General features: G+C 31.6%; 11 protein-coding genes across 11 annotated transcripts; 9 read left to right on the top strand and 2 right to left on the bottom strand.

Moving 5' to 3' along the window:
* Positions 1-6,488: 6,488 nt before the first annotated feature.
* Positions 6,489-9,357, top strand: LOC124823194 (cinnamoyl-CoA reductase CAD2-like). The gene is made up of 6 exons (XM_047295364.2): positions 6,489-6,655; positions 6,989-7,158; positions 7,243-7,434; positions 8,258-8,420; positions 8,688-8,874; positions 9,013-9,357. Exons 1-6 carry the CDS (start codon positions 6,535-6,537, stop codon positions 9,155-9,157), a joined length of 978 nt encoding a protein of 325 aa, XP_047151320.1. The 5' UTR covers positions 6,489-6,534; the 3' UTR covers positions 9,158-9,357.
* An 8,696-nt stretch (positions 9,358-18,053) lies between these two features.
* Positions 18,054-21,071, top strand: LOC124843556 (cinnamoyl-CoA reductase CAD2-like). The gene is made up of 6 exons (XM_088104277.1): positions 18,054-18,247; positions 18,351-18,520; positions 18,603-18,794; positions 18,912-19,074; positions 19,185-19,371; positions 20,739-21,071. Exons 1-6 carry the CDS (start codon positions 18,127-18,129, stop codon positions 20,881-20,883), a joined length of 978 nt encoding a protein of 325 aa, XP_087960403.1. The 5' UTR covers positions 18,054-18,126; the 3' UTR covers positions 20,884-21,071.
* A 6,165-nt stretch (positions 21,072-27,236) lies between these two features.
* LOC124843558 (cinnamoyl-CoA reductase CAD2-like) lies at positions 27,237-28,987 on the top strand. The gene is made up of 6 exons (XM_047320331.2): positions 27,237-27,422; positions 27,504-27,673; positions 27,750-27,941; positions 28,060-28,222; positions 28,313-28,499; positions 28,587-28,987. The coding sequence occupies exons 1-6, from the start codon at positions 27,302-27,304 to the stop codon at positions 28,729-28,731; spliced, it is 978 nt and encodes a 325-aa protein (XP_047176287.2). The 5' UTR covers positions 27,237-27,301; the 3' UTR covers positions 28,732-28,987.
* Positions 28,988-37,899: 8,912 nt separating this feature from the next.
* On the top strand, positions 37,900-41,739 carry LOC148206411 (cinnamoyl-CoA reductase CAD2-like). Its single transcript, XM_088104276.1, has 6 exons — positions 37,900-38,072; positions 38,191-38,360; positions 38,433-38,624; positions 40,810-40,972; positions 41,082-41,268; positions 41,354-41,739. Exons 1-6 carry the CDS (start codon positions 37,952-37,954, stop codon positions 41,496-41,498), a joined length of 978 nt encoding a protein of 325 aa, XP_087960402.1. The 5' UTR covers positions 37,900-37,951; the 3' UTR covers positions 41,499-41,739.
* Positions 41,740-43,324: 1,585 nt separating this feature from the next.
* Positions 43,325-51,786, bottom strand: LOC148206410 (C-terminal binding protein AN-like). The gene is given in 8 exon segments (XM_088107830.1): positions 43,325-43,363; positions 43,962-44,030; positions 46,305-46,462; positions 46,567-46,713; positions 47,424-48,004; positions 51,359-51,444; positions 51,562-51,642; positions 51,727-51,786. Coding segments are annotated over 8 exon segments (1,221 nt in total).
* A 6,647-nt stretch (positions 51,787-58,433) lies between these two features.
* Positions 58,434-61,699, top strand: LOC124845370 (cinnamoyl-CoA reductase CAD2-like). Its single transcript, XM_047322451.2, has 6 exons — positions 58,434-58,609; positions 58,731-58,900; positions 58,973-59,164; positions 60,623-60,785; positions 60,879-61,065; positions 61,355-61,699. The coding sequence occupies exons 1-6, from the start codon at positions 58,489-58,491 to the stop codon at positions 61,497-61,499; spliced, it is 978 nt and encodes a 325-aa protein (XP_047178407.1). The 5' UTR covers positions 58,434-58,488; the 3' UTR covers positions 61,500-61,699.
* Positions 61,700-66,084: 4,385 nt separating this feature from the next.
* On the top strand, positions 66,085-67,898 carry LOC124845371 (cinnamoyl-CoA reductase CAD2-like). Its single transcript, XM_047322454.2, has 5 exons — positions 66,085-66,319; positions 66,427-66,596; positions 66,679-66,870; positions 66,988-67,150; positions 67,308-67,898. Exons 1-5 carry the CDS (start codon positions 66,199-66,201, stop codon positions 67,637-67,639), a joined length of 978 nt encoding a protein of 325 aa, XP_047178410.1. The 5' UTR covers positions 66,085-66,198; the 3' UTR covers positions 67,640-67,898.
* A 2,574-nt stretch (positions 67,899-70,472) lies between these two features.
* LOC124845369 (cinnamoyl-CoA reductase CAD2) lies at positions 70,473-75,676 on the top strand. Its single transcript, XM_088104275.1, has 6 exons — positions 70,473-70,809; positions 70,936-71,105; positions 71,189-71,380; positions 72,708-72,870; positions 74,161-74,347; positions 75,081-75,676. The coding sequence occupies exons 1-6, from the start codon at positions 70,689-70,691 to the stop codon at positions 75,235-75,237; spliced, it is 990 nt and encodes a 329-aa protein (XP_087960401.1). The 5' UTR covers positions 70,473-70,688; the 3' UTR covers positions 75,238-75,676.
* A 6,253-nt stretch (positions 75,677-81,929) lies between these two features.
* Positions 81,930-83,789, top strand: LOC124842507 (basic leucine zipper 24-like). The gene is made up of 2 exons (XM_047319007.2): positions 81,930-82,176; positions 82,766-83,789. Exon 2 carries the CDS (start codon positions 82,775-82,777, stop codon positions 83,552-83,554), a length of 780 nt encoding a protein of 259 aa, XP_047174963.1. The 5' UTR covers positions 81,930-82,176; positions 82,766-82,774; the 3' UTR covers positions 83,555-83,789.
* A 5,534-nt stretch (positions 83,790-89,323) lies between these two features.
* Positions 89,324-93,165, top strand: LOC124843557 (cinnamoyl-CoA reductase CAD2-like). The gene is made up of 6 exons (XM_047320330.2): positions 89,324-89,498; positions 89,617-89,786; positions 89,859-90,050; positions 92,236-92,398; positions 92,508-92,694; positions 92,780-93,165. Exons 1-6 carry the CDS (start codon positions 89,378-89,380, stop codon positions 92,922-92,924), a joined length of 978 nt encoding a protein of 325 aa, XP_047176286.2. The 5' UTR covers positions 89,324-89,377; the 3' UTR covers positions 92,925-93,165.
* Positions 93,166-97,676: 4,511 nt separating this feature from the next.
* LOC148206409 (C-terminal binding protein AN-like) lies at positions 97,677-99,221 on the bottom strand. The gene is made up of 5 exons (XM_088107822.1): positions 98,872-99,221; positions 98,480-98,576; positions 98,305-98,373; positions 97,921-98,074; positions 97,677-97,816 (listed from the first exon to the last, which is right to left on the bottom strand). Exons 1-5 carry the CDS (start codon positions 99,219-99,221, stop codon positions 97,677-97,679), a joined length of 810 nt encoding a protein of 269 aa, XP_087963948.1.
* Positions 99,222-103,226: the final 4,005 nt, after the last annotated feature.

The following is a 103,226-nucleotide window of genomic DNA, read 5'->3' as shown; positions in this document are numbered from 1 at the left end:
ATATATTGATTTTTTTAAAGAATTGGATGATTTTATATAGGTGGACTGTCATAAATTTTGTTTTATTAGATTTATTTTTTCTTTTAGGGGGTTTTCACATAGAAGGATGGAGATTGAATAAAATAAATTTGAGAGGATTTGAAACTAAATTAGCATTGTTTTTAAGAAATTTGGAGGTGAATGAGTGAGTTTTTAAGAAATTTGGAGGTGAATGAATGAATTTAAAAGTAAAGTTTATGAAAATTTTTAAGAAATTTGGAGGTGAATGAGTGAATTTAAAAGTAAAGTTTATGAAAATTAATATAAGATTTGTCAAATTTGATTGATAAAAAAATGTTAAAATTGATAGAAAATAAAGATTATTAAAATGTTTTTAGTGATAAAAATAATATAAAATTATATTTATTAATAATGTGTTTATTGGTAAAAAATATTATAAAAAAATCAAAATTATTTTTGAAAATAAAATAAATTTGTATCTAAGTAAAATTAAATAAATATGTTTAAAATTTAATTTTTTTAAGAATATAATTTATTATTAAGTGGTATAATTTTTTTGTTTGTGAAGTTAAATTAAATATTTATGATCAACCAAGTGAAATTATAATATTATATGACATAAAAAATGCATGCACATAAGATACAACTATATTTTTTTTGTGGGTAATATAATAAAATAATGTTTAGAGATAAGTTGGTCAAGTTATCCTCAATTGGTTGAACATGTCTTTACATTTTATTTGATACCTTGCATTCTATTTTGTAAGTCTTCAACTCCTTCCACATTTGAGTCATCATGTCGGGATTTGAAGGATAGGGAGGATGTTCAAAATGACCACCAAAGTGTTGGCTTCCTTTAATAGGGTCATCATGTTTAGGACCTTGATGTTCTATTTGTCCTTCGTCTTCATCAATACAGAGATCATGCTGCCAAACACCATTGATGTTAACAATATTCACCCTCTTTAAATAATTGGTAGAAAATTGTTGTCTAGTCTCAATCTGAGTGTTGCATCGATGTCAAGATGTACTCTACTATATTGCATGATTTTGGTGATCAATACACCATATAGTGGAGTTGTGTCACTGACCTTGCATTTAAGCATATGTTGCACAATGTGATGAGGTCAATTGATAGATATATTATTTTTTGGCACCCATAACATAAAAATATCTTCTTGCAACAATTTTGCGAAATTTCCAACTCGTGGAGTTAACATATGCACGATAGCATAATGTCGAAGTCTGTCATTAATATTCAAACAACCAACCGTTTTCAAATGTTGACCCTGCATTTCTGGTCTAACCATAATAGCCAAAATGTCATCTCATAATCATAAGGAAAGTCATCTGGTATATTTTCAAAGAATAATTTTCGACCCTCATATTTTAGATGAGCAACATTTAACCAATCAGCTGGTCTCAACTTAATTCTCTTTTTTGTTGACCTCACTCTGAAGATATCAATTTATTGAGATCCTTAGATTTGAATAGAAGATTTCAGATAGAAGGATTATTCCAATTTAACAAAATATGATACGCCCTGAAACACAAGGTGATGATGAAAATATAGACTAGAGGTGACAAATGAATCAAAATTCACAGTCTGAACTAGAACATTTTTTGTAGAGATATCAGTTGCTTAATGCTCCATCTAATGACTATCGTTGAAGAAATGACATTGATCTAATACTTCTTTCACGAATGACCTCCTTTGTGAAGAAGTGTTTGTCTCAATCACTGTTCCTTTTCCCTTATGACTTCTTCGAGTCATTTTTCATGATGATGATGCCATTGAAAGAATAACTTCAACAAAAAAGAGAGAAGAAAAACAAAAAATTTCATAACAACAATATAATATTAATAACAATTACGAACTTCATACATATAATAAGTGCTGATAATTAACATTGTTCAATATAATGCAACAATTGTAGGAAGGGTCAAAATGTTACAATTAAAATCAACTTAAGACTATTAAACATATACATGGACTTAACTACCATCCATCATCATTGTTAAACAACTTATTCCATCTATGATGTGAGGGCATTTTCATTAACCTTTTCGTGCATACAGGGTTTGCACACAGGAAATCATATTATTGTTCCATAAGTGTATCTTCTTGTATGTTCATCGTAGATAACATTTCCCATATGTCGTCCTCAGTGTATTGGAAAGATGGGGTGCGACGCATGATCTCCACTCGGTTATTGAGAATTTCATTCCTCTTCTCAATGACAATCACTTGACGCTTGATTATGGATGATATTTTCTCAAAATGAGCATTACTGGATCCCATGACGTCCATGAAGCCATCGAGCCTTGTCGTCAACTTACCAAATTGTGAGTCCATTATGTCGACCATAGGTGCCTTCTGCTTTCAACCAAGTGAAGATGAAGTGCCTCCTAATGGAACGGAAGGCACAAACTGAGTAGCCCTTTTAGGAAAATCATCCCACAACTCAATCATTTTGAGAACAATGACCCCACAATCATATCTGGAACACTCACAACACCATATGAACAAATTATTACAACATTCTTAATCAAATCTATATATTGAATGGGACCACACTTTGGTCAAACCATTAAGGCAAACTACTTACATGTTTGGTTGAGTGGGAATAACGATATGTTGTACTTTAAATGTTGGCTTCTTGTCTTTAGTACAGTTTAACAACATCGAAAATAAGAGTTCCATGTTACAAGTCTGTACACAAATAAAAGAAAGTTCAAATATGAAGTGCATGGTAAAATAATCGAAATAACTACATGTTAAAATAAATATCTTTACAATAAAATTGTCTATATGTTTACGTTCCTGTCTATTGTGCTTAAGTGAATCAAGAGTTTATAATAAAATGGACAATTAGAAATAAAATTAATATTTTTAAATGGTAAAGCATGGGTATCATAGGCTACAATAAGTGCATGGTTACAATAGAATGATTAATTTGTGTTGGTTTAATTTTGTTGGACTGGGTTACATTTCTAACATATTGTTTGAGTAGGACCTACGTTGGGTCCACATTAGAATATGGATGACTCTTTAAATGTTGATATGTGAATGATGATAAAAGGAGTGTAGATAGTATTTAGTTGATTAAGGTATGTGTTTGATTGACTTCATATGATTAGGAGGTTTTAAGATCAATAAGTGAAGAAGTATAGATTGAGTTATGAATTTTAATACCTTGAGGGTGAAGTTGAGGTCTTGTTAGTGGTATATACTTGAAGAAAGGGACATGTCTATCTTATACCTAGTGAATCCCGAGTTTTTTACTATCTACCGTGTGATACGGGATATGGGCTCTGTTTGGCCTTGTGTGCGAAAAGAGAGTGACGTTCAAGTACTGCACCTTCTTTATATTTGGGAATGATGTTTTGCCTAGTCTTTGGCTCGTTGCTGAGTTTAGTACCCGGTACGCGATATGTCAATGTTTTTACTCATAAGTCCTTGCGGAGTAGGGAAACATGTCCTTTAGCCGTGAGGACGGGATGACTTGAACGATCCTATATGAGGAAGCTACAGGTAGTATGGTTACGAGCCTATATGGGGAAGCTACAAGTGGTATGGTTGTGAACCTATATGGGAAAACTATAGGTGTTATGGTTGAGTACAGGAGATGGACTAGGGTCCTTGATGATGATGTTGGGGTTCATGATGACGATGTATTTGGAGACTGTGTTGATAAGGATGACATTGATGGTATGGTAATGACATGGCTGATGAGGATGTTGATGAAGACACTAGTACAAAAATCGCGTACAACGTCGAATATTTTGGGCTTTTAACGGCTAATTCGCGAACGACATTATACCAGGAGATGTTAAATTTAAAAAATTCGAGGTTAATTTAACGTCGAATTTTGTTAATATACGACGTTAAGTTAACGTCAAATTTGGTCAATATTCGACGTTAATTGTTTTAGTTTTTTTTAATTAATTGTGATCATTTTTTACAACTCTACGAGACCTGAAAAACAAAAAAAACAACAAATTTCAGTTTTTGGTATTTTATAAAACATGAACTATGAACATGTAGTGTAGTATCAACAACAAAAAATAATAATCAACAATAAACAAGTTCAATCAAACAACAACAATAAACAACTTCGACTAAACAACAACAACAAACAAGTTCAACAAAAAAAACAACAAACAAGTTCAACAAATAAGTTCTTAAAACGAAAACGAAAACGAAAACTAACCTTCAAAAGGTGGGTTCGTCAAAATAAAGTTTCATCACAGTGAGAGAAAGAAGAATGCGCCTATTAAGGACAAGAACACGAAAATAATCGGTTAAAACAAACAAAAATTATACATAAAGTAATTAATTAACATGCATTTGTATCAAATGAAAGAAAGAATAAATGTGATGCTTGTCAAACTTCGTTCGAGAAAAGTTTGAGAAGAGAAGAGGGTATCGCGCGTTAAGATAAAGTGAATGAATTTTCAATCTCCTGCTCAATTTTTTATTGAATTCACTAACCTTTTGACGTTGAATTTAAAAGTCATTCGACGTTTTATAATTGCATTTATTTACAAAAATGTCGTCGCTCATTTTTAACGTTGGTTATTCAGTGGTTGGACGTTGAACGCGTGACGTTATACGTTGTTTTTGTACTAGTGAGATCATGGTGTGAAAATGATAATGTTAGTGAGGATAATGCTATAGATGAATGTGTGGTTGTTATGTTGTGATTATTTGTTATTCATACATTATATTGTTAATGGTGGTGTTAATGGTAGTTTGCCTATACTTGTTTGTGTTTGTGTTTGTGCCTTGCGATGATCATATGACCTTTGGTTATACGGGAGTAGCAAATGTTGCAAATGTTTCATATGCATGATAGAGACGCGAGAAAATGTGAAATACTTAGGCTTATTAAAAGTTCTTTATGTTTTAAAGTTTTAAACAATGTAATTGGGACTTTTTCACCAAAAAACTATGAACAACATTTGTCCATTTATAGTTTGACGAACTATCAGTATTGTCTAATATTGTACAAGACATATTACTTATAACTTTTTTATTTTCTAGAAAAATAAAGCACAACAAAACAAACCAATATATATAAACAACAAATATTGTCTACACCATCTTTATTAATACATACAATACATTTCATCATTTTAATAATATATTTAATGGTTATTGCTTTTGAACTAAAAAGTGAACTTATAACACCACATAAATTTTCATCAAATTCTACTTTAGTCCACCTATAGCCAACATCAAACACATACCTACAATTATACTTGTTGAGGGCACCTATCTTTGCGTCACACGAAAGGATTGATTCAAAGATACTCATCGACTAACCATCTCCTTCAATAAAAGACAACATATGTCTAAAGGTCTCTCAATATATAAACACCATTTGAAAAGTGTCTCTCCAATCCTTGTACGATTTGTATCCTTAAGAATACCATTCATTTCAACAATGTATTTTTTGTCAAACTATGTATGAAGACAAATATACAATACCATAAAAAAATAACCATACCATTACTTCATCAATAATATGAAAATAATTGATGTCAAATATATAAACCCTTTCCAATTAAACATGTCATTTATTTTCTCTTTTGTATGTCTACTTATACAAGTCATTCCTTGTATAAATATGTCTAAAGGTCTCTCGTTATACAAACATCATTTGAAAAGTGTCTCTCCAATCCTTCTACGACGATTTGTATCCCTAAGAATACCATTCATTTCAACAATGTATTTTTTGTCACACCATGTATGAAGACAAATCTACAATACAATAAAAAATAACCATACCATTACTTCATCAACAATATGAAAATAATTGATGTCAAATATATAAACCGTCATTTATCTTCTTTTTTGTATGTCCAAATATACAAGTAGTCATTCCTGGTAAAGATCTTATTCATTCAAAAAGAATGAACCATAAATCAACAACAAAGTTAAATAACAACATTATAAAAAAAACAACTTTCACGTAACATTGACCACATAATAAAAAAAATTAAATTTTTAATCACTAACGAAACGAGATTATGTATTTTACTTAAAAATGTGTTGTTGAACTTCCCCGAAATAAATCCAAACACACAACAAGAAATGAAAGAAAAGCAACATTGAAACAATATGTTTCATCGAAAAATTCACATCGAAAAATCTACATTGAGAAACCAATGGAGCAAAATAGAGCTATGTTTTCCGATCTCAAGTTGCAACGAAGAAAGAAAGAAAATCTCGCACCTAACAAACTTGATAATTTCGTTTTTAATATTAAAATCTTTTAATTCGATATCTTCAAAAATAAATTAAAAATCCATGTAAATATTGACAGAGTATCAAAATGTTATTAAAAAAAGTGTTAACATATCATTTTTGGCTATTTACCGCGCTAAGAATGCAGTCAAATGGTTTCAACTTACATTTTCGTTTGAGATAATTACAAGCCACGTGTTTCTTCTTAAAGATGTACTAATATACCAATTACCATTTTTTGAAAATTTTTCGTCGTTCAGAGCAAAAGAAGATAATCCAGAATGAGCAGCGGAGCAGGACAAGTAGTCTGTGTCACCGGCGCTTCCGGTTATATCGCTTCCTGGCTCGTTAAGTTTCTTCTCGAACGCGGTTACACTGTTAAGGCCACTGTTCGCGACCCAAGTATGTGTTTTTATTGTTCTGTTTTCGTCAGTGATTATTCGTAGTGATGGTGTTGCATTACTATTTCGAAAACTAAAATTGGATAATGTATTGGATCTGTTAGGGTCAAGATTACTGGTTTTATCAGTAATCTAGGGTTTAGTTTTGTTCCCTCTTTCAAAAACCTGTTCATTCTTTTGTTTTGAAATACTTTTCATCAGAAAGATTATGAAATACATACCTGTCTTCTTCTCTTTTCTTCTTCTTCGTTGATTCCTTTTCTGTGCGTCTCTGCCATGGCTCAATGCAGAGCTTCTCTCGTTTGCCATATTCAGTATAATGTGTGATGTGCAGATGATCCCAGAAAGGTGGATCACTTGCTTAACCTTGATGGTGCGAAAGAGAGATTGCATCTCTTCAAGGCGAATCTTCTAGAAGAAGGTTCCTTTGACTCTGCCGTTCAAGGTTGTCACGTAGTCTTTCACACTGCTTCTCCCTTTTTTAACAATGCCAAAGATCCGCAGGTTTATTTCGATTGCAATTGGATTTGTTCATTCTTTTTTTATCCATGGCTGTATAATAATTTGTTTTTACTTTATATGTTTCAGATTGAGTTGTTGGATCCAGCTGTGAAGGGGACTCTGAATGTTCTGAGATCGTGTGTGAACTCGCCGACGCTGAAACGAGTGGTTTTAACTTCTTCTTTTGCTGCAGTTGGGTTCAGCGACAGGCCTAAAACCCCTGATGTGGTGGTTGATGAGACTTGGTACTCTGACCCAGAATTCTGTAAGAGACCGGGGGTATGGGCCGTTTTCTCTAATAAACTTTCATTACATGTTAATCCTTAATAATATTATCGAGATGAAAACTTCATTGTGGAAAACCACAAAAATAGTAAGTGTGGTAAACTTTTGTGTTTCTTAAAAGACAAAAATTATACATGGACAATATATATGTATATGTGTGTCCTAAAAAGAAAATTATGAATGCAAGATTGCTGTTTACTTCCACTTTTATATGTGAGTCAAATCTTCCAAAGAAACCATTGGCTTAACACCATTGATGGAAAAATCAACATAGTATTTCACAAGGACACAATCAATAACTTTCAGCTGAGAATGTCTTCTATTCTTTGCTTTCCAAAGCATCTAAGTGCACAAAAAAGCTTTTCACAATATGGCTAATGTTTTACCTATTAAGTTTGATGTTATAGCCAATGGTTTAAAATCTAAAACAGAGGTGGATAGCGGACAACTAAAAAATCCTGTAGAGAAAGTCGTAGGTTTCTCAAACAAAGCATACAAGTAAACACCAACAATTATGTAGCTTCATCCCATTTGCAGACTAGATTTGCTTCATATGATTAATTAGGTTTGTTGTAATTTTGATATTATGCACTCATTGTTCACTTATTGTCATGTGTAGCTACACTACACTACTAAACAATTTAATCTGCTTGTCTCGTTTTGTTCATATGATAGTTGTGATTTTGTATGCATTACACAAAAAGTACTGCACTGTAATACTTACATTTATTCAAATGTCAACAAAGTGTTATAATTTGTAATGCATATTATGTTACCTTGTTCTTCTTACTTTTGCTATTTCCTATTTATGTTTTAGTTATGGTATGTCCTTTCAAAGACTTTGGCCGAAGATGCTGCCTGGAAATTTGTGAAAGAAAACAGTATTGACATGGTTACAATGAACCCGGCATTGGTTATTGGACCTCTCTTGCAACCAGAGCTTAACACTAGTGCCGCTATGGTTTTAAATTTAGTTAATGGTAATTACTGTTTACATTATGCTCTAAAATTTCTATTTTATTTTATTTGGCTGCATCTTGATTACACAATGTAATTTTTTTGAACTCAAACCTTGTATGAATCAATTAAAATGAGAAGGAAATATAAAATAATGAAATAGCAACTAAAATGGAACAAGAGAAGGAGGGTTAATAATATTTTATGATTTTTCTACTCAAACTATGTTATGCTATTTTGCTGTACTATTTTTAGATAATTGAAAAAACGGTTCCATCGCCTTGATACAGGTGCGCCAACATTTAAAAATGATTGTTTTAGATGGGTCGACGTGAGAGATGTTGCAATTGCCCATATTCTAGCATATGAGAATGCTTCAGCTAATGGAAGATATCTACTAGTTGAAAGAGTGGTACACTACTCAGACGTTGTGAAGATTTTACGAGATTTATACCCTACATTGCAACTTCCTGAAAAGTGAGTATAATTATTTTGATATTATCATCAAAATAGTGTACATTTATATATAAAAGGTGAATTTGATTTGAGGTCTAATTTTGTTTTTGCATTTGTATAATTCTAACTAATTCGAGTTTTTGTTGTTTTTGATACCAGGTGTGAAGACGATAAGCCATATGTGCCAGTGTTTAAAGTTTCGAAGGAAAAAGCAAAGAGCTTAGGGATTGAATATACTCCTTTGGAAGTGAGCCTCAAGGAGACTGTAGAGAGCTTGAAGGAAAAGAAGTTTACCAAATTTTAAGTTGTTACCCTTCAGGAAAAGGTGGAAACCTTCTGTAGTCGTTCATATGGCTTCTTATTCTCATGCTTATGAACATATTTACTCTGCAAAATAAGACTTAAATCAGAACTCGTGAGTACTGAAATAAGGTTGTTCTTTGTGTGAAGTAGTGTTTGTATTACAGATTTAAACCACTGGAATATTTTGATTTTATATTTTTAGACTTTTTTTATGATAATAAAAATAATAAAAACAATTGAATTTTTTATATAACTATTATTTTAACGAATAATAATTACTAAATTATAAAATATTAAATACGTTAAAATGAAATATTCTATTTTTATTAATATTATTATGATTATGTACTTATTTTTGTAAATCAAGAAAACCAAATATTTTAAAAGAGGTAAAAGAAATGTGTATGTTGAAAATTTTAAAATTTTTAACCTCATTATTAATTTTTATAAATTAATAGAAAATATTTGTACATGTCTGGTATTGTTTGTATTAAGACAACTTGTAAATAAGACTTGTGAATTTGACTCGTTTGACAATGGAGTTGTCTAGAGACTCATTAGTCATTATTGATGTGAATTTGTAGTATGGCCTACAGTGATAGATTTTCAATTTGAATGTATGAAATCTTTAACTATTAATGATAAATAGATTCACAAAACACATTATTTCCATTCAAAATACTTTTACTATGCTTTTATCAAACACATCCTCTATCTTTAAAATATATGAAAACATAAAGTCCATACATTGTATTAAAATGGAAAAAGCTTTAGAAAAAATTGATTTATTAATTTTAAGGGAATCTAAAAAAAAATAGTAAAAGAAAAGTTAAATTGTGAAACATAGATGATTAGAAATGTTAAATGTAAATTATAAGAAATGCACAAGAAATATCAAATATGATGATGAACACAAATACCTTCTGTTTATTCTATTTCTAGTTTCAAGATTACACAATTTACTACAAAATCATTTTTGTCTCCATGAAATACGAGTAAGAAATGTTGTTTATTCTATTTCTAGTTTCTAGATTACACAATTTACTACAAAATCAATTTTGTCTCCATGAAATACGAGTAAGAAATGTTATATTGTGTTGTATTTTTGAAAATGTTAGGTGATTATTTATTTTTCTCATCATTAATCTTAACTATTGGATTAAGCCTAGTCAACTCGATCTTTGACTTTGATCAAATATCGAATCAAATCGATGTATACTTAAGATCGAACTGAGTTGATTCAGGTATAATATTGAGATTATTTAGTTCGATTTGAAAATATAGTGAGATCAATAAGTTAAATATAATAGAAAGATGTGTCAAGACTAGGGATGGCAACGGATCGGGTCGGGCATGGATAGTGCCTACCCACAACCCGACCCGACAAAAAAAAATCCACCCGCTACCCGACCTGCTACCCGCACGGATATCCGCTTAAAAAATATCCGCGGATATTTTAAAACCCGCGGATATCCGTGGATACCCGTGGATATCCCATAAATATTTAAAAAAATATATTTTTATAAAATATTATAATAAAATTTAAATAAAATTACAAAAAATATATAAAATATAATATATATTAAATTAAATATAAATTAAAATTTAATTTTAATTATATTTAACTTTATAAAATATAAATTAATGTTAATTTTAATTAAATTTAACTTAATAAAATATAAATTAAATTTTTATTTTTATTTTTTGCGGGTAGCGGATATCCGTGGATACGGATAGTATAATACCCGCACCCGACCCGTTTATAAGCGGGTATTAAAAAACCCGCTACCCGCAACCCGCGGATAGTAAATATCCGCGGGTACCAACTATCTGTCGCGGATTTTATCCGCGGATATCCGCGGGCGCGGATTTTTTTGCCATCCCTAGTCAAGACAACAAAAAAAAACCTAATTGAGATGAAGAATGAATTCATCATCATTCTTCATTTTATATTTTCCTCTATCTATCGTCTACTTGTTAAATAAAGAATAAATAAAATACTAAAAATATAATTAATGAAAAAAAATTATGAATTAATTGAAGACCATATTAAACAAGAATTAAGTTAAGTGAATTATTTGTTAAATTTATTCTAAGGATAAAAAAACATTCAAACACGTTAAAACATATTGAAAAAACTTCTAAATTTACTACCCAATTAAAACAAACTCATGTCAAGTAAATTGAATTATTGTGAAAGATATCAAATTCAAATGATTGATAAATAATATATATATATGGGATTTACTAATTTGCGTACGTTTGTTTTTCAATTGATACATTTTAACAATGTGTATCGAAACCCTTACTCACCTCTCTCATTTCTCTCAATCCTTTCTCTTTCATCTCTATCACTGTAACATTTTCTCTGTCATCCCTATATCCCCAAGTGAAAAAATCAAAAAACACTCGGTGTTAAACAATTTGCCTTTGTAAAGGGTTGAGTCATTGATATATTCACCTTCAGGGAAAGGTTCATTCAAGATCTCTTCAATTTCATCATCTTCACTAATAGGCCAATTACCAATTTCTTCATATGTCATTATGCCGGTGAAAATTAGATAAAATTAGATAAGACAAAAATTATAAAATGAAAATTCATTATGAAATCATTTTTTGTAAGAAATTGTTTAACGAGTTCTGATTTTTTCGAGATCAATTATCAATTCCTTTAATGTCATCATGCTTGTAAAAATTAGATAAGACAATAGGATGCCAGAGTGAGAGAGATGAAAGAGAAAGAGTTGAGAGGAATGAGAGAAGTGAGTAAGGATTTAGCGGTTTCTTGTTTTTTTTTTAGTTTTGAGAATGAAAATTATTCAAATACCTTTAACCAAGTATTTTTGTCTATTAAAACTCGATACACATTTCTAAAATATACCAACTAAAAAAACAGGCGTACGCAAATTAACAAATATATATATATATATATATATATATATATATATATATATATATTATTCTCCATCAATGTACCTTTTTCCACACAAGAAAATCATTTTTTTTCACTCTAAAACTCAATCCCATTCTTTATAACTCAACATCAATCGATCAGTATATTTATTAATATATGGACAAAAAAGTGTTGATATTCCAACATATTAATAAAGACCATTTATTTTATTCTTCTCTCCTTCAATAGAAGTAAGTGTGTGTGGATTTTCTGGGCAGAAACCACCGACATATCTCATCACAAATCGAATAACGTATAAAATAAGATGATTTACTAGATGAGAGTATATTATAAAAGACGAAGTGATAAACTATGTACCCGACATACGTATCGCCGCAATAAATTATTAATATCTACAAATTTAACTCAAAAAGATTCTGAAATGTTGCCTCGAGTAATGTTTTCTGGTTTTTTATTGTTAACAAGTTTTTAGGTGCGAGATTTGCGCTTACAGGACAAGATTGATTTTCCTTTTTTTTTTCATTCTTTTTTATCGTAGATTGCAAATAATTCATGAAACGCCTGGGAGTACGAGATTCACCTCTTCATAAGCAGTCTTGAAATGTAAATTTTTAATTGAATTTAAACTATATTTATATTTTATCAATTATAATAATAAACTTTTATATAAGCTATTTTAAAAAAAATACCAGAACGATTTCCGAGAAAGTCAGAAACATGTTGTTTCACGCAAAACTTCCCAAGTCATTCTGAGGGGAAGTCGTGTTAACAGCAACTCATTTGATCAACTTATCACCATCAAGACCATTAAACGGTAAGATACCAGAAGAAGTATGGTTCGGTAAAAAGGCCTCATATCGCAACTTGAGAGTCTATGTAAGGCATCAGTTCACATTCCGAAAGATGAAAGAGCAAAGCTCGATGCTAAGGCGAAAGAGTGCATATATCTTGGTTCTCCAAGAGATGAATTTGGTTTTAGATTATGGGATCCTGCAAACAGAAAGATTGTTCGAAGCAAAGATGTGGTGTTCTTTGAAGATCAGACAATCCAAGACATCAAGAAAGTGGAGAAACCAACACTTAAGCTGATAAGTGATCAAAGCCCTATTGTGATGAACAACTTAGGGGGAGAGACTCGTCAAGCTGAGACAAATCAGGAGTTACAACTTGATGAGATGGCTGAAGAAGCAGATCAACCTAATCTGACGGTAGAAGATCAAGCAATTGAGAATGCTCCGCAACAAACCCAATTGAGGCGATCAACAAGGCAGAAGCAACCGTCAAGAAGGTATTTTTCAGATGAATATGTTAATTTTACTGATGAAGGTGAACCTCAAAGCATTGTAGAAGCAATGGAGATGAAAGACAAAGACAAATGGTTTCAAGCCATGGAAGAAGAGATGCAATCCTTAAAGGAAAATTAGACTTATGATTTGGTAGAATTACCAAAAGAAAGAAGAGCATTGCAGAACAAATGGGTGTTCAAGCTCAAGAATGAAGAGAACAACCTAAGCCCAAGGTACAAAGCACGAATTGTCGTGAAGGGGTGCAACCAGAATAAAGGAATAGACTTTGATGAAATATTCTCACCAGTAGTGAAGATGACATCCATTAGAGCGATTCTCGGTCTGGCAGCAACACTAGACCTGGAGATTGAACAATTGGACGTCAAAACAACATTCTTACATGGAGACCTAGAGGAAGAAATTTACATGAAGCAACCAGAGGGTTTTGAAGAACCATGCAAAGAACACTTTGTGTGTCGTCTGAAGAAAAGTCTCTATGGTCTGAAGCAAGCTCCAAGACAATGGTACAAGAAATTTGATTCCTTCATGATCCAACATAATTTCAAGAAGACCTCCGCAGACCATTGCGTGTTTGTGAAGCATTATGAAAATGGTGAGTCCATCATACTTCTCTTGTATGTTAATGATATGTTGATTGTAGGGAAGGACAAAATTAAAATAACTGCTCTCAAGAAGGCATTGAGTAAGTCTTTTGCCATGAAAGACCTGGGTGTAGTGAAAAAGATACTTGGAATGAAAATCTCCAGAGATCGTTCTAGAAGAATGCTATGGGTATCTCAAGAAGATTACAGTGAGAAGATTCTCAAAAGGTTCAACATGCACAATGCCAAATCTGCTCGTGTTCCAATTGCTGGACATTTCAAACTCAGCAAGTTGCAATGTCCAAAGAATGAAGAAGAAAAAGTAGAAATGAACAAGGTACCCTACTCTTCTGCCGTGGGTAGCCTTATGTATGCAATGGTTTATACAAGGCCAGATATTGGCTATGTTGTAGGAGTTGTGAGCAGATTCCTGTCAAATCCAGGAAAGGAGCATTGGGAAGCTGTTAAGTGGATACTAAGGTATCTAAGAGGATATGTTAAAAGAAGCTTGTGTTTTGGCAATGGAGATCTAAAGCTAATCGGATATTCAGACTCAAACATGGCTGGAGATGTCGATTCAAGGAAGTCAACATTAGGTTATCTGATTACTTTTGCAGGGGGAGCTGTTTCTTGGCAGTCAAAGCTACAAAAATGTGTGACATTGTCTACTGCTGAAGCAGAGTATGTAGCGGTGACTGAAGCCTCTAAAGAGATGCTATGGATGAAGAATTTCCTAAGTGAATTAGGACATGATCAAGATGATTATGTGGTGAATTGTGATAATCAAAGTGCCATTCATCTAACCAAGAACCCCATGTTCCATTCACGCTCGAAGCATATCGACGTCCGATATCATTGGATACGAGAAGCGTTGGATGAGAAGAAGTTGAAGATAGAGAAAATCCATACAGACTTAAATTGGTCTGACATGATGACTAAGTCAATACCAACCAAGAAGGTTGAAGATTATTGTCAAGGTGCTGGTGTCATGGTACCTTCCAACTAAAGACAGGATGCAATGATGGAATGAAGGATGGAATACCCATTTTGAGTTTTATGGGGGAGTTTTGTTGGATAAAAACAAAAATGGGACCCATCCACATGCTGAAAACAAGGGTCAATGTTTTCATATACCATATATTGAGGAAGAATGTCTTCCACCTTCATTAAAGCTCCTTAAATTGCTCCAATGCACCAACCATGTTTCTTGTCCTTTCTTCCTTCATTCATTATAAAATGAATGCAAAATGTGCAGCAAAACATAACTCACCAAGAATCAAACGGTGAAGAAAGAATTCAAGAGGAGAAAGAGAGAAAGCCACGGGTACTACCGTGAAGAGAGAAACATCACTGAGAGGTGAAAGACACTGTGTAGTAGAAACTGTGAGTGTGCAAAATAGAGTGTTTTTGTATACCATCCGAGAGGGTGAGATTTATTGAGAGATCCTCAAAGAGTGAGAGAAACACTGTAATCCTACTTTCATAGTGGAGATAATTTTCTGGACTAGGTCCCGTGGTTTTTTCCGAGAGGATTTTTTACGTTAAAATTTCCGGTGTTATTTTTTCCTACGCATACACAACTATTTTTTAAGCTTCCGCATAGTGTCCATTTTGTGTTAGCAAAGGAGGGAACAAATACCGCTGTTTCCCAACAAACCCTTACTAAATAACTTTATCTTTGAATAAATAATTAATTTTTTTATATATATTATTCCTACATTAAAACATCTTTAATTCTTATCATTTGTAACTCAATATAATCAATATTTGAAAAAAAAAATTCCAATTTAGTTAAAGACAATTCATTTTATCCCACTCCTTCAAATAAAAAGTGTAAGTTGATTTTCTATACATATCACTAGTGCAGCGAGGGGCTTTTACCGCGGTTATTTTTCACTATACGTCGCGGTTTACGAACCGCGGCATATCCAGCCGCGGTTATGACCGCGGTATATAGGTTGCGGAATATGCCGCGGTTGTCCAAAGAACCGCTGCCTAAATCCTTTTTTTAAAAAAAAAAAATTTGTCCACTATATGCCGCGGTTGGGGTTACAACCGCGGCATATTCCCCTGCAGTTTTTTAAAATTGCAGGTCTGTTTTTGTGATATCCACTACCACAAAAACAGACCTGCATATAGTAGTGTCTTGAATCTCTGCAAAAGACAATTCATATTAATTAGTGTATATGAATTCAACATTTGGGAAAAAATCAAAATTTGTTAAAGTTATCAAAATTTGTTAAAGTTACCACTAATGAAGAAATCATGTTAAGAATGCAAAAGGGCATAAATACCTGGAACAGGGGCGACGAAAAAGCTTGGTGCAACAAAGGGGAATGACAGCGGAGAGGAATGACAGGCGTTTCAAACGATTTTGATCGGCTAAAACTATTTTTTATCGTCAAAAATGGGAAATGACCGAACAATTTTGAGTTTAAACGGTGAAGAAACGAGGGAACTGAGATGGGTGGTCGGCGGGAGAAGAAAACTCGAAGTTGTTGAGCGTCTGCGCGAACAAGACGATACTGTTCCAAAGTTTTATTTTTTAACTCTGACTGGGGAATCTACCGCGGTTCACTACTTAACCGCGGTATAAGATGGCATTTTTGAAATTATTTTTAAACTATATGCCGCGGTTCGGCGGCAACCGCGGTATAAGATGACATTTTTGAAATTATTTTTAAACTATATGCCGCGGTTCGGCGGCAACCGCGGTATAAGATGGCATTTTTGAAATTATTTTTAAACTATATGCCGCGGTTCGGCGGCAACCGCGGTATAAGATGACATTTTTGAAATTATTTTTAAACTATATGTCGCGGTTCGGAGGGCAACCGCGGTATATTCCTCTAAATATTTCAAATTCATTTTAAATTTATTTCAGGTAGGAGAATAGGTTGCGGTTACTCTCAGAACCGCGGCATATACCCCTGTAACTTCTGAAATTCTCTGACTCAGTCAGCCCCTGCAATAAATTGGCAGGGGTATATGCCGCGGTTTTCCAGAGAACCGCGGCATATAGGCTGTTATTTAATTTTTTTTTCAGACGTGGCGTCAAAGGGGATGGTTGACTGGCGTATATGCCGCGGTTCCCCTCTGAACCGCGGCATATTCCTTCGATTTATTTACAAAACTGCCACCGCGCACCATTATGCTGCGGTTTCTAGTGAACCGTGGCATAATGTGCGCTGTAAAAATCCAATTTTTTACTAGTGTATATTGATATGGAGATATATGTATTAGCTAATGAAATCACATTAGTTTTTCGATAAAAGTATCAGTAAGCATTACTCAGTGCTCACCGACCCATGTCATCCCCAATAAAATAACATATAAAATAAGATGAGAGTTTTTATTAAAAAAAATGAAAGGATAAAATTATAAAAATGACTATGTACCCACATGCATACCTCGACACTATATCATTAGATTAATAAATTACTAACCACGGACTACAATTTAGCCATCACTTCCAAACAATTTAATTGAAAAAGATTCTGAAATATTCCCTCTAGTGACGTTTTCTTGTTTTTATTTTTAGCTAGTGTTACGGTACGATGTTTGCTCTTAAAGAAAATTCCACTTTGCGTCAAATATATGTCTACTCATTCTCTGCAGGAGTATTTTCAGATGTTAGTTTCTTTTCGATTTCGCGTTATTCATTTTTTTCATTCTTTTTAGGGAACATCTTTTCCAACTATCTCTTAAATTTTCCATCATTCTTTCTTTATTTCACTTCTTATTTTGGTTTTTATTTCGATTTTCTTTTTTCCTACCTCTGACCTCCTTTCTTAATCTTGTTGTCGACATCCTTCTCCTACTTATATTATTGCTTTCAATATCTTTGTCTCGATATCCTCCAATGGATGGATACCTCGACACTATTATACAATATTTAATTTAATTTTCGTATTATTTTGTAAACGAAAAAAAATATTGTTTTTTCAACATGATTCAGAATATTAGAATCGCACAGCTATCTATAGGCTATATTCTATCTTGACCCGCCTGGTTCGCGTTTTTTGCATGTCTATTTTTTTATGTATTAATTCATCGATCCATGTGCTCTTCTGAACAACACTTTGTGTCTTTTAAAACCTCAGTTTTAGATTCATTGAACATTGCACAAACTCTATACTCAGCTCAGAGCAGAAGAACACAATCCAGAATGACCAGCGAGGCCGGACAAGTAGTGTGTGTTACCGGAGCTTCCGGTTACATTGCTTCCTGGGTCGTCAAGTTTCTTCTACAACGCGGTTACACCGTGAGGGCCACCGTTCGCGACACAAGTACGTGTTTTTCTTTTTTGTTTTCTATAGATTTTGTTTTCGTCGGTGAATATTTGTGGTGATCATTTGGAAGATTAAAGATTGGATAATGTGTGATGTGCAGGTGATCCCAAAAAGGTAGATCACTTGCTCAGCCTTGATGGTGCGAAGGAGAGATTGCATCTCGTCAAGGCGAATCTTCTAGAAGAAGGTTCCTTTGACTCTGCCGTTCAAGGTTGTCACGGTGTGTTCCACACTGCGTCTCCCTTTTTTGACAATGCCAAAGATCCGCAGGTTTGTTTCGATTGCAATTCGATTTGTTCACTTGTTTTATCTTTGGCTGTATAATAATTTGTTTTTGCTTTATGTATTTCAGACTGAGTTGTTGGATCCAGCTTTGAAGGGGACTCTGAATGTTCTGAAATCGTGCGTGAAATCAAAGACGCTGAAACGCGTGGTTGTAACTTCTTCTATTGCTGCAGTTTCGTTCAACGACAGGCCTAAAAACCCTAATGTAGTGGTTGACGAGACTTGGTATTCTGACCCAGAATACTGTAAGAGAAATGGGGTATGTTCCTTTTCCTCTAATAAGCTTTCATTACATGTTACTCCCTACTATAGTTTGGCATGCATGTTATCTGACCTTGTTCTTCACATTTCTTGATATTTCTTTTGTATGTTTTAGATATGGTATAACCTTTCAAAGACTTTGGCCGAAGAGGCTGCCTGGAAATTTGTAAAAGAAAACAATATTGACATGGTTACAATGAACCCAGCATTGGTTGTTGGACCTCTCCTGCAACCAGTACTTAACACTAGTTCTGCTGCAGTTTTAAATTTAATTAATGGTAATTTCTATTTATTTTTATTTGATCTGTCTGCTTCTTTATTACACTGTATTTTTTTTCGCTGAACTATTCCTAGAAAATTGAAGAACTGTTACATGGCCTTGATACAGGTTCACCAACATTTAAAAATGTAACTTTGGGATTTGTGGACGTGAGAGATGTTGCACTTGCACATGTTCTAGCATATGAGAGTGCTTCAGCCAATGGAAGATATTTACTAGTTGACAGGGTGGCACACTACTCAGACATTGTGAAGATTTTACGTGATTTATATCCATCATTGCAACTTCCGGAGAAGTGAGTATAATTATTTTGACAGTTTCAAGACTGCATACGATTCATGTAAATCTGAACATAAGTCCCCATCTGTTGTACCTTACTATTTGGTGCTTTGTTTACTTGCTTGAAATGCATTCAACGTTTGTGATCTGAAACTATACAAAACCTTAGATTATATAGGCTAAAACGGTTTTTGCACTAAACTAGGCATATTTGTCTATAATATTACCGAAATGGGCAAATTCAACCAAATTTACGAAAATGGGGAAGTCGTGGGGGGCCCAAACGACTTCAAATGAAGAAGTCGTGCCCCCCTGCACGACTTCACACTGTTCATAGCAACAGTGTTGAAGTCGTGCACCCCAAAAACGACTTCAAGACCTTGTAATCGATTACAATGTAATGGTAATCGATTACAGAGTGTTGAAATCATGACCACCCTGCACGACTTCAAATTTGTATGCCACCAAAAGCACTGGTAATCGATTACAAAACATGTGTAATCGATTACCAGGTTGTTTTGGTGCAAGGCAGAAGAGGACGCTCGTCTAGGCAGAAGCGGACTCTCGTCCAGGCAGAAGAGGACGCTCGTCCAGCCAGGCAGAGAGAACGCTCGTCCAGAAAGTAAGAGGACGTTCGTCCATCTAGCTAAGAGGACGCTCGTCGATATGCGCTCAGTGGACGCTCGGCAGGAGCATTGGACGCTCGTCCATTTTCAGTGAACGCTCGTCCACATACAGATCGTCCGCGCCCGGGCGCGATTTTTCCAGAAAGTTTCACGCAAGAGTGCTTCTTCCAACATAACCCACCTGGTAATCGATTACCAAAATGGCGTCATCGATTACCAGTATGTTTTCTGCCTTCACATTTCCAGTCTTGCAGGGGTCAGGATTTCAACATTGTGTAATCGATTACCAAAAAATGGTAATCGATTACAGGACCCAGAAGTCGGTTTTGGGGTGCACGACTTCAACACTGTTGCTATGAACAGTGTGAAGTCGTGCAGGGGGGGCACGACTTCTTCATTTGAAGTCGTTTGGACCCCACGACTTCACTTTTAGTCAATTTTTACCTACTTTGGTAATAAATACCACATTTTTGCCTACTTTGGTAACAAAGCCGGCTAAAACAGCATGACAACCTTCCTAAAATAAAACTATATACAACCAACAATTTGTCTTAATTTATCAAATCAATCTATTGTAACTCATGCTCATACAAAACTATTATAATTTACAAAAATTACAACGACAATAACTCTTCTCTTAGCCGGGGATTAGATATTATGATGTTTTCACACATGAATTTTTTATACATAAATAATTGAAGTTTTTATTGTTTTTTATCTTTCTAATATTGTTTCACTCTGTCAATAATATTACCAGGTGTGTAGATGATAAGCCATATGATCCAATCTTCCAGGTTTCGAAGGAAAAAGCAAAGAGCTTGGGGGTTGAATTTACCCCTTTGGAAGTGAGCCTCAAGGATACTGTGGAGAGCTTGAAGGAAAAGAAGTTTACCAACTTATAAGTTGTTACCCCTCAAGCAACGTGGAAAAACCTTCTTTAGTTGTTAACTTGGCTTCTTATGCTCATGCTTATGAATAAATTTTACTGTAAAATATGACTTATATCAGAACTGCTAAGTACTGAAATAAGTTATTCTTAGTGTGGTTTACACCTCTCTTTTTCCATTCGTAATCTACTTTCTTATTTTAATATCTAAATTTACCTCAACTACCTTACAGAAAATATGTTCTTGAAAGAATATGCTTTTCGAGGAAGAGGCGAGGAGTGAAAGAGAGAACTCAAATTTCCTTGCACGAAAAATGTCAAATACATTGGATTATTTATAGATGCTAATGGAGAGATCTAGACTCTTTTGTAAGATCTTATATCTAGAATTTTCTTCTAGGATCTTATCTAACTAAAGCTCCAATATGGAATTTTCTACATCCTTCACTTATTAATAAGACTTTCTAGATTTTCTAGACCTTAATTAGAGAAACTCAAAATGCATTTAGATATTTATTTATTTCAAATTACAATAACATTATTTATCTCCCTTAATTTGAAATTTTCTTCTTCACACCAATATTTTCTCTTAACCTCTAAAACTCTTCAAAATTTAGTGGCTTTGCGAAGATATATGTAACTTGATTTTCAGCCTTGACATTGAGCTCCACTTCCTTATAGAAATAGACTCTTATGAAATGATATCTGGTTATGCTTGCTTCGATCATAAAACATCGAATTCTTTGCTAGTGCTTGTGCATGCTTTTAGCATTTTACAACAAGTTGTGCTTTTTATTTTTCACATTTCCACTAGAATTCTTCTTGCCTTTTACCACCCATTTTAATCCAAGTGCTTCCTGACATTTGATAAGAGTTGTTAGTTTCCAAATATCATTATTTTGTATTAATTTGTCTAAAGTTAATTATAACTTCTTCCTAGTTTCTCATCTTTTTTCTTTTTCTTTTTGTAGAAATGTTTGTAGAAAAATATGATTCTATCATTTTTGTTGATCTAAATCTGCTAACTGAAAATCAGTGTAGTGTAAAGTCATCAAAACTTAGAACGAAGACACTGAGCTGACACATTAGTTGGAAAATTTTATTTTTCTAATCTCTGTAACCATTACAAACATTATTTAAACTTTGCACATCATTTTTAATCCTTTTAGTATTCTTTTATACAATTTTAATGTCTTAAGTCTCTAGTAGAAAGGCTAAAAAACTTAAAAGTGATATTGAGCTAAAGAAAAGAAACAATTTTAAGTATAAGAATTAAAGAGAATTTTTTTCTAGTAAGAGTAATCAATCATTCAATTAAATCTTCAGAGTAATAATATTTTCAAACACAAGCCTAAAAAGTGGTAAGTTAGAAAAATATTAAAATTCGTCTTTTAGACTTATAGAAAAAAAATATTACATATTGGTTTAGCAAGAAATTCCAGCTCCTAGTGAATTTTTCTTTACGCACAGGATATCCATTATTACAGATTTATATTTGCATTATAGATGCTTCACTAAGACACTTCACGTTATTATGTTCATGGCACAATTTCTAGGAAAACTATATATATATATATATATATATATATATATATATATATATATATATATATATATATATATATATATATATATTTCTTCTATAGATGTTTCACTAAAAGACACTACATGTTACATCGCACTGTCTACGAAAACTATATTCACAATATCATAAATCTAACTTATTTTTTTAGGTCAAGTAAACTATATTTATACAATTACAGAAATACACCGAAAAGAGATGTTAAAAAACTATATAATGAGATTTTGAGAAATGGAAGAGGTTTCATTTTATTCGACATACTAGTTATATTATATTGAGAATTTATATATTTATAGTTACATGTAATATATTTCATTTAATCCTAAATTTTCATGATATCAATTTAGCAGCTACATGAAAATAATGTCCTTTAATATATATAAACTAACTTAGAAGCCTTCACATGAACTAACTCCACTTTTTTTCTTGAAATTCGTGTTTCTTCAACTTAAAAAATGACTTTGATTTCTTCTTCCACACTTCCATCTTCTTCTATCTTCAAATAGAGCTAACATTTTTTAAAATATTATTTAATCAATATGTTTCATTTTTCTTGATTTTTCACTTAAGAAGTTGACGAACAAAGTGTCATTAAAACATATATTTTTTTATAGCAATAAAAGACGAGATCACCTCTTCTATTTTCGACAAGACCCCTTATCCGTGACCGTTGTGAGCGTTATTTGCAAGCCACAGAAGTTTTCTTCTTTTGTTAAGATAAAGATAATTTAAATGTTACGTGTTAAGACAAGATCGTCTAAATGTTATGTGTTAAATTGGATCGTTTAAACAAATCTAATTTTGAAGTTTAATATGTTTAAAGGAAATACGGTCTAATAACGTGAATCGTTTAGGATAATAAACGCAAGCTAGACGTTGTATTTAAAAATATTCTAAACACTATAAGTTACTCAAATAGACAACGCCTTAACGATAGTACACATATAATGCCTAACGCTTACAATTGTCCAACGTTTTATTTCATGTATGTTGTAGTACTATTGTTTTTGTTGTGTTGTGCTCTCCTTTTTTTGTGCAGATCATATCAATACACTACCTTTATTCAAAATCCTGCATTAGAATCAGAAGAACGATTAAAAACATGAAGATATTTTAGGAATGTTTTCTTCATTCTTTTTACCTATCTCTTTGGTACAAAACACTATTGCCTTTGCAAGACACAACATAGCTTCTGACGTAGTACAAAAGGCTAGACCTCTATGAGAAAGTCAAAAGTTATGAGTAACGAATATTTTTCAAAGAAGCCTACATAGAGTTTTCTTCCTCACTAAACAAACCAAGCTTTTTCTTCATCCCTACAGACGGACACCATGGGTACATATTCGTTTTTGTTTTCCTTGAACGGGGGATTTGTGTGTATTTTGTCAAAATTCGGTTATTATTTTCACTAGATTTCGAAAATCGATTAACGGTTAGGTTGTGAATTGGATTTGGAACCAGATTTGAAATTTGAAAAAGCTTAACCAAATTTCGAAATCCAATTTTTATATTTTTTTTAAGTTTTTTTTGTGCTTTTATATTTTTATCTATGTTTGGTGTTTTAATATTTGATGAATTTGTTTTTTACAGATATGGAAAGAATACAAGGTGCATCTACATATCGGGCTGAGAGTTCTTCACAAGATGAACGGAGAAGGAGACCTTCGACATTAACTCGTAGAAGGAGTCGTCTTGAAGAGGCTGGGGCATTACATCATGTTGATGTTCATAAGGAGCAAAAGGATGTTATTAGGCAGCATGATGATGTTCTTGAGTAAACAGAGGATGTTTTTCAAGAACAAGATGAAGTAGGTGGATTTCCAAGAATCCATATGATACATCAGTCTTGACTAGTTATTTGGATGTTGCATATGCGTTGTGACAAGGTCAGGTTAGTACAGTACTTGAATTTTAATGATTGATGAGTTGTTTAAACTTTATATCTAATTATTTTTTGTAAGACCGAGGGGAGATCAAATCAGTCTCCATTTAGAAAAAATTAAACAAATTTGGAACATATCATGTGGCTATTCAACATTTTTGTGTTGAATTCTGGTTTGATGTCTCTATGTGATATTTATTACAATTACGTCGACAAAGGTTTAATATTGATGTAAATTGAGAGATGACATAAGACAAATAGGTTCCATGTCTTGGTTTGTGAGATGACTGTCACACTAGATGACATTTTCGTATTGCTACACCTACCTATTGTGAAACAATTATGTTTGAATATGAAGCCTTGTAGTTTAAAGAAGGTTGGTATGCTATCATGGACCTTTTAGGTGTGGATCGTTTGAGGGTTACTCAACTAGTTGAGAGATGTTTACAATGAATGTTTGAGCCACAATAGTGGGAGTGCGTCACATGGACATACTTGTTGCATCTAGTTTGATGCACTATACAAGTCGGTCAAGGCTCGACTAAGGGATTAGACACACTTATGTATGCCAAATCAAACTCCTAAGACTAAGGCTTTGTTCACTTGAATGGATTTGGGAGAGAATGATTGAGGGGATTTGAAGGTAAATTTTTTTGTTGTTTATTTGAGTGAATTTGGAAGTAAGTGAGAGTGGATTTGGAAGTAAAGTTTGTGAGAATTAGTGTAGGATTTTATTGACGTGACAGATTAAAAAAATTTACTTCTACATCCACTCTCATTTACCTCGAAATTCACTCAAATAAACAACAAAAAAATTTATCTTCAAATTCTCTCAAATCCCCTCAATCACTCTTCCCCAAATCCATTCAAGTGAACAAGACCTAAGGGTGTATTTGGTGGTGTTCCTACTCGGCCCAATAGACATACTAAAGAGCACGACCCAACAAGGCCCATTAAGCTTATGCACTCTAGAACAACCAAAACTTACGTCTATTGGAGCAATATCCACATATGATAACTCATCTCGGCGTTATTATATACTTAAGTTAAGTATTATTCAATTGATAATATAGGTCCACGACCTATATGGATCCTATAAATACAACTAGTATTTTTTAAGGAATACTCATTTAATATCTGAGACTCATACTCATAGATCCTAAACTCTCTTACTGACTTAAGCGTCAAAGAATCTTTTTCAAGTGGATCTCTTCCTCCTCCATTAGAGCAACAAGGGATTCAAGTCTAATTATCAAGAGCATTCAAGCCATTATTTGGATCTTGTGACCTGTCCGTAGATCTATGCTAAAAAAGGAAGCTATTCTAATAAATTAACGTATTTAAAAATATTTTAACTTTTTAATCTATTCTATATTTATTGAAGTATATGCATTCAACTTATTTTCTTTGTAATAGTATAATTAAAATTAATTTATTTTACCAAATATTATTATAAAAATAACGTAGTTAAAAATTAAAATATGAACCTACATAATTTATTAAACAAATAAATTAAATATTTAAACTATTCAAATAATATTATTGCATAAAATTATAATTTTTTTCAAAAAAAATTATCAATAGACATAATTAAAAAAATAGTTATATATTTTTTAAAATAATAACAAAATTTATTGAAAGTTCTTGTTGACGAGTCAATTTACTCTCAAGTTCTTCAACTAATTTAACTCACATATTAAATAATTTTAATTTACTTTAACCTATATTTAAATATATATATTTTTTCTAACTTAATCAAGTGAATCCTCTAATAAAAACTGTATTTGTAACTCAACCAACTCAGACCTCTCATGAGTCAAATTAGCATCCCTTTTTAAACCTATCTTGAAATCTCTAATATTCTATCACACTCAGCAATGAAACACAGAAGGTTCTAGTACATTTTGATCGACTGAAAAATCACGGAAGAATACGTGGCGAATCATTTTATTGAATGCCAACAATTTAATTGTGATAGCGATCTTAAAGACAATAACTTACTCACACCTAATTTTCTCAGGTATTTTAATGTGTTTTTTCAGTTTTGTTGGATTCATAATGTACTTAAAATAATATATACTCAAGAATATATATATATATATATATATATATATATATATATATATATATATATATATATATATATATATATATATATATATATATATATATATATAAGAAAAACAATAAGGTAAATTATAAGAACTTTAACATTTATGACAAATTAATACAAAATTGTTTCCTTTTCGAATAAATACTTTTTTAATCTGTACAAAAATAATTATGATTTTAATTATATTTTATAAAAAAAATTCTATAAATTTTAAAGTCAATGTTTTTAAAAATAATATTAAAATTAAAATTTATTTGCTCTATAAGTATTAAAAACCCGTTGACAACTATTTTAAAGATATTTTGGTTATTAAGAAATTATTTTTTGTATTTATAAAAAATATTAAATAAAATAATAGATGTAAAGTGTCTCTAGAATTATTGTATCAAAATAATTGTATGGACATGTTAACATCAGCAGATACGTATGTTAACATCAGCAGATACGTCATCTCGGTTTAGACTTAAAATAATCTGCTTATATCTTTACAACTATTATATGATATTCAGTATTACTTTTCCTATTATTTTACGTATTATTCAGCAGATACGTATTATTTTCCTGGGCGGGAACTTCTTTTTATTGAATATAGAGTCACTCAATATTGAATAAAAAGAAGTTCTGAGGAAAATCATGAACGTAACCAAATCTGCAAAGTCAAGATACCTTACCTAACAATCAACTATATTATTAATTTTGTCTGTGTCCGTTTTGCACATGTCTATGGTTTATTTATGTGTAACTACCAACCCATGTGCCCTTCTGAGCAAATTTGGTTCTTTTAAAACCTCACTTTGAGACTCAGTTAACACAGCACAATTCAACACTCATCTCAGAGCAGAAGAACATAATCCAGAATGACCACCGGCACTGGCCAAGTTGTCTGTGTTACGGGCGCTTCCGGTTTCATCGCTTCCTGGCTCGTCAAGTTTCTCCTCGAACGCGGTTACACTGTTAATGCCACCGTTCGCGACCCAAGTATGTGTTTTTTTAATGTAGTTTTTGTTTTCGTGGGTGATTAGTTGGAAGATTAAAGATTGGATAATGTGTGATATGCAGATAATCCCAAAAAGGTAGATCATTTGGTTAAACTTGATGGTGCAAAGGAGAGATTGCATCTCTTCAAGGCCGATCTTCTAGAAGAAGGTTCTTTTGACTCTGCCGTTCAAGGTTGTCAGGCTGTGTTTCACACTGCTTCTCCCTTTTTCATCGGCGCCAAGGACCCGCAGGTTTGTTTCGTTCTGTAGTGGGATTTGTGCATTTGTTTTATATGTGGATTACGTATAATAATATTATGTATTTCAGGCTGAGTTGTTGGATCCAGCTGTGAAGGGGACTCTGAATGTTCTGAAATCGTGTGCGAAGTCCGCGACGCTGAAACGCGTGGTTGTAACTTCTTCTGTTGCGGCAGTTGCGAACAACGACAGGCCCAAAGCCCCTGATGTGGTGGTTGACGAGACTTGGTTTTCCGACCCAGAATTCTGTAGGAGAAATGGGGTATGTGCCGTTTCCTCTGATAACCTTTCATTAGATGCTGTGCATGGACTTTGATAAAGCTCACGTATGCTGTTACAACCTTGTTGATATTTCTTCCTATTTGGCATATATGTTTTAGGGATGGTATGATCTTTCAAAGACACTGGCCGAAGAGACTGCATGGAAATTTGCAAAAGAAAACAATATTGACTTGGTTACAATAAATCCAGCATTGGTTAGTGGACCTCTCTTGCAACCAGAACTTAACACCAGTGCTGCTGCAGTTTTAAATTTTGTTAATGGTAATTTCTGCATCTTCATTACACAATGCAAGTTTTTTCAACTGAAACTTCTTAGCTGATTGAAGAAACTGTTCCATGACCTCGATACAGGTTCGCCAACATTTAAAAATATAACTTTGGGATGGATCGACGTGAGAGATGTTGCAAATGCTCATATTCTAGCATATGAGAATGCTTCAGCAAATGGAAGATATATATTAGTTGAGAGAGTCATACACCACTCACAGGCTGTGCAGATTTTACGTGATGTATACCCAACATTGCCACTTCCAGATAAGTGAGTATACTTATTTTCCTAGTTTCAAGATTGCATAAAAGATTCAGTTTTTCTAATACCGTCTCACTCTTTCGACAATATTACCAGGTGTGCGGAAGATAAGCCATATCCTCCAGTATTTCAGGTTTCGAAGGAAAGAGCAAAGAGTTTGGGACTTCAATTTACTCCTTTGGAAGTGAGCCTCAAGGATACTGTGGAAAGCTTGAGGGAAAAGGGCTTTGTCAAATTTTAAGGTGTCACCCTTAAAGCAACGCCGGAACTTTCTTTAGTTGTTCATTTGGCTTCTTATGCTGTTGATTATGAATAAGTTTATTGTAAAATAAGACTTATATCAGAACTCCTAGGTACTGAAATAAGTCATTCATGGTGTCGTTTTTGTACGAGTGGCAATCAAGTTTCAAACATGCATGTCCAGAGTTTGCATTAGAGATTGTAATCCTTCTTATATAATCTAAAAACTAGAAAATCTCTGTTGCATGTTTATATCATTTGTTGCTCTAGCGGAAAATTCATGTGAAAGTTTAATATTGATTGCCAGTTGAAATAACCTGATATTTTAAATTTGGAATATACTGTGGTAGGAATCCAGATCCGAATCTCACGTTGATAATAAGAAAACTGAAGAACATATACAATAAAGTGATAGATTCATATGTTAAAGTTTCGAAATTCGAAATGATGTTATAATGTTGTATATATATTTATTTATAATTCATTAATATCATTTAGAAAGGAATCAAGATATCTAATGCGTATTACTCAACCATTTTAAATAATACTAAAAATAGAAGCGAAAAACACATGTCAACCACTTTCACATATTATTGCAAGAAATAAGATATTAAAAATATTATTGACAGGACCATATTCACTTCAACAAAAAAACGTTGAAAAAAATCAAATAATTTTTAATATGTATCAATATTGAAAAGCAAAACTTAATTATTTTTTTTAAAGAACATCATTATGCAAAGTCATATAAACTAACTACACAAAAAAAAAAAGATATTATTAATTTATAATAGACTGTGGAGAAAATCACTGCCCAAAAAATCAGTCATAAATACGTTAATCAGTACAATAATAGAACTGGTGTTGCCTTTGGATCTGTAAAATAGTTGACTTTGAGCATAATTTGATATTCCTTCAAGCGCAGTGATTGCAGCAACTCTCACATAGATTTTGCTTCTTTATCTGAAGTTGACCTCGGTAATAGAATCAAGGACAGAAAAAGGAAAATCATTTTGGATTTTTCAACATGTGAAGTTGGATTTAGAGATTTCTTTTTATTATTTTAAGGGTTAATTAACTTTTATGTATCTTGTAAATTTAAATATTTTTAATTAAATATCTTTAATATTTAAAAAGTTTGTACTTTTATATTAAGTTTTTATTATTTAGTTTTTTATTAACAAGATAATATGATTGCTATTTTATTTACATGTTTTTATGTTGTAAAAAATATGAGATTTTGATATTTATATAAAAAAATATTAAAGTTAAAGTATAACAACAAATTTTATTATTTTAATAAAAAACATGTTGAATAAGTATAGTTTATATGTCATCTACAACAAAAGATAGATACTGGTATAATTCTTTAGTTGTTACACATGCTGATGTAAAAGACATAAAAAAATTTACAACTTCTTTATCTTTTTAATGAAAGTATTATATTATATTAATCACAATACTTTACCTTTTTATTAGAAAGTAAATAAAAGATTATGAATATTGATAAGTCTTAAGAGGAAGATAACTAAAGAAATACAACTTCAATTAAATTTATATATAAGGGATTATTGTCATTTATTATAACATTTATTTGACTATTTGTTTGAAATTCTTTTGATATAATTTGAAAGAAATTAATTAAGAAGACACAACACTAGTAATATATAAAATCAATTAGAATTAAAATTGATACTATTTCCAATCCAAAACTTTAAAAAAAATGATTTTTTTTGTTTTTATTATTATATAATGTTTAATTTTATGAATATGAACTCAAATTTAAATTTTAATATATATATATATATATATATATATATATATATAATATAGAAAATCTTAGGATATATACAAGATTTCAAACGAACCAAGAAACAATATTTGAAAGCATCTAATTTCCTATTGGTTTGAGCATATGGCTATTCAGATACAGACTAAGACTTTCTTTCGTGCTTTAATCACTGCTGGTGGAAGTATAGTGGTTGTTACTCCTTACCATTTAAAATTATATATATAAGTTATAAATCCAAATAATTAATTACATGATTCAGTACTAAAACCATGTGGCACGTGACTATACTAGTAAATCCATCTATCTATTTTTTTACTTTTTGTATTTGAATAAGACTATTTAAATTGATTGAATTTTAATGTTTTCTTTTAAATAAATTATTTTAATTTCTATGATATGAAAAGCTTTGTTTCAGCATTAAATAATTCTTAGTGATTAAAAGATTGTCAACATTATAAATCTTTTAATAATAAATCTTTTAATAGATTTTGGTTGATGCTAATCTTTAATTAAATTTCATGACAATTTCTTTTAAGATTTTTTTAAGTGACCGCTGATATTTTTTTTTATCTAATCATATATATATATATATATATATATATATATATATATTAAAGAACACAGTCCAAGATTTTTTTAAGTCTCTTCATTTTAAAACACTAAACTTACGTTTATTTGATTTATATCCGAATGTCATAATTAATTTTAATATTTTGGTATTACGATTATTATTTATTATTTTATTATCATTAATTATATTAATATTATATGTTTGAAGTAAGTAATATTTCAAAAGATCCATTAATTCTCTAAATACCACTATATTTATAAGATCCTAACCTTTGAGAGTCTCTTACCCTGCTGTTCAGCATTATTATTTTATCATAGACTATGGTGAAAATGACGACAAAAAGAATCAGTCAGGCAATAAAATGTGTTAATCAGTACAATAATAACAATTGGTGGTTGCTATAGCTTAAGTTAATATGAGAGCAGGACACATCTACCAATAAGAATAAACAACTAATATGTGAGTATCATTTTAAAATAAAGAAAGTCGCCTTTGGATCTGTAAAATAGTTGACTTAGAACATAATTTAAATATTCCTTCAAGCACAGTGATTGCAGCACCTCTCACTTTGTTTTTTCTTCTTTCTCGGAAGTTTACCTCAGTAGAAGAATTTAAAATCATTTTGGATTTTTCAACATGTGAAGTTAAATTTAGAGATTTCTTTTCATTATTTGGAGGGTTAATTAACTTTTATGTATCTTGTAAATTTAAATAATTTTAATTAAATATCTTTAATATTTAAAAATTTTGTACTTTTATATTGAATTTTTACTATTTAGTTTTTTACTAACATGATAATATGATTGTTATCTTATTTACTTGTTTTTATGTTCTAAAAAATGTGAGATTTTGATATTTATATAAAACAGTATTATAGTTAAAGTATGACAATAACTTTTATTATTTTAATAAAAAATATGTTGAATAACCTAATGACGATTATAATTTAGTTGTTACACAATAATGATGTAAAAGACAAAAACGCTTCCACAACCTCATCATCTTTTTAATGATAGTATTATATTATATTAATCACAATACTTTACCCTTTTTATTAGAAGTAAATAAAATAAAAAACAGAAAACAATATAACAGTTTCATCACGTAAAATGAATTTCATTTTAGTTATAATTTTATAAGATATTTGTATTTATGGTTGGTTTTTGAACTAACATAATTTAATATAAATAATGGACGTAAAAAATTATTTTGCATTACTACGTGGTCGTGTTAAGATGAAACCGTTAGGTTGTAGTAAGCTCGGGATGTCTCAAGTCTATACTCGTACAAATTTAATTTAGGCATCACTTTCAAAATATTTAAGGAAAAACATTATGCAATATTCCTAACGATGATTTTCTAAGTTTTTTTTAGCTAGTTTGTTGTGCAAGGTTTTTTTTAAGCTAATGATGATTTCTTAGGATTATGAAGATCTGACTGAAACGAACATATATTAAATTGCTAAGTTTTTTAAAAGAAGATAACTAAGACATATCTTCAATTAAATATGAGCCAAATTTAAACACAGATATTATCATTGTTCATCATAATGCTTATGTGACTGTTCGTGAAAAATACTTTTAATATAAGTTTTAATTAGGGAGATATAACTTTAATAATATATAAACACAACTTACATAAGAAATTTATATCCTTGGTTTCTTGAAGAACCGGTGTCTAAAACTCACCTACCCGTCCGGTTTTTTGGCTGACAACTTTATGTATCTCGGTTTCATGCAGAATCGAGGTATAACGCCTGAGCTACCACCTTGGTTTCCTTAGACCCGGTGTCAAAACGTTCTTCGGCTTCGATTCTTTCCTAACCAAAGAATATTAGTTTCAAATTTTTTTTCATTTTAAGCATCGGTTTCTTTATAACCGATGTCGTAGGGCTCGGTTATTCTGGACAACCGAGGTAGTATCGTTTATTAGGTTCAAAATTTTTAGCTCTTGTCATTTCTTCTCGCGCTGCTGCTTCTGTTTCTTCTTCTTTATCTTCGCGTTGCTGCTGTTCATTGCTTGTGTTCATTGCTTCTTTGCTGCTTCTTTGTGTTCATTGCTTCTTTGCTACTTCTTTGTGTTCATTGCTTCTTCTTTCACTTTAAGCTTCCTTGTATTCATTGCTTCTTCGTTGCTTCTTCTTCGCGTTGTTGCTTCGTCTTTGTCACCACCACCGTTGTTCTCCCCAAGGGCTGCCTCCACAAGCGTCGTCGCTGCAAGTCCTTCGTTTTATTTGTGCCGCCTTCGTCGTCGCCGCTTCGCTGCAATTTGTTCAGTTTTTGGTGCTGCCTTTGTCCCTGTCGTTCTCACCTTCGTAGTCGTTGCTGTCGTCGCCCCCAATTTCATCGTCGTTGGTGCTGCCCATCACGGTAAGTTGTTCAAACCCTCTTTATCTTGTCTTTGATATTTGAGTTGGTATATTGGTTGAAACTTGGTGCAGTAAGAAAAATCTAGACACAAACTATTATAGTGTCTCTGCTATCTGCGTTTTGCTTCATATTTTGTTTTGTGTGTGATTGTAAAGTCTTGAAGCTGTGTTCCTGATTCTGAACTCAAGCAGGTGACAGTGGCGTGTGTTCTAATACTAGAAAAGGTTGCGGAATCTTGTTCCACCGCTTACACAGACACCCTTTCACCCTTTCACCCTTTCAACTCTGCAATTTATTGTGACCATTCCAATCAATCACAATCACACGTTGCTTTCGCTGTTTTGATCTGTATCATTTGGAGTGAACACTATTTGAATGACGTTTGAATTGGTACACTTTTTTTACTGTTTGAATTGATGTTTGAATGGGATAAAAAGAAGAGTTGTTGGGTGTAAGTTTTGTTTTTTTGCTTTCACAATGGTCACATAAGTTAAAGCGGATGCTAAGGAAGACATTGTTTACAGTTCCTGAACTGAGACATAAAGTCCTGCGAAAAAAAAATTTAAAAATTAAAAAATCTATTGCTTCGGTTAACTTTGAACCGAGGCAGTATCCTACCCTTTTATGCCTCAGTTCAGAACCGAGGCAAAAAGTTGTCTCGCCTGGATATGTCTCGGTTCAGGAACCGCTGTCTATTGGCGAAAATAACCGTTGTCATTTTCCCTGACTGCACTAGTGCATATTCAACCTAAAATTTTAAAACAATAAATTTATCAGTCTTTGTAGTATTCAATTTTATAAATTTAAAATTTGCATTTTATTTCCAATCAATATATATATATATATATATATATATATATATATATATATATATATATATATATATATATATATATATATTAGATTAAATTACAATGTACTAAAATTTTCACATTATGTAAGAGCTGAGAAAATTAAAGAAGTTGGAGAAGACAGGTGTATACAGAGGATATGACCGAGTGGTTTTAAAAGTGGTATATATAAACAAAAATTTCAAAGTTTCGTTCTATTCTCTGAATACACCATCTTTCTTCAAAACTTTGATCTTCTCTTTTCTCCTCCTTCTCTCTAAAATTTCTCACTAGTGGTTCAGCTGATCGGCGATCAGAAACTCCCAAGGCGATCCTGAGATCAAGAGCTTCTTATTCCACCGATCAATTTCGGGTTTTAAGTGGGTAAGTTTCGTTTCTTAGATTCGGGTGATTTTCTGGAATTTCTGGCATGTGCAAGAAAGTCTTGTTGTTTGCATGTGTTCATCAGTCTTCTCTTTCCCTTTCTAACTTCATTCTTGGTCTTTTGGTTGGTCTTTTCTCATCAATCGGTGAGTTATATATGTTCTTAGGATTTTCTGGTGTTGTGAGCAAATTGTACGGTCCAGTTAAGAGGTAAGGGAAGGTAGCTAATTTAATTATGATTTACTATGTATGAAAATATTGTTTGATGTTTCTACATGTATGTGAAATTGAATGATTGTATGTTCGACATGATTGGTGTGTGCTGTGTTCATGTTGAATGCTTTTCTGAAGAATTTTGGTTCATTGGCCGAGTGAATTGTGAGGAAGTGTGGTAGTGAAAATGAGGAAATTGTGTCTGTTGTGAGTTTGGTTTGTATGGAAAATCTGGATAAGTTATTTAAGACTTGTTAGAACCTTTAAATCACTCAAATTGTACCAAAAACTAGGAAATCTGATTCTCGATCATTGAGTTTGTGATTCTGCAGAATGGACTACCAAATTTGTGATGAAACTCTCTTAATGATGTTAGAAAGACTTAGATATTCTTAATTAACGTGTAGGGATGTATATGATCTAAGTTTGGAGGATTAGAAGTTGGGTGAATGTAGTGAAATTGGTAAGAATTGGTGTTGATCATAATTCTGCATTCATTCTGTAGAATTATGCAGTTCGCGGAGGGTCTTTCATTGACCGTTCGGCTTTTCTTTGGTGCTCGGTCTTAACTGAGTTATGTTGTTGTGGATTCTCAGTTAATGACCGATCAGTCTAGTGTTATTATTCAATTGAATATAGCATTCTGTTTAGTCATGGTTTTTGATTTCAAACTGTGTTCGGTCTATTATACGCCCTAACTGTTAATGATCGCTCGGTCTTGTACTAGCAGTTATGTTAGAGTTAGCGTTCGGCCTAAACCAATAGTGTTCGGCCCTAAAACCGTGTTCGGCTCATGCTTGAGTCTTACTCTTTAAATGACCGTTCAGTCATGTTCACATATGGAGAATGTTCTCCCGTTCAATCTTATTCATAGGTTATGTTAATCTTTTCCGTTCGGTCGTGCTCAAGGGTGGTATTGGTTTTACTGTTCGGTTTGATTTTACTTAAATGTGTTATAGATGAGGAAGTATGATGGTATTGACGTATGTTAAGATATGTGTAATATGAATATGAAAGAATATTCCAAGGAGGAATATCTCGTGCATGGTTATTGATTTGTAAAGTATGAATATGGATATTGCTAAGCTGACGTTCATCCTGAAATTCTATGAGTATCATTCTCACATTGAGAGTAATATTTTATTAGTGAGAATAACAGGAGGTCACACCGCCTCAGGGTGCCGAGGTAGGTATTATGGGATTAACCTTGGGTAGTAGCTTGATTGGTGTCAGCTGTTACACTACCACAAGTGCAAGGACGACTGTAACTACATATTCCTACAATTCGGATAGTCAAGTCAAGTGGTCGGTCATAACATGCTTATATGATATATGTATGTGTATGATTGTATTATTTGTTTGTCTGAATTTCATGTTATTTCCTATCTTATCATGTTGTATGTTCGATATTCTTCCTTGTGATGATCATCTGTGGGTGTGAACAGATGGAGAGGAGTTTTCACCGGAGCAATCGCTGGAAACAGAGGATCCACCTAAGTAGGTATAAGATCGTTTGGTCTTGTACATAGGTTCGTACCAGCATAGAAATTTTGTAAAATTTTAAATTTTCTGATTATTTTAGGATAATTGTAAGATTTTTCCTCCTTTTATCTTGTTATTATGTGATGTCTCGTAATTTCATACTATAAATTTTAACATAATAATAAATGTTTGATACAATATCTAATATTGGAGACCAAGTTAAGTTCAATTCATAATGATAACTTTGATTTATTTGAAAATAAGAATTTAATTATAAACTTTGAATTTGACCGATGTAATTTACTATTGTAAAAAAACTTTTAATAATGGTTAAATTGAATTTATAGGAACAATTTTTTAATCATTGTTATTAAAAGTCAGACGAAATAACGATAATTTTAAACTGTTGTTAAAATGTTATTAAAAGTCTAGAAACCACAATCTTTTTGTGTGGACCATCGTTAAAACTCCAAAAACCATGATGGTTCCAAAATTAATATTTTCGTTAAAAACAATCAAACAAAGGAAATTGCAAAAAAAAATTGGAAAATAAGAATGGTTGGCATTGAAACTATTGTTAAAAAGAGGGAAACAACAACGAGTTGTGCAATAACTGTCATCGAAAGTTATTTTTTTATATTGCTATTTAAACTGACATGTTCCATATTCTAGCAAAAGCTTTTCAGAAGAATTCAAACACTTCAAATGATATCAAAAAGTTTTAACAATAATTAATTAATTTTCTAACAAAGTTTGATAAAGATGTAAAAATATTGTAAAACTAATATAGTATAACTTCTCAACTACTCTAAATTGTTATATCTATCAACAAATACTTTGTTTACGTTTTTCAACATGAGCTATTGCACTTGATTCCAAAGTTTATATGTCATAAAAAACCTGCAAAAGTGAATTGCAATTAGGATTATTCCATGTGTTACATAATCTCAATATCTTTAAATACTAGTTTCCACAATTTTCTTCATTGCATTATGTAACAGTGACACTCATGAATTTTAAGTTTAACAGTAGTAGTAGATATTTCTTAAAATAGACATGCACTTCTATTAATGTAAGCAATAACTCATTCAAACACATTTAATATAATTAATAATTTAAACGACATCATAAAAAATATTAAATTGAATATAAATCACAAAATTTTCAATTATCTTAAACATAAAAAAAATTTACATTAAATAAAATTGATGAAAAGAAAGATAAAAGATATTTAAATCTTACAAAGAAATAAAAATATGTTTATAAAATTAAGACTAAATATTAAATAAAACTTCATATAAAAAGAAGTTTCCTGATCTGAACCAACATAAACATAACCAAATCTTAGAGGTCAATAAAATATCTACACAGTCAAGATAGCTCACCTAACACTCAACAAATTTAACTCGATCCGTCTTTGTCGCGTTTTGCACATGTCGATTCTTTATATTTATTTCTAACTACTATGCCACGTGGGCTTCTCAGAACCACCACTATGCTTCTTTTAAAATCACAGTGTCAGGCTCAGTTAACACGCAAAACTTCAAGAGTCAGCTCAGAGCAAAAGAACATAATTGAGAATGAGCACCGGCGCTGGCAAGGTAGCGTGTGTCACCGGCGCTTCCGGTTACATCGCTTCATGGCTCGTCAAGTTTCTTCTCCAACGCGGTTACACCGTTAAGGCCACTGTTCGCGACCCAAGTATCTCTTCTTTTCCTTCAATAATCTTTGCTTTTATGGCTGATTATTTATTCCTGTCATGAACATAAGAATGAAAGTGAGACAAACATCCACAAGTCATACATGATTGGTGATGCAGATAATCCCAAAAAGGTAGATCATTTGGTTAACCTTGATGGTGCCAAGGAGAGATTGCAACTCTTCAAAGCCGATCTTCTAGACGAAGGTTCCTTTGACTCTGCCGTTCAAGGTTGTCACGCTGTGTTTCACACTGCTTCTCCCTTTTTTTTCGGTGCCAAGGACCCGCAGGTTTGTTTGGTTTGCAGTGGGATTTGTGTATTTGTTTTATGTATGGGTTATATATGATATTATGTGTTTCAGGCTGAGTTGTTGGATCCAGCTGTGAAGGGGACTCTAAATGTTCTGAAATCGTGTTTGAAATCGGCGACGCTGAAACGCGTGGTTGTAACTTCTTCTGTTGCCGCAGTTGCATGCAACGACAGGCCTAGAGCCCCTGGTGAAGTGCTTGACGAGACTTGGTTTTCCGACGCAGAGTTCTGTAGGAGAAATGAGGTATGTAAATTTTCCCAAGCTAGTTAATATAATGTGATTATAAAACTGTTTACGGTGTAACTTCATTCATATGCTATATGCTAGTAAATATAGTTGTTGTATGTTTAACGTTAAAAATATTTTATATGTTTAACGTAAGAAATCATTTGCATATTTATTTATATATTTTTCTTTCTTTCAATTTTTTATATTATTCTTTTATTGTAGTGATCATCTTATTTTTAAAACTTATTTTATTGTATCAATCAACGACAAAATCAATGTCTTAACTTTCATATCATTCCTAGCAATATAATTGTTAAGAGAGATTGTTGCTTATATATCAATAGTATGAACCAGGTGATAATTGAATTGTGAGACTTTGGTGATTGAGAAGGGTGTGTTCAATCCAACGTTATACTATATCTTTTCGTGCTCTCTTACATTATACTACAGGGAAAATTGTGATTAAAAGTGAGAAAAAAAATTCAAATTGTTAAATCTTATTCGTAAGGTATATTTAAAAATGAAATTATCTCAAATCAAAATAGTTATTTTAAGTCTATTTAAAGGAATTAATCTCAAATTTATATTTTTAAGATTTTAAGTCTAATCCATTTAATTAGATTTAGAAAAAATATAATTTGGATAATTTTTTGGATTAACACAAGATAACTTTTCAAACGCTGATAAAATAAATTTAACGTAAAGGATCGTACATTGACTCTTATTTAGAAAATAAATGTTGAGTTAAAAAAGTATAGATAAATATGAATCATAGGTCTAAATATATGGACTAAAATACTAATTAAGTCTTTATTTTTTAGTTAATCTAAATGAACTTATTTTAAATTTAAATCCGTACTTTTAGATTTTAAGTCCAATCCTTTTAATTGGATATAGATAAGATATACATTAGATAATTTTTTGGATTTTAAAAATCTAAAATCAAGACTGGTCAAGCTAAGTTGACTGCCCAGTTAAATCAATCCTAGTCAAAAGTCTAGTTTATTTGAGTCAACAATGGTTTAAGTCCACGAGAGTCGAGTCGATTTCATCTCAGCTTACGTCGAGTCAAGTCAACTTTAAACCTACGTTGAGCAGAGTGCACCAGAGCCTAGGTTCAACCTAGTTGGCCTAGGCCCAAGTTGAAACGAGTTGGCTAGAACCCATGTCGAGTTGAATTGAGTTAGTCGAACCCAGGTCGAGTTGAGTTGACCCTGATCCAAGTTGAGCCAAGTCCACCAAGATTAAGGTGGGTAGGTCAAGTTGAGTTGATCCAAGCTTGGTCTAGCGGAGTTAAGATCGAGAGTAGTCAGCCTAGACTGAAGTGGAGGTAAGTCCATCAAACCTAGGATGTTCCCAGTCTGTTAAAGTCTAAGTTAAGCTGAGTCAACATGATCAAGGTGACTCATCCTGATCCTCAGTCTAGCTAATTTGACTAGGCCTTGATCGATTTAAGATGGTCCAAGTTAAGATTGGGGTGGGTCGACTAGGTTTGAGGTTCAGGCAAGTCAGCTCAATTCGAGGTTGAGATGAGTCGACTCAAGCGCAAGTTAAGTTGAGTCAATCTAGACTTATTTAGCCAAGTTTGTCTTGTGTAGGACTAGATGTGTCATCCTAGACCCAAGTCTAGCTGAGTTAACCATATCCCAAGTCAATTTAAGTTGGTTCAAGCCAAGGTCGAGGCAAGTCAAAATGAGTTGAGGTCAAGGTGATTCTTCTAAACCTAAGCCTACTTATGCTTAAGTTGAGTCAATCTAGGTGCCTCGGAGGAGTTATAAGTCGCTTGGTCTTAAGTATGGTCTAGTTAGTCCATGTCAAAATCACGTTTAGTCAGCTTAAGTTTTGATGAACCTAGTTGGCCTATAATGAGGTTAAGAGGAGTTATCCTAAACCGAGGTTGAGAAAAATCAATATACCCTGGTCGTGGAGAGTTGGCTTTGGTTTATGTTGAGCCAAGTCGAACCAATATCATGATGTAGCCAATGTTGTGGGTTTCTTAAACTAAAACATAACTAAAAACCAACAATGCACTACTAAACAATTTGATCTGCTCCCATTTTGTTCATACGATATGAGATTATTTTATATGCATTAGACAAATGTACTGAAATTATAGTTATATTTATTCAAATGTCAGCAGAGTTATAAATTATGTTACAATGTTGTTGACATTTGTTCCTATTTGGCATTTATGTTTTAGGGATGGTATGATCTTTCAAAGACTTTAGCAGAAGAGATTGCCTGGAAATTTGCAAAAGAAAACAATATCGACTTGGTCACAATAAACCCTGCATTGGTTAGTGGACCTCTCTTGCAACCAGAGCTTAACACCAGTGCTGCTGCAGTTTTAAATTTTATTAATGGTAATTACTATTTATATTATTTGCTTTGTCTGCATCTTCATTACACAATGCAAGTTTTTTTAACTGAACCTTAGCTGATTGAAGAAACTGTTCCACGGCCTTGATACAGGTTCGCCAACCTTTAAAAATATAACTTTGGGATGGATCGACGTGAGAGATGTTGCAAATGCCCATATTCTAGCATATGAGAATGCTTCAGCTAATGGAAGATATATATTAGTTGAGAGAGTCATACACCACTCACAGGCTGTGCAGATTTTACGTGATATATACCCAACGTTGCCACTTCCAGATAAGTGAGGATACTTATTTTCCTAGTTTCAAGATTGCGTAAGATTCATTTTTTCTAATACCGTTTCACTCTTTGAACAATATTACCAGGTGTGTGGATGATAAGCCATATCCGCCAGCATATCAGTTTTCGAAGGAAAGAGCAAAGAGTTTGGGACTTGAATTTACTCCTTTGGAAGTGAGCCTCAAGGATACTGTGGAAAGCTTGAGGGAAAAGGGCTTTGCCAAATTTTAAGGTGTTACTCTTAAAGAAACGTGGAAACCTTCTTTAATTATTCGCTTGGCTTCTTATGCTCTTGCTTATAAATAAGTTTATTGTATAATAAAACTTATATCAGAACTGGTAAGTACTGAAATAAGTTATTCTTGATGTGGTTTGTACGAGGGAAAATCAAGTTTCAAATATGTTTTGTATCCGCCATTATCCGTTTTCCATATTCCATATTCGAAGGATAAATCAGTATCACTTTGGATCAGACTTACTTGTTGTCTTTTCGTATTGCTCATGTGGCTATTAGTGATATAGTTTCTGATTTTGGAAACGTAAAACAAACATAAAAAATGAGATTTTTTATTTAAAATTTATTTTTTTAAATTTTTATATAAAATTATCTATTAAATTTTTTATAATTAATTTTATTTATTTTTAGATCACTCTTTAATTTTAAGATTAAACTCTAACATTTGCAATTCAAAAGCAAAAATTTCAATTCCTCTTTAACGTATGTGCAGAAAAGTATTTAAAACTTATAAATTGAAAAGTATCAAAAAACAAAATTAGACGAAAAAAAAGACATTTTTAATTTGAATACAAATTTAAACAATAAAATAAAATAAAAACAACAATATAAGTAAAAATACTAACTAGAAATGAAAATAAAAAAGATACACACTAATAGCACGAGGTTCAAGGAATAAAATATATTAAAACTCTCAAAAGAAGAACTTTGTAATAAAAGAAAACAATAATACGAAAAGTCCAAAAACATAAAAGAAAAAAATAAAACTCAATATTAATTATAAAATAATAAAGATAATTAATTATTCTTTTCTTTTTAAATGAAGTTATAATTTATTGAAAAAAAAAGTTTTAACTCGTGTCATTTTCAATACAAATAAATATTAACATATTCATAATAATTTAATTAAATTTTTTTAATTTAATAAAGGTAAACAAAAAAATTTTTTGTGAGGTATTTTTTCTTAAACATAATTTATAATTAATTTAGTGGAAGTATATTAGTAGTAGAAATATTTTGAGAGTCTTTTTTCTTAAATATAATTTTATAATTAATTTTTAATAGAAGAATATTAATACTAAACAAAATTTAAAATCTATTTTTGAAAAAGCTTAGAACACTTATAAAGTTAGTCTGTTCCACGCCTTAAATCATAAACACCTAAGACTAAGATCTTTTGCTACTCTCACCACATATGTCAAATCTCTCTATGTGAGAATGTATGACCATTAGAGTGTCAAAAAAACTTCCAAGACTTTACATTCATTCTAACATACTTGAACCAAACCAAGAAGTTCCACTTTGGAATTAACTATCCAAACATTGAAACCATATACATATGTCCATACACTTCCACATTTGAATATCAACATATATCATCACTGGTCATACATCAAAGTACCATAAGTAATCCAACAATGCATCACAATTCAATTAAAACATAAGCATGGACGTAAATGGATGATCCAAACCTTGAAACCAACAAGGTCCACAACCTAGTTGTGAACGTTTCCACAACATGTGAATTTGTCTCGAGAGAGAAAAATTGAAACAAACAAGTTCAACAATTGAGTTGTGGTTTTTTCCAAAACTTGAGTGAAAATGAAAATAGAGAGGTGCACAAACAGATTATGGATTTTTCCATGAGCAGTGAAATTTTTCAGAGCAGTTACTAACCTCTCATAGATACACTTAAAATCTTGACTTCGACACGTTCCCTACACATTCTATTGATCCTTAGGACCTTTTGTACCCAAATTAACATTGAAAAACACCTTCCTAACTCATATTAGCTATCTCAAGCTCACTTAACAACTTAAAACTAATCAAACTCCATTCTATGCCTTTCAACACCAATTCTCTGCAACTAACAGCTTACACAAGTCTTAATAGACTTAATAGACTTAATAACAGCCCCAAAACCTCACATTTTGTCCAAACCTTCTAAATCAAAATACCATTAGTGAAAACCTCTAAAATAAACTAAAAACCATATAAAACACATCCAAAAGATGACCAACTAGTTCTACATCAGAATTTTGTTGTCATAACACTTAAACAAGTCTTAATCAACCCTTAGACCCCTTTCAAAACACAGTTTAACCAAAATAATCCTTCCCCTAACTTTTCACCTATCAAAACCTCATTTCTAGCCTAAAAACTGCTTATTTCTTTTGCTAAAATGTAAATAAAACGTAAACAAAGCTTTATATAATTTAACAGCTCCTACTTCACCCAGTTTAACATCTTTAAATTCACCAAACACAAACTTTACATCAAAATCACATTGCACCTAACCATTAAATCAATTTTCACATTGACACATATTATATACAATCAACTCAACATGCTAAATTTCTCAATCGAATACAATGTCACAATTCAATCAATAATTCACCATACAAACATTAATTAGAACTCGTCTATTAAACAAATCAAGTAAAACTAGTTTCCCTTACCTTACATTGACGATACAAATCTCTAAGAACACCCCAATTACTTCTCGCACAAGGAATTTCTAGAAACACCTACGAATCACCAAATTGAAAAAGGAAAGAGTCCTTAAGACCTTAAATTGACAAAGAAACTCATAGAAAAGGCCAAAGTACATATGCAAATGGAAATTTTCATGCATTGACTCAATTAAAGAGCGAAGAGCACAGATGAGCTGAAATTTACTTGCTCTATTGCAGAAACCAATTGGATAGGAATGTAGACCCTGTCGCCGTGGTCAATTAAACACCTCCTGATCGTCAAAGAGATGACTCAAGAGTTTAAACTCTTAGAGAGAAAGTAAATAACTCTATAAAAGTACTTTCTAGAGATAATATGTTTTAAAATAATGAAACTCGTTTATAAAAAAAGTATTTATAAATAAACAATTTAATATTATAATAATCGAGTCTCACTATTTTTAAACTATCACCACTTCTAAAATACCATTTTCTGAAATTTTACAATAAGTTCATAATTTTGTAACTTTGTAATTTCATAATTTCTTAATTTTATAATTTTATAATTTCTTAATTTTTTAATTTTCTAATTTCATAATTTTATAATCTTATAATCTTATAAGTTTATAATTTTATAATTTTATATATAAAAAAAATATTCAACCAATTTACACTTATGGAACGTGATGATGAAGGAAACGAATTCGTCAACTGTTCTGACAAAACATTGCAACACGCTCAATATCTCAATAATCATAAATTGAGGCACTGGGGTAGACATGTTTAAGAAATTAAATTGGTGCAGCTCAAGTACTTGTTAAACAAAAATAAATATTAAAGAGTCTCACTCGAATCTTTACATATGTTTAAAGAAGTTATTTACTTTAATATATCAATGTAAATTAGTGAAACAATATTAAAGAAGTTAAAAAACCTGAAACCTTATATCATATCAAGGTATTGAAGAATTTACTAATACAACATTATAAAGTAAAAAACAATCATACACTTTACAACAATCTTTAAAAAAATATAAATTCATACCAATTTGAATTTAGAAGTGAAAATGGTGAAAACTAATCGAAATGGAATAAAATAGCATGACAACAACAATCAAAAGGCGACAACCAATCAACTGTAGCGGGTGAATGTGACATTAACGAAAAAAATAATGATATTTTTATAACATTTTTTTATAATATTTTAATACTATTTACGTGTCATTCTGTAATTGATTAATGTTGATGTTTATAATTATTATTATTGATTGTAGAATAATTTTGAACCAATAATAAAATGACAAGTAGATAATATTAAAATATTATAAAAAAAATTGTCAAAGTATCATTATCCTAATGAATCCAAATAAATGTCGAGTCATAGAAGCTGTGGTAATCACAACTGTCAGGGCAACCAACGACGATCTCTGGCTTAATTTGGAAAAATATTTAAAGAATGTTAAATTATTTTTTCTAATTAAATTAATTTTTTTTATTTTTTCTTTTTATTTTGTTTATTTAAAACAAACACACATAACAATTAATCAAAAAGTATACTTATAATTTATTATCATACCATAAAATAATTATAAAAATTTATTTTTAAATGTCAAATATTATTAAAACGAAGAAACTCAAATAATTGAAGTAATTTTCAACAACAAAAAATTGTAAGTATACTGAAAAATTATGTGATACAAATTAAATAAAAAAGTCATTAAAAAGTGAATAATTACTCATAGGTAGATCAAATTTTAGGAATAATTAATTAAATTAAAAAGATGACATTATTATACACATCTAAAATTTTATATGAAAATATAATATAAAGTTTATCATCAAAATAATATATTAAAAAACCAAAGTTATTTTTAGTCAAAGTATTACTCTACACTCTTTCAATAACTTGAAAGAATCAAAACTTTGTTGTAATATCTTTCAATATAATCTATCATACTATTTGTTAAAAATTCGACCTTATTTTTTTTCTCAACATGTTTTTCATTATTTTTATTACAAAAAATTATCTTTCAGTTTTAGTTGTAAAAACTGAAAGAGTCATGATAAGGTAAAATAATTTCTTAACCAATGGTAATATACATAAACTTTATTTCTGAGAATAAGGCTGATCATTCACTACAAAAAAGAAGGGCATTATCGAAGGTTAGGAGTCCTCGGAAACAGCCCAAAACCGTCGGTAAAAGATAATTACAGACGGATTACCGACGGCCAAAGAGCCATCGGTAAATCCCTTGTCGCTAACATTTACCGAGGGCTTCCACCTTTCGGTAATTACCGAGGGCCAAAAGCCTTTGATAATTACTGAGGGCCAAAAGCCTTCGGTAATTACCGAAGGGCGTTCCTAAATTTACCGTACCCATGCTTCCATTCATTGGGGCCCTTCTGCACCATCCAAAGCACATCCAGCTATGGTTCTATCAATCAAGAGCTGTTTTACAGCACAATCATCCAAAAGCTGACTACTGCCCGTATTTACAAGAAAAGCTCCTATGGAAACATTATATACATTATATATTTGTAAGATAACTCAAACAATAAATAACTAACAGAAACAAAGAAAAATATATAGTAGCATATGAACAAGTAAATACCAGGCTTCACATGTTGAAGACATTCGGCATTAATAATCTGCATTGTTTCATTTGTTAAAGCACAATGGAGTGATACAAGGTCACTTGCAGCAAGTAAATCATTAAGAGTATCCATTCTTCGTGCTGCAGGAGGGAACTTTGCTTTTCCTTTTCCCTGTGAGTGCAAGGTTGACGAAAAAATTATCAATTAGTAAAAACCTTATAGTATTCGGTCAGCTTTGAAACTAGTACAAGTCATGCTAAGTTCTAATGTTCCAAAGAAACAAATGAAAAATGAAAATTAAAGAGAGCAGACTACGAAATAAACATTCAGAAGTTGAAATACAGAACAATCAAGAATTCGTTAGTTCTGGATAGCAATACCTAATTATAGTAAATAAAAAATACCGTGTACACTATTCTAGTAACAGAAATGCTTGTTTGCACGGACTGAACAACAAATCCATACATGCTATTCTAATTCTATCAAAAACTGAATTCATTATGAACTACCATTGTCCAGGAATGCGCCAATGAATGGTCAAAGAGCATTTGTGACTTTTCCATACAAATGAGTTCAAACCAAACAGATGCTTTGTTCCAATATTTCCACCTTTTTGCCTGGTTTCTTGTAAGTTGAATTTCAATAGTGTTAACGCACACGCTAATCATAAAATCCAAACTGTTACACACCAGTTACAGTGCCACAAAAACAAAAAATGCTTCAGAATCATGAAACAAATGCTACAATATCAATTAAGAATCAAGTCTCACAAACAACAAGTGGATCACAAAATTAAAGCATTGATACATCGATTTCTATTTTAATTTCAACTGAAGAAGGGATCTTCACTCAATGAAGGAAAGATTAAAAACACGTACTGCTTGAGTATCAAAATAGAGCACGCTCATTTTGAAGGCCAAGCTGTGAGTGGCCAAAGACCTAGCCGACGCGGAGATTCCGACGATGCCGAGAACAAGGCCGCGGCAGCGGCGCATCCCACGGCAGAGAGGCTGGACGGAGCCAAGCCAGCCGGAGGCGGAGAGCGCGTGGCGGGAGAGGAGGTGCATGCGGCAGAGGAGGCCGAGGAAGAGCGCCATGACGGTGTTTGCGATCTCCTCGGCGCGCGAGGTGTCGACATGGACGACGCGAAGGCCGAGGTTAGCGGCAAGGGCGGAGTCGACGGCGCGGTCGGCGGAGCCGAGGCAGAGGATGAGGTGGTAGGAACGGAGGCGGCGCTGGGCGGCGCGCGGGAGGTAGGCGAGGGAGTGCAAGAGGACCGCGGCAGCAGACTCGATCTTGCCTTCGGAGAGGCGGCTGAGGGGAACATGCTCGACGTCGGCGATGCCAGCGAGGGATTGGAGCTCGAGAGAACAGTCGTCGATGCAGTTTAGGGTGACGACGAGGGGCAGAGACGCAGGATTGTTACGGGGAGGATTAAAGGTCGACTGCTGCTTACTGTTTGGGAGGAGAAGTTTTAACGAAAACAAAATTTGGAAGAATGGGAGAGAGAAATCCCAAATTATAATTTCATAAAGTCGAACCTTATACCGACGGGTATATTCCTTCGGTAAAATCACTACACCAATACCGAAGGTTAAAGTCCTTCGGTAATCACTGCACCAATACCGACGATCAAAAACCTTCGATAAATCAACTTTACCGAAGGCCCAAAGACCGTCGAAAATACACTTTTGGTAATTAACCACTTTCTTGTAGTGATTGTTTTTTAAAATTATGAAAATATTGTATTAAAAACTTGGTCTGTTTATTTTATTTTTTTTTATAAACTTTGTAATTCTAACCTTATCGATAAAAAATGTGTATACATGTTTGTAGAGAAATGGGGCTTCATATATTAGAGAAAGATAAAAAAAGCCAGTAAGACGACAAAGAAAAAATGATGCCCATACTTTCTCTCTTAGAGTTTTATTATTGAACTTGAGTTGATTGTGCTTTTCTTTTTCTATCAAGCAATTATGGCTTCACGTGATGTTTCATTATTGAGCATTTAAACTTTTTGACATATAGAACTAAAGGTAGTTATTATTTTCTTTCCACTTCTATCTTTCATTATTGAGCATTTGATAACCACATTTATTTATTGTTATATTTCAATATTGTTCTCTTTCATTGTTAGGAAGCACTTCGAACATATGGTTGTAAAGAGAGAAAAAAGAGGTTCTTCATCTAGACAACTTTTTTATTTATTCACAATGGTGAAATATATTTTTTTATTAAGTTTCATATATTTGTTGTGACATTCTACAATTTCTCCTAACATTTTGTATAGGAATTATCACAAAAGCTTATTTTCCTCGTATTTTCATCTATTGAGAATATCATGTATCATCTAATTGTGTTGAATCGTCTAATACATATATAGTTTATTCTTAAGATGCTATTAGATAGTTATTCCATTAGGTGGTTGTCATTATGATATTTTATTACATTTTTATTAGCATATACATAGTATTTTAACAACATTCCGAGAGTTCACAAATTGAATTTATAATTTATAACACACTCTTTCTTGTTTAATTACATAATATTATAAACTTTATGTAAATAACTACATTTAGTTTTATATTTACTCCTTATTGAACTAATTAATAGATATATAATTGTTTCTCTCTCATCAAGTGGAGTGTTTTAGTTTTTCCTTTAAGTATTTGTATTCTTTATATATTAAATGTCATGAAACAAAATGTGCCTTAATACATTTCTTTACATGAATTTCAGTGGTAAAATTTTACGAATTTATTAATGTGTTTATTATATATATAAAATAAAATTCATTAATGTTTGGCCAATTATGTTTTGTATGGATCTTCTTGGTACATATCTTATTGTGTTTACGAAATGCTATCAAAATTTTGTGGAATTTTAAGATATGGTATTTACAATTGATATGTATCAATAAATTAAAAAAAAGTAAATCTTATTGAATGAGATATAATCACACCTTAAAAACAAAAGTGAGGTGATCATTCATTTAAAGATTACTAAAATTGTTCACATAATTTAAATATATACACATATGGGTCAAGATTGGATTAATTCACCACACATCAATGTTGAGTATGAGAAAGGAGTAGAAGAGTTTATATAATTTGCACAACATAATGTGAGTAAAAGTAGTTATGAAGTGAAGTTTATATGTTCTTATGTCAATCGTTTGAATAAGAGAAAGTTGAATGCAACTGAAACTAGGGAATACCCTATATGTGATGGTTTCTTTAGAAGTTATACAACATGGACATGACATGACAAATTAATAGATGTTCCAACTGTCTCTCGAACAAAACATGTTGTGGATTCCACGATGAAAGATCGACTAAAAGAAGGAAAATTAGAGGACATGATCTGCAATGTTGGCTTAAAAACTTTTTTTCAAGCGCATGTGTATGAGACAATGTATACGGATGCATAGACTCTACTGTATGTCTGTTCAACTAAGTTAACATTGTTTTCAACGGTATTAAGAATCATGAATTTGAAAATGACCAATGGTTGGACTGATAAGAGTTTCACATATTGTTGGTGTTGTTGAATGAAATGCTTCTAGATGGAAATACACTACCCATTCGTAATTATAATGACGAGACAATTCTTTGTCCGATGAGTATGGAGTATAAAAGCATACATGCATGTTCTAACGATTTCATATTATACAACATATAATTTGAAGGTTTGAAAAGAATATTGAAGTGTATGTTATCACGATACAAGAAAAAAAAACAATAGTGAAGATATTTGTGAGATAAAAAAGGGTCACCCCGCTTTGAAAGTAGTTTGATATACCTTTTAATTGTTGGGTATCATCATTTACAATATGTGCTAGTTTTCTCTGATTTTATATTATTGTATTTGACTGATTCTGATTATGTTTAGGTTATGAAGGCAAAAACAAATACAAAAAATTATTTAAAAAAACGCCTAGAATAGGATTGAGTTATTGTCAAAACCAAAACATAAAAGGGAAATTAGAATTCGGTTTTGGTAAAAATTGAAGCCTAATACCCTTTTTGATTTGAAATTATTTAATTTAAAGGATATTAGGCTTCAATTCTAGTAAAACTCGAAACCTAATCTCTTTCCAATTTAAATAAATTAGTTTATTTTTAGGATATTAGGATTCGATTATCCAGAGAATCGAAGTTTACCTTTTAAATTTAAATAATTTTTATATAAAAAATGATTAGGCCTCGATTAGCTTAATCTTTTTTTATTTTATTTTATTATTTATTAACAATGTTATGCTTCAGTTGTTATTAAACGAGACCTAATATTGAAGTTTATATTTCGATTTATAACTGAGGTCAAAAAGTCATTTCTTTTACCTTGTCTGAATATGTCTTGATTATTAAATCGAGGTACAATATCCTAAATAATCGGTGCTAACTCTTTCCTACATTGGTGACTTTCTTTCCATACACCCATAACTTTCAAATAATTCTTATTGAGTTTATGATGTTAGATGTCCAAGTCTTCATTGTTAATTTTAAGGTTTAAACCCTCATTTGGTCCTCGTATTTGTGTGTCAATCTCAAGTGGGTCATCGTGTTTTTTTCGGTCTATATCAGGTCCATAAACTTGTTAAAATAAGCTAATTAAGTCCTCTCCGTTAAGTTATCACAGACGGTGTTAAAATGTGATGACGTGGTGTACACGTAAGATGCTAATGTAACAATGCTATATTACGTGGATATTTTTTTTTAATGAAGAGTTGAGATGGCACAAAATTTAATTAGAAATGTGTTAGAGATTCAAAGTCTTCATCATCCTACATCGTCTTCATCCTTCACGTACTGTGCAACGGCGTCTCTATAAGGTTGCCGACGGTAAATTTCAGCGTCATCAACATGTGCACGACAAAAGGAAAAGAGGTTTTCTACCTTAAAAGAATGTATCATGAGAGAAACAGAATGATGATAAACCAATCTGCAGATTTTATAGAGATGGCAAGAGAATTCCTGTTACAGAAATAGGCAATTAAACCCCTCCAACGCAACCTCCTCACCTTTCTCCTTGAACCTTCTCACAACACCCAAACCCCAAGCCTCTTCCGACTTCCCCGAAGATACCAATTGGTGCTACAGCGAGATCTTAAACGTCGTTAAGAAGGGTAAATTTGAGCGAGTCAGGTTCAATAAAGACGATTCCACCCTCCAACTAACCATCGTTGACGGCCGTCGTGCCTCCGTTATCGTCCCCAATGACCCCGACCACATCGACATCCTCGTCATGAACGACATTGACATTTCCGTCGCTGAAGCCGAATCGCCTAACAACTTGTTCAACATCATTGGCAATTTGTTTTTCCCTTTTCTAGCATTCGCTGGGTCATTCTTCCTCTTTCGCAGAGTTTCAAGAAGTCCCCGAAACCGGCGTTGAAGAGGTATTGGATAATGTTTTCAAAGAACATAAAGAAAAACGAAAAGAGGCAAAAGAAGACGGTGTTGAAGTGGAGGATGAGGATTTTGTCGACGTTCTTCTCAAAATTCAAGATGAGAGAACGAATTAGGGTTTTCAAAAAGTCTTCCCCTTTTTTCTTTGTCTGTGCCTTTTGATTCTTCTTAGGATTAATCACCTTAGCAAGTATGTTCCCTTTAACCATTCAATTCCAATTTCAATTTTTCTTCAAAGCTAACAATGTTTTTTGTCTCGAGAATTTTGGGTTTTTTTGTTTTGATATCAGAATGGTTTTTATTGCAGTGTGGTGTGATTGTAGAATGAAAAATAATGGAGAAGGACTGGAAAAGTTGGAAGATGAAGTAGAAGAGGAAAAAACAAAGAAAGATTGCAACTTTTGAGCGTTGGAAGAGATGTTGGAAGAGATGGGAGAGAGAAAGTAGTGAGACAGAAGAAGAAGAGAAGTTGATTTGAGGTGTGATGTAAGGTGGAGGAAAAGGCACCGAGCACTGTTGACGAGCCTGTGAGTGGAAGACGATGAAGACTTTTAATCCCTAACATTTTTAATTAAATTTTATGCCATGTCATTACCTACAAAAATTTCACGTAATATAATACTATCATATCAGTATTTTAAGTGTGACCACGTCAACACAGGCAAACGGCGTTACTGATATTTTAACAGAGAGGGCTTAATTGACTCATTTTATCAAGTTTAAGGATCCAATTGAGACAAAAAAAAACATGATGACCCACTTGAAATTGACACACAAATATGAGGACCAAATAAGAGTTTAAACCTAATTTTAAACTAAAACAATCTCATACATTAATCACATGCAAGAAAGTACTCTACTAATCTCAAACATATTCAAGGTATTAGGTGGTAATATTGAATTCTTAGGTTTTAAGAACCTCAATGTTGAGGTTGAGTTTCCTTCTTAGGAGTTTTCGTTATTAAAAATTTTCTTAAGTAAAAGTTTTCATGGGAATTATATATATTAGGAGTTTTTATTATGTATGAATTCTTATTGTGTAGGAATTTTCATTATATAATATCATTATAATCTATCCTTTTCATTTAATATTATGTATATTAATTATTGGTAGATTTTATTTAGGTACGTAGAATAAAAATCTCTACAATGACTATATATATTACAATTATCTATGAAAAATTTATCAATAATTTTCCTTTTAACTTAGTAGCAAAAGTATATTTGGATTATTACCAACAACCAAACATCATTAATTAAACTTAACAACAAAAATTAAACTTAATAACAAAGCATATAAGTTTGTCAGTAATTATTGAGAAATTTCATAAATTTGTTAATAAATTTTATAAACGACCAAATTATATATCATTGGATATTAAGTCGTTGGCAATTTGTTATAAAAAATAAGATATGCTAATAGATTTCATCCATTACCGACATATTATGACTGTAGGTAACAAGAGAGTTTTTGTAATAAAAAACTACGTCCATTTATTTTTATTTCTAAAGTTTTGAGACAAAACACTATTAAAATTGGGATAAAAACAAAATTTAATTTTGCATCATAGTTTAAAATTAAAAACACATTTAATTCAAAAATAAATATTACATTTTTATTTATATTTTAATTGTTATATATATATATATATATATATATATATATATATATATATATATTTTAAATAAAAAAAATTGACCAAGTTATCATTAATTTATCTGTCAATAAAACAAATATTATTATCATAATTCAATTTATTAAAAAGTAAATTACTATCATATATTAGGAGGTAAATTTAAGTTAAATCTATATTTATAAATATAGATTTTAAATTAGTTTTAATTAGTGTAAGATTTCCACTGTGTTACTTTCATGATCAAGAATAAATATTTTATATGTATGAGAGCAAATATTTGTGGATGGTAATAAATTTAATAAACTCAAAACAAATATAAAGAGAATATATAAAAAATTTCACACGAAAAATAAAATTACAATATATAAATGAAATAAGTTTCACTTTTTAAGATCTGTTTATACGAAAACGGGTTAGATGAAAAATAATTCGTGTTACTTATATAATTATATGTCCACGTTTTTCTCACGTGTACCTACCTAATCATAAATTATTATAATACCTATATATTAACAATTTAATATATGAACATATGTTCTACCTAATCATAAATTATTATAATACCTATATATTAACAATTTAATATATGAACATATGTTCTATGTACTTATTTATATATTATTTTCTTCATATAATTTAAAATATTCGAATGATCAATTTTTTGTTTTGTTTTTATGAATTAAAATGAAAACAAACAATCCATTAATTTATATCTAATTGATATAATTAAAACGAAGGTTTTCTTTACGTATTTACAAATTTGGTGTAATAATTTTGAAAATAGGTAAAGTTGAAAAAATTACAAAAATAAACAAGAGTGTAAATTTCACACAATTTTAAATGAATAAATTATGTATTTTTTTACACGATTTTTGTTTTGATTGTGTTGATAGGTAATCGATTATTGAAATCATTAGGTATGATAACTTTCAATCTCTATCCAAAGTCATTTTGAGGCAAGACAACTTCCAATTTTAGTTCCATGTATTAGTCGGACCAGCCGGACATCCCAACTTCATTAATAGTAATTTAAACCTGCATTGCGACATTTCATATTAACATAGTCCAACAGCTCAACCAAGGTCTAATATAGTTTAGTCAAGGTCAACTATATCTCAGTCAAGATCTAATATAACTCGGCCAAGACCTTTACAATCCCTTGAAAATGAAAGTCGTCAGTTGCTCAACACCTTCCATATGTAATTGATTACAATGAATATGTAATCAGTTATATTATATCAAAGTCATTGCGGGTATGAGGACTTTCAAGATGACTTCCAATTTTGAAAATGTAACTATAATCGATTATTGTGTATTTGTAATCAATTATGGATAGGCTAACAAGCTTGGTCCACGAGTCCGTCGAGCCAACCCGACAGCTTGGCTTTAGTAAAAGAAATTGAATTTGTGCTGCGACACTTGATACTAACACTGCCCAACAATCTGATCAAAGTCTGATACGTCTCAACCAAGATCTAAAACAGCTTGAACAACAACCCTTTTCAACCTAGCAACTCATCTCATCATTAGTGCATTTTCATGAAAAAAAAAAAATTTAAGTTGCTTTCACATGTGATATTAATGAATCGAGCTAGGTTTTATTATTGAACTTGAGTTGATTGTGCTTTTCTTTTTCTATCAAGCAATTATGGCTTCACGTGATGTTTCATTATTGAGCATTTAAACTTTTTGACATATAGAACTAAAGGTAGTTATTATTTTCTTTCCACTTCTATCTTTCATTATTGAGCATTTGATAACCACATTTATTTATTGTTATATTTCAATATTGTTCTCTTTCATTATTAGGAAGCACTTCGAACATATGGTTGTAAAGAGAGAAAAAAAGAGGTTCTTCATCTAGACAACTTTTTTATTATTCACAATGGTGAAATATATTTTTTTATTAAGTTTCATATATTTGTTGTGACATTCTACAATTTCTCCTAAGATTTTGTATAGGAATTATCACAAAAGCTTATTTTCCTCGTATTTTCATCTATTGAGAATATCATGTATCATCTAATTGCGTTAAATCGTCTAATACATATATAGTTTATTCTTAAGATGCTATTAGATAGTTATTCCATTAGTTGGTTATGTCATTATGATATTTTATTACATTTTTATTAGCATATACATAGTATTTTAACAACATTCCGAGAGTTCAACAAATTGAATTTATAATTTATAACACACTCTTTCTTGTTTAATTACATAATATTATAAACTTTATGTAAATAACTACATTTAGTTTTATATTTACTCCTTATTGAACTAATTAATAGATATATAATTGTTTCTCTCATCAAGTGGAGTGTTTTAGTTTTTCCTTTAAGTATTTATATTCTTTATATATTAAATGTCATGAAACAAAATGTGCCTTAATACATTTCTTTACATGAATTTCAGTGGTAAAATTTTACGAATTTATTAATGTGTTTATTATATATCATTGGATATTAAGTCGTTGGCAATTTGTTATAAAAAAATAAGATATGCTAATAGATTTCATCCATTACCGACATATTATGATTGTGGGTAACAAGAGAGTTTTTGTAATAAAAAACTACGTCCATTTATTTTTATTTTTAAAGTTTTGAGACAACACTATTAGAATTTGGGATAAAAACAAAATTTAATTTTGCATCATAGTTTAAAATTAAAAAAAATTTAATTCAAAAATAAATATTACATTTTTATTTATATTTTAATTGTTATATATATATATATATATATATATATATATATATATATATATATATATATATATATATATTCATTTTAAATAAAAAAAGAATTGACCAAGTTATCATTAATTTATCTGTCAATAACACAAATATTATTAACATAATTCAATTTATTAAAAAGTAAATTACTATCATATATTAGGAGGTAAATTTAAGTTAAATCTATATTTATAAATTTAATTTATAAATATAGATTTTAAATTAGTTTTAATTAGTGTAAGATTTCCACTGTGTTACTTTCATGATCAAGAATAAATATTTTATATGTATGAGAGCAAATATTTGTGGATGGTAATAAATTTAATAAACTCAAAATAAATATAAAGAGAATATATAAAAAATTTCACACGAATAATAAAATAAAATTACAATATATAAATGAAATAAGTTTCACTTTTTAAGATCTGTTCATACGAAAACGGTTAGATGAAAAATAATTCGTGTTACTTATATAATTATATGTCCACGTTTTTCTCACGTGTGTACCTACCAAATCATAACTTATTATAATATCTATATATTAACAATTTAATATATGAACATATGTTCTATGTACTTATTTATATTAAAATATTCGAATGATCAATTTTTTGTTTTGTTTTTATGAATTAAAGTAAAAACAAACAATCCATTTATTTATATCCAATTGATATAATTAAAATGAAGGTTTTCTTTACGAATTTACAAATTTGGTGTAATAATTTTGAAAATAGGTAAATTTGAAAAAATTACAAAAATAAACAAGAGTGTAATTTTCACAATTTTAAATGAATAAATTATGTATTTTTTTACACCATTTTTGTTTTGATTGCGTTGAAAGGTAATTGATTATTGAAATCATTAGGTATGATAACTTTCAATCTCTGTCCAAAGTCATTTTGAAGCAAGATAACTTTCAATTTTATCTCCATGTATTAGTCGGACCAGTCGGACATCTCAACTTCATTAATAGTAATTTAAACCTGCATTGTGACATTTCATATTAACATAGTCCAACAGCTGAGCCAAGGTCTAATATAGTTTAGTCAAGGTCAACTATATCTTAGCCAAGATCTAATATAACTCATCCAAAACATTTACAATCCCTTAAAATTGAAAGTCACCAATTCCTCAACACCTTCAATATGTAATTGATTACAATGAATATGTAATCAATTACATTACATCAAAGTCATTACGGGTATGAGGACTTTCAATCTCAATAGAAATTTGTTAAGATAAGAAGACTTCCAATTTTGAAAATGTAGTTGTAATTGATTATTGTGTATTTGTAGTCAATTATGGATAGGCTGACAAGCTTGGTCCACGAGTTCGTCGAGCCAATCCGTCAGCTCGACTTGAGTAAAAAAAATTTAATTTCTGTTGCAACACTTCATATTAACACTGTTCAACAGTTTGACCAAAGTTTTGATACAGCTCAACCAAGATCTAAAACAGCTTAAACAACAACCTTTTTCAACCCAGCAACTCATCTCATCATTAGTGCATTTTCATGAAAAGAAGTTTTAAGTCGTTTTCATATGTGATATTAATGAATCGAGTTAGGTTGTATCAAACATTAGTCCAGATATATAAGATTTTGACTTGTAAGTGTTGTGGTGTCAGTTCAAATTTTTTTTACTCACATCCAACTAAATTATAAGAATAAAATTGGAAGTCATATTGTTTCAAAACGATTTTATATTGAGATTGGTTATCAGACTTCCCATCGACTTCAATAATCAATTATTTTTCAACACGGTAAAACAAAAGTCGTGTAAATGCACAATTTCTCCTTTTTTTTCTAAGTTCTGCGAGGTTTGTACGACTTATTTATTCTTATAATTTTTCTTTTAAAAATTTATCTATTTTTATAATTACTGTATCAAATTTACCTATATACTAAAAGAAAAAACCTAAATCAATAGTAACAGAAAACCTAAGGTTCCGAGCTCAATTATTATCAAAGTTGATGAGAGACATCATGTACTTTTTAGAAATTCAGACCTGTCTGAGATTGAGTGGACAGTTATTTGTTTATGTGTAATTATCGAACCACGTGGTCTTCTCCACCACCGCTCTGCTTCTTTAAAACCTCAGTCTCAGAGTCACTAAGCACAGCACAACTCCAACACTCAGCTCAGAGCAGAACAAAATAATCCAGAATGACCATCGGCGTAGGCCAACTTGTCTGTGTCACTGGCGCTTCCGGTTACATCGCTTCCTGGCTCGTCAAGTTTCTTCTCGAACGCGGCTACACTGTTAATGCCACCGTTCGCGACCCAAGTAATGTGTTTTTTGTTTCTTATATAGTTTTTGTTTTCGTGGGTGATTATTTGTAGTGATGATGATAATAATGCATTAGCATTTGAAAGATTAAATATTGTATATGAAATGTGATGTGCAGGTGATCCCAGGAAGGTAGATCACTTGCTTAGCCTTGACGGTGCGAAGGAGAGACTGCATCTTTTCAAGGCGAATCTTCTAGAAGAAGGTTCCTTTGACTCTGCCGTTCAAGGTTGTCACGGTGTGTTCCACACTGCTTCTCCCTTTTTTCTGAGTTCGAAGGACCCGCAGGTTTGTTTCATTTGATGTTCGATTTGTGCATTTGCTTCATCTGTGGATTACATAAAATATTATGTATTTCAGGGTGAGTTGTTGGATCCAGCTTTAAAGGGGACAATGAACGTTCTGAAATCGTGTGTGAAGTCCGGAACACTGAAACGTGTGGTCTTAACTTCTTCTATTGCTGCAGTTGCGTACAACGGAAAACCTCAAACCCCTGATGTAGTGGTTGACGAGACCTGGTTTTCCGACGCAGATTTCTGTAGGAGAAATGGGGTATGTATGGGCTGTTTCCTCTGATAATGTTTTTGTGTCGTTTAGAAGAAAAAATTACTTGTCTCCCAAGACTCAGGAGACGTACCTGTGTCCCATGCATGGACAATGGCTGAAAATAAAGTACACAAACTTTAACTAATCAATGTTCGGTATTATTATTTTTTGGAAAAAGATATTTTATATTCATTATTTTACTTTCTAATTCCCTTTTTTCTTTATAAAAAAAAATTTAACTTTTTTTAATAACCAAATTTTCGATCGTTTTTTATTCTGACAAATTTTGAAGACGAAGGACAGAAAAGAGCACAAAAAAGGAAAGTTTCTGTCACCACTTTAAATCTATTTTCAACCTCTATTTAATACTTAACAAAAGAAAAATACTTAATTTAATGTTGGAAAACAGTATCTTGAAATGGAAACTTTATAAAACTATTAAAAATGGATAGAAATTATTTTTTTACTTAGAAAAATAGTTCTCATATGTGTAATATCAAAATTCATTTTCATATTTATTTATTTAATATTTTTCTTTCAATGTTTTTATATTATACTTTTATTTAACGATAATCTTACTTTTAATATTTATTTTACTAATTAAATATTATATTTCAAAATAATAATAGTGACAATAATAATATATTTATTTTATATTTTATATTATTATTTTTACTTTTCTTTTATGATTAACTACATATTATTATGTAATAACTGTCCCACGTATATTAAATTATTTTACTTCCTACTTAATTTTAAATTTAAATTGAAATATTTGGATCGATGTGTAAAATAAAACTAGCAATATAATATATAATATGAAAGTAATAATATTAAAAATTATAATAAGAACATAAAATTAAAAGTTAAAAATTCTGTTCTTCAAATTAATAAATATACCATTAAAAAATCATTAGTAATTTTATTTATTTAATAAAATCATACAAATTCAAAAAATTATGAAATATGTTTAATAATAAACATATTTAAAATTATTAATTATAAATAATGAAAAATAAGTACACCAGCACAATATCAATGATATAAATAATAAAATGATTACGTAGTCCTATTTATTAATTTTTAATTTGTGTTTTTTTCCATGATTATTTTAAAAATAATACACGCTAATAAATGTTTCATAAATTTATTATTTTCAACATTTTTAATTAAAAATATAATCATATTTTTTACTTTTAATATATTTAAAAGCTTAATTATATATTTTTTATAAAAATTTACAATATTAATAGAAATAGTTTTCTGGTAGAAAGGTTTAAGATGTTATAGACTTAAGCAGAAAGTGTTATTATTTAATTATAAGTTATAACTTCTCATCCAATCACTATAATGGCGATGAAAGACAATATAAAACGAACAACATTGACTTTGGTTACAATGTTGTCTCGTGTATTATGTTACCTTGTTCTTGACATATTTTGCTATTTCCAATTTATGTTTTAGAAATGGTATAACCTTTCAAAGACTTTGGCTGAAGAAATTGCATGGAAATTTACAAAAGAAAACAACATTGACTTGGTTACAATAAATCCAGCCATGGTTATTGGACCTCTCTTGCAACCAGAGCTTAACACCAGTGCTGCAGCAGTTTTAAATTTTGTTAATGGTAATTACTATATACATTCTGCTCTAAAATTTTTATTATTTCGCTGCACAAACCTTAGATAATTGAAGAAAGTGTTCCATCGTCTTCATATAGGTGCTGAAACATTTAGAAATGTTATTTCGGGATGGGTAGATGTGAAAGATGTTGCAAATGCTCATATTCTAGCATATGAGAATGCTTCAGCTAATGGAAGATATTGTCTAGTTGGAAGGGTGACACACAACTCAGTGATTGTGAAGATGTTACGTGATTTGTTCCCAACATTGCAACTTCCAGAGAAGTGAGTATAATTATTTTGATGGTTTCAAGACTGCGTGCGATTCAAATCCACTATTCAGTGCTTTGTTTATTGGCTTGAAAACTTAATTTAGTATCCAAAATGCATATTATAGAACCTTATATTATATAGGCTAAAATAAAATAATAACCTTCCAAATTAGAGCTATACACAAATGCGAATGTGTCTTAATTTACCTTATCAATCTATTGTCATTATAGTTGAATATTTGAACAAACAAGAAAATCACGTATGACAAATAAACGTTTTACCCTGTCAACAATATTACCAGGTGTGCAGATGAGAAGCTATATGTGCCAATATATCAGGTTTCGAAGAAAAAAGCAAAGAACTTGGGGATTAAATTTACTCCATTGGAAGTGAGCCTCAAGGAGACTGTGGAAAGCTTGAAGGAAAAGAAGCTCATCAAATTTTAAGTTGTTACCCTTCAAAACGTCGAAACCTTCTTTAGTTGTTGACTCATCTTCTTATGTTCACGCTCATGAATAAACTTACTATAAACTAAGACTTCATTAGGCCGAAATAAATTATTCTTGGTGTGTTTGTACTATTGATAATTAAGTTTCAAACATGCATGTCCATGTTTTTAAGCATTATTGTTATATTTTCTTTTATACTTGTATTGTATGACTGTTTGATCAGTTTAGGATGAGATGATCCACACAATTAAGAACATGTAATAAGTCATCCAAAGACTAGTCGATTAAATAACATAGACCGAACGGTCATCTTTAAATAGTAATTAAGATTGATGAGGATTAACTTAAATAAGGTAGAGTATGTGAAGAAGAAATCATGCTCAACATCCTCTTTCTCATGAAAGACCCGTTCGTTCTTCTTGCATAGAGCATGCTTGAAATGTTCGTCATCCTTCACTACCTTAATCATGGCTACCCTACCAACAAACTCCTCCAAGGAATATCCCATGATGAAGGAGGACACATACTCCCCAAACTCATGAGGAGCCCAACCATACCCTGGAACAGGTAAGACAGACATGCAGGATCCGTCCCACTCCCCTGTAACGTCCACTTTTATTGCGACCACCTCACCCGTGTTGACCGAAGCAGGGGAATTATTAATATCTACACCCGCCGCTGCGTCACCAAAATCTACTTCTCGCACGGTTGATCCAAGGATGGATGACCCAACTGACAATATCGATGATGTCGATTCATCATTGGCATATCCTCGGTCTCCCCTCCCTCTAGACTCCTAAGACAAAGACAGTAGAACAGTAGACATTATTCCCTTTGAATAAGAGAAGTATGAAGCACTCGATATTCGCAAGAGAAAATTGAGAGAAATGGTGAAAATGACGTTGAGTCTCACCTCTATTTATAGTTGAAATGAGCACTTCAATGAACAAATCCTGACCATCAAATCGAGAAAGATCTAATGGCTCACATCTTGTGACCCTTCATTTCTCGAGATGCATGAATCCCAACGTGCCACTTGTCCCTCTCCCACCGGTTGTAGCTTCTCCCTATCTAACACATCTCCCTAAAATGTTTCAGAATGGTTACAATCTCCCAATTGACCGTTTACCAAAAGAAGCAAACATCCTCCAAAAATGCCCGGGACCCTTTTTCACAATAAACCCTCTCGAGAGTATACTTGGGCTTGAGGGACCTGTGTCACTATCCAGTCAGCCTAGGACCAGACTGTCCATACAATTAGGAACATGCAATAAGCTACCTAGAGACCTGTTTGTTGGACAATTTGGATTGAACGACCACCTTTAAACAATAACTAAGATTGATGATGATTAACTTAAATCAAAACATGATTATTACCAATTAGGTCGTGATTAGGTCGGGGCTAATTCAAAAATCTATAAATACAAGTTTGAAAAAATGAGGTAGATTGGTTGAATTCATTACACATTTATTGTTGAGTTTGCTAAATCTTTGCTGACTTTGACATCAAAATACCTTTTGTAGGAAACTTCTCTATATATACAACCGAACCAAGTAAAAGACGAACGGTGATACAAACAAGTTATTGGACACATAAATGGTTATATATTGGTAGGTCGTATTGACCATTAACAAATAGGCTTTTATCCCATTTAAGAGATCACCTTCAACTATAAACCGTAAGAAAGTATAGGTGAGATTTTTTGTAAGATATTAAAAAGTATGCAAAGAATAAGAATCATTACAATGCTATTTCCAACAAATTTGAATAAATTTACAAGACCCTGATTCAAATAATTATGATTAAGAGTAATAAGTTAATGTATCTTATTAAATGATTAAGATTGTTCTATAAGATTACCTTAGTGAATCAATCATGTCGCTTGTCTTCTCGACATCTAACTCCAATAAAAAAGAGAATATTTGTAAAAAATGTTAATAGTTAATAGATATTTTAAATTGTTGGAAATTTTGTTGACAAATTTTAAGATTTGTAATAAGTGACAAAAATTATATATTATCATGATAAAATAAATTTGTGAATAATTCATATTTATTGATATATTTTCTTTCTGTTGATAAGATTTGGTTAATAATTTTAAATTCTTTTGTAATAAAATAAATTAAGTTAAATGAAAATAAATAAAGAAAACTCAATGAAAATAATACCACCACACTCTACTAGAAGCTTAGCTAATAACAAACCATCTGCAAGCAACCTTTCCTTAGACATATGAAATATGATTAACATTCGTGTCATAATTAATGGACTCTTTCTTTCAACTACGAGGGATGACAATTTTACAGAGTCTTTCCATGTAAAATTTGCGACGAATAATTATTATTCGCGGGTATTTATTATCTGCGGGTAACGGATAACGGAAATTTTATATCTGTTTTTAAACGGGTTGGATACAGATAGTATACTACTCGCCTGTGTGTACTTATTACTCGCAAAAAATAAAATAAAATAATAATTTATATATATTTTAATTAAATTTAATTAAAAATAAAATAAAATTATATTTTATTAGGTTAAATTTAATTAAAATTAAAATTAAAATTTAATTTATATTTAATTTAATTTATATTATATTATATATTTTTATTTTATAATTTTATTTAAATTTTATTCTAAAAATGTATTAAATATATTTTTTTTATTTTTGCGGGTATCCGCGAATATTTTTTAAACAGATACCCACGTGAATAACGAATCGAATAGTGAATACAATTTTATCCGACAGGTCAGATTACGGATAATGTCTTATCCGTGTCCGACTCGCTCCGATCCCTAACTAAGACTACCTCTGCACTATCAAACTTTATGAATTTGAAATATCTCACAGTGACCTTTTGGGATGTCTTCGTGCAGTATTATCAAAAATAAATTGATGTACATTAATTTTAATATTTTAAAATATATTAATAAAATTTTTAATATATCAAAATTAATATATTTTAAGAATATGGAAGATGGAGAACATTATAAAATTAACAGTGAATTTAGACTTTAAACTCGACACCTTTTTTACCGTAGAAAATTGTACAATAATTAACAATTATATGAAAGTGAGAAACAAATAGTGATAGATAGAAAGAAATTAATAAAAAAGTTATTGAATTATAAGCGATAGTTACTTCCACCAAGCTAAAAGTCAATTGAAGTAGTTAAAAAGAAAAAAAAAGTTGATGCAGATTTTTTATAATATTTTAATATAATATATGTTATTTTTTCACTATTTTATTATTATATTTACCTTAAATTTAATAATAAAAAATATACGACGTCTGAAAATATTATCAAAAAATATCATTGTCCTTTAGAAATGTTACAGTTGAAACTTTGCTTTCAATTATGGAGTAAAACCTAGAAGGTGACGTGGAAAGTAGATGCATGCAGCTAAATAATCCAAATATTTCCTAATAGGGTGAATCACGGTACAACTGTTTCTTTCCTATAAAAGAGTGCAGTAAAACTTGTTTCTAGAATTACCTTTTCATTTTTCTGTAAAATTTATATTAGACATCACTTTTATTTTCACAATCAACATAAATGTTTTAATCTCAAATCTCTTGAAACAGTATCACTAAGGTAAATAATAACATTTGAGGCATATAGTTTATTTTTTAACTCAAATATCCATCATAATTTTATCTTTAAAAAATATTTCAACCTAAATCTAATTTCTAATCGATACTCCACATATAAAAAGTCTACTCTTTTAATTTAAGATGAAGTACACTCATTTCTGATAAGAACAAAAAGTAGGTTTTAAAACTTAATATACAAATAAATATATTTTAAAGTTTTAGATAAAATATTATATAGAAGTTTTACCTCAGCGCATGCGTCATTTATGCGTAGGCTCGACCCATCCTAATCAAAATCGACATAACTTTTAAATGACTTAAGACTAAATATTGAATAAAATATTATCTGCATAGAAGTTCCCCTATCAGGAAAACCATGAACGTTACCAAATCTTACATGTTACGGGTCAATGCAACTATTTGAATTTCTTTCTTACTGTCTGTACAATGTTTCTAATATTTTTAAAAAATTGTAATAAATTTTAAATATAGAAAAACCCGCTGAAAACATAAAAAAAAACAAGACAATATCTTACCTAAAAATTAACAATATATTTAGCTTCTTCCCACCGGACTTTTGGGGTCGCATTCTGCAAATGTCAATTTATGTATATCCACCAAGCCACGGCTCTTCTAAATATCATATCTTTCTTTTATTTTAAATTCAAGTCATCTTCACTGCAAAACTTGTACACATACATTCGTACGTGTTCTTAACTTTAGTTTTTTGAATCTGATTACCTTATCTTGTTATGTTTTTTTTGGAATATTCTTATAGTACGTGCAATTTAGTTAATGTCAATAAAAGTATTTTTTATTTGTATGATGCATACTTTTGTTTAAAGTTCATATTTTTAAATTTTATATCATGATACGTGATATGTTCTGATACTCCTAGTTTAATATTATGATCTGGATATGGCACTTAATTGCAAATGGCCCACTAACACTTATTCAAATTGAAATTCCCAGTAATACCTTTCCAAATTGAAAACGCAATCGATTTTGCTTCTTTAAAAGGTCACTCCGAGATCGAGTGAACACAGCACAACACAACACTGAACACAGAGAATCAGCTCAGAGCAGAACAACATAATCCAGAATGAGCACCGGCGCCGGACAAGTAGTGTGTGTTACCGGAGCTTCCGGTTACATTGCTTCCTGGGTCGTTAAGTTTCTTCTCGAACGCGGCTACACCGTGAAGGCCACCGTTCGCGACACAAGTATGTTTTTTTTTTTGTCTTCTATAATTTTTGTTTTCGTGGGTGATTATTTGTGGTGATGCATTACTATTTGGATGACTAAAGATTGGGTAATGTGTGATGTGCAGGTGATCCCAAAAAGGTAGATCATTTGCTCAGCCTTGATGGTGCGAAGGAGAGATTGCATCTCGTCAAGGCGAATCTTCTAGAAGAAGGTTCCTTTGACTCTGCCGTTGAAGGTTGTCACGCTGTGTTTCACACTGCTTCTCCCTTTTTCGACGATGCCAAGGACCCGCAGGTTTGTTTCGATTGCAGTTCGTTTTGTTCATTTGTTTCATCTATGGCTGTGTAATAATTTGTTTTCACTTTATGTATTTCAGACTGAGTTGTTGGATCCGGCTTTGAAGGGGACTCTGAATGTTCTGAAATCGTGCGTGAATTCGCCGACGCTGAAACGCGTGGTTGTAACTTCTTCTATTGCTGCAGTTTCATTCAACGACAGGCCTAAAAACCCTGATGTAGTGGTTGACGAGACTTGGTATTCGGACCCAGAATACTGTAAGAGAAATGGGGTATGTTCCTTTTCCTCTAATAAACTTTCATTACATGTTACTCCTTACTATAGTTTGGCATGTGTGTTGTCTCACCTTGTTCTTCACATTTCTTGCTATTTCCTATTTATGTTTTAGATATGGTATAACCTCTCAAAGACTTTGGCCGAAGATGCTGCCTGGAAATTTGCAAAAGAGAACAATATTGACTTGGTTACAATGAACCCTGCATTGGTTGTTGGACCTCTCTTGCAACCAGTACTTAACACTAGTTCTGCTGCAGTTTTAAATTTAATTAATGGTAATTACTATTTTCACATTATGCTCTAAAATTTCTATTATTCGATTTGCCTGCATCTTGGTTACACAATGTAGTTTTTTTCAACTAAAACTATGTTATCAGTTTTTGCTGAACAATTCTTAGATAATTGAAGAAACTGTTCCATCGCTTGATACAGGTTCGCCTACATTTAAAAATGTAACTTTGGGATGGGTGGACGTGAGAGATGTTGCAATTACCCATGTTCTGGCATATGAGAATGCTTCAGCTAATGGAAGATATTTACTAGTTGAAAGAGTGGCACACTTCTCAGATGTTGTGAAGATTTTACATGATCTGTACCCAACATTGCAACTTCCACAGAAATGTGTCGATGATAGGCCATATGATCCAATATTCCAGGTTTCGAAGGAAAAAGCAAAGAGCTTGGGGCTTGAATTTACACCTTTGGAAGTGAGCATCAAGGATACTGTGGAAAGCTTGAAGGAAAAGGGGTTTATCAAATTTTAAGTTTTTACCCTTCAAGAAAGGTTGAAACCTTCTTTAGTTGTACACTTGGCTTCTTATGTTCATGCTTATGAATAAATTTACTGTAAAATAAGACTTATATCAGAACTGCTAAGTACTGAAATAAGTTTTTCTTAGTGTGGTTTGTAAGAGTGACCATTTAGTGTGTCCTGGTAAAGTTCGCATTACAGATTGTATCCTCCTTATACTATATATATTACTAGAAAATGTCTGTTGCAACTAATGCATTATATTTGTATCATTTGTGGCTCTAGAGTGGAAAATTCAGTTGGGAAGTTCAATACTGTAAACATATGAAAGTAGTTTATATTAAATTTGGGATACCTAAGTGTGTGAAGAAGCATAAGCATTTTAAAAATAATACTTTTCATTAGTTTCACTATGTATAGACATCAAAATCGTGTTGTCTCGCCCAACTTAACCAACTAAGAAAAATAATGTAACTTTTGCTGGTTAGACTCGTTCCATAAAGGAAAAGAAAGATTAAAGAATAAAATGGTTGTGTGTAAAAGTTTGTTGGATGTTAAAATAATAATACCCTATAAATAAACACCCTTCTGTAATTGATGGGACAACAGTATTACAATTTTAAGAATTGTTTTCCTTGAGAGTGACATAGTTTCTGGTATTACAAAATCATCATTACTTTGTCTTAGACTAACTTGTTTTGTCTTGTCTTAGTAGTGCTCAATTGGTCATCAAAAACACCGATTGAAAAAAGAGAAAGTTATCTTGATTGGAATGACATCATAGAAATACGTGTAGTTCTCCAAATCTTGCATAATGTATGTTAGATGTTCGATACAAGTCTTCAAAGATGTGCAGGTTTCATTACGCATGTTTTGTTGGTCATGTTGGGATTTTACTTCTAAGCATTGTGATACACAAATCATGAATGGTTGGAATGCAAATTTTAAGTTTAGATAGGACTAATCAACTAAGTCGTCTTAAGAATTTCACCAAATCAAATAAAAGAATATACAGTAGGGTTAAAAATATAAAATAACAATAGAGAGGTTTGCAGGAGACGATGTAAAGAAAAATAAATATGCAAAAACAGTATGATTCTGTATTTTTTTCATAATTAAATTCTTATCATTTATTTAATTTCTAAACAGGTCTCAAATTAACTAAACAAGTGTCAATTTATTTGGTAAGACTCTTACTCATTCCAAGCGTTTATGAGAGTGAAATTGTTTTTAAACGTATTCTAAGTGTCTACATGTCAAATAAACTAAATATGTAGTTCATAAATTTAAACACATGTCAAAATCTCCCAAGTTTGAACTGTGGTTGTCCATAATAATAACAATAATAATTTAACTATTTATTTTATTTTAAATAATAATTCACATTTCATTTGAACATAATTATTACAAATTATATTTTATTTAAAATTATTTTTATGACGAAGAATAAAATAGTAATCATATAATTTTATCAATTAAAATATTTTTAATCTATCAAACTTATTATATTTGTCATTAACTTTTTGATTTTCCTACACCTTTCACAATCTTTTTATTAATTCAAACGAGTTGACTTTTACATTTATTTTTACTCAAATTCATTCTCCAAAATTCATTTTCCAAAACAAAAGCTAAGTAACAAATGAATTAATTAAAATTTGTAGTCATTGTTTTTAGGAGAATTTACTCTTAATTGATTTTCTATTCTATTTTATAACTAAAGTCACTCTAATGTGAGTTTTTTTCACAGGACTAGCAAATATTAGTTTTTCAATCATAATTGGGGTGTTTCATGTCTCACTGTGAATGCAAAACACTAATTTAACATGAACAATATTAATTTCATGCACCAATTTCACCTACACACTCAATGAATTTAATTATTTTTTAGTGAATATGAAGATGGAAAGTAACAACAATGATTAAATAAAAAATAAAGATGATTGAATTTAATGGGATGGATGTGATTATTGGTGGAAGTGTAGTAGAGCAATAAGAACATTAAAGTAAATTGCAAAACATAAATTACTAGAGAAACTTGTAAGAGAAATAAATGAAAGCAATTATCCAAATTGCAACAATCAATACTAGTTTAGTCATTTTCCTATTCGTAATGTTTCAGATTGTATGATTTATTTCATAATTTGCTACCTTGTAAAATATAAAATAAATCTATTTATATTTTCTAACAGTTCCCTTGAACAAATATAAAATAAACCTATTTATATATTTTAACAGTTTAGAGACTTAAATTTAAATTTGAATAAACTAAGGCTGTAGGTGGATGGTTGCTATATTCTTCCCAATTTGCTTTTTAATGTTGTCAATAGATATATTTAATTCACGTTTTCCTTCGACCATGTTTGACAAAGAATAAAGAGTTACGTACCTATCTTATATCTTATGACATCTATATGATAAAGAAGTACTTGGTAAAATTGTTGTTCACTCACATTATATTTGTAGAATATAATCATCTACTTTACCCTCGTTAAGGCTTGAAATATACGAGACAACTTTCAGATATTCTTGAAAGATATTTTTGTCCTTAAGTGATACAACTTGTGGGGTTTTATGTTTTATGAACTTCGGTTCCTTAATTCTCATAAAATCGTGTTTTTAATTGTTACACGGGTGTTAAATTTAACTCCTTTGTCTATGTGAAATTTACCTTATTAATCTTGAGATGTCTCTTACCCACAACAACTATACTAGTTTAATATATATATATATATATATATATATATATATATATATATGATAAATTGATATTATTTAAAACTTTTTAAAAATTATAATTATTATTTATATAAATAGATTCCTAGGTGTGATGGTCCGACATACTAACTAAATTGGTTCAAAATTAATGAACTTCATCTTCATGAATGTATAATTTTCCAATTTTTTTAATAGTTTACATGCAGGGTATGTATCGGTCAAATAATTCATCTAGCATTTTCCCAGATTGAATCAGGCAAGCCAGATGGTTCTTCAAAACGACACAGTGAACAGAGCACAACACTGAACAGAGAATCAGCTCAGAGCCATAGAAGAAAACAAGAATGAGCAGCGGCGCTGGGCAAGTGGCGTGCGTAACCGGCGCTTCCGGTTACATTGCTTCCTGGATCGTCAAATTTCTTCTCCATCGTGGTTACACTGTTAAGGCCACTGTTCGCGACCCAAGTATGCGTTATTTTTTCCTTTTATAATTTGTTGTTTTCGTGGGTGACGATTTTTCGTTACGGTTGTGGTGACAGTGATGCATTTTTCATGTTGAAAATTAAATATTGGATCATATGTGATGTGCAGATGATCCCAAAAAGATAAATCACTTGCTTAAGCTTGATGGTGCCAAGGAGAGATTGCATCTTTGCAAGGCGAATCTTCTAGAAGAAGGTTCATTTGACTCGGTCGTTCAAGGTTGTCACGCTGTGTTTCACACTGCTTCTCCCTTTTATCACGATGTCAAGGATCCGCAGGTTTGTTTCATTTGCAATTCGATTTTTGCATTTTTTATTTATCTAGGCTGTCTGATATATTGTGTTTCTTTTATCCATTTCAGGTTGAATTGTTGGACCCCGCAGTGAAGGGGACTCTCAATGTTCTGAAATCGTGCGTGAAATCGCCAGCATTGAAACGCGTCGTTTTAACCTCTTCTATCGCTGCTGTTGCGTACAACGGAAAGCCTCGAACTCCTGATGTAGTGGTTGACGAAACATGGTTTTCCGATCCAGATTTCTGTAGGGAGTCACAGGTATGTGCCGTTACTAGCAACCAATTGATGGTTGCTTTCTTTTATTGTTTGCTTTTATCCTTGTATAAATTCTTGGCTCTCCAGCACTTGAAACTTCATAGACAGTTGCTCAATTAAGAATGGGATCATAAAAGGCCAATTCATTTTCCATCTTCATTGTCATTATCGTCATCCACTTGACCCACTAACCACTCATTGAACTAATCAATGTCATTTGAGTGTAATAAGGTCAATTTCATCCCTAATATTGCATCTATGAGCATGTTGTTGATTATATTTGATGTAATCCAAATCATGCAATTTTTTATCGTCAAGCCTATTCCTCTTTTTTTTTTTCTTTTTTTAATGAATTGGCATTCTGAATAAATAAAATGTTAATTAGTTTCTTCCTACTGTCTACAAAAATGTTAATAATGAAATGAGCTATAAACAATAATAGTTAAATGTTCAAATACACTCCAGTTGTGCACCGATTAGCTACATGACAAGCTTAAAATATTGATTGCGCTAGCTTTTACAAGTTTGGAGTTGTGCAACCACAATTCTTCCACCATTGAGCTATAAAAGCAAGAAGTAAATTAAAATTTAAATGTTATATCTTAAAAGTTACTATGGTTACAATAGCTTTTATGAATATATTTAAGTGTCTCACTAGGAGTTGTGGTCTTCGTACTGTTTACAAGAAATTTAATAATGAAATGAGCTATTGTTTGTTAAATGTTCAAATACACTCCAGATGCTCCGATGAGCTATACGTCAAGCTTAAAATATTGATTGCTAGCTTTTACAAGATTGGAGTTGTGCAACCACAATTCTTCCACCATTGAGCAATAAAAACAAAGAGAGCAACTTAAAATATGAATGTTATAACTTAAAAGTTACTATGCTTACAATAGCTTTTACGAATATATTTAAGTTTCCACTAGGAGTTGTGGTCTTCCTACTGTTTACAAAAAAGTTAATAATGAAATGAGCTATTGTTTGTTAATGTTCAAATACACTTCAGATGCTACGATGCTACAAATCATTCAAAGAAACCATTCATAGAAAAATCAAACGAAATATCTCACAAGGACAACAACCAAGTATTGAGATTATTCACTTCTGATGCATAGTTGCACTACTGAACTAACCTATTTTAAATGCTTCTCTCATTATGTACATATGTCATGACAACTTAATAGTTGTAATATTAAATGCATTAGACAATTGCTACTCAACTGTAATACTTATTTTTATTCAAATGTTGACAAAGTGTTATAATTTGTCATGTATGTTATGTTATCATGTTCTTCACATTTCTTGCTATTTTCTATTTATGTTTCAGATGTGGTATACACTTTCAAAGACTTTGGCTGAAGATGCTGCCTGGAAATTTGTAAAAGAAAACAACATTGACATGGTTACAATTAACCCAGCAATGGTTGTTGGACCTCTCTTGCAACCAGTCCTTAATACCAGTGCTGCTTCAATTTTAAATGTAGTTAATGGTAATTACTATTTATATATTATGCTGAAAAAATTATAGATTTGCTTTGTCTGCATTTTATTGTACAATGTATTTTGGGCTTTAGATATATTGTGACCTTTATGGATGAATTTGCCATTATATTTGGGTTTATTTTAATGTAAAGATAGATTTGAAATTTTTTCCATATTTATGTCTTGATTTAATGAGATTAAGAACCAATTTGAAAAAATAATGAAAGTCTTTCAAAGTGACAATGCTAAAATGTATTTTGTTGTTGAACTTTCTTCCATTTTATCCTGACAAGGTATTTCACATTAGTCTACTTGTGTCTACACACTACAACAAAATAGAATTGCAGAGAAAGAATGCACATCTCAATGAAACGACATGCTCTCTAATGTTGAATACAAATGTTCTTTTACACCATTGGGGAGATGCAACAGACTAGGAGAACAAGGGCAGAAACATGCCTTGAAAAACATTGACTAGACAAATGACGATGGTCTACTGTAATGTCAACACTAAGAAGGTGATATGTGGAACACAATTGCCTAGTGAGGAGCCAAGGATGATCGGTGCGTGGCAACACATCAGGGAGCATTTGGTCATGCAACCATTGGATTGGGTTGCTCTCCTCGAGTTGCACCTAGTACTAACTTCGCCATTGAGATCCTCTAACCAGAAAGAGATTTTATTGAGGAAGAATGAGTGTTTTGGGCCCTTTTGAAGATGCTATTGGGTTAGATTAGTTGAAGATAAAAAATCCATTGAAGATATAGTTTAAAATTGTAGGGAAATTTGAATTTTGTTGAAAGTAGAGATAAAATATGGCACAATTGCGCAGGGTTTTGTGACTTTATTTGGATAAACAGGATGCTAAAAGGATTTATTTATTCTTCTCCAAGTGCCTATAAAGCTATTAAACATCATATACTCTTTCATCAGCATCCATAACCCACTTCAAAATTTACACGATATGATGAATAATATTAACAAATTTCACAAAAATTTACTTTATGTGATGTTCAAACCAAGTTGAAGGAAGCATAGATTCATACAAAAGCTTTGTTGAAGTCAAACATTGATTCTGTTGTTAGCAGGCTGGGAATGACTGACGACATCAGCTTGATGTGGTACACATGAAAGTAATCTCAGAAAAATGAGGCATACAGCATCTCACTCTTCTGAGTTATTTAGTTGTCATTGTGAAGAATATTAGTACTTCCTATTTGCTTCCAAATATTTGATTTTTTGCATTGCCGCCCAATTCTTAGATAATTGAAGAAATTGTTCCTTCACCTTGATGCAGGTGTGCAATCATTTCAGAATGCATCTTTTGGATGGGTCAACGTGAAAGATGTTGCAAATGCCCATATTCTAGCATATGAAAGTTCTTCAGCTAATGGAAGATATTGTTTGGTTGAAAGAGTCGCACATTACTCAGAAGTTCTGAAGATTTTACGTGACTTGTACCCAACATTGCAACTTCCACAGAAGTGAGTACGATTTATTTTGATAGTTTAAAGAATGCATACAATTCGTATAAATCGTGCAAAAATTAATCCTTGATGTGTTGTACCTTACTGTTTAGTGCTTCATTTACTTCTTTGAAAACTGAATTTAGTGTCAGAAACGCATTGCATTGATGATTTGAAACTATACAAACCTTAGGATTATATTGGCTTAACCAACATAACAACCTTCTTAAGATAAGACTACATCCAACTATCACATTGTCCTAATTTGTAATATCAATCTATTGTAACTTGTGCTCATAAACAATATTTTAAGTTGCTATTATTACAAAATACATTCCGTAGAATATGATTGGATATCTAATGACGTTTTCATACGTGAATCTTTTATGCATTCCCTATGTTAATTTGGTATCCTGGATCTGAACATGTATTCTTGTGTATACAATATTGATACATATTCAATTCTTGTTGCATATTTGAGATACTTGATGACACCGGAAGACAATGACTAACTTATGTACAACTTTTTCATTTGGAATTCATTACTGAATTATATGTTCCTGAGATGAGGCCAAGAATAAAAACTTTGCATGTGAAGGTCGTTCAATTATTCTTTTGTATGAAAAACCCATTAGGTTGAGGTCCAACCGAGTCTTCATTCTGTCTAATTTTGTTTTTCATTTGTATAATTACAAATAATTCAAGTTTTTAATTTACTAATACCGTTTCACCGTGTCAACAATATTACCAGGTGTGCAGATAATAAGCCACATGTGCCAATATATCAGGTTTCCAAGGAAAAAGCAAAGAGCTTGGGGATTGAATTTATTCCTTTGGAAGTGAGCCTCAAGGAGACTGTGGAAAGCTTGAAGGAAAAGAAGTTTATAAATTTTAATTTGTCACCTTAATGAAGAAATTTTGATTCGAGATATCTCCCGGAGGAGAAAACGTGAAACCTTGATGTCACTCGGCTTCTTATGCTCATGCTTATGAATAAACTTACAGTAAAATAAGATATAAATCAAAATTGGTGTTAAGTACTGAAATAAACTACTTTTGGTCAGGTTTGTGCTAGGAACAATTAAGTTCCAAACATGCATTAGAGTTTTTATTACATATTGCATTCTTGTTTTAGTATGTTACTAGAAGATGTTTGATGCATCTAGCTCATCCATATATTTTTGTGTTTGTATAATTTGTGGCTCAAATGGAGAATTCATAGGTAAGGTCTGATTGCTAATTAAATCTTGTAAATTGTATGAACGTGGGATAGTTTAAATTTGGTACACACAATGTGTTTGCATGTGTGTTGAGCATAAGAATTTTAAGTAATCTTTTGCCTTTTGACTTTAGTTTCTTTACCTGTTTCACTACCGGGGAAATTCTTCCTACACCTTCATATTTTGGTCCTGCATACCATGAATATAAAAGTTTTCATTTTTCTCATTCCTGACTGTATAGTTTGGAACTAAAAATTGAATTTTAGATTATAAAATTTTCAGATTTTAAAATTCAGAAGTCATTTTTTTCTTAAAATAATTTCAAATAGAAATAAAAAATGACTTCCTTAAGATGGAGAGTGTTAAAAGAAATAGTTTTATGAGACTTATGAAATATAATTAAAATTCATTTTTGACTTTCTGATTGTAAAATTTGAAAATTATTTTGCTTTTTGAATTGTATAATCTATAAGTTTTATTTTTTAAGGAAAGAAACTGACTTTCGGATTGTGTAATCTGGAAGTTATTTTTGAATTCTAAATTATACCATCTAAAATTATTTTTTATTTCAAGGTTATATATTTTGAAAGTCTTTTTTTCAGTTTTGGATTGTATAATTAAGTAGTTTATTTTTAGTTTGTACAAAGGGGAAAAACAAATTTTTCATATTCATCTGGTTGAGGATGAAAAATATAAAAGAATACGCCTCAAAAATGTATACAGACTAGAAAGAATTAATATAAAACTAGAAAGAATTAATATAAAAGAAAGAAAATTTTTATTTAATTGCTTTTAAAAAAAAATATCCATTCATTTATATATTAAACTCAAACCCTAAAGTAATAATTACAAGATATTTCTAGAATATTCTAATAACTTCTAATAGTTTAATATTTTACCAATAACTTTCAGTACTGCATTTATATTCAATTAATCATAAAATCATTCATTGGAACATCTGTATGTGTTTGGTCCTATCATGCTAAATTAGATTATAAGTAATATCAATAGATGACTTATTATCACAATAAAAGATCGTAGTTCTTCACATGCCATTTTAAATTATTTAGAATAATTCTCATCCATAACAATTCACACATCTTTATTGCCATAGCTTGGAGTTTAGCCTCTACATTAAACCTTGCAACAACAGTTTGTTTTTTGTTTCTCCAAGTCACTAAATTTTCACCCAAGAACATGTAGTATCCTGATGTGGATTTCCTATCAAGATAGACCCTACATAATCTGCATAAGTATACACTTCCATTTTTTATTTTTCATTTCTCTTGAACAATTATCCCCTTCTTGGACTTGTCTTTAAATATTGAAGAATTTTGTTTAAAGCTTTAAATCATTTTTGCATTTTGTCTAATCTGTGATTACTTAAGGGTATTTTAAATGAAAACACACTTTTATCCTCAGTTTTTAGTTGATGTGCATGCATGACAGAAGAGAATTTGAAAAGAAGGAACCGATTTTATGCCACTGTAACCGATTTCAGACATTGCAAAGAAGGACCTTCCCAGCTGTGAATCAAGCTTATGAGTTGCTGAATATTTCTCTGAGCTTCTCAAAAGTGGTGTTAAGCTGTTAATACAACTTCCATGGTGGTCCAAAAAGATGACGATATTGAAGATGAAGAAGAAAGAACCAATTCCCCTTGATGTGTAACCGATTCCAATTATGCTACGCTTTAAAGTAATGATAGATGAAATTATCATTTTGTTTTTAATTTTTAATTTTTTTATATTGTAACCATTACATCATTAATATAATTCTTTTTTTCAATTTTTGATTTCTTTAAATAAAATATCTTTATTTTTATTTTAGTTTTCACATATTTTTCTTCTTTCCTTTTTCTATTTCTTTTCCCTTGGCCGAACATAGCCTTAGCAAATATAATTTCCATTTATTTTAAATTTGATAAAAGATATTTTAAGATATATTTTTCAATTTCAAAAAATATAACAATTGAAAGAAAAATATCTTCTTAGGATATTTTATGATGTATTAATTATTTGTTAATTTTTTCAATTCTACTATTTCAAATAATTTAAGAAAACATTACTTATAAATATTATTTTAATTATTAATGTAAGAACGTAGAAAATAGAGTATTAAAATTGATAGGTGTTTTAAAATTTGGAGACTAATTATTTTAATGTTAAAAAATTTGATGATATAAATAGAATTTTATAAATGTGTCTCATTATCTAAACTACTTATCATCTCTCTAAAACCTTTTCTTTAGACTTCATCTCCCTTCTCTCTAAGATTGTTAGCACTTGAGTTATATATTTGAATATCGAAAGGTGCCTAGATGAACATGACAATATATTTGTTGAATATGTTATAATTTGAGTGAAGTGTGTATCCTAATGAGTGAATAATTGCTTATTGATGATTATTATAGTGTATGTTAGTGGAATGATGCTTGGTTGAATTTGTAATCTTGCTATTTTGGAGTTATATGAGATCTAATTTGTTATAGAATTGATAATAGTGAGGAGGGAATGTTGTTGGGCTGATTTTTGGTTTAAATTGAGGTTTTTGTAGGTGAAGTTCTTAAAAAGTGATTTGAAACTAAAATTTATGTTGGAAACTTGTCTAAAACTTCAAATAACCATGAATTTGATGTTGAGTTAATAAATAGTCAATAGGTTGACTTTAAGTTGCTTTTGGTCAATTTTTAGAGGTTTTAATAGGTGAAATCTAAAGGAGCAAGTATAAGTTAAAAATGAAGGTTTATGGTCTATTTTTAAGTTAATTGTGACTTATTTAGACCCTTAGTTTGCAAATTTTTGGTTTATAATGTGTAAAATTGGTTATAGGTGTTTTGAGTCGTTTAGTTTATTCTAATGCATTTTGTTTCTTACAAATGAGTTATGTAGTATTCAATTTCATCCATAAACATGTTTTTACATTAGTCTTAGTGTCAAGAAAGTTAGTTTGGTCATTTGGATAGGTTCAAGGTGCATCTAAATCACTACAACAAGTTGTTGTCATCTGGTATGACGTTGAACGGTCTTGTGTGACGCTTAATGTTGTCAAAATCGATAGCCCCTGGGCTCCAAGGCATTGAGCACCACTTTGGGAACTGAGCGCTACAAAGTCAATGAGCTCTCTAACTTTTGGACATTGAGCGGTGTAGTTGAGCAATGAGCGCCACTTGCTTACTATAGGTTTGGCACTAAGTGCCAAGGTTCTGGCTATAGGCGCTTGGTTAACAGTTTGGGTTTTTATTTTCTTTTCTTTTATTTCTTATGGATGAGAGATATGTTGATACTTTAAATTTTGTTTGGTAATATATATTGAATATTATGACGGTTTATGCATGGGGTTATATGTGTATTGAAGTATGGTTTGAAAAGAGTTTCTAAGGTGAATTTTGTTATGGTTGTTTCAAGTAGAGTAATGTATTGATGTAGGGACTCAACATTGGAAGTTATCCTGACGCTCCAATAATCACTCTATCTTAGGTAGAGAAGGGAACTATGTGGTGAGGAGTAGCATGAGGTCTTAGTTTGTGGTCTGGTGTTCTTTGTCCATAGGCCGTTAACAGACTAATCTTGTATGGTAGCTTGGGGGAGCAGTTGTTTTACTTACAAGTATACAACTTGCTATAGTCTTGCATGATTTGATTATTTTATAATATTAACTTATCCTTCTTATGTTGTTATTTGATTGTGTTTATTCTATCACTTGAAATGATCACATGATGGGTGTGAACAAAGGAAGATGAAGTTTCTTTGGAGTAGGCTCTAGGAGGTGAAAGAGTAGATTCTTAGTTGCTTAGTATAGTTAAAGTTCTTTTTAAGGTTATAATCTAGAATTTGTCTGTAAATAAGTAAATAATTAGAGTTATGTATATGAATTTGAATTATAGTTCTTTTGGATAATTGTATCGATATTTTTATATACCTTCTTAGTTAAGTGTTCTAGTTTATTGATTTTGTGATGTTTCCTTAATAATGTTTCATACTATTTAAAAGAGATGTTACAACTATTACCATTAAGGACATTATATAAATATTCATTTTTATCTATTAAAACATTTTTTTAATCTATTATATTAGTCAAATTCTTCACAAACTTTATTTTCAAATCCACTTTCAATCACCCCTAAATCCCTTTAAAAAAACAACATACACTTTACTTTAAAGTCCCCTGAAATCCATCCATTCACTTTTCCTAAAATCTATCCTCACAAGTGAACATAATCTTAATATCTTACTTGCCAACAATTTGTTTTAGTTCTAAATATAGATATAAGATATAAATCCAATTTCATCTATTTTTCCACTGATATTTTGTTTTTCAAAAACAAAAAAAATTCTAAGGGTAAAATTTGTTATGGGTTTAGGCCGGATTCGGTTGAAAAAAATAATTAAAAAGTGTTTCTCCTTTCATTACCTCACATTTCTCCCTACATTTTCACATTCCAAAAGTAACCCTCTTTAACGAATTTCAAAATTCGTTGAAGCTTTTAAAAAATGTGGGGTGATGTAAGGAGAAACACTCAAATTTAAACTTTCCATATAAGACAATTTTGAGTTCGACCCACTAAGAACTTGACTCACCTGGATTGACTCATAAATCCACCTAATTATTACTTTGTGTTTCAGTATTATTACTTAACACTATTTTTTTTTATTGAATTATAAATAAGAATAAAGAAGAAAATGCTATAAGAGAGCAAAATATTGTGGACTTTTCCATTGAAGATTCTAATCTTATAAATGGATAAGTGACACAAAAATTATGAATGTTAGATACTTATTTATTTTGCTTTTAGTGCTTGATTTTTGCTTGATTTTAGATTGTGTTTGGAGTTTAAGATGATTTTGAATTGTATTATATATTTTTTATTTGTCTATGAAGTTTAATATCCTTTTGGACTTAAATTTATTTATATTTGAATTAGAAAAAAATTGTTATATTTTTTTGGAATTAAACAAAAAACTTGTAAGTGAACTAGGTTTTGTTGGTTCACTAAGTAACCAATCTGTGGTAGACCGAGAGTCGAGTTGGATGACCCATTTTAACATCATTAATTAATATATTTAAGGTATGCAAAAATATCTTTTTATTTAATACCTTCGACTCCAAATACTAAAACTACTAATAATTAAAAATTAAGGAATTAAAATTATAGGATAAAAATTAGTAATTAAAATTTAATATTTTTATAAGATAGGAGCTAAAATTATAATTTATCAAAAAATCAATTTTAAATTAAAAAAACTAGAAAAAAAAAAAAAATATATATATATATATATATATATATATATATATATATATATATATATTTCCGGTAGGGTTTGGAGGTCTCTTGCTAAAACACTCCTGGTTGTACTTAAGACTAGATGGACGTTGAAGACCAGACAAACGGACTTTGTTCGAAGCGCTCCAAGTTGAAGACCGGACCGGGCGGGCTTTGCTCCAAGCGAGTGGACGGACGTTGCTCCATGCACTAGGTTGAAGACCGATGAGACGTTTCTCCATGCACTCCAGGTGGTCGTCCACCTCCTTCTCCAAGCTGGGCGGACACCTCTCAAAGGCACTCCGACGCTCAAGTTAGTAATGTAACCGAGCGGTAAGTAATGCATGTATATAATGCATCGTGTCTAAAGTCATGCTTGAGACCTTTATTTATACTTAGTTGTGATGAACTTTTATCTTTTGTCGGCCTAATGACGGTCCAATCGCACCTTAACCTTCATTAGGGACCTCCATTAGGGGGTTAATGAGTCATTATCGTTTATAATCTAACCATGTGGTTGGCTCAGCCTAGGTGGCCGGTCGGCCTGGTAGTTGGGCAGCTGATGGACGGTCAGCCTAATAATCAGCCGCTCAGTCGGCCTTATCTGAGGATTGCCTAGTCCGATGGCCGAAGGAGAGGGGACCATTATATATATATATATATATATATATATATATATATATATATATATATATATATATATATATATATATATATATATATATATATATATATATATATATATATATATATATATGTGTGTGTGTGTGTGTGTGTATGTTTTTTTTTGTGAGAGTGTACATAGAAATTACATTTACCTCTTTTAAAATTCTTGATAAATGTTATTTATTTATATTTTTCGGACACTTACCTCTTTTTCATGAAGAATAATTTAATTTTAATTTTATTATTATTGTTATTATAATTTTAGTATAAGATAATACAATATTTTAAATAAAATAGAGCATATAAAAGAAATTATTTATTAGAAAATTTTAAAAATTTGAATATTATCTTATTAAAAGCATAAAAAAAAAGATGAATGTGTAATAAATATCATGTAGCATATATTATGTAGATAACATGTAAATTGCCCCTTTCAGAAAGAGAAAATGTCTACAAGGAGGTCCCATCGTCATGAGTCATGCTTGTGAGTGGAAGAATAGTTCCACTTCTTGTACCTCACAATACAATCCTCTCACTTACCCTTAACACGCAAATTAAGGCTAAAGAACAATCTGGAGCAACGCATAGACTTCTCAGAGGCTCACCCTTTTCCATGGCCTGAATCCTACCAAGAACGAATCTTGAAAGTTACATATAATAAAACAAACAGTCATGCTTCTGGTGCCACCAAGGGCCAGGTAATTCAATCCAATCTCTAATCTTTCATCTCTAATTTCTAACACAAAGAAAGCACACTCTTGTTCCTTTATTGGCTCTTCCATATGACTCTTCATCAAGTTTTTTGGCTAGTGTTATTCTGTGCCATGCCATCTTGCCTCCACTACACCTTAGATTCTCTCTCCTCTTCCATCTCACTTCAATTTTAAAAAGGTTTTTCCTTTATGCTCAGTGCTGTATTATTGGGAAGAGAATCCAACTGGGTAGTCTTTACTTTGCTCAAATAAGCTTCTTTGGGAATCTTTGTCACCCCAACATCTAAATTTGAGAATACTATTCGACATCATTCCTGGGCAATTGTTTAGTCAGATATATATTCCTTGATCAGGACCCCTCAAAAATGAATTCTTTGACTGTTTTTTGTTCTAGGTATATGCTTCTTTGCATATATTCCATATTAAGTCTGTGTGCGTCTGTTTTACATAATATATTGGGAAGGTTTTCTGTGTTCTATTCCATTTTCATATCATAGTGGTAGTTAATTTCAAATGGATGTTGCTGACGCACCATTTTGTTGAGACTGCTGCTGATTATTCGTTTGGGGTGCAGAAAGAACACATGGATGATGGAAATGCTGAGCTTTCTGATAAGCTTTCAAATAATGTTCTATTTTTGAATCCAGAGTCATCTAGCAGTTTTCAGGCTTCAGCATCTGTGAACACAGTTCCTGAATTATGTAGGAGTAGCAGCAGAACATGCACCCACACTCACACTTGCAACCCACCTGGCCCTGATGCTGCTCACACACACACATGCTATCACACTCACACCCAAATATTTGCACCTGAAGATGATGACCACAAGGAGCACACCAACTCCAAATCAAAAAGGCCTTCTGGCAACCGAGAAGCAGTTAGGAAGTATAGGGAGAAGAAGAAGGCACACACAGCATACATGGAGGAGGAAGTTAAGAAATTGCGTTTGGTGAATCAGCAACTAGCGAGAAAACTACAAGGGCAGGCACTTCTTGAAGCAGAATTGGCAAGGTTGAGGAGCATTTTGGCACTCCTAAAGGGGAAAATAGACAGTGAATTGGGTGCTTTCCCCTTTCAGAAGCAGTGTAACTCTTACATTCTGAAAGAAGGGGATGCTGGTTTGCTTTCTACTGCAAGGACATATGGCCTTCAGTGTCAGAACAAGTTGCCATGCTTTCATCCACATGCAGGATCATCATCCCAGGTCAACATTTGTGCATATGGAAAGTCCGTGAGTCCATGGGAAGGAAACTGCCAACCTGAAATTGTAGATTGTCATGTTGATGCAAATAACTTGACCAGTACTGAAGGACAAACTGTTGAGACAGTGGATAACTTCTTGTCATCTGCATCTCAAGAGTGATGGTTTAGGCCCATAAATGTCTTTCTTCTCAATTGCTGTCACTGATACTAGGTAAGATGATGTACATTTAGTTAGTGTTACCTAAAAGGTTTGTTTCTTACATCATAAAGTGAGTCATGAAGTTTGCATTCTGCAATCTATAGGATATGTATATATATAGGCAATGTATATTTAGAGATTTGTACAATATGTATGCTAGCACACATAAAGTAAGTGTTCTACTTCTTGATAAACAGATTTTGTTGTGTATTAAGTTTATATTGCTAAATAAACTAGTACTTCAAATTTAATTTTGCTATTAAAAACTAATATTTTTTCCTATATTTAATGATGTAAACATTAGATATTGGATTTATTAGGATTGGCTGCTGTATAAGCCACTCATCATGTGGATTTTTTCATTTGAGAAAATTCATAGTTCAGTTTTATCCTTTTTCAATCTTCTGAACCATGGATTATAACTGAATGACTGGTATGAAAGACATGTATGTTGAGTTCACGTATGCATCATATGATTGGAAATAAGAAAAATGAATATTACCAAATTCTACCTTCAAGAGTAGCAATTTCTTAACCTCCAGCATATTCTAAAGATAAGCCTCGAAATATTAGGTTGCAAGTTAATTAATTTAATGTGTAAATGGATGTTCTCTTATATGTTTTTAACTTCAAAGAATAAGATTAGACATTTTACTGTTCATAGATCATTCTTAAGAAAATAGGGATAATGTTTATTGGTTTGCCTCGATATCATTATGTTCTTGGATACGTTATAAGAACTAAAGAAAGTTGAATTCAACTTATTATTCACTAGATGGCACTATGTGTTTACAATCTCACACTAGTGGTGTCTATCCAAACTAGAGTGCGACATCATGCTGTTTGTTGTCTCCAACCTTTCGACGACTTCATTCCATTTTACTGTAGAGTGTTGTGAATAGTAAAATTCCTAACATACTTGACCATTTTCTCATATTGGTTTAAACAATAGTAGCATCCAATGTTCGAATTTTTTGAATTAATTTATTAATGAAAAGCGAATCTTAATAGTTTATGTATGTTAAGAAAAACTATTGTTGTAGCATTTTATTTAATAGTGTAAAACTACTAAATACATTATATATATGATAATTATTAAGCAGAAAAGACTATTATATTATAGTCATCCATATAAGTATGTACTACACGTAGATAATTATATAACTAAATTAACAGAACAGAGTTTTCTTTAAAAAAAAACATTACACATAACAAGATCACCCTAAAATTATATTATTGTATCACTCTTGTCCTGCACTAAATCAATGGTTACATCATCTGCTCACATTATTAAGGTAATCATTGCAAACAAAGAGAACACGCAGAAAAAACAATACAAAATAAATGATAAGCTAATGTGCAAAAAAAGTAATAATAAAACATGTATAGATATATTATCAAATATAAATCATTCATAACAACAACCATATCACATACAAAGACTCATATTAGACTCGACGATCCAGATACACGTATTGATATAAAACTCTAGCGAGTTATGCCCTTGTGATGGTCTCTACTGCTCTATAGAGTCATTATCAATGGGTTTCACCATACCACACACACGGTTAGTCCATTAACATCTTTAGCCAAGGAAAAGGCCCTAGACTTGGACCTCCTTCTCTTCTCATCACATACTTCACCCTTCTCTACTTGAGATTAGATAATTATTAGAGAACCAAAATAACTCCCAATATTGAATCCATATATCAATACGTAAACTATTGTAACCACAACTAATCCTCCTTGGATTAGTACCAACCATTATAAGATTAACATCATAAACCAACCATCATTTTAACATTTACAAAATTGCACATTAAACATATCAGAAGAGAACATATAAATATAGTTATACTTTGTTAATTTCACGAGAATATTTACTCGCTCAACAAGTAGTGTCTCAGAGCACACTCGTAAAGCGACCAAATAGCTCGCCCGATGAGATTATCACTAGAACTCACAAGCTTATACTCTCACAAAAGTTGCTCAACAAGACTTGTCTCACCCAACTTTGGCTTTGCCCAACGAGTGTATTCTCGCTCAACAACTATCAAGTTAGTAACTCGATGACTTTGACTTCTACCAGCGAGTATATTCTCGCTCAACGAGTATACTCTCGCTTAGCGACAACCAAGTTAGTAGCTCTTTAACTTTGGCTTCACATAACAAGTATATTCTCGCCTAATGAGTCTACATAATTTTGAAGAACATCATTTTTGCAGATTTATGTTATCTCAGTCCTACAACTTAGTCCAAAAACAATCACAAATGTCAAAACATACCAACTATCAAATTGTACATTACTTAATGACCCAATTTCAAAATACAATTCATGTAAGCCAAATTAAATCCTAACTCAACTCTACATATCATATTTCATTAAACATCTTAATCACACAAACAAAATATCATACATGTACACAATTAGAAATTACAAGGTATCTATCAGTTAAAAGTGATGTAATTAGCTTTCCTTACCAAAAAGAGAGGCCAAACTGTTCAAAAACCCTAAAAACACCTCCAGACACATATGAAGTTCTATCTACCCCTATGAACAACACAAAAATGATTTAAAATATAGGGAAACACTAGAAGGGGAGGGGGGAGGTGTTTGAATAGTGTTTCAAATTTGTTTCACAGAACAATGTTTAATAACTATTGTGAGTGTTAGACAAACTGCAATAGTTGTTAGATGCTTGTGTTTTCAAATAAGCGTTTAGGAAAACGTTTTTAATAGGAGAAATAATAACACAAGTATTTTTATATTTGTTCACTTAGCCTTATCTACGTCTAGTCTCCCTTAAGACCTTTTAAGGGATTCTACTAATCTTTAACAAGATTACAACTAGTATAACCCACACCTAACAGACAAGTATTATGAATCACTTGTGGTTCTTGTAGTCAACCTAACTAGTTTGAGGTTAATCGATCCTAGTATCAATCGTAGACAACAGTCTATATCGTTTAACTCAACTGAGTTAAACATTACAAGTGTTTTAATTCACTTTTGAATATACAAAGACAATCAGTGTTTTAATTCACTTCTGAATATACAAAGATAATCAGTGTTTTTAAGTACAAGCACAAATTCAAATAACTCTCTAAGAGAGGGTAAATTCAATACAATGAAACTTGATAACTTGAAAGACTTTTTCTTGTTGAAAGAGCAGACTAGGCGATGTAAGCTTTGAAAGAGATTAACAGCGTAAGAGTTCAATGATAGCTAATTGTTCTTTTTATATTCTCTTCACCAAGTCCTCCTTTTATAGTCATTTTCAATAAAGATTAGTTACTTTTGGGAAGATTTGTACACTTGAGAGTAGGTGGCTTTTGGTACAAAGATTTGTACTTTTCTACATCTTGGGAAGAGCAGCATTGCTTTAATAGTGAGAGCTTGTACGACAATAACAATACATAAAACTTTAAGAAAACATTCCAAGAATGTCTTTCTATCTGTCAACATCTTTCTGATCCATATGTAGGGCTTTTGAATAAAGCTTGGTATTGTCATTATCTTCATAGATAAAAAGAAAAAAAGAAAAACAGACAAAGGTACAATATGTTCATGCATATAATGTTCTTACGTTAAGAGAACGTTTAAGCATGTGTGAGCTTTAGTGTTGTATATTAAACTTTAAAACTCGAGTTGCTAGACAATCTAGTTTCTCTAAGAGATATTGTCTTACAAAGAACAAGACACACCATTAGGATCATTGATCAATAAAGACTAGTAAATAAAATTCAAACACTACATGTGAGCTAAAAAAGGTCACATGCAAAGGAAGAACAAATAGACCAATAAANGTATTGGTTTTACTGTTCGGTTTGATTTTACTTAAATGTGTTATGGATGAGGAAGTATGATGGTATTGACGTATGTTAAGATATGTGTAATATGGATATGAAAGAATATTCCAAGGAGGAATATCTCGTGCATGGTTATGGATTTTGTAAAGTATGAATATGGATATTGCTAAGCTGACGTTCATCCTAAAATTCTATGAGTATCATTCTCACATTGAGAGAGATATTTTATTAGTGAGAATAACAGGAGGTCCCACCGCCTTAGGGTGCCGAGGTAGGTATTATGGGATTAACCTTGGGTAGTAGCTTGATTGGTGTCAGCTGTTACACTACCGCAAGTGCAAAGACGACTATAGCTACATATTCCTACAATTCAGATAATCAAGTCAAGTGGTCGGTCATAACATGCTTATATGATATATATGTATGTGTATGATTGTATTATTTGTTTGTCTGAATTGCATGTTAACATGATTAATTAAATTACACTAGCTTACCCTTATTTCCTATCTTGTCATGTTGTATGTTCGGTATTTTGAGATGTTACATGTTAGAATTAATTATTAAGTATAATTTTTAGCATAATAATAAATGTTTGATACAATATCTAATATTGGAGACAAAGTTAAGTTCAATACATAATGATAACTTTGATTTATTTGAAAATAAGAATTTAATTATAAACTTTGAATTTGACCGATGTAATTTACTATTGTAAAAAAACTTTTAATAATGGTTAAATTGAATTTATAGGAACAATTTTTTAATCATTGTTATTAAAAGTCAGACGAAATAACGATAATTTTAAACTGTTGTTAAAAGTTATTAGAAACCACAATCTTTTTGTGTGGACCATCGTTAAAACTCCAAAAACCATGATGGTTCCAAAATTAATATTTTCGTTAAAAACAATCAAACAAAGGAAATTGCAAAAAAAAATTGGAAAATAAGAATGGTTGGCATTGAAACTATTGTTAAAAAGAGGGAAACAACAACGAGTTGTGCAATAACTGTCATCGAAAGTTATTTTTTTATATTGCTATTTAAACTGACATGTTCCATATTCTAGCAAAAGCTTTTCAGAAGAATTCAAACACTTCAAATGATATCAAAAAGTTTTAACAATAATTAATTAATTTTCTAACAAAGTTTGATAAAGATGTAAAAATATTGTAAAACTAATATAGTATAACTTCTCAACTACTCTAAATTGTTATATCTATCAACAAATACTTTGTTTACGTTTTTCAACATGAGCTATTGCACTTGATTCCAAAGTTTATATGTCATAAAAAACCTGCAAAAGTGAATTGCAATTAGGATTATTCCATGTGTTACATAATCTCAATATCTTTAAATACTAGTTTCCACAATTTTCTTCATTGCATTATGTAACAGTGACACTCATGAATTTTAAGTTTAACAGTAGTAGTAGATATTTCTTAAAATAGACATGCACTTCTATTAATGTAAGCAATAACTCATTCAAACACATTTAATATAATTAATAATTTAAACGACATCATAAAAAATATTAAATTGAATATAAATCACAAAATTTTCAATTATCTTAAACATAAAAAAAATTTACATTAAATAAAATTGATGAAAAGAAAGATAAAAGATATTTAAATCTTACAAAGAAATAAAAATATGTTTATAAAATTAAGACTAAATATTAAATAAAACTTCATATAAAAAGAAGTTTCCTGATCTGAACCAACATAAACATAACCAAATCTTAGAGGTCAATAAAATATCTACACAGTCAAGATAGCTCACCTAACACTCAACAAATTTAACTCGATCCGTCTTTGTCGCGTTTTGCACATGTCGATTCTTTATATTTATTTCTAACTACTATGCCACGTGGGCTTCTCAGAACCACCACTATGCTTCTTTTAAAATCACAGTGTCAGGCTCAGTTAACACGCAAAACTTCAAGAGTCAGCTCAGAGCAAAAGAACATAATTGAGAATGAGCACCGGCGCTGGCAAGGTAGCGTGTGTCACCGGCGCTTCCGGTTACATCGCTTCATGGCTCGTCAAGTTTCTTCTCCAACGCGGTTACACCGTTAAGGCCACTGTTCGCGACCCAAGTATCTCTTCTTTTCCTTCAATAATCTTTGCTTTTATGGCTGATTATTTATTCCTGTCATGAACATAAGAATGAAAGTGAGACAAACATCCACAAGTCATACATGATTGGTGATGCAGATAATCCCAAAAAGGTAGATCATTTGGTTAACCTTGATGGTGCCAAGGAGAGATTGCAACTCTTCAAAGCCGATCTTCTAGACGAAGGTTCCTTTGACTCTGCCGTTCAAGGTTGTCACGCTGTGTTTCACACTGCTTCTCCCTTTTTTTTCGGTGCCAAGGACCCGCAGGTTTGTTTGGTTTGCAGTGGGATTTGTGTATTTGTTTTATGTATGGGTTATATATGATATTATGTGTTTCAGGCTGAGTTGTTGGATCCAGCTGTGAAGGGGACTCTAAATGTTCTGAAATCGTGTTTGAAATCGGCGACGCTGAAACGCGTGGTTGTAACTTCTTCTGTTGCCGCAGTTGCATGCAACGACAGGCCTAGAGCCCCTGGTGAAGTGCTTGACGAGACTTGGTTTTCCGACGCAGAGTTCTGTAGGAGAAATGAGGTATGTAAATTTTCCCAAGCTAGTTAATATAATGTGATTATAAAACTGTTTACGGTGTAACTTCATTCATATGCTATATGCTAGTAAATATAGTTGTTGTATGTTTAACGTTAAAAATATTTTATATGTTTAACGTAAGAAATCATTTGCATATTTATTTATATATTTTTCTTTCTTTCAATTTTTTATATTATTCTTTTATTGTAGTGATCATCTTATTTTTAAAACTTATTTTATTGTATCAATCAACGACAAAATCAATGTCTTAACTTTCATATCATTCCTAGCAATATAATTGTTAAGAGAGATTGTTGCTTATATATCAATAGTATGAACCAGGTGATAATTGAATTGTGAGACTTTGGTGATTGAGAAGGGTGTGTTCAATCCAACGTTATACTATATCTTTTCGTGCTCTCTTACATTATACTACAGGGAAAATTGTGATTAAAAGTGAGAAAAAAAATTCAAATTGTTAAATCTTATTCGTAAGGTATATTTAAAAATGAAATTATCTCAAATCAAAATAGTTATTTTAAGTCTATTTAAAGGAATTAATCTCAAATTTATATTTTTAAGATTTTAAGTCTAATCCATTTAATTAGATTTAGAAAAAATATAATTTGGATAATTTTTTGGATTAACACAAGATAACTTTTCAAACGCTGATAAAATAAATTTAACGTAAAGGATCGTACATTGACTCTTATTTAGAAAATAAATGTTGAGTTAAAAAAGTATAGATAAATATGAATCATAGGTCTAAATATATGGACTAAAATACTAATTAAGTCTTTATTTTTTAGTTAATCTAAATGAACTTATTTTAAATTTAAATCCGTACTTTTAGATTTTAAGTCCAATCCTTTTAATTGGATATAGATAAGATATACATTAGATAATTTTTTGGATTTTAAAAATCTAAAATCAAGACTGGTCAAGCTAAGTTGACTGCCCAGTTAAATCAATCCTAGTCAAAAGTCTAGTTTATTTGAGTCAACAATGGTTTAAGTCCACGAGAGTCGAGTCGATTTCATCTCAGCTTACGTCGAGTCAAGTCAACTTTAAACCTACGTTGAGCAGAGTGCACCAGAGCCTAGGTTCAACCTAGTTGGCCTAGGCCCAAGTTGAAACGAGTTGGCTAGAACCCATGTCGAGTTGAATTGAGTTAGTCGAACCCAGGTCGAGTTGAGTTGACCCTGATCCAAGTTGAGCCAAGTCCACCAAGATTAAGGTGGGTAGGTCAAGTTGAGTTGATCCAAGCTTGGTCTAGCGGAGTTAAGATCGAGAGTAGTCAGCCTAGACTGAAGTGGAGGTAAGTCCATCAAACCTAGGATGTTCCCAGTCTGTTAAAGTCTAAGTTAAGCTGAGTCAACATGATCAAGGTGACTCATCCTGATCCTCAGTCTAGCTAATTTGACTAGGCCTTGATCGATTTAAGATGGTCCAAGTTAAGATTGGGGTGGGTCGACTAGGTTTGAGGTTCAGGCAAGTCAGCTCAATTCGAGGTTGAGATGAGTCGACTCAAGCGCAAGTTAAGTTGAGTCAATCTAGACTTATTTAGCCAAGTTTGTCTTGTGTAGGACTAGATGTGTCATCCTAGACCCAAGTCTAGCTGAGTTAACCATATCCCAAGTCAATTTAAGTTGGTTCAAGCCAAGGTCGAGGCAAGTCAAAATGAGTTGAGGTCAAGGTGATTCTTCTAAACCTAAGCCTACTTATGCTTAAGTTGAGTCAATCTAGGTGCCTCGGAGGAGTTATAAGTCGCTTGGTCTTAAGTATGGTCTAGTTAGTCCATGTCAAAATCACGTTTAGTCAGCTTAAGTTTTGATGAACCTAGTTGGCCTATAATGAGGTTAAGAGGAGTTATCCTAAACCGAGGTTGAGAAAAATCAATATACCCTGGTCGTGGAGAGTTGGCTTTGGTTTATGTTGAGCCAAGTCGAACCAATATCATGATGTAGCCAATGTTGTGGGTTTCTTAAACTAAAACATAACTAAAAACCAACAATGCACTACTAAACAATTTGATCTGCTCCCATTTTGTTCATACGATATGAGATTATTTTATATGCATTAGACAAATGTACTGAAATTATAGTTATATTTATTCAAATGTCAGCAGAGTTATAAATTATGTTACAATGTTGTTGACATTTGTTCCTATTTGGCATTTATGTTTTAGGGATGGTATGATCTTTCAAAGACTTTAGCAGAAGAGATTGCCTGGAAATTTGCAAAAGAAAACAATATCGACTTGGTCACAATAAACCCTGCATTGGTTAGTGGACCTCTCTTGCAACCAGAGCTTAACACCAGTGCTGCTGCAGTTTTAAATTTTATTAATGGTAATTACTATTTATATTATTTGCTTTGTCTGCATCTTCATTACACAATGCAAGTTTTTTTAACTGAACCTTAGCTGATTGAAGAAACTGTTCCACGGCCTTGATACAGGTTCGCCAACCTTTAAAAATATAACTTTGGGATGGATCGACGTGAGAGATGTTGCAAATGCCCATATTCTAGCATATGAGAATGCTTCAGCTAATGGAAGATATATATTAGTTGAGAGAGTCATACACCACTCACAGGCTGTGCAGATTTTACGTGATATATACCCAACGTTGCCACTTCCAGATAAGTGAGGATACTTATTTTCCTAGTTTCAAGATTGCGTAAGATTCATTTTTTCTAATACCGTTTCACTCTTTGAACAATATTACCAGGTGTGTGGATGATAAGCCATATCCGCCAGCATATCAGTTTTCGAAGGAAAGAGCAAAGAGTTTGGGACTTGAATTTACTCCTTTGGAAGTGAGCCTCAAGGATACTGTGGAAAGCTTGAGGGAAAAGGGCTTTGCCAAATTTTAAGGTGTTACTCTTAAAGAAACGTGGAAACCTTCTTTAATTATTCGCTTGGCTTCTTATGCTCTTGCTTATAAATAAGTTTATTGTATAATAAAACTTATATCAGAACTGGTAAGTACTGAAATAAGTTATTCTTGATGTGGTTTGTACGAGGGAAAATCAAGTTTCAAATATGTTTTGTATCCGCCATTATCCGTTTTCCATATTCCATATTCGAAGGATAAATCAGTATCACTTTGGATCAGACTTACTTGTTGTCTTTTCGTATTGCTCATGTGGCTATTAGTGATATAGTTTCTGATTTTGGAAACGTAAAACAAACATAAAAAATGAGATTTTTTATTTAAAATTTATTTTTTTAAATTTTTATATAAAATTATCTATTAAATTTTATAATTAATTTTATTTATTTTTAGATCACTCTTTAATTTTAAGATTAAACTCTAACATTTGCAATTCAAAAGCAAAAATTTCAATTCCTCTTTAACGTATGTGCAGAAAAGTATTTAAAACTTATAAATTGAAAAGTATCAAAAAACAAAATTAGACGAAAAAAGACATTTTTAATTTGAATACAAATTTAAACAATAAAATAAAAACAACAATATAAGTAAAAATACTAACTAGAAATGAAAATAAAAAAAGATACACACTAATAGCACGAGGTTCAAGGAATAAAATATATTAAAACTCTCAAAAGAAGAACTTTGTAATAAAAGAAAACAATAATACGAAAAGTCCAAAAACATAAAAGAAAAAAATAAAACTCAATATTAATTATAAAATAATAAAGATAATTAATTATTCTTTTCTTTTTAAATAAGTTATAATTTATTGAAAAAAAAAGTTTTAACTCGTCATTTTCAATACAAATAAATATTAACATATTCATAATAATTTAATTAAATTTTTTTAATTTAATAAAGGTAAACAAAAAAATATTTGTGAGGTCTTTTTTCTTAAACATAATTTTATAATTAATTTAGTGGAAGTATATTAGTACTAGAAATATTTTGAGAGTCTTTTTTCTTAAATATAATTTTATAATTAATTTTTAATAGAAGAATATTAATACTAAACAAAATTTAAAATCTATTTTTGAAAAAGCTTAGAACATTTATAAAGTTAGTCTCTTCCACACACCTAAAACTAAGATCTTCTGCTACTCTCACCACATATGTCAAAAAATCTCTATGTGAGAATGTATGACCATTAGAGTGTCAGAAAAACCTCCAAGACTCTACATTCATTTTAACATACTTGAACCAAACCAAGAAGTTCCACTTTGGAACTAACTATCCAAACATTGAAACCATATACATATGTCCATACACTTCCACATTTGAATATCAACATATATCATCACTGGTCATACATCAAAGTACCATAAGTAATCCAACAATGCATCACAATTCAATTAAAACATAAGCATGGACGTAAATGGATGATCCAAACCTTGAAACCAACAAGGTCCACAACCTAGTTGTGAACGTTTCCACAACATGTGAATTTGTCTCGAGAGAGAAAAATTGAAACAAACAAGTTCAACAATTGAGTTGTGGTTTTTTCCAAAACTTGAGTGAAAATGAAAATAGAGAGGTGCACAAACAGATTATGGATTTTTCCATGAGCAGTGAAATTTTTCAGAGCAGTTACTAACCTCTCATAGATACACTTAAAATCTTGACTTCGACACGTTCCCTACACATTCTATTGATCCTTAGGACCTTTTGTACCCAAATTAACATTGAAAAACACCTTCCTAACTCATATTAGCTATCTCAAGCTCACTTAACAACTTAAAACTAATCAAACTCCATTCTATGCCTTTCAACACCAATTCTCTGCAACTAACAGCTTACACAAGTCTTAATAGACTTAATAGACTTAATAACAGCCCCAAAACCTCACATTTTGTCCAAACCTTCTAAATCAAAATACCATTAGTGAAAACCTCTAAAATAAACTAAAAACCATATAAAACACATCCAAAAGATGACCAACTAGTTCTACATCAGAATTTTGTTGTCATAACACTTAAACAAGTCTTAATCAACCCTTAGACCCCTTTCAAAACACAGTTTAACCAAAATAATCCTTCCCCTAACTTTTCACCTATCAAAACCTCATTTCTAGCCTAAAAACTGCTTATTTCTTTTGCTAAAATGTAAATAAAACGTAAACAAAGCTTTATATAATTTAACAGCTCCTACTTCACCCAGTTTAACATCTTTAAATTCACCAAACACAAACTTTACATCAAAATCACATTGCACCTAACCATTAAATCAATTTTCACATTGACACATATTATATACAATCAACTCAACATGCTAAATTTCTCAATCGAATACAATGTCACAATTCAATCAATAATTCACCATACAAACATTAATTAGAACTCGTCTATTAAACAAATCAAGTAAAACTAGTTTCCCTTACCTTACATTGACGATACAAATCTCTAAGAACACCCCAATTACTTCTCGCACAAGGAATTTCTAGAAACACCTACGAATCACCAAATTGAAAAAGGAAAGAGTCCTTAAGACCTTAAATTGACAAAGAAACTCATAGAAAAGGCCAAAGTACATATGCAAATGGAAATTTTCATGCATTGACTCAATTAAAGAGCGAAGAGCACAGATGAGCTGAAATTTACTTGCTCTATTGCAGAAACCAATTGGATAGGAATGTAGACCCTGTCGCCGTGGTCAATTAAACACCTCCTGATCGTCAAAGAGATGACTCAAGAGTTTAAACTCTTAGAGAGAAAGTAAATAACTCTATAAAAGTACTTTCTAGAGATAATATGTTTTAAAATAATGAAACTCGTTTATAAAAAAAGTATTTATAAATAAACAATTTAATATTATAATAATCGAGTCTCACTATTTTTAAACTATCACCACTTCTAAAATACCATTTTCTGAAATTTTACAATAAGTTCATAATTTTGTAACTTTGTAATTTCATAATTTCTTAATTTTATAATTTTATAATTTCTTAATTTTTTAATTTTCTAATTTCATAATTTTATAATCTTATAATCTTATAAGTTTATAATTTTATAATTTTATATATAAAAAAAATATTCAACCAATTTACACTTATGGAACGTGATGATGAAGGAAACGAATTCGTCAACTGTTCTGACAAAACATTGCAACACGCTCAATATCTCAATAATCATAAATTGAGGCACTGGGGTAGACATGTTTAAGAAATTAAATTGGTGCAGCTCAAGTACTTGTTAAACAAAAATAAATATTAAAGAGTCTCACTCGAATCTTTACATATGTTTAAAGAAGTTATTTACTTTAATATATCAATGTAAATTAGTGAAACAATATTAAAGAAGTTAAAAAACCTGAAACCTTATATCATATCAAGGTATTGAAGAATTTACTAATACAACATTATAAAGTAAAAAACAATCATACACTTTACAACAATCTTTAAAAAAATATAAATTCATACCAATTTGAATTTAGAAGTGAAAATGGTGAAAACTAATCGAAATGGAATAAAATAGCATGACAACAACAATCAAAAGGCGACAACCAATCAACTGTAGCGGGTGAATGTGACATTAACGAAAAAAATAATGATATTTTTACAACATTTTTTTTATAATATTTTAATACTCTGTAATTGATTAATGTTGATGTTTATAATTATTATTATTGATTGTAGAATAATTTTGAACCAATAATAAAATGACAAGTAGATAATATTAAAATATTATAAAAAAAATTATCAAAATATCATTATCCTAATGAATCCAAATAAATGTCGAGTCATAGAAGCTGTGGTAATCACAACTGTCAGGGCAACAACGACAATCTCTGGCTTAATTTGGAAAAATATTTAAAGAATGTTAAATTATTTTTTCTAATTAAATTAATTTTTTTTATTTTTTCTTTTTATTTTGTTTATTTAAAACAAACACACATAACAATTAATCAAAAAGTATACTTATAATTTATTATCATACCATAAAATAATTATAAAAATTTATTTTTAAATGTCAAATATTATTAAAACGAAGAAACTCAAATAATTGAAGTAATTTTCAACAACAAAAAATTGTAAGTATACTGAAAAATTATGTGATACAAATTAAATAAAAAAGTCATTAAAAAGTGAATAATTACTCATAGGTAGATCAAATTTTAGGAATAATTAATTAAATTAAAAAGATGACATTATTATACACATCTAAAATTTTATATGAAAATATAATATAAAGTTTATCATCAAAATAATATATTAAAAAACCAAAGTTATTTTTAGTCAAAGTATTACTCTACACTCTTTCAATAACTTGAAAGAATCAAAACTTTGTTGTAATATCTTTCAATATAATCTATCATACTATTTGTTAAAAATTCGACCTTATTTTTTTTCTCAACATGTTTTTCATTATTTTTATTACAAAAAATTATCTTTGTTGTAAAAACTGAAAGAGTCATGATAAGGTAAAATAATTTCTTAACCAATGGTAATATACATAAACTCTATTTATGAGAATAAGGCTGATTATTCACTACAAAAAAAAAAGGACATTACCTAAGGTTAGGAGTCTTCGGAAACAATCCGAAACCGTCGGTAAAAGGTAATTACAGACGGATTATCGACGGTCAAAGAGCCCTCGGTAAATCCCTTGTCGCTAACTTTTACCGAGGGCTTCCGCCCTTCGGTAATTACCGAGGGCCAAAAGCCTTCGGTAATTACCGAAGGGCGTTCCTAAATTTACCGTACCCATGCTTCCATCCATTGGGGCCCTTCTGCACCATCCAAAGCACATCCATCTATGGTTCCATCAATCAAGAGCTGTTTTACAGCACAATCATCCAAAAGCTGACTACTGCCCGTATTTACAAGAAAAGCTCCTATGGAAACATTATATACATTATATATTTGTAAGATAACTCAAACAATAAATAACTAACAGAAACAAAGAAAAATATATAGTAGCATATGAACAAGTAAATACCAAGCTTCACATGTTGAAGACATTCGGCATTAATAATCTGTATTGTTTCATTTGTTAAAGCACAATGGAGTGATACAAGGTCACTTGCAGCAAGTAAATCATTAAGAGTATCCATTCTTCGTGCTGCAGGAGGGAACTTTGCTTTTCCTTTTCCCTGTGAGTGCAAGGTTGACGAAAAATTATCAATTAGTAAAAACCTTATAGTATTCGGTCAGCTTTGAAACTATACAAGTCATGCTAAGTTCTAATGTTCCAAAGAAACAAATGAAAAATGAAAATTAAAGAGAGCAGACTACGAAATAAACATTCAGAAGTTGAAATACAGAACAATCAAGAATTCGTTAGTTCTGGATAGCATACCTAATTATAGTAAATAAAAAATACCGTGTACACTATTCTAGTAACAGAAATGCTTGTTTGCACGGACTGAACAACAAATCCATACATGCTATTCTAATTCTATCAAAAACTGAATTCATTATGAACTACCATTGTCCAGGAATGCGCCAATGAATGGTCAAAGAGCATTTGTGACTTTTCCATACAAATGAGTTCAAACCAAAAATGCTTTGTTCCAATATTTCCACCTTTTTGCCTGGTTTCTTGTAAGTTGAATTTCAATAGTGTTAACGCACACGCTAATCATAAAATCCAAACTGTTACACACCAGTTACAGTGCCACAAAAACAAAAAATGCTTCAGAATCATGAAACAAATGCTACAATATCAATTAAGAATCAAGTCTCACAAACAACAAGTGGATCACAAAATTAAAGCATTGATACATCGATTTCTATTTTAATTTCAACTGAAGAAGGGATCTTCACTCAATGAAGGAAAGATTAAAACACGTACTGCTTGAGTATCAAAATAGAGCACGCTCATTTTGAAGGCCAAGCTGTGAGTGGCCAAAGACCTAGCCGACGCGGAGATTCCGACGATGCCGAGAACAAGGCCGCGGCAGCGGCGCATCCCACGGCAGAGAGGCTGGACGGAGCCAAGCCAGCCGGAGGCGGAGAGCGCGTGGCGGGAGAGGAGGTGCATGCGCAGAGGAGGCCGAGGAAGAGCGCCATGACGGTGTTTGCGATCTCCTCGGCGCGCGAGGTGTCGACATGGACGACGCGAAGGCCGAGGTTAGCGGCAAGGGCGGAGTCGACGGCGCGGTCGGCGGAGCCGAGGCAGAGGATGAGGTGGTAGGAACGGAGGCGGCGCTGGGCGGCGCGCGGGAGGTAGGCAAGGGAGTGCAAGAGGACCGGCAGCAGACTCGATCTTGCCTTCGGAGAGGCGGCTGAGGGGAACATGCTCGACGTCGGCGATGCCAGCGAGGGATTGGAGCTCGAGAGAACAGTCGTCGATGCAGTTTAGGGTGACGACGAGGGGCAGAGACGCAGGATTGTTACGGGGAGGATTAAAGGTCGACTGCTGCTTACTGTTTGGGAGGAGAAGTTTTAACGAAACAAAATTTGGAAGAATGGGAGAGGAAATCCCAAATTATAATTTCATAAAGTCGAACCTTATACCGACGGGTATATTCCTTCGATAAAATCACTACACCAATACCAAAGGTTAAAGTCCTTCGGTAATCACTGCACCAATACCGACGATCAAAAGCCTTCGATAAATCAACTTTACCGAAGACACAAAGACCATCGAAAATACACCTTCGGTAATTAACCATTTTCTTGTAGTGATTGTTTTTAAAATTATGAAAATATTGTATTAAAAACTTGGTCTGTTTATTTTATTTTTTTTTATAAACTTTGTAAATCTAACCTTATCGATAAAAATGTGTATACATGTTTGTAGAGAAACAAATGGGGCTTCATATATTAGAGAAAGATAAAAAAAGCCAGTAAGACGACAAAGAAAAAATAATGCCCATACTTTCTCTCTTAGAGTTTTATTATTGAACTTGAGTTGATTGTGCTTTTCTTTTTCTATCAAGCAATTATGGCTTCACGTGATGTTTCATTATTGAGCATTTAAACTTTTTGACATATAGAACTAAAGGTAGTTATTATTTTCTTTCCACTTCTATCTTTCATTATTGAGCATTTGATAACCACATTTATTTATTGTTATATTTCAATATTGTTCTCTTTCATTATTAGGAAGCACTTCGAACATATGGTTGTAAAGAGAGAAAAAAAGAGGTTCTTCATCTAGACAACTTTTTTATTTATTCACAATGGTGAAATATATTTTTTTATTAAGTTTCATATATTTGTTGTGACATTCTACAATTTCTCCAAAGATTTTGTATTGGAATTATCACAAAAGCTTATTTTCCTCGTATTTTCATCTATTCAGAATATCATGTATCATCTAATTGTGTTAAATCATCTAATACATATATAGTTTATTCTTAAGATGCTATTAGATAGTTATTCCATTAGTTGGTCGTCATTATGATATTTTATTACATTTTTATTAGCATATACATAGTATTTTAACAACATTCCGAGAGTTCACAAATTGAATTTATAATTTACACTAGTAAAAAAAGTGGATTTAACCTCGCCCATTACGCCTCGGTTAAGCTACAACCGAAGCGTATCAAAAGGCGGTGGCATTTCTGTAATTCTGAACAAATTATATGCCTCGGTTCTAAATCACCCGAAGCCTAATACATATACTGCCTCGGTTCGTAGATGCAACCGAAGCATATATGTTTCAAAATATTAAAAAACTCTGACGCATCAGCTGCACAGTTTTTGAAGCCGAAGATACTGCCTCGGTTAACACTCAGAACCGAGGCAGTATATCCTGCTCTGCCTTCCACGTTGGCCTGCTGCCACTGACAACTTTTTCGAAACAGGGTTATGGCCTCGGTTGGCACCCAGAACCGAGGCAGTATAGCCTGCGCTGCCTTCCACGTTGGCCTGCTGCCACTGACAACTTTTTCGAAACAGGGTTATGGCCTCGGTTGGCACCCAGAACCGAGGCAGTATAGCCTGCGCCTCTGCACATTCTCAACTGCTCCTTCTGAACATTCTGATCTGCCCCTGGGGTACTACCTCGGGTGCTTTTAACCGAAGCCGTAGATACTTTTCCGCTTCGGGTTGGCGGAAAACCGAGGCATATAGCCAAATTTAATTTGAAAAATGAGATTTACTGAAATGTTTATGCCTCGGTCCTGAAGATAACCGAGGTAGTAGGGCCTTTCTGACTCGGTTATTTGATTAACCGAGGTAAAAGCCTGTTTATATTTCCAGAACTTTAACGCTTCTTCTCCCTCACGCGACATTTCTCCTCTGCACTGTTCCTCCACCACTTTGCTTTTCCTCACCGCCACTCCCCCTCCGCGCTCGTGCTGTCGTCGCCGGTGTTCGGTTTGTTCTCCTTCTCCGTCCTCAACCGTCCACGACTCTGCGTGTCCTCTCTCCTTCGACTGCCTCCGACGACGCTGCTGCCTCCGCGCCGGACTCCGACGACGCTGCTGCCTCCGCCAGTCACACTCCGACGTCCACTTCCATTTGTTTCTGGCATTTCACGGTTAGTTGAATTCACTGTTGGATTGAAAAAATTTTTATAATAAAATTTTGATATTAAAATTTTGATATATGTTTGATAAATATTGTTGTGAGATGATATATTGGTGATAAATAGAATTAGAAATAGAATTAGAAATAGAATTATATAGTTATTTGATGATAAAATTGTTGTTGTTGTGAGATTGATATATTTATTTGATATTTGTTTGATAATTGTTGTTGTGAGATTGATATATTTATTTGATATTTGTTTGATAATTGTTGTTGTGAGATTGATATATTTCTTAGATTGTTATTTGATGATTATATTGGTATAATGATTATTGTATTAAATTGGTTGATTTGATGATTAGATAAAGTTTAAGGTTGGAAATCATGAGTTGTTTGCTTTAATATATTGTTTGTTGTTGTGAATTAGCCTTAGTTTCCCGTTTGAGATTCAATACAAAAATTGTTTACTATCTCCAGATTTTTTAACAAATGTACTTTTTACAAATGAATAGAGGAGATGGTAATAATAATTTACAGTATTGAATCTTGAATTGTCCGGTTGGACAGTTTAAGAAGAGTAATAACTTTTTCATAGTTTATTATAACATATCAATTTTAATATACATGTCTTAAATTTCATGAAAATTTGTCGTTGTGTTTTGTATTGATCTTCGGGTGCATATTTGATTGTGATTTATAATCACTTTCATTTCGTGTAACCTGAAGACCAATGCGAAATGCTGGCAAAATTTCGTGAAATTTAAGATATGTTGTTTAAAATTGATATGTTTAATAAACTAAAAAAAGTGAATCTTCTTGAATGGGATAGGGTCACACCTTGAATACAAACACGATCAAAGTGATCATTCAAGATTATTGAAATTGTGTAAACAATTTCAGTAAACATGCGTACGGATAGATGGTGGATTAATTTACCACGCATCAGCACTGAGTACGAGAGAGGGGTAGAAGAATTTATAGAGTTTGCGCAACATAATGCGAGTACAAGTGGTGATGATGAAGTCAAGTTCAGATGTCCTGTGTGAACTGTTTGAATGGGAGGAAGTTGAACGCAACTGATATAAGGGAACATCTTATCTGTGATGGTTTCATATGAAGTTATACAACATGGATATGGCACGGCGAATTAACAGACTTTCCAACTGTCTCTCCAACTGAAAATGTTTATGATTCCACAATGGATATGGAAGATCAAGCAGAAGAAGACAACTTAGAGGACATGATCCGCGATGTTGGCGCAGAAGCTTTTGCCCAAGCGCATGTGTATGAAACGATGTCCACTGATGCGGAGACTCCTTTGTATGCGGGTTCAACTAAGTTCACACGGTTGTCAGCGGTGTTAAGGCTCATGAATTTAAAGGCGAGCAATGGATGGAGTGATAAGAGTTTTACAGAATTGTTGTCGTTGTTGAATGAAATGCTGCCAGATGGAAATACGTTACCCAATCGTAATTATGATGCAAAAAAATTCTTTGTCCGATGGGTATGGAATATAAACGGATACATGCATGTCCGAATGATTGCATATTATATAGGAATGAGAATGAAGTTTTGATAAAGTGTCCAAAATGTGGGTTATCACGATACAAGTCAAAAAAACGGTGAAGATGGTGGCACACAGAAAAGAATGGTTCTGCTTTGAAAGTAGTTTGGTACCTTCCACTAGTTGCCAGACTTAAGCGTTTGTTGCGAATCCCAAAGACGCTAAAAACCTAAGATGGCATGCAGATGAGAGACTGATGGGATGCTTCGTCATCCGGCTGATTCAAAGCAATGGAAAATTATTGATCAAGAATTCCC

Source organism: Vigna umbellata, chromosome 1, assembly GCF_029865625.1.
Source record: "Vigna umbellata cultivar VRB3 chromosome 1, Vumbellata_1.0, whole genome shotgun sequence".
Classification (NCBI taxonomy): domain Eukaryota; kingdom Viridiplantae; phylum Streptophyta; class Magnoliopsida; order Fabales; family Fabaceae; genus Vigna; species Vigna umbellata.
The sequence above is the reverse complement of the archived record's forward strand: the minus strand, read 5'-3'. Positions and strand labels throughout refer to the sequence as shown.

What these genes read in the sequence shown, in the direction of transcription:
- LOC124845369 (XM_088104275.1), top strand. Translation starts at nt 70,689, where the DNA reads ATGAGCAGCGGCGCTGGGCAAGTGGCGTGCGTAACCGGCGCTTCCGGT. An exon ending in ACGATGTCAAGGATCCGCAG is followed by an intron (nt 71,106 to 71,188) that starts GTTTGTTTCATT and finishes TATCCATTTCAG; the next exon opens with GTTGAATTGTTGGACCCCGC. An exon ending in ACATTGCAACTTCCACAGAA is followed by an intron (nt 74,348 to 75,080) that starts GTGAGTACGATT and finishes CAATATTACCAG; the next exon opens with GTGTGCAGATAATAAGCCAC.
- LOC124843556 (XM_088104277.1), top strand. Translation starts at nt 18,127, where the DNA reads ATGACCAGCGAGGCCGGACAAGTAGTGTGTGTTACCGGAGCTTCCGGT. An exon ending in ACAATGCCAAAGATCCGCAG is followed by an intron (nt 18,521 to 18,602) that starts GTTTGTTTCGAT and finishes TATGTATTTCAG; the next exon opens with ACTGAGTTGTTGGATCCAGC. An exon ending in AATACTGTAAGAGAAATGGG is followed by an intron (nt 18,795 to 18,911) that starts GTATGTTCCTTT and finishes TGTATGTTTTAG; the next exon opens with ATATGGTATAACCTTTCAAA.
- LOC124823194 (XM_047295364.2), top strand. Translation starts at nt 6,535, where the DNA reads ATGAGCAGCGGAGCAGGACAAGTAGTCTGTGTCACCGGCGCTTCCGGT. An exon ending in GGCCACTGTTCGCGACCCAA is followed by an intron (nt 6,656 to 6,988) that starts GTATGTGTTTTT and finishes TGTGATGTGCAG; the next exon opens with ATGATCCCAGAAAGGTGGAT. An exon ending in AATTCTGTAAGAGACCGGGG is followed by an intron (nt 7,435 to 8,257) that starts GTATGGGCCGTT and finishes TTTATGTTTTAG; the next exon opens with TTATGGTATGTCCTTTCAAA.
- LOC124843558 (XM_047320331.2), top strand. Translation starts at nt 27,302, where the DNA reads ATGACCACCGGCACTGGCCAAGTTGTCTGTGTTACGGGCGCTTCCGGT. An exon ending in TGCCACCGTTCGCGACCCAA is followed by an intron (nt 27,423 to 27,503) that starts GTATGTGTTTTT and finishes TGTGATATGCAG; the next exon opens with ATAATCCCAAAAAGGTAGAT. An exon ending in TCGGCGCCAAGGACCCGCAG is followed by an intron (nt 27,674 to 27,749) that starts GTTTGTTTCGTT and finishes TATGTATTTCAG; the next exon opens with GCTGAGTTGTTGGATCCAGC.
- LOC124845371 (XM_047322454.2), top strand. Translation starts at nt 66,199, where the DNA reads ATGAGCACCGGCGCCGGACAAGTAGTGTGTGTTACCGGAGCTTCCGGT. An exon ending in ACGATGCCAAGGACCCGCAG is followed by an intron (nt 66,597 to 66,678) that starts GTTTGTTTCGAT and finishes TATGTATTTCAG; the next exon opens with ACTGAGTTGTTGGATCCGGC. An exon ending in AGTTTTAAATTTAATTAATG is followed by an intron (nt 67,151 to 67,307) that starts GTAATTACTATT and finishes CGCTTGATACAG; the next exon opens with GTTCGCCTACATTTAAAAAT.
- LOC124843557 (XM_047320330.2), top strand. Translation starts at nt 89,378, where the DNA reads ATGAGCACCGGCGCTGGCAAGGTAGCGTGTGTCACCGGCGCTTCCGGT. An exon ending in AGTTCTGTAGGAGAAATGAG is followed by an intron (nt 90,051 to 92,235) that starts GTATGTAAATTT and finishes TTTATGTTTTAG; the next exon opens with GGATGGTATGATCTTTCAAA. An exon ending in AGTTTTAAATTTTATTAATG is followed by an intron (nt 92,399 to 92,507) that starts GTAATTACTATT and finishes GCCTTGATACAG; the next exon opens with GTTCGCCAACCTTTAAAAAT.
- LOC148206411 (XM_088104276.1), top strand. Translation starts at nt 37,952, where the DNA reads ATGAGCACCGGCGCTGGCAAGGTAGCGTGTGTCACCGGCGCTTCCGGT. An exon ending in AGTTCTGTAGGAGAAATGAG is followed by an intron (nt 38,625 to 40,809) that starts GTATGTAAATTT and finishes TTTATGTTTTAG; the next exon opens with GGATGGTATGATCTTTCAAA. An exon ending in ACGTTGCCACTTCCAGATAA is followed by an intron (nt 41,269 to 41,353) that starts GTGAGGATACTT and finishes CAATATTACCAG; the next exon opens with GTGTGTGGATGATAAGCCAT.
- LOC124842507 (XM_047319007.2), top strand. Translation starts at nt 82,775, where the DNA reads ATGGATGATGGAAATGCTGAGCTTTCTGATAAGCTTTCAAATAATGTT.
- LOC148206409 (XM_088107822.1), bottom strand. Translation starts at nt 99,221, where the DNA reads ATGTTCCCCTCAGCCGCCTCTCCGAAGGCAAGATCGAGTCTGCTGCCG. An exon ending in TGCGCCGCTGCCGCGGCCTT is followed by an intron (nt 98,577 to 98,871) that starts GTTCTCGGCATC and finishes GGTGTGTAACAG; the next exon opens with TTTGGATTTTATGATTAGCG. An exon ending in TTACTAGAATAGTGTACACG is followed by an intron (nt 98,075 to 98,304) that starts GTATTTTTTATT and finishes TTGCACTCACAG; the next exon opens with GGAAAAGGAAAAGCAAAGTT.
- LOC124845370 (XM_047322451.2), top strand. Translation starts at nt 58,489, where the DNA reads ATGACCATCGGCGTAGGCCAACTTGTCTGTGTCACTGGCGCTTCCGGT. An exon ending in TGAGTTCGAAGGACCCGCAG is followed by an intron (nt 58,901 to 58,972) that starts GTTTGTTTCATT and finishes TATGTATTTCAG; the next exon opens with GGTGAGTTGTTGGATCCAGC. An exon ending in AGTTTTAAATTTTGTTAATG is followed by an intron (nt 60,786 to 60,878) that starts GTAATTACTATA and finishes GTCTTCATATAG; the next exon opens with GTGCTGAAACATTTAGAAAT.